The following is a 140,410-nucleotide window of genomic DNA, read 5'->3' as shown; positions in this document are numbered from 1 at the left end:
CCTTGAAGATCAAACTGACGAATAAACACTTTCCCTGCCTCACAGTGTCTATAGAGCTGGTGAGTGGGAGGGAGCACTTCGGACACTTCCCAGAAGGGATACAAATGCCTATAAATCTAGGCTTTTCAATGATGTGGAGAAAGCTAGTTGGTTTTATTAAAAGGAGAGACATGTGCACAAATATTAGGTTTCTGTTGGAGTCAGGCCTTCTCGTATTTCAATAGTGTTGAGATCATATCGCATTCGGCTGGGATCCTGCCTTTTCTCTGGGCCAGAGCACTCCTGCACCCTCCCCCGTCTGCGCATCCCCACACAGAATCATGCTTCCCATCCGGTTCCACCTTGGAAGGGTTTTCCCCACCTCCTCTGTGACACCTTTGGGTGACCTCTCATTCTCCCAGAAGGCATGCATCTTCAGTGCTGCTTCCAGAAGCCTCTATCGCCTGGCTGTCCTTGGGACACACACCCCATAGGCTCTCCTGGCTCACAGGACGGCATTCATATATCTTACCGTGATGTCCAGAGCCCTGCACACCCGGCCCCACCTGTCTTGGAGCCAAATCGGCAACTACCACCATCCATATGGTTCCCTGGAGTGTCCCCTTCTTGCTCAGCTCCCAGGCTTTGGGGTCCTTAGGCCTCCCGCTTGAAATGTATCCTCTTCTGGCTCCCTGAAACCCACAGCCTGGTGCTCCTCCTCCCCACCTTCCCTCACACTGCAGCCCCCATTCCCACACCTTTTTTAAGAGATTATTTATTTGAGAGAATGAGAACGAGAGGGAGAGAGCACGTGTGCGCACATGTGTGCGCACAAGCAGCGGGAGGGGCAGAGGGAGAGGATGAAGCAGGCTCCCCACTGAGCATGGAGTCAGATGCGGGACTTGATCACAGGACCTGGAGATCATGACCTGAGCTGAAGGCAGATGCCCCTGTGTGTGTTGGTTTCTTGCTGATTGACCCACGTGGGCCCCTGGAACGTGGGGACGTGTCTTATTCACCACACGTCCAACTCCTTACCAGGACCCCGAGCAGAACAGACATGCCATAAATATTTGGTGAATGGACTTTGATGAACAAATTGAGAACGTTCCATTTAGATTTGGCGTCAACTTCTATTTATGCTTCAGTTATTCTGTTTGCTTTTTTGATGTTGACACTATGAAAACATCTTTGAATTTTTCTCTTGGCAGTTATCTGTGTCGAGCAGTAGCCGCATCGTGACGCATGACATCCCCGTTAAGGTTATTCCTAGAAGACTGTGGAAGGATTTGCAAGAACCTACAGTCCCAGACTCTGACGTGAGTGATGCCGGTCGCCTTCCGCTCATGACGTGTTCAGTGGTGTGATTTGAATTCCCTGATGTTAGTTACAGACTCGCAGTATATTTTATTTAAAAATCGTGTAGTACCTGAGAGGAAACACTAGTCATTTTTAAAGGACACTCCAGGACAGAGAATTGCAGTATTTGCCTTTCTCTGTTCACTTAAAACATCTTGAGACAGCGCTGCCTGTAGTAGGAACGCCGCACTCTACACACAGGAGCGCGGAGTGCTTGGATCGTCGTGCTTGAGTAAAACTAACCTAACTTAGCACTTGGGGGGACAGTCGGTTCAGCAGGAGCCAAGAGGGGGTTCCTCCAGTCCTGGTGGCAGGAATCCCAGAGCCCCGGAGAGGAACGATGATGCCAAAGGGTCCTCTACCTCTCGCTCGCAATTTCTCCTGCTGGAAGGCACCTGCGCCGACAGCGCCATCAGGCATCATTAGGAACCCGGTCTGAGCACGTGGGGCCAGACTTGCTTGCGGTGTTCGTCAGGGTGCGAGGAGGCCGGGCGCGTGGCTCTGGCCCCTCTGAGGACAGGCCTCCGTGAGCGCTGAGTGTCATCCCCTGGGCGTGTGAGGGGACATCCCAGCTGAAGGGCTACATCCTGGCCCAGGGCGAATGCCCACAGGGATGCAGTCGCCCCGGTAACCAGAGGCCCGCAGGAGGAAGCAAAGTTGTAAAGCTTTTTTTCGTATTTTTAAAGGAGCTTTATTCAGACAACTTTACAGCAGGATTTCAGAGCTGTTAAGCAGACACACGTTCCAAACGCAGGTAGCGAGCCCGTTTGTACTTGACTATGTTCCTGTTTTTAACACTTTGGATGTGTGTCATTGGTTTTTAGGTGAGTATTTATTTACCAGTCTTGAAGACGATGAAGAGCATCGTGGAAAAAATGAAAAACATCAGCAATCACCTTGTAAGTGATGACTTCTTTAGAAAAGAGTAGTCCACGTCTTTTACAAGTGTTTGGTTCGGGCTGTGTGACCTGGGAGGAGGCCTGGCCTGGCGGAGGCGTGGATGCCTTCACGCTCACCCCGTGGTGTCCCGGCAGCTCCGGGGCCCTGGCCTGTGTGGAGAGCCCGCTGATGCACAGCGGCCTGTGGAACGCTGTTCTAGTGCTTCTCTGCTCCCTTCACTGGGGAGGGTTTCGTGTTTGCCCTTGTCCCACCTGTTTAGCTCCATGGCACATGAAGAATACGTTCAACAGTTTGGGCCTTGTTTCCTTATGTCTTGGACAGCACATTCCACATTTCATGTGCTCATGTGTATTTCTTGAATGAATCACTGGTGTTGGCCAGGAGTTGAATGTCCTGTCCACTTAACCTGGGACAAGGCTGCCCCAGAATGTCTGTGTTCCCCTGTGGCTGCTCTCCTGTTGATCGGTTGTCAAGCTGGGAGCTTCCTCCAGGGCGACTCCGGGCAGCTCCGAGAGGCTCAGAGTGGCCCAGGAGGAAAAAGGCAGGGCAATTAATCCATGGCTCTGGTTGTTTGTTCTTTCGGTCCAGTGGAAATGACTCAGCAAAGTGGCCTAGACAGAGTCATCAGAGGTGTTTTTCTCTTCTCTGGAATGTATAAAAACGGATTTCATGGCGTGGCTGCTGTAGTCTAGAATACTCAGAAGTGTTCCGGAGTGGCCAGGCGCATAGCGAGTGTGACTTGGTGACCAGAGTTCTGCATCTGAAGGTCGTAGGAGAGAAAGAGTGAAAAGGAGGTGGCTCAGCCCAGAGGTGCTCGGATGCCCTCGCTGAGACCCCTGCTCTTCCCCCACCTTCTGCAGGGAGGGATGCGGCCCATGGGGCGGTGTGTGGAGGACCCGTGCAGGAGCAGGGGAGACCTGTGCAGACGGCCAGGAGTCTACTCCAGGCTTCTGGTGCCCCCCCCAACCCCCTCCATTGCCTGGGGTCTCACGAGGCCATCTGAGGTTTTGGTTCAGGAGGTGTGGGCTGAGGTCTGGGACCCAGTCCCGATGTGCGTCCAGGTGCCGGTGGCCGTTGGTGGGAGCTCTGTCCTGTTCTGCCTCACTTCTTAGCTCAGAAGCACCTTCGCAGAGCTGCACACATGAGCTTTGTGGTTATAGCGGGAGTGACAGTGTCGTGACATGGTGACAAAGGGGGACTCCTCAGGGCCACACAGACCTGGGGCCCCTCCCAGCCGTACCATGCAGCCCTTGGACCCTGTGGTGGGTGTCACCCGAAGTGGGCAGGATAGCGCGCCTTCACGGGGGCCTTGCTGCTCTCTGGGCACGGAGAGGCACTTCCTGTTGGGTGCCCAGCACACTGGGTCAGTCTTCTAGAAGTGGTAGGTGATTATCACTAAGGAAATTGTGGGAAGCAGTAAGGTCTCATCCAGACCCGTAAGAGAGAGAGTAACCCTGGAGTGCATGGTGTTCCCGACACTGGGTGTGCTCAGGGAAGGGGGTTTAGTGTGTGATCACTCGGGTGTTGGGACTCGGAAGAAAGCGGACAGCCTGGAAGGCTGAAGTAAGTCTCAAACCATGGCAAGCTGCTTTCCTGAATTAAATCTTTGTATAAAACCACTGTTTTTCAAAAGCACTGAGAACGTACAAGTTGTTTTATATTATTTCAGTAAGGCATTGTTTCCAGATTCCAGAAGGGTGGGCTTAGAAATATGACAGCACATTCTGGGTTCACTTGTCAAGTTGACAGCAAACACTTAACATTTGAGGGCACGTTTGCGAGATGATGCAACAGCTGGAGGGTGTTTTCTGTTTAATTTCCAGAGCCTCCGGGGCACATGGCTGGCTCAGTCCGTGGGGCATGTGAGTCAGTGCCAGGCTTCCCGTAGCCCTCCTCCCGCTTACAGTCTCACAGCTGTGAGTTTGAGCCCCACGTTGCGGGTAGAGATGACTTAAAAATAAAATCTTTAAAAAATAACAAAGCCTAGGAGATAAGAGCTTATTATTCAAGTTCAGAGAGGTTTTTGGTTTTGTTTCTAGAATGAGAAATACATTCACCAGTGTTAACAGGAACGAGGAATCCTAGATCATACTCACTATGTATGGAGACGTGGCTGCCCCAGAGCCCAGAGCTGTGTGGGCAAGGTGCCTGCCGCTGCCCCTGGGTCTCGGGCCTCTGCTGCCCCCGTGTCTTCCCACTGGCGGTGTCTTGTGTTGGTGGGTGAACAGAACTCCGACTTGCAAATGGCTATGTGGATTCCCGAGACCTGCGGGCTTTAGAAAGGGGCAGGTGCCGACATCTGGGAGAGCAGCACAGCGTGCCACGGGCGGATCAGTGAGGCTGCGAGCCGTTCGGCAGCACACCGATCTCTCTGTGAACTTCACTGGTGGATTTTGTTCCGTTGCAAAAGCCCGCTGGTTGGTGGTGGAGGGTGGAGCTTGAAAGGAGTGCCGTCTGTGACCTTGGAAATGGGCTTGGGACAGTGGTGGGGATGGGAGGGAGGGCGGGTACCAGGGAGCGGCCGGCACCTGTCACCGAGCCCAGGTCACCAAGCCCAACTCTGAGCGTGGTTTTTAAATAAAGGGTTATGTTCCCAGGAAATTCTCAAGGTTTTGTGGTTGTAGTTAGGAGGCAGGATTTGGCCGCTTAAAGAATAAGGTCGTGAACGAGCTTCTCCTAACGTCTGCGTTCCCCTCGCATCTGTAGCAGGTGCACGATGTTTCCGTTACCAGAGCCTAAAGCGGTTCCATGGGACTCTGCCCCTGCAGCCCCCTGTAGGCCATGGGGGTGCTGTTTGCACTATACAGGGACAGCAAATGGCCCATGTTCTCGTTGAGCTGTCGTCTAGCGGGTCATTTGGGAGGGACTTGTGGGAGCCGTGTTGCTTTGTGTCCCCATCTGTGCGAGGTCAGCCTGGCAGGATGGGCCACCTGGCTTGTGCTGCGTGCTCTCCTCTCTGATTGTGTCACTGTGAGTAGTGTAGCTTTCGTGGTGGAGAGAGGTGTGGCGAGGGACCTTCTCTGAAGCCGCTGTGGGCCGCTCCAGCTGGTTTTCCTCAGCGCACAGGCAACGTCCCCCAGTCCCCCCCGTCCTGGAGCGTGGGCAGCGTTCCTTCCCACGCTTTGGCCCCCCATTTCTAGGGCTCCTTGTGGACTGCTCATCCTCCTCGGGTTTCACTGTGGCTCCCTTCAGGTCCTTCGGTCTCTGTGTCGCAGAGTTTCTGGGCAGTTTCTGTGTCCTGTGTGTCCTCCTCACTGTCTCACCACGCCTTCCCTGGGGCCTGCCTGCTCCTCGCCTTCTGGTCTGGTCTCCACTGGTGAAGTGTTGCCTTCTCTTTCCGAGTCAGGCTGTGTCTGTGTGAGGACTGACCAGGCACTTCTGAGCTCCCCTGACTCTGACTAGGGCTCTGCTGTTCCCCTTCTATTATTGGCGGTTTCCCCTTGTGGATCCTGACATGGTCCGTTACACTCTGCGTCTCTGAGCGTGCTCTGTGGCCACAGTTCTTTCTGTCTTTCCCGAAGATCCTGGTGTGGGGCTTGACCACAGTCCTTTTAGGAATCCTCTTAGAGGACGGGTTTTCATTCTCGACGTGGGAGTGGGACCAAGACGGTTTGAGGTCCAGATCTTAGGGTTCTCTGTCCCGTTGTGACCACAGCATGTCACAGCACGCTGCCTCTTCTGTAGCGGCCCCTCGGCGTCACCTCTCCCTTTCTGTCCTTGCCTCCTGTAAACCGCATGTCCCAGTTTTGCTCACCTTGTGGCTTTGCTCCTGAGGCTTCCCGTCACCGCTGGCTCTTCCTGGAGGCCTGGAGTCAGGCCTCCCCTGCTCCTCGCCCCCTCCCAGTTCCACCACTTCCGGGTCTCCACTCTGAGGTGCCCCCTCCCCTGGGGGTTTTGGAGTCCCACTGTCGCGGATGCCGGGTGGCTCTTGCTGCCGTCGGGAGAGGTCTGGGGCTGTGGGGATGCCTTGTCACCTGGTTTGGCAGAAGCTGATGTCCTTTTTTTCCCCTTTTTTGCTTTCCTTTTCTTTTTTAAGACTATAAAATACTCAATTTGCAGATTATTGAAGCAAACCTAAGTGGAGAATTGAACTTGAAAATAGAAACAGAACTAGTGTGTGTTACAACTCACTTTAAAGACCTGGGGAACCCTCCATTGGGTAAGTTTTCAGGTGGTTCGTGTTTTGCATGTAATACATTGTTTCAGGTATCACATCCTGCTGGAAAATGGGAGAAATCCAGTGGGTCGATTTCATGCTTGGGGAGGGAACAGACAACTGAGGCCCGAGTGGGGAAGGTTGGCCTCCCAGGCCTGTGGAACGGCACCTGCCCCAGTGGTCCCCTGGGGACTGTGGAGGCCTGTTTCTGTCCATTTCTCACCTGAAATGGCCTCACAAGGTAGACAAGGTTTGCTTCCTCCTACTTTAGTCCCTAGTATTTACAAAATTAAGTTAGCAGATGGCAGCTTTCCTCGCCTGACCAAATTTTTCATCCCCTACATGGCGACAAAGACCATGGGACCAGTTCAGTGGTGGCGAACGACAGGGTAACTGACTGGACTGGGGGAACGGGGGGACCTGAGGGGTGGCCACAGGGCTCGTGGCCAGGGACGGCACACTTAGTGGATGCTGGGCAGGCGGCAGGCAGGGCCCCAGGAAGTCCACTGATGACGTGGAAACTGGATTAGTGCCATGCGTGTTCTTTTTTTTCCCCTAAGATGTTATTTATTTATTTTAGAGAGAAAGAGAATAAGTAAATGGGGGGAGGGGCAGAGGGAGAGGAAGAAGCAGGCTCCCTGCGGAGTGTAGAGCAGAACAACGCCGGGGCTCCAACCCAGGACCCTGAGATCATGACTGGAGCTGAGGTCAGAGGCTTAACCAGTTGAGCCACTTAGCACCCCCAACGCATGTTCTTAACCACGTGATAGGCCTGCCACTTTTACAGTAAAATGTGTAAGTGCAAGTTGGGTTATCAAAGGCCCATCAACCTGGCGCAGCAAAGGCTTTTACTTTATAGTGACGTGTGTGCCGCTCCAGCCAAGTGGCAGCCACACGAGTAAGGCTTTGCTAACTTGTGTGAAATGACTGCCTTGGGTGTTACTTGTTTTCTTTATTTGAATAAATTACAATAAGGGTCTTGTCTTTGATGCTTTCCCAGAGTCGAAAGGACCTTTTCTTTCTTGTCCAAAGGACCGGTCTTGTGTGAGCTCTGTGTGGTCCTTCTTCTCAATATGTGTCAGGGGACTAATAGGGACCGTTTTCTTGGACCAAAATGGGGCGAGTGGGCCATGTCTCAGGTCACTGTAAAGGAAGATTCACTGGGAATTTGCGTAGTATTTTAGAAGCACCTGCTACCTGCTCGCTTAGCCAGTGACGGTGTTCACACCTTGCGGCGTCTCCAGGCTGCTCCCGCCCGCGGGAAAGTAAATTGTTCATTTCAGCTGTCATTGTGCTGCCCCGGCTTCCCTGTCTCACCCCGAGCTGTTCATGTCATTGCAGCCTCTGAAGACGCCTCTCAGGACAGAGACCCAGAGCAGATGGCTGAAGTGCGCATAGACATCCGGAAGCTCCTGCAGTTCCTCGCTGGGCAGCAAGTGAATCCTACGAAGGCCGTGTGCAGTGAGTGTGCGCAGGGGTCATTTTACACGTTTCTGATTCTGTAATCAGAGGCAGGCTCATAGCGGTACGCCGTCTCCTAAGTGCAGACGCGGCTCAGCCACACGGAGCCAGTGTTCTAGGGCAGGTGGGGATTTGGGTTTTCCCAGATTCAGCCACACCTGGCGGCCTGCAGCCACGCTGGCTTGGCACAGGGCTGTGACTGCCTCACAAGTTGGCGCCTGGGGAGAAGCTTCTGGAGAATGGGTGCTGATCGTCCAGTCCTGCTTTGTTGGTCTGACCTGACGCTAGGAGCCCCTGACCCCATAAATTGGGCTTGGACTGAAGGTCCCTTGCTCTGCCTTTGTTGCCTTCCCAAGTGGTTCCTGCAGTTGTTCCCATATCTGGGCGTCTGGCTTCCTCTCGGCTCCTGATTTTTCACAGTGGTCCCTCGATCGGGGTCAGCCCTGTCTTCTTCGGCTATGCATATGCCTGTCGGCTCTGGTCAGTTATTGGCTGCACATGAGGAAGGGTTTACCCACCCGGACTTTTCAAGGCTCTTTCCGTCTCCTTGGCAACCGAGAGGGAGCTCTGCCTTGTGCAGAAGAACTGTCAGGCTGAACACTCGGCCACCAGGGGCAGAACTGAGGACGGCCCAGGAGTGCACCTGACCGCTGGGATATTGCCAGCACTCTAGACAAGGAGTAGAGAATTCTAGGTGGCTGTGCCAAGGAAGGGCTGCCCTCCAGAAGGGGAGACACACAGTGAAGCAGATCGCAGGAGGGCAGGTAGCACGTCCGGAAGGCACTAGGATGGGGTGATGGGGCACAGGAGGTGGTGTGCGGAGGACAGGGTGCCGGGGTTAAGGAAGAGACACTGGAATGGCTGGGTTCTGGGGCAGGTTACTAGTGTCGCCGTGCGCTGCATCCTGAGAACCCTCGGCCTCGTCTCTTGCTCCTTCCTGGAACCGCGCCTCGGTGTGGGGTCCATGCAGGCTTAAACGGTCCTCTGATCTGCTGATGAGCTCCGGACAGGCTGCTGGCTGGTGCCACTGTGGTCCTGGTGAGCCCTTCAAGTGGCCTCAGTGTAGCCCAGCCGTGCCCTGTGCAGAACGGAAGCCCAGAGGTGGGGTGGCATTGCCTTTGAGCATGCCCTCGTGGCCACTGAGGACAGAGGGCCTTGATGGTTCTGGGCCAGGTGGCCAACTCAGCTGCTGATGCCCTCGGAAAGGGGACTTTGGGGTCCCCAAGAGTGGCAGAGATGGACCAGGAGATTGTGACACAGCAGAATTTGGATTTCTCCTACCCTATCCTTCGTCCCTTAAACCAGCTTTTCTGCCTGTAGTTTCTGCCCCTGGGGTAGCGTCCTCCAGGTGTCTGATCTGCTGCCCCCCGCTGGGGCACTGTGCCGCATGCCCTCCATCTCCACCCTCCGCCTCTCCTGGAGGGTGTTTCTGCTGGTGCTGTGCCCCTTCCCCACCCCTGTCCCTTGGGACCGGTCCCTCCTCAGCCTGGCGGTTGGGCCGGCCTACCCTAACGGGCTCCATTTGGTCCCAGCCCTTGACCTCAGAGGCCTGGAGAGCAGCCTGCCCTCAGCTCCCCTGTGCTGCTCCCATCCCCTTGGTGGCTGTGGGCCCTGACTGCTGCTGTCACTCGTGCCTCTCACTGCTGTGGAACTGAGCAGGCCTCCCGTGGAGTTTGCCCTTTGCCCCGCGCAGTGCCCAACCTGGGCTTCTGTGCGATGTGTACCCCTCCTGTGCCCTGGCGTGTACCGCAGCCTGTCTCCCGGGGGAGGTGAGCCGCGACACTGGGCCTTCTCCGCACACTTAGGTCGCTCTCGGGCGGGAAATTGCATCTTCCTGGAAGGACCCTGAGTTTGGTAAACGGGGGCTTTCGCCCAAGTCCTGGGCCTTGTATCCCCTGCCTGTGGGCCGGTCCTGTGGCGGGAAGCGGAGCACAGGGAGGCCAGGCTCCAGGAGATAATGTAGGGGCTCGGTGAGAGAGGTCTTTGCGGTGACCGGTTTTCTTCTCTCCACAGACATTGTCGCTAACAAGATTGTCCATTTTGATTTGCTCCATGAAGATGTTTCTCTGCAGTACTTCATCCCAGCCTTCTCCTAGACCGTCTCCTGGCCCGGGGGCCATGTGTCCTCATGGCCACGCATGTCTGTACATTTTACTTCTCCCTGCTGTGATATTCTAGCTGAAAATTGAGTTCATGAGAGACTGTTGGATAAACATACTACTTTATATGACTTCTTTGTTTTTGTGTCTGTTTTGTTGTTAAGACACAGAAAATGGGAACAAAAGCATGTATTTATCCAGGCTTCAGGTAGGTCGAGGCTCCCAGCACTGCCCAACTCTAGCTCTGCTCCTCGGAGCCTGATAACTTGGTCACACAGAGCAGCAGGGGGGTATCAGGGGGTGTCCGGCTGCAGCTCTTGGAGCCTGGGGTGTGTGCCCGTGAAGGCTAGTGTCCCCGGGCTCCACTGCTGGTCTGCCAGGGCTCCTGAGGCCTATGTGGGTATCCGGTTATGGTCCTCACCATCCTGTCTTCCATGTGCAGTGCTCGGTCATTCTAGAAAGCATATGTGTATTTAGGCAACGAAGAGCTCTGGGAGCCTGTGTTGAGGGCTGAGACCACGTCTGTCTGTCTGCATGGGAGAGGCGGCCCAGGCCCGGCTGGGTCCGCTTTCTCATGCCCGGGGCCTGTCCCATCACATCACGTGGTGGGGGAGTCTCCTCTGCCCTGTGGACGGGACGTCGTGAACAGTGTCTTAACTCCCATGACAGCCGAGCAGTGAGGCAGTGTCCCAGGGTAGGAAGAAGGGGGAAATCTGCACAAGTGGGAAATTCCTTTATGGCCTTTTCTGAGTATGTAGTAAAAACCAGGATATTTGAGTGCCTCTTTGGATGCTTATCAGTGAGAGTTCACATGGGTTGTAATATTTGTTCGAGTAACTATATTTGTTTGTATTTTTATTTTTTTAAAGATTTTTAAAAGTTCATTCATTTGACAGAGAGAGAGTGAGAGAGCATGGGCAGGGAGAGTGGCAGGCAGAGGGAGAAGCAGGCTCCCCTTAGAGCAGGGAGCCCGATGTGGGACTCGATCCCAGGACCCTGAGATCATGACCTGAGCCAAAGGCAGTTGCTTAACCGACTGAGCCCCACAGCGGCCCCATTCAAGTAACTCTTTAAAGCCCAACATATTTTAATTTTCAAGCCTCTCCTCTCTTTGGCTGTGGTGGTAAAACTTAGAAATCGTGATGTTCAGTGAAGCAATGTCTGAAAATACTTTATAAAACTTATTTTTGGGGGGGTTAAAGAAAATGTCGTAGTCAGTTACCAATCCGGGAAATTCGTTCCTTCTGATTATGTAAATGATGTTTAATGTATGATGAAATAAAAGACTGGTTTTAGTGTAAGTCAGTGGTAAGACAGCATGTTTCTTCACCTGTCTGGTGCGGTGCACCTTGGTTCTCCAGCCCAGCGTGCAGCGTGCGTGATCGGCATCCTGTCCTTGGGCGTCTGGTGTCGCGGGCAGGGCCTGTCCACGTCAGAGCTGCGCAGACACTTGAGATTTTGCAACATGGATTCTTTATTTGGCAGAGGGGATTTTGTGGCCTGCTCAGGGGCCACACAGCCGGCAGCAGGGTTGGGACGAGGATCCAGGCATCTGACTGCGGTCAGTAACCCTCTCCTCCAGGCCCCGCTGCTTGGCTGGAATAACGAGTCCTACCTTTCAGACTCTGCGTCCGCCCATCAGTTCGTGAGTCTGGGAAGTCTCTTCACTGTAACTCGGCTGTAGTAAAGCAGTTTTTAAAATGTCCTAAAACGTGGAATTTCCCTCTGATTGATTTATATAGTGTTTGTTTAAGCAGCACCTGATTGTGATGGTTTTAGGGATGGCCCGAGTCTCTGTGGGCGCACAGCAAAGCAGGCCGCCCTTGGGGGTCAGGACGTGGGGATCTGTGTCTGCTTCTCGGCAGCATGCCCTGCTGCGTGCTGGCCTGGGCCTCAGCCCCTCGGAGCCTTGACCGAGGATGGTCCCCCGCTCCCCGCCCCGCCTCGGGCTTAGGGAAACCACCGTGCGGCTTTCCTGAGCAGCGTGCCACGGTGAGGTTTGTTAGCTCAGTTTAGGGACACAAGTAGAACTTGGACAGGTAACATATTTCAAGACTAACATCTCCCAGTACTGAGGTCTCTCGCCTGCCTCCTGCACTTTGGAGACAAAGCCAGCTCTGCTAGCTGCGGTCGTGTGGGGCTGTCCCCAGTGCCCAGGCTCAGAGGTGTTTAAGAATCCCTGACCCAGCACCTCAAGACCAACGCCCGGTGCCTCATTACCCTCCTTGTGGGTCCCCCTGGGCCTGGCGAAGGACCCACTCCGGCCACCCTGGCACGTGGCCTCTGCATTTTCCTGGGCTGGAAGCGTGGCTCTGTCCAGGCGGAGAAGGCGATGAGGCGCATTCCTGTTCTTGGTGGATTTGCCCAGTGGGCGGAGGGAGCTGCGTTTTGAAGAGCTGCAGTCGTGCCCTTGACTGTGGATTCCAGTGGGGGGTCTGCAGGAAAGCCCTAGCGCCTGTGGGTGTTTCAGCTTCTCAGTGTCGTCCTTGAGCCAGGAGGTGGGAAGTCTCCGTCCCGACGAGATAAGGGAGACACTGTGGGGTCCGGTTGGGTCATGACTGTGTGTGGAATGCCTTAAAAAGGCTTGTGTGCCCTTTGACCCATTATTTCTGATTATAGGAATTTCTGCAGAGTTTATAATCAAAGGTGTTCTGTATTCTAGGACTAAATAATCCTGAAGTACCCTAACTGTGAATTCCTAGGGGGTTTGTTAAATAATCTGTGGAGTGAGAGTATTTCCTGCTCTAAGAGGAGCGTTGCAAGAACAGCGTACTGATGTGGCTTAATGTTCATGACCTAGCGTTACGGATGTGTACGGTCAGATTCCGGTTCTGAGAATAATCACATACCCGTGTGTGTTTGTGCGTGCGTGTGCGTGTGTGTGTGAGTGTGAGAGAGAGATACGAAAAGTTTGGAAAAATACATGCCAGCACTTAAACCTGGTTATTTGTGAATGTTTCATTTCAGTCTTTGTAAACCTAAGTATTTTCTTCAACTCTTATAATTGGTTTTGTAACAAAAAAATAAATTCTTGTTTAAGGGACTTATTATCCGAAGGCAGGCAGTAACCACTGGCAAAGACAGTCTCCTCACCACTGGGCTTTAGACTCTTCATCTTCACACGTGTCCTTTCCTGAGTAGAAAAGTACACTCTTAAGTGTCGTGTTGAAATCACAGGAGGGTCACAGCGCTGAGTCGTGCATCAATGAGGCAACAGCGCCTTGCAGAACGGATTGCTTCCCGGCCTGCAAAGGAGCCAAACCCAGGTGTAGCCGGCCTGCAAAGGAGCCAAAGAGTCGGGTGAGGAGAGCGTGACAGCCACTGGGGCCCAGGCTATAGGGGGGTGGGGGCGGAGGCTTCACACATCCACGACGACCAGATGAAAGACCCCTGGCAGGACAGGAACGGGCCACCTCTTCCATCAGACACTCAGGGAGACTGGGGGTGGGGTGGGCTCTGCATCCCCTGTCCGGGCTTAGCGGGCTTAGCGCCTCAGAGAGGCCGCCTCTGTAGGGGTAAAGGACACGCAGCCCTCAGACACTTTCTGAGTCCTGGAGCAGGTTAGAAACCAGAACCCGGCCTGGTCCTTGTGGCCCTCCCCAGTGGCGCCCAGGAGGGTCTGGTCAGGCTTCCCAGCACACCCTGACCACGGCGCTGTGCTCCCAGCAGAGGGTGACCGGAACCCCTCCGTCCTCCTCAGGGGAACCCCAGGTAGGATCCCCCCACCCGCAGGGCGCAGGAGGAGCAGGGAGAGTGGCAGTGGGACTGGGGCTAGGGCTTCCCCTCCTGCTTTTGTCCCTTTGTCTTCTTCCTCTCACTGGGGGCAAACCAGGGATGAGGAAGTGGGCGGCCATGCCTCCCCCCGCCCCAGCACTCACCTTCACCTCCTGGCCGAGGAGCCCCTGGGTAGGGGCTCCACCAATGCCTGGAGTGGGCAGGCTGTCACATGAAGAGGGTCGTGCTCAGGATGGTTTTGGGGGTTTGGCGGCTCATCTGCTCCTAGGGACGTAGGGGAGTTCCCTTCACAGTGGACACCTCTGGAGTAACCTGGGGAGGCAGTGGCGCCTACCACTCAGCCATGCAGCGACTTCTAGAAGCTTAGAGGGGCCCCTGCCCAGAGGGACCAGGGACGAGGGGTGAGGGTGTCCTGAACACACCTCCAGGAGCACACTCGGTGTTCGACTTACGTCACGTGACCTGGGTGGTCGGATATAGCAAAGGCTTCCAGAGATGATCTTGTTTCTATTTTATATAGTTATCTGTAACAATACTTTTGATTGGTGTAGATTTCAGGGGGAAGCTACTCCAGATAGAAGGTCAAAGGAAAGAAAGTGAGACCAGTGGGCTGGGCCACACAGGGCTGGGGTACCACCAGCGGTCCTACTCTGCTCACATGTAACAATGTGTACTGTGGACCCTAAGAAATCCCTCCAGTCTGAGTTATGCTTAATTCCTGCCTTGCAACAAGATGAATGCAGAAGTGGTTATGTTATTTTCCTGCTCATAATGTATTTTGTAAGAGAAAAATCAAAGTGGTCACTGAAGTCTTCAGTGCTGAATGATGACTTTTGTGATGATCTGTGTCCCGTCAGTGGGATTGTTCCCTGTGATTTTGCTGAGAGGGAGAAGGAAAGGGGGGTGGGGAGAGAAGGGAGGGAGGGTGGAGAGGAGGAAGTGAGGAGAGAAGGAGGAAGGGAGGAGGAGGTAATAGAGGGGGAGGGGGAGGGGGTAGTAGAAAAAAGGAGGGAGAGATGAGGTAGAAGGAGGGAGTGGGAAGAAGAGGGAGGAGGAGGGAGGGAGGGGAGAGGAGAAGGAAGGGGAGGGGAGGGGGAGGGGGGAGAGGGGGAGGGGGGAGGGGAGAGGAAGAGAAGGAGGGAGGGAGGGGAGAGGAAGAGAGGGTGGGGAGAGGAAGAGAAAGGGAGGGAGGAGGAGGTAGAGAGGGGGAGGAGGAAGAGAGAGGGAGGGGGTAGGAAAGGGAGAGGGGGAGGAGGGAGGTGGAAGCAGGGAGAGGAAAGAAGTGGGGGGAGGGAAAAAATTACGAAACAGATCAGGCTGTCCGGATGGCAGCCCTGCCCCTCGAGTGGCCAGAGCGCCCCAGGTGTTTGGGATTGATCGCTTATGAGGGTGTTTAAGTACTGATTTATGGATATTTAATTTTCTTTTGAACCCAGTGGGGAGAGGAGAAGATTCTAGAGGGACAGGTGCCGGGTACCGCCTCAGCAAGTGTTTGAGTGTGTAGGACAGTCGCCCTTGTAGTGGCAGGGGTAGCCGATGTTTCACCTGGAAAAGGGCTTTGCCAGTGAATGTCCCATGCTGGCCTCCCCTGGGAGTGCAGGGCGCCCCCACACTGTCACCCTCACCCACTTTATACAGGCGCCTCCCTGGCGGGACCTACACTTTCCCTTGCACATTCATACCAGGTAGGAAGGCTTGCCTGAGGGGTGGCTGCCCCTGGGCCTTGGTGGGTGGAGGAGGAGGCGGGGTGCAGAGCTGGGAGGCGGGGGAATGGGTGGGTGAGACCCCAGCTCCCCCACCCAGCATGCTCCTGATCGGCTGGTTGGCCAATGGGCGGGATGCTAAGGGCCAGGCCCTTTGGGGCTGGGACAGGGGAGAGCTGTCCAGCCACTGCAGGCCCGTCCTGGGTGCCTGCCACGGTTTGGGGTGCAAGTGGGAGGCCCCATGGGATCGGTCTGCAGTTGGTCGGGCTGGAGGGTGCTCCTGCGAGTCCTGCCCCTGCTCTCTTTGCTGCAGCCCCTTCCTGGGGTCAGCTCAAAGGAAGGTAAGTTCACATCTACCAACATCTCAGCAGCTCCTCTCACCTTTGCTGCAACGTAATTACCGAATTCACCCCCCACTCTGATGCCCTGTGTGCTGAAGGGGGAGGCTTGGGACAAATAAGGACAATGAATGTGTGCATGCCCGTGGTGGGGGGGCCTCCGGGAGCAGAACGCACAGGAGGGTAGGAGTAAGGTGCCAGGTGCATGCCCAGCTAAGCTCCATCCAGAGGGGGAGGGAACGGAGTCCTCTGGTCACAGCAGAAGCCGGATGTGCGCTGAGAGCCCCGAAAGGCCATTATCCGTGGGGAGCAGCACTCCAGAGCTGGTTGGCACCGTGTATTTTATGGACGCGCCGCTGGACGGTGTGTGGAACGTGCTGCCCTTGTGCACTGGGCATTAAATCCCAAATATGGCATTTGTGGTTAAAAAAATGCAAATAGGTGGCTTTTGTTTATCGAAATTTAGCAAAAACCACAGAGGGTTGGATGGCTGTATTGGGTGCTTTGCCTTCCGGAAGGTTCTCCCAGGGGTTCAGTCCTGGTGCAGGGAAGTTGTGGGGGGAAGCCTCCAGAACCAATAGGTGACGTCCTGGTGGAGTCTTGGTGGCCCCTCGTGAGGAGCTTCGACAGCCGTTCCTTAAAGCCACTAACTGATTCCATCTGGAGGATCTGTCCTGAAGGCTCCTGGGACATTGTCCTGTCTGCTGCAGAGCGGGCTGCCCTCACCTCCGTGGCTTCCCTACGTCTTCACGCTTCCTGTTCCCTGCCCGGCCTGGCCCGCAGCCCCTCACCGGCCTCAGTGGCTCCCAGCACCCGGAAAGTACTGTGTCCCACGCTGAAACGCGGCCAACGTGATGGAGACACTAAATCTCACTTTAATGAAACTCAGGGAGCCCCGGGTGGCCACGGCTGGTGTGTTGGACGGCCCAGGGACATTTCTTCTCTCTGCTGCGTCACTGCATATTGGGTTAGCCCGATGGCCTGGAGCTTCAACCCTGGACCCTGGGCCCCACCCCGGGGGGAGACACCCAGGAGCGCATTGTGCCGACCACAGGTGCTAATGCCAGCTCAGGGGGTGGTTGCTCGGAAGTGGGCCAGCATATCCCACAGGAAGGTGACAACGGTCGGGAGGCAGCTGCAGGGCTGTGGAGAGGGGCTTTGTTTGTCGACTCAGCGGGTATTTGATTGCAGTGGATCCTTCCTGTGTGCACAGCTCATTTGAAAGCCTTTAGTGGTAAAGCTGGAAAATACGGGTTTCCCAGTAGAGAACAGCCAAAGGGGCCTGGAGGTGCCCTGGGGAGGCCAGGTGGCAGGGCCCCCAGTGTGCAAAGCCAACAGCACAGGCCTGAAGTCACTAGGGGCTCTGGGCCCTGTTTACTCACCTGCCCATATGTAGGGCCCCAGCAACATTCTAGAAATCACAGGATTTCTGCCTGTGGGGAGAAATCTGCCTGGGGGAACCTGCAGGCTCCTTGGTCTTCCTCCTGGGACCCTCCCACCGTCCCCACGTGGGAACCAGCTTCTGCCACAAAACGTGCCCCCATTCGGCACCCCTGTCTTCTCCAGGGGCTTGCACACCCATAAACACTCCTGGAGCAGACAGAAAAGTGGTCTAGTTTTCTAGGTAAAACACGAAATAAAACTAACTTTTGTAAAATCCCTATTCAGTTAGAATCTCATCATAAAGAATTAAGGGAACTGACAAATAGTCAAAAAAGGAGAGACTTTTATCCTGGGAGGACTGGGGCCAGCCCCAGGAACAGGGGGCAGCGGCAGGGTACAGGTGGGAGCAGGGACAGGCCAGCGTGGAGTTCCCTGCCAGTCCTTCTCCCTGACGTGGTGCTGGGTTTTCTCAGACTCTCTCTTCCACCAGATACCTCTAACCCTGGAGTGCTGACCCATTTTAGACGGTCACACAGAGACCCCTGCACTTAATAAGAGAAGCTTTCCATGAAAGTATTAGGGAATCAAGCTTTTCGGATGGGGAGCATATTATCGGCAGGGTTTCTGCTCCCCATGTGGGACGAGTATCCAGGTATGAGCATAATATAAATTCCCCTGCTCACTGTCTTCCAGGGGATGCAGGGGGAAGCCAGCCGACTGACTGCTGTGACCAGACTCATGACCCAGTGACACTGGGAAGGACCTTGGTCCCAAGGGTCCAGGAATTCCTGACAGGCGTTTCTGATGACCCAGAGAGGTGAGCGTGCTGGTCTCAGGAACTTTGAGAAGCTGTATTTTAAAGAGTGTATTCAGGACTTTTTCAAAAGGAATATTCCACGGAGTTAGGCTTCACGTGTTTGTGTTCTTGCCTCTGTGTGTGTGTGTGTGTGTGAAAGAGAGAGAGATGCTGTGTATCCATCATATGTGCTCGCGTGTGAGTGTGTATCCGTGTGAATGTGCAAGTGTGTGGGTATGTGCTGGCATGTTTGTGAGTGTGCACATGGGTGTGAATGCATGTGTGTGTGTCTACGATTGTGTCTGTGTGTGTGCATGTGTTCTGTGTTTGTGTGAAACTGTGGTGTGTGTGTGTGCGTGATCTCTGACCCCTCCCAGTCCCGAGTTCTGCGCAGGACCTGAGGTCCCCTCACAGCCACAGGGCTCACAGGCACAGTCCCTGCCTTGGAAACCACCAGAGGCACCAGAAGTCCACAGCTTCCAAGGATTCTATGATGTGTGACTCTTACACAGGTGGTGGTGGGGTTGATCCTGTTGCAGGACCTTGGCAAGGAGCATTCCCAGAGCACAGACCTGTAGCTGGGGCCCCCGAAGGAACAAACACAGGAAAAGAACAGAAGGCAAAGCATGTAAATAGCACTTCTGGGCAGTTTCTCCCCAGGGCCCGGCCGGATGTTCCTGCTCTCCCCCCGCATGCATCTGTTCACATGGGGGTTGACACAGCTTTGGGTATGTGTAGGTTTTCCTTGATAGAGCTGATAAGCAGAAGTGCCCCCCACAGCACCTTCCGTGAGTCCCTAGCCACTGAGGAGAAGGTCCCAGGGCTGAGTCACTGCAGTGCCCTGTGCCTCCCCCTCCCTCACCCTTGGGGGTGGGGGGAGAAGAAAGACGGGCAGTGGTGTACTCAGCCTGGGGTCCTGGGTTGGGGTCCTGGGCTTAGCCGGCCCCGCCCAGCTCTGGAGAGGAAGGTCTCATTCTTGGTGCTGGGAAATACTGAGGTGGCCCACGCCATCTGCACACCCTGACGCACCAGAGGCCTGTCCCCAGGTGTGTGAGCAACGCTGTCCCACCGAGGGGCAGGTTCACGCACACATATCCTCTGAGAAAGTGGCCAGAGCCCAGCCCACAAGGGCCAGGAAGAGTCTCTCTTGTATATACATTTTCCTCTCAACACCCCCACCCCCATTTTGTATTAGAAAAGGTTTTTGAGCTCTCAGGGCACAATCCCTTCTGTGCACGTTCTGCACACCCCGTGAGCGCTCACCTTCGGAGGGGCTGACTGTGTCAGGTGTGGGCTGGGTGCAGCCCTGGCAGCGGCTCCTGCGTGGGGGGCAGGCGCCTGCAGTGGTAGAGGTCCCCTGGGGCCTTCCCTGTCTGATCTGCCCCTGGCCCTCGCAGAAATCCCTCCACTTTTGCAGTAGGATATGCGCCATTCCAAGTGGTCTCTATACTGTTTTTTCCTTTTCTCAGGTTCCTAGCTTGTGGGAGACAGATGTGGTCAGGGGTGGGAAGGAGACCCTTGGGATGACTCACCGGGCAGCTGAACAGAGGCCCTCAGCCCGGGATGTCCTGGTTCTCAGAACTCCTCAGTGCCCCCGTGCCCCCCACTCCCCTGCCCCCGGGTCTCCACAAAGGGTCCTCGTCTGCCCTCTGGCGGCAGCTGCCTGGTCATTGCATCAAGAAGCTGTCAGTCTTCCCTTCACAGAAACCCTAGCTTAGATTAAAATATATACCCTCCGAGCTTCTCAGGAGTGCAGAGAGGTCAGAAACCGGTCGCTGTGAAGTCCACGCGTGTTCTCACCGGGAGGTGAGCCCCAGCCTTGGGGAACGGGATTCACACCTGCAGTGCAGACACACGTAGCTCTGGGGTGGGGGGCCGGGCCTGGGTGGCATCCCCAAATGGCAGCCCATGTCTGGTCAAGACCCCAGTCCCCACACCTCAGTTTAGGGCTATTTGATTCACTGCACATGGATCTTTCTGGATGGCTGGCAGCCCCATGGACACAGACGCGGGCGCCCCTGGCCCCAAGAGGCCACAACATATAGGGGAAGGGCCAGTGCCCTCCGCCCCCCACCCCGCTGGGCCTCCCAGCAGAGGTCTGTGGGCTCAGGGAGCCCAGAGGAGCATGCACGCCGTATGCAGGGCCGCTGAAGCTGCGTCCTGAGCTCTGCAGGCATCCCCTCTGTCCCCTCTGGGAACACGGGAGGGTGCAGTGAATTGTTGGCTCTGGGGGCATCACGTTTAAAGGTAAAGGCACTGAGCGGAGCTGCCTGTCTTCCATGCTTGCTCTGATCTCACCGTAAAACGTACCTGCACTGTCCCTCCCTGGTCCACGGTGGGGATTACACTGCAGGGACGCGCTGGGGCATTGCTTCATGACTGTCACGAGGTGCACAGTCTCATCCCCGCTGGTCTGGGCCCTTCTGTTCCATGGTCGGTCAGGTCCATGCTGAGGTGAAGGAAGGTGGCCTGGGGACAGGAGAGAGATACAGTGGCAGGGGGGTGAGGGCCTGACCTGCTCTGCTCTCTGCCCCCCAGTGCTGAAGCTGGAGGGAGAAGGGAGGGAGGCTGTTTTATTTTATTTTTTGTTTTTTAAGATTTTATTTATTTTTACGAGAGAGCGTGAGAGAGAGGAGCGGGGAGGGGGGGAAGGGCCAGAGGGAGAAGCAGACTCCCCACTGAGCAGGGAGCCTGATGCGGACTCGATCCCAGGACCCTGGGATCATGACTTCAGCCGGAGGCAGACTCTTAACTGACTGAGCCACCCAGCGGCCCTGCAGGCGGTTTGAATAGTAAGACAAGAAATATGTTTGAAGTCATGGTTTGAGAACAGACCCCACACTTGGAACACACGGTTGAAAAACCATAGAAACAACTTTCCATCAGTGTGCGGCTCGCTGCGTGCTTCAGTCATCTGTGCACAAAATACCGATATGGTTGGAAGAGGGGGCCCAGGCTGGCTGTGAATGAAACTGTGGTACTTAACATAGCACCCCTTCATTTGTTCCCACCCTGTTAGGTGCGTCTGGGCTGCCTGCCCCCAGTCCTCCCGCAGCGCCGCGTCTCCCAGAGCCAAGGAGCACGGGGGTCTTCATCCCTCCGGTGGAGTGCCAGTAGGTAAGGGCTTGGGAAGGGGAGCCAACACCAGAGCCCCTGGCTGGGGCTTCCTGTGTGGGGACCCCAGGAAGCCCACAGCCCTGAGTCCCTCCCCACCCGCACCTCCAGGGAGGGGCTGTCCTAGCCCCGTTTCCCGGATGAGAAAGTAGGGAATAAAAGACACCGGACCGCTTGCCTCGAGCTTGCCGGTCAGTGACACTTCGGGCTTTGGAACCCCTGTCTGGACCTAGAACCTTCCTTACCCACCTCTCCTGGGATCTCCAAACTCCAGAGGGCATCGGACTCACTGGGGAGCTCATTGAAACCAGATTATGGGGTCTGCCCCAGAAATTCTGCCTCAGAGGGTCGGGGGGGGGCTGCTGCCAGTCCAGGGGCTGCACCTTGAGAACCACTGAGTCTGTGGGGGACCCCATGGAGCCACATGATGGTGCCCAGGTTCCGGGGGGGTGCTTCATGGTCATGGGGCAGGGGTTTCCCTGCACCAATGCAGAACGGTATTTCCGTTATTAATCTTTTAAAAATCTTCAGTGGTTGCTTGAAACTTAATTTCCAGTGTTACTTTAGGTCGAAGGAATATTTGAGTTTTCCACTCAGGCCGTGCTCTCGGCAGACGGGAGGAGCTTTAAAATATTAGCAAGGTGGACATACATGGTGTGTGTGTTGGCGGGAGCGGGGCTCTGACATCCAGATGGAACCCAAAGCGAAACTAACCCTTGTGATTCTTACGTGAAGATTGCGGGGAGTAGATTTCCCTCATTAGCCCATTTCTCCTCAGTATTTATGTTTATGTAATTTTGTGACCACGTATTTTCAGAAATTTTTCACATAATTTTCCCTGTCCGGGGGCATTTCCTCTGGGGTTAGGAGGCCAGGTTTTCCTTCTGATAACCCAACTGCAGTAACTCTGGGAATCACTTGGTTTCGGAGAAACAGAGGTCACTTTATTATCCTAGCTCATTCACAAACATTTTCGGGGACACGTTAGTCAGGGATTTATACCAGCCGAGGTTGGCGTATGGCTCTGTGAGTGGCAGCCTGTACATTCACAGCGTATTTTTAAAGAAGCCTCAGGAACTTGACTGTAGGTTAATTTGGGTCGCCTTTTATTAGCGTGAGTTACGAATCCACTGGAGTCATGATAGTAAATAGTGGTGTTGACTCAAAATATTTAAATTGGACTGGATGTCGTCCTGGGAGGTTGGGGAGGTGGAAGGCCAGTGTTACTGCCTGGGCGGTTCTGGGGATGGCGCTGGGGACAGCTGGCTCTGGTGGCAAGGTGCCAGCACCCACAGCTCGGCTTCCTGCCTCCAGCGATGATGCAGCTGGTGGAAGCAAGGGGCTGGGTGTTGGAGGAGCCCAGAGGGAAACCAATCCAGAGCACCCCCTCCTTTCCACCTGACCTCCCAGCCCTGCTCTGGGGACCTGCTCTGGGGGATAGGCCTCTCCAAGTAAAGGGTCCCAGGCTCTGCGATGGGCCAGGGCTCTGTGGAAATATTTCCTTTACCTTTTGATTGTGGACATTTTCAAATATCTGCAGGACTAGAGAAAATGGTATCACGAACACCCTTGAACCTAGCATCAGCTTCAGTGGTTTTAACCCGTGTGCCATTCTTATGTTAAAAATCAAAATTCCAGGGCTCCTGGCTGGTCAGTGGGGCGAAGGACTCTTGATCTCGGGGTCAGGAGTTCGAGCCCCACATTAGGTGTAGAGATGACTTAAAATAGAAGTTCCACGGAGTTAGGTGTGAAGATCTAATTGGCTTTGTTAAGCAATTCGTGACTCTGAATGGGTCCCTTCTGGCATGTAGAGATACACTCTCAGGAATAGTGCACAATGGGAGATTTTCATAGGAAGGAGGGTGGCACAAGGAAACTATTAGCAAAAGACAAGCAAGGGTTGTCCCAGGCAAGGTCACCTTCTCTTAGGGAAGGGCGGGGGGGGGGTCTCATTAGGTGGATCACCTCATCTTCCTGTTGGGGGTGGAGAGGAGCACGAAGCAGATGACATCACTGATGTTCACCGAAAATTCCTGACTGACTGTTAAGGCGGCTTTTCTGGGGGAGGCTGGAAGCGCGGTTAGGTGATGTATGAAGCCCTGCTTTGCTGACTTGGCCTGAATGGTTCCATTTGAGGCCTGTGGCCTTCTTTCTAATGCTTGTTCCATCTGCTCCCGGCAGGCGAGGCAGGTGAATGCTGGCCTGGCTGGACCTGGGAGCCGGGCAGGGTGCATCCTAGCTTTTAAACTTTAGGGTGTCTTATTGGTCTTCATGTTTGCCCAGTACAACCCTGCCCGGTCTTTGAGACTGTGGTTCCCCCTGTTTTGTGCCCATCTCCCTGATTCGGAAGCCTTGAGCCCTGGAGGAGAGACGGACGGCCCTCCGGGTCGGGTTGTGAGCGTGGGCTCTGGCCTGGGAGCTCCCCGACCTGGCCTGGCATTGGCTTACCTCTGAGACACTATTAGTGAGTTAGAAAGAGCAGAGGCACCAGACGCAGACATGGCCCCCACTCAGAGGCAGATCCCACGGGCACTTGTCTCCGTGACCCGTGGGAAGGCAGGTGACTTTAACCCGGTGTGACTTCTGCTCACGGCACCCAGAATCTGCCTTCTCCTGGCTGCACATTGCAGTCCTCAGACCTGGAGTTTCCTTTTTCCCTAGAGGCCCACGCTAATCCCACGCCTCCTATGAGCACTGAGAAGGAGAGCCGTCCTCCGGGTGCGCTGAGGCGCGTGGAAGACGACGCGGGACTGGAGCGCCCACCCCCGCTGGAGTCGTGGGACAAGGTATTCCTGAGAGCCAGCCGCCTCCGTGTCTGGGGAGCTCGGGCTTTGCTTCCGGAAAGGGCTCAAGTGCCCCGTTACTAAGGCTGGACTCGCTGGATGTAGGAACAGGTGCCTCTGTGCGTGCCCATCGGGATGGCCGCCAGAGGTGGGGTGTGGAGGGCGGGATGGGCGGTCTCCGGGCAGTGAAGGGCAGGGTCTGAGCGAGCTGCAGTGGGTGAACAGTGCGCAGTGGCCCAGAGAACAAAGGTGCCTGTGCATGACACTCTTCTGCAAAGGAGGAGCTCTGACTCCGAGCGGACAGTGCAGTCAGCCCAGATGGTGCATTTCTTGTCCTGACGTGGAGGAACCCATTCTGCAGAAGATCCCGGAACCTCCCACCCCTGCAGGAAGCACTGCAGCTTCCAGTGCTCCTCGTGGGGGCCCCAGTGCCCCTCACAGGGGGTCCCCAGTATTCCCCATGGGGGTCCCCAGTCCTCGTGGAGGTCCCCAGTATTCCCAGGGGAGTCCCAAGTCCTCCTCATGGGGGTCCCCAGCACTCTTCATAGGGGCCCCCGGTACTCCTCATGGGTGTCTCTAGTGCTCCTCAGAGGTGGTCCCCAGTATTCCCCGGGGGGTCCCCAGTCCTTCTCCTGGGGGTCCCCAGTACTCCCATGGGAGCCCTCAATATTCCCTGTGGGGCCCCCAGTATTCCTGTGGGTGTCCCCAGTACTCCTCATGGGGGTCCCCAGTATCCCACACAGGGGTTGCCAGTACTCCTCATAGGTATCCCCATATTCCCCATGGGAGTTCCCAGTACTCCTCATATGGGTTCTCAGTACTCATCATGGGGTCTCCAGTATTCCCCACAGGGTCCCCACTACTCCCCATGGGGTCCCCAGTCATGAACACAGTACTTCTAAGGGCATTTGTATCTGAAAATTAACCATATCTCAGTCCACCCTGTTCCTGTTGGGAGCTCTTCCAGGCTCACCTGCCACTTTGGGAAAGTTCAAAGTGGGGTTTTCAGGTTAACAAGGTGCACTTGTAGTGATGGGACTGGGGGTCTCAAGAGGTTCGAATGGGGGGTGCATTCCCCCAGACACAAGTGGACCCTGCTACTGTGGGTTTGTCGTGGGCCAGCAGTGTGCTCCCCACCTCCACCTGCTCTTGTGACCCATGTGCACAGCCTCCGGTCCCCATGGCCTTGGACCTCCTGCCTGTGCTGTTGGGGTTTCCCTGGTTCCTGTTGACCTTAAGCCCACCGTGCCCTGTGCAAGCCCCCAGGGCCTTGCTCCCTGGAGCCCTGGCCACCCCAGCCTCAAGTGATGGCTTTGGGGGGTTGGGAGCTGCGCACCAGGGCCCTGGGCAGGTTTGATGACAATGTATCAGTTTGTAAAACGCTTCTGCTCCCCGGGAAGAACAGATAGGTCTTTTTAACTTCAGGATTTTATATTGGGTGTTTCCTCTTGGTGGAGTTGATTATATCCCAATTAGGTAAAAGTAAAAGTCATGTGCCGTATTGGGATTGAGAAGAAATACAGCTTTGGTCATTCAAATAACCAGACTATATTTCTCATATGAATGTGGTCTTTGTCCAAGGCTCTCAGTTCCCCAGACCCTCGGAACTCACAGTAGCAAAGGGCCAGAGGGTGTCTTTTGTTATGTTAATGGGGACGTCAGACCCCTCCCCAGCGTTGGGAGGGCTGGTTGCCAGGGGACCCAGCCCTGGGATTCTCTGGTTGAAACTCCCAGGCCCACCCCTACCCCTCCACCTTTGGCTCCAAAAAAAAACAAAAACAAAACCAAAAACCCTGAGGACGGGATCTCAGAGCTTCTAGGTTGGTGAACACGTGGCGATTGGGGACAGTGGGCCCTGGGGGGGACGTGGGAGCTCCATGAGCCCTTCCTCTCCCTTCCGGCTGTAGGTTCATTTGCTTTATCGTACCCTTACTGGTAGACAGGACTAACAGTTTCCCTGAGTGCTGTGAGCCACCCTAGTGAATGAAAGACCCTAAGGAGGAGGTGTTGGAACCTGCCATCAGGAACAGCGGGTCAGAGGGAGAGGTGACAGCCTGGGGCTCCCGGCTGGCGCCTGAATGTGGGGGTGGGGGGAGTGTGGGGGGACCGAGCCCATCACCTGTGGGGTCTGACACTGTCTTGGGTACAAGGTGCCAGAAGTGAGTTGAGTTCTTGCTGATATCTGAGAATCGCTTGGTGTTGTGGGGGAGACCCCACCCCCCACTCTGAAGTTGGGTCTGGGAACCGTGAAAGATCATGGTTCATAGGTTAAATGTTACATAAAAAGTTGACGAGCAAATTTGGTTTTCTAGAACAAACACAAATGAGTCAATACAGTTTCTTACCCCAAGTGAACGTTATGGGCGGTTAAGGTTATAAAATCCACTCCTGTAGTTCAGGGGGCAGATTGGGGGTGATTTCGGGTAAACACATCTTGAGTTTAGCATGAGAAGACAGGACACACTGTGTGGATGAGCTGGGTCCTCACCCCCACCTCCCCGGCAAATCCTGGGTCTTTCAGGAAGGGAAGGCATACACCCTCAGTCTTCTTGTCTTCAGAACAGAACAGTAAGGGCTAGCTTAGTGCTTTCTGTTCTCAGGATGTCTTGTTCTCCTAAAAACTTCTTCCTGTTAAAGCTTGGGGCCCCTGATTGGAATTATGTTTTCATTAATGCCGAATAAAATATTTAGGGCTTTCAGTAACATTTAGGGTAGTCAGTCCTGCCTCCTGCAGCCTGCGGGGGGGGGGGGGGGCGGGGGGGACTGTGTGACTCAGGCGTGGGAGGAGGGTGGCCCATTGGCCTTCCCAGTGTGGTACTATCTTGGCCAGCCCCACCAGCCTGGACGCATCCCCACCTGGTTATCTGTTGTTCCTTCAATTTGTCAAGCTTAGCACGACTGTTTCAACAGGTTATTCTGCCCACAGCTCTTTATTCCTGTTCAGAAAACCCTTCCTATCCAGGGAGAGCACAGCATACACATTACTGCTGAGGCCGCACACTTTGGAGAGAGACTCGCAGTCGGGCCTTCCCGGGTGAACTGGGGTGGGACGCCACCCTGCGGACCACCAGAAGGTTTCTAGACATCTCAAGCCTTTCAAAGGCAAAGTGTTTAAAGTTGCACTTGCTGAATTATTTTGCGGTCTGTGGGCATAATTTGATGGGTGCTGTAAATAGAAAATGGGTATAAATGCAGCATCAAACCTCGTAAGGTTTCTCTTACACCTTTGTGGCTACTAGATACGTTTTTCTGAGGTCATCCTTGGGAACTCGTGGACAACCTGAGCCCTTCCCTGGAGAGCTGTCCTGTGGTGGGTTTTCCCTAATAGAATGCCTGAGTCTCAGCATATGCACTGCGCGCTCCCCCTCAAATTCCACCCTTTACTCACTTACTCGAATTATGTACCTTTAGCAAGTTGACTAAGTTTCTAGAATATCACTTCCCGAATTTCATTAGCTGGAGCTGCATTTTACTGGCTCTACTCTAGTATTCTTTCTGCAGCAGTTTCAGCGGCTTAAGGAAGACCCAAAGAAAAAGAAGAGGTGGGATTCTCCTGAATTCTCCCTCTGTGGGTGTGCTTGAGAGCTGCCACTCCCGAGGCCAGATGTTAGGGGACACCCAGCACTTGCTTCCCTTGGGGTCCCAACGCTGCGGGTGCTCACTGGGCGTCTGTGGGGCCTGGCCTTGCCCCCGTCCCCGTGTAATGCAGCGCATACCCTGTGGTCCTCCTCGCTCTGAGTTCTGTTTCTATTGAAAACGTGAGCATCCTTATTGTATCCCTGAAACTCACTGGTTTTAAGCTCGAGCTGGGCTGCAGGAGCCCCTGCAGCGTTGCTGGGCTGTGAGGCCTGGCGGGGAGGGCTGGGCGCTCCCCAGGAACAGCGATGCTGAATGGAGTCAGGTGACAGGAGAGCTTGGGAAAGGCTTTATGTGCAAGAAGTAGCTCCAAGGTTCGAAGGTTCTGGCATATCTGCAGGTAGCTGATAAAGGATGGGAGTGGAATGTGGTGGGGGCAGAGGGCAGAGGTGAGGCGGGAGGAGCAGCAGGGTGGGCGGGTTGAGTTGTCTCATACTAGGTTTCTGTTATGATCCAGCTCAGATCTGGTAGGAGCTTCATCAGTCTCAGAGTTGATCTTGATTTCCGTAGTGTCCGTTCCCATAAGGCACAGCTCTGTTTCCTCCCCAGTCCCCCGCCTTTTTTTTAACCACTGAAACCATTTTAAGGGGTGCACTGAGGTGGCATTTAGAATGTGCATGGCGTTGTGTGATGTCGCTGCAGTCTGGTTCTGGGACATTTTCATCATCCCCCAAAAGAAATGCCATGCCTGGTAGGGCATCTCTCCCCACCCCCACCCCGGACAACAACTAATCTGCTTTCTGCCTCCATGGACTTGTTTATGCTGGAAATTTTGTGTAAGTGGCAAGAGTTGGAAAACAAACCCTGCCTGCAAGTTTGTGTTGTTACAGACTAGCTTCGGCCAAAGAGTAGAATTTATGGGACCTGCAGACAGGAGTGCTAATGGGAGGCCTAGTCGCTGGTGGCCGCAGGGGAGGTCCATGGGGAGAGGACACTGGGCTTCTTCCCTGCCCCTGTCCCATTCCCTCATGACAGCTCATGATACCTTCCAGGACTCAGGAAAGGGGCTGCCTTAGCCCGGGGTTCCGTATCCCCCAGAAAGGGCAGGGCCCGCCCGGGTCACCGGGCCTGGCAGGTGGTGTGGCAGTGCAGAGGGGCCGGGCGCTGGGCGTCTGTCAGCCTGCTCCTCGGCCTTCTCAACACCTGGATGCGATTTCCTCTGGGAGCAGAGCATCTGGCCTGCACTCAGAACAGGTAGAGAGTGCGTGGGGACAGTTCCGTGGTTTCCTCCCTCAGAGGGGACGGGTCCCTGGTTATTACTTGGCTGAAACCACTCGTGCTAAAAATTATGTCAGGCACCAGTTGAAGCTTGGGCCCTTGGTCTGAGGACTGTGGCTGCCTTTTATGCACATGCCCGTAGTGGAGCGCTGTCTGGGGGGCTGGGGGCTCTGTGAGTGTGCGACAATGAGGTGGCAAGCCCCCAAAAGTTCTAACGCCCCCCCCCACTTCTCCCACTGTTTGGCTTGCCAAGTTGTGGATTTTGTCATGGGAAGCTGCTCCTACGGGGCACAGGGGAGACCAGGGACAGCATCACGGCCTGGTCCCCTCCAGGCGCCCCACCTGCACCCACCCAAGCCCTGAATTTGCCAAGCCCTTGGCCTTGTCTTTTCGTTCTTTCTCCTGCCTGATCCTCCTTCTGCCCCAGGAGCCCATCCCGCCAGTCCTAGCTTCTGCTTCTACAGGTGTCCCAGGCCAAGCCCTCCTCACTGCCTCCTTGACCACCTGTGGGGCCACCCCATCGGAGCCAGTCCCCTGCACGGGCTTCCCAGAGCCCCCGCGACAAATCACCACAAATTGGGTGGCTTCACACAACAGAAATTTGTTCTGTCGCATCAGTTTTCTGGGGCCCGAGTCAGGGTGTTGGCAGGGCCACGCCCCCAGGGAGGCTGGGTGGGGAGGGTTGTGCCTTTTCCAACTTCTAGAGCCCCTGGCATTCTCTCCGGTGAATCCCAGGGATGAGGCTCTGGGTTGATTTTCAGGAGTCCGAGCCCTGTGGCCACAGAAGATAGGGAGTTCTTTGGAGCCAATTTGGATCCATACGCAGCTCGAGATGGGAGTTTGAAACCCTGAGCTCATCCTTTCTTTCCTTCCTATGTCTGGGGCAGTTAAGAGCAGCCAGCCTCATTATATAGATGGTCCCCGATTTATTGATGGCTCATCTTAGGATTTTTTGACCTAACAATGTTATGAAAACAATACACATTCAGTAGGAACCGTACTTGGAATTTTGAGTGGAGATCTCTTCCCGAGCTGGCGACGTGCGGTACATCCTCTCTCGGGATGCTGGGTGGCAGGTGCCGGGCAGGTGCATGGTCCCAAGGGTCCACAGCCGATGCCCTGACAACCCTGCCGTTCCCACAGCCGCTCCGTTTCTCACCTTTGGTACAGACTCCAATCACGGAGATGGGCGGCACTTTATTATAAAACAGGCCTGTGTTCTAGGACTCTGCACAGTGTAGGCTCACGAAGTGTTCTGAGCACATTGAAGGCAGACCAGGCTAAGCTCTGATGTTCGCGAGGCTGGGTGTGTTAAATGCATTTTCCACTTAACAGTATTTTAAACTTATGACGAGTTCATCTGGACGCAGCCCCATTGTAAATCGAGGAAGGTCTGTACTGGTTAGTTTGACACAAACGTCCTATGGTGCCCTGCCTCTTGTAAGGGTTCCATCAGGGGTACCCGGCGGTGCTGCCTCGCCCATATCAGCACTGGAAACAGCCACTCGTGTCTCTCGGGCCTATGTAATGTCTGAATTGAGAGCCAATTCAGAACATCTCCTTTGGGGTTCTCGTCTCCCATAGTCTTCTTCAATATGGCAGCCAGGCCAAAGTTTCCACAACATGAGTCAGATTAGGCCACTCTGGTACCCACACGTCTGTCTCATTGAGAAGGACATGCAAAGTCCCAGGTTGGAAGATCCCATCTGACCTCCCTGGCTCCTCCATCACCCCCTGCTCTCCTGGTGTCCACAGCCCTCCTGCTCTCCAGCTGGCCCCCCAACACCCCGAGAACGTGGGCTCTGGGAGGATGGGGGCTCGCCTGCTTTGTTCTCTGCCTGTTCTCTACAGCCCAACGGGGCCAGCTGCTATCCTATGAGGGAAATAGTGTTACTTTCCCAAATTCACTGGGTTTTTGTAAGTAGCCCTCAAATTATTACTGTTTGTCCCCCTCCCAGAACATTTTGAAAACAACCAGCAGAGCAGCGTTAAATACTGTCTGCGGGAGGACACAGACCACTTCGGATCGGTGTGACAGTGCAGACAGGTATGTCCGCGAGCCCCAGCGGAGCCCTGCTCCTCTGCACACGCACATGGGCGTGCAAGGACCTGCCCGGGCTGGGCTGAGCTCGGGAGGGCTGTCCAGGGTGTGGGAGGTTGCAGAGCGCATAGATCGCGGTGGAAGGAAGAACAGGTGACTGGTCTTCTTGTGGGTGCGACACGAGTAAACTTGAAAACAGCAGCATCAGAGGGACCCTGAGCACCGGACGCTAAGTGGAATGAGCCAGTCACAGAAGGACGGCTGTTGCAGGATTCCACATGCATGAGGTCCCTAGAGCCAAGTTCCTAGAGACGGAGGACGGGTGGTGGGTGCTGGGTTGGGGGGTGTTGGGGAGTGAGGACCCTGTGTATTCAGTGGGTGCAGGGTTTAGGGTCCACAGGATGTTTAGGGTGAAAAATCCTCGAGGTCTGTTTCACAACAACATGGAGGTACCGAGCACTGATGAAGTGTATGTTTTAAAATGAGAAGGATGGTCGATTTTGTTTTTTTGTTTTTGTTTTTCTTTTCGCCACTATAAGAAAGTAGCATTGGGCAATCAGAAATTGGAAGTTAAGCATGCTTCTAAAAATACGTGGCCTGTTGTTGGTTTCTACCTCATGCTAGTCCTGAAATCTGTGGTTTTACTCACCCTGATGAAAATTAAACACTGACGCATACAGAAAACAAACGGGATCTTTCCTAAAGGAAACACAGGGTGCCCGGATGCAGACGTTTCTTTGTCCTTCCTGGTGATTAGTGCATTTTCACCTTGTTCACTGATGCGAGCCACCGCATGTGGCCCACCCGCCCGTTCCTCGGTTCTCCCCATGGACCTCAGTGCATCTGCTGTCCATTTATTTGCATGACTCCTCCTTCCGCTTCCCCACAAAACTCCAGCATCGTTGAAGCCCCCACCCTACAAGGCAGAATTTGGATTACAGAGACTGATAAGATCCTGTCCTCCACGGGGGGACCCTAAATCCAGTGCAAGAGGGAAGCATAATCCAAACAGCAAATAGGGCAATGTGGGCCCCACTAAGGGGACGCACGGGGGCTGTCAGCTGTGTCCACGGAGTCGGGAAGGCCTGGGACTGGGGACTGGGCTTGAAGAATGAGCCGGAAGTCCATTAGGTGGAGCCAGGGAAGGAGTCATCCCAGCACACAGGGGAATGGCAGGCACGGGAAGGAACGTGGCCCGTTTGGAGAAAGCAGGTTGATCATAGGGGCGGGTACTAGCCACCCCTGCTGGCAGCACTGCTGGGATGAACCACTCTATTCCGGTAGGAGCTTACCCCCGAAGACAAAGGCTCCTTTCTGTGTCCTCTGTGCCCAGACAAGGCCCCGCACCCATGGCCTCTTTTTTCTGGGATCCGGCTGAAGGAGACCCCCAGAGGCAGATCAAGTAGCACCCCCTGATGCCTCTTGAAGCCTCCCTCAGGAGTGGCCGGCGTCCCTGGGGTAGAAATAAAAGGCCCCGGCAGGGCAGGGACCCGAGGCAGCGTAGCCCACCCCACCCCTACCAGAGTGGGGAGGCCAGGAAGGGCGGGCAGGGGAGGAGGTGTGGGCGTGCAAGATGTTTCTGCTTTGCACTTGTGGGCCTGGAGGCTTCTGCAGGGAGGTGACAGGTCAGGTTTATGTTTGATTCTTACTGGTCATGCATAGAGTGGATGCACGTGGCCTTCTGTGTCCCCGCAACGCCCTGCCAAGCCCTGGCCGCTACCCTAACACTGCAGAGAGCAGATTGGGGTGCAGATGGAGGCCTACCCTCGCAGAGTACACACACGGCAGGGGACCCAGACCCAGTCTGACCAGTGACTGTGGGGACATGGCAGGTCAGCCACTGTGGGAAAACCCAGAAAAGCAAAACCAACGAGGACCCCCGCTCCCCACACCTGTCCACAGCCCGGCTCCGCCAGTCCCTCATCTTTGCTGGCTGTAGTCCTGGGGAGAGTGGGACCTGCCAGGTGGTCTGTGAGCCACGTCCCTGAGCACGTGGCCCAGGACTGTGGTGTCTGCAGTCCTCTGTGCCCACCGTAGCCTTCCTACCCGGGGAGGGACCATCCATGCATCTGCCTCGCAGGTGTGGTGGCTGCTGCCCATCTGGCTGGCTGTCCCCTTGCTGGCCCAGGTCACCAGGTGGACTGATGTATCCTCTGGGGCCCCCACCAAAAACTCACTCTACCTCCAGCGCTAGGGGAAACCAGGGAGGAACTTCGGGGTTGATTGTTGCAAAGCGATTTTGGAACTTGGCCGGTGTGTAAGTAAGCGTGTTCTGCTGGAGAGAAACCCCGGTTGGAATTTGTGCTCCCGTGCATCACCACGGAAAGTTTAATTACTGAGTCTGCCGCAGCTCGTGAAGGGGATCAGGGCCTGTGAGTAAGCAGAGGGAACAAAGAGCAGGTCGTGCCCTGCGCTGGAGCTCGTCTGCCCACGGCCCACACTGCTCAACAGGATGCGGGCACCCTTGGTCCTTGGCTGCACCAAGCAGGGGTGCAGGGCAGCCTAGTCTCAGCCAGCGTGCATGGGGGGAGGGGGCCTTCCCCCCGGAAGACTCTGGAAACTGGTCTGAGCAGAGCAGCAGTCTGGGGAGGTGCTCCCTGTCTGTCCTCTGGAGGCTGTGCGAGCTCAGCCGAGGCCTGTGGGGTTTGAAGGAACATCAGTGTATTCGTAACAGCTAAAGGAATTTGTGAAGGAGTGGGTAGGAAGCAAGCAGCCGAGACAAGAGGACTAGGAACTGTGTCGCAGGAGGACGGCGGCCTTGACCGGCTGGAGAGCTCCTGGATAGAGAGAACGGGTGACCCCGTGTGGACAGGAAGGGCCTTGGGCAGAACCCAGGAGGGTGCGGCCCCAGCAGCCGGCAGGGCGCAAGGGGGCTCACGGGACCTGTGGCATTTGTGCTGTGATCTGAAGTCTGCACCCCTTGCCCCATGAGCATGGCTGGAAGCCGGCTGCCCAGAGCTCAGATACTTCCTGCCCAGGGTTAGGACAGCCTGGGCCAGAGATGCTCAGCTGCACCGGCCCGAGGACAAGGACCCAGCCCTGTAGCAGAGGAGGGGGACAACGTCCGTGTCTGAGTGCCCTGGGCCTGACCGGCCTTGGCACATCCCTCCTGTGGGGCCCATGGGTCAAGGTAAACGGGGCCCCGTGACATGGGACATGAAGGGGACCCTCTAAGAGGTCCTCGTCCTTGCCGGCTGTGGTCATGCCCCTTGCCCCATTCCCGGAACTTGGAGGGCAGCAGACTTGGTGAGCGTCCGCCCTGCACAGGAGCAGCCACCAGGCATCAGACAGTAGCCCCGAGGCACAGGTGAATCCCTCAGAGGTGTGGCTCTGCCTCGGGAGACAGCTCCTGGTGACCCGAGCCCAGACAGCAGAGCACATTCGGATGGTGACCCGCCCTTCGGGTGAGCCATCTGAAGCAGGGTCCCAGCTGGGGACAGATGTTAGTAAAGGGCTTTAAACGTGCTCCTCCTCAGTGACACCCCCTCCCCAGAAATGCTGCCACACCCTTTGGGGGTTCAGCTTCTATCTGCAGGCACCCAGGTGTCACCTGGACCCCCGATGAGCAGGTGTGGGTCTCAGAGAGGGCTCCCGTGGTCACAGGGGCCACATGAGTGAGCGAAGCACAGCCAGCCTTCCTGTTTCTGCCTTTTTCCTTCGTATCCAGAAATTCCTGGGGACCTTCTGTGACAATTGCGAGCTTCTGGGGCAGCAGTGGCCTGGGCCCCTGTCGCCGACGGATGTGTGCGGCTAGGATAGCGAGCAGTGACTTCTGTGGTCTTCTCCAGGTGGGTGTGTCTGCCCAATGCCACAGAACTTCTCCGGAAAGCTGCTGGTGGCTCAGGCGGCCCTCGTGCTTGGGGGCGAGCCGTATTTCCCGCCGCTAGTCCTTTGGACGCTGTTCAGCCGGTTTGAAAGCGTAACCTGAATCAGATCCTCACTGAAGGAAAATGTGTACTGCATTTTGATGTCTGCAAGAGAATCACCACTCTGCCATGCACTTTGATTGTAGCTGACCCCATAAAGGAGCTCATTCATGGTCACTTAGGCGGGAGTAGCCCGAACTTGGGATAATAATGGCTCCCCAGCCTCCCAATGGTGGCTGCCGGCGTGCTCTTGGCCGCTGTGCTGGCAGCTGTGAACCGCCTCCTGCATCCCATCTGCAATGCACGGGGCCACCCTGTGCTAACCCACTGGAGGAGGGGCCCCGCAGCCTCATGGGGACCCTTTATTCTCCAGCTTCCTGACGGTGCAGAGCCCAGTGCTGACGCCAGCCTAGGCCCTGTCATGACCCCTTATTCATTCACCTCTTAAATTCCAGTGCACCTGTCCCTCAGTGGGCTCCTGCATCGTGAACGTACAGATGCCCTCCTGCCCCTCGGGATGGCAGCGCTCTGCAGAGGACGTGGCCCCCAAGTGGTTTCCAGGGACCGAGGTCACGTCGGCCACTGTCACGATGGGAGCCCCCATCAAGGCAGCTGCATCTGCTCAGACCCGCACTCCGGCCGCACCTTCTCCCACCTTACCCAGAAGGTAGGGTGAAGGTGGCGGGGAGGCTGGTGTCCGCCCTAGACCTTGCTTGATTCTGGAGCCATGTGCCGTGAGCTGGCGACTTCACTGTCTCCCTGTTCACCTAGTGGTGGTTGTATTTGTGGCCAGTGCTTTCAGCCCCAGCACCCTGGACCACAGAGCTGGCCACTGTTTTCCCATGAGAGTCCATGTTACTGGGTGAACTTTGTATTTCCCATCGGTCACATGCCCATCCAGACTGGAGCTGTGAATGATTGTGTATTCCTGGTGGACACGCAGGGCACTCAATAGCACAAAGGGCTGCTGGTAGAAAGGCTGGTGCCCATCCCATGTTGGGCATTTTCACAGAAACATCAGAGGTAGTGACTTTCGGGAGGCACACCTTGTACGGCCCTTACTAGCAATGAGGGAGAGGGTTTGCGTCGCGGCTGGGATTAATGCAGCCAGAGCGGGGGCTCTCAGACTATAGCTGCCCTCAGCATTCCCCACGGACTTGCGGGCCCACCCCGGCCTTCTGACTTCGTGTACCTTGCATTTCTCACCTGTGCCTGGTGACGCTGGCGCCACTGGCCCCGGGACCCCACTTTGGGAACCAGGGAAAATAAGCCCTGCCATCAGGTTCCACAAAGCTTGCTCTCCTCCAGTCTCTGTCCCTCCTGGTTGGACTGTTGTGTTCTCCAAAGCTGTCCCTCCCTTCTCCCCACAGCTCCCTCAGCCACAGTGGCTCAGCATCCTGGTCTCGTCCCAAGCAGCTCTGTCCCCTCGCTCAGTGTCACCCTGGAGCCATCTCCGTGCAAGTTCCCGCTGACGCGGTGGATCCCACCATCTGTGACTTCCCAGGCACCGACGCTCAGGCACCTCCGAGTCTGGGGTTCCGGGTCCAGGTGGCTTCCCAAGCACCTCTGTGTCTGGCGATGGATTTCGGGGACAGCTCTGGGGTTCAAGTGACGATCCGCAATGTGTCCGGAGGAATGGCGGTCACCGCCTACCACCAGTTCGGGAAAGGTAGGGTGTTCAGTGTCAGGATCTGAACCCGGGCAGGGAGTGCAGGTACAGCGAGACCCCACTCCCCCGCCCCCCGGGTGCCTGCTGTGTTCTGATAAGGAAGGCTCAGGAGCCCCCACTGTGCCTGCTCCCATACACGGTTCCTCATTCAATCCCGTCATCGGCCCTGGGGGTGGCTACTGTCCTCCATTTGGAGGAGCACGGGAAGGCCAGAAGGGGCAGGAATCTGTCCTGAGGGCACACACCTGGTAAGCCACGTGACCACCTCCAGGGGGAGAGCTCTGTGCTGTGGTGTCAATCACTGACACTCCTTTAGGTACACACACGACACACAACATCGCACACTTAATCTTTTGCACTAAAATGTCAAACACTTTGCGTTTAGGCAAAGTCACAAAAACCATCTTTCTCCAGACATCTTGGCGCTGGAACCAGTCTGCGTGGAGAAGGACCAAGTCCCCAGAGCTGTTGTTGGGGGGTGGGGGCGGGTGGAGAGTTCCAACTTTGTCCTGCTCACTGGCCCCATGTCACTGTTTGCTGTTTATTTTTTAAAATTATTTTTTGACTATGGTACATTCTCGAAGTTCAAACCCTGGCCTTATAGGGAGGCGTGTAGTCACGGGTACCTCCCCTCAGGCAACGCTGCTGTTTATCTCAGATGTCTCATGTGTGTGCATACAGTACCATCTTTCCCTCTGGAACACAGACGTGTGCACCACGCGGAACACTGCCGCTCACGCGCTCGTCTGCATCCAGAGCGCCTCCCACGCCCACGCAGCGGGAGCTGCCCTGCCCTGCCCTGCGGGTGCAGAGGGGTCCAGTAGTGCAATGCCCCAAATCTACCTCACCATTCTTTTTATGGCTAGACCTTGAGATTTTTTCCTAATCTTTCACTATTGCACACAACGTTGCGGCGACTAATCGCATATATGTACCATTTCATAGAAAAGAGGAATTACCTCCTCGATGCTGGGTGCAGTTGTAATTTGCTCGGTGTTGCTAAATTGCTCCCAGTAAGGGTTGGCCGGTTTATAGTGCCCGGAGCAGTGCAGATGTCAGTGTGAAAGGTCAAAACGTATCTTTCTGCAGTTTTAGTTTGCCTGTTATTAGGTTCAATCATGCGAAAGTGCCAACGTTTGCCATATTTTACCAAGAAGAGCACTTTCGTGGTTCAACCTGATATGGTGTTGGTATGAGCGCTTACGGTAATTGCGAAAATTAGTCCTTTGGTATGATACAAGCTGCAATGAATGGCTTTCTTGGTTTGTCATTTGTGTTTGGGCTTTGCTTATAGCTTTTTTTCCTTTCGTGCAGCAATTTTAATTTTTATTAAGTATACTTTCTCTTTTCTTGTATGGTTTCTGGGTTTTATGTCGTAGAGAGAAATCCCTTCCTTATTCCAAGTTTGCAAAACAATTCTCTCGTGGTATCTTGCAGTGTTTATATAATCCTGTTCCGCAGAGTTGAATATTTAGTACATTGGACTGTGCCTTCTGGTGACAACTCTGAAGGGGCAGATTGCATTTTAGTTTTCTCTGAATGGCCTCCCCTGGGCACTGCTGGCTCTGCCCCCAGGGATCCGGAGAGCGCCAGCCTCCGGCGGCCACCCCCAGCCCACCCTCCTCACTCCTGTTTGTGGGTTGTGTTCTACAGTCCATGCAGGTGGGCTCCCTTTTGTTATTTGTCTTTTCTTTTCCTTTTTTAAGATTTTATTTATTTATTTGAGAGAGAGAGTGAGAGAGAGCACGGGAAGGAGGGGCAGAGGGAGAAGCAGACTCCCTGCCGAGCAGGGAGCCCCATGTGGGACTTGATCCCAGGACCCTGAGATCATGACCTGAGCCGAAGGCAGACGCCCAGCCGACTGAGCCACCCAGGCGCCCCATTACTCGTCTTTTCTAAAATTATTCTGGTTATTTTCACTTGTCCATTTTTCCATGTGGACTTTAGACTCCCACAGGCTCCCATAAAAACATCTTATGGGCGTTTTTATTCGAATAATGTGAAATTCATGAATTGATTTCCGCAGACTATTCAAGAGTCTCAAGAGTGTCGAGTCTCCTCTCTCGTGAAAATACCTTTCTCTGTCCAAGTCTTCCTTGTGTCTCTAGAAGCATTTAAAACTGTCTTCGTAGGGAAAGCGCACGTCTCTCGCAAGAGATTTTTTTTTCGTGCTGGGGTATATGCATCTTTTTTTTCATTTTCTCTTCAGATGGGTTGTCATTGGGATGTAGGAGGGTTGCTGGCACTCACTGTTAGTTTTGTACCCCCTATTGCTCTGAATTTCACATTGTGTAGTCACCACGAAGCTAGCACACAGTGTAATAAAACAAACACGCCCTTACTGTAGGATCCAGCAATCACGGGGGTTTGGGGCAGACGGTGCTGGGCTATTTGCTGAGACAGGGTGCTGCCAAGGGGGAGGACACCCCAAATCCTGCCTCAGACCAGTCTCCCTTCCTCCTCCTCACACGCTCTCACACTCACACGTACACACTCTCACACATGCACACACGCACACGCCATGCATTCCTGGCAGGGGTGTGATCACGAGGACCGGACGGAGGGTGAGCGCAGGTGCTCAGGACAGGAAGGTGTCAGGAGCCAACACGGCCGCCCTGTTGAGGGACACGGGGCTGTGACGCCCCTACATCATGCCAGTGATCACCGTTTCACTTCTGACACCGACCACATTTTAAGCCGCGGAGACAACCTCAGCATTTTTTTTAAACAAAATGGGAGAAAATACCTGCTCTTCATGATGGGCTAGAACTATGAATTAATAATGAAGCCAGAACACTTGAAAGGCCATATGACAGGTGGCAATTTCAAAACTGAAATAATAATACGGTAAGCATCCAACTCAAAATGGAAACCTGGAACAAATCATTGTATAAAAGCAGGAAGAAGGCAGTAAAGATAAAAGCAGAAATTAATAAACTTAGGGGAGGAATGTAGTCAATGAAATTCAAAGACTGGTTCCGTTTTTTTTTTTAAGATTTATTTATTTATTTGAGAGAGAAAGAGCAAGCATGAGTGGGGAGAGGGAGAAGCAGATTCCCTGCTGAGCAGGGAGCCTGACGTGGGGCTTGATCCCAGGACCCCGGGATCATGACCTGAGCTGAAGGCAGACGCTTCACCGACTGAGCCACCCAGGTGCCCCAGAGCATCTGACTCTTGATTTTGGCTCAGGTCGTAGTCTCAGGGCCCTGGGATCGAGCCCCACATTGGGCTCCACACTCAGCACGGAGTCTGATTCAGATTCTCCCTCTCCCTCTGCCTTCCCCCTGCTCATGTGTTCCCTCTCTCTCTGTGTGTCTAAAGTAAATAAATAAATAAAATCTTTAAAAAATTAAATATTTAAAAATTAAAAAAATTAAAAAGTCCTCGATAGGAACCCTCTTACACTGTTGGTGGGAATGCAAGCTGGTGCAGCCACTCAGGAGAACAGTATGGAGGGTCCCGCAAAAAGTTAAAAATGGAATTATCCTGTGACCCAGCAATTGCACTACTAGGTATTTATCCAAAGGATACAAAAATACTGATTCAAAGGGACACATGCACCCTGATTTTATAGTAGCATATCAACAATGGCCGAATTATGGAAAAAGCCCAAATGTTCATCAGCTGATGCATGGATAAAGAAGAGGCAGTATCTATACACAATGGAATATTACTCAGCCAGCAAAATGAATGAGATCTTGCCATTTGCAATGATGTGGGTGGAGCTAGAAAGTATAATGTGGAGTAAAATAAGTCAGTCAGAGAAAGACAGATACCATATGATTTCACTCATATGTGGAATTTAAGAAACAAAACAAACAAGCAAAGGGGGGAAAAAGAGAGAGAGAGATAAACCAAGAAACAGACTCTGAACTCCAGAGAACACACTGATGGTCACCAGAGGGCAGGTGGGGGGGGATGGGGAAGCAGGGGATGGGGATGAAGGCGTGCACCTGTCGTGGTGAGCACAGGGTGATGTGGGGAAGTGTTCAATCACTATATTGTAGTGTAGTATGTAGGGGTGATGTAGGGGCGTCACAGCCCCGTGTCCCTCAACAGGGCGGCCGTGTTGGCTCCTGACACCTTCCTGTCCTGAGCACCTGCGCTCACCCTCCATCCGGTCCTCGTGATCACACCCCTGCCAGGAATGCATGGCGTGTGCGTGTGTGCATGTGTGAGAGTGTGTACGTGTGAGTGTGAGAGCGTGTGAGGAAGAGGAAGGGAGCCTGGTCTGAGGCAGGATTTGGGGTGTCCTCCCCCTTGGCAGGACCCTGTCTCAGCAAATAGCCCAGCACCTGTCTGCCCCAAACCCCCATGATTGCTGGATCCTACAGTAAGGGCGTGTTTGTTTTATTTAAAGAAACCACCCAACTGCAAAGCAGTTGCACCATTTTTTTTAAGTTTATGTATTTATTTATTTAAGTCATCTCTGTGCCCAACATGGGGCTCCGACTCATGACCCCGAGATCCAGAGTTGCACGTTCCTCTGACTGAGCCGGCTAGGGGCCCTACAGCTGGGCCATTCTGCATCCCCACCAGCGGTGAGCTAGAGCTCTTGGGGCCCCACACACTGGCCAGCAGTGGGTGTCGTCGGGGCTGATCCTGGCCGTCCTCGAGGGCTGTGGTTCCCATGTGCACGGCCTTGACGCAGGACACGGAGCATCTCGTCATGTGCTGCTCCCTGTCTCACTGTCTCCTTGGGTGACACGTCTCTGTCGAGAGCCCCTCTGTGCAGTTTCTAATCAGGCCGTCTGTTTGCTTGTTTGTTGAGTGTCGAGAGTCCTTCGTACGTTTCGGATAGCAGGCTTTATCAGATGCATGTTTTGGAATAGCCGTCCTAGGAAGACTCATGCAATAAAATTCCCACTTCTTACATATTCAAAGTTGTTATATTTGAATGACAGCTTGCTGGCTCTTCCGTCCGTTGTCACACGTTCTTTTCTCGGGGAACAGAGGTGTTTCTCTCCTCTGGTCTGGCCCGAGTGGGGTTCTGGATGTCATTCATATCTGATGTCAGGATAAAGTACAGATTCTTTGCCACAGACAGAGGATTCAGAAATGCAGGGGCCTGGATCTTAGTCCTCCATGCCTGGGGGGCCGTCTGCATGACCCTCCACACTTCCCATGCTGTGGGGGCTCTATGGTCAGCTTCCTTTTTCCTCCTTAGAGATGACTTGATGTCTTTGGCTCAAAGTCATTATTTATATTTGAGGTCCCATAGCTTTGTGGGAACATGTCTCAGCGCTGGCGGTTCTGGGTCAAGTCTCTCTGGTGTGCGGTGTGCCTTTCCAATATGTACGTATGCTTCATGTTCCTTCATTTCAGGAAAGATTTTTTTCTTAAATTATGTCTTTAAATCTAGGGGCACCTGGGTGGCTCAGTCAGTGAAGCATCTGCCTTCGGCTCAGATCGTGATCCCAGGGTTCTGGGATCGAGTCCCCATTGGGCTCCCTGCTCAGTACAGGGTCTGCTTCTCCCTCTCCCTCTGCCCCTCCCTCTCCCTCTACCCCTCCCCTGCTCGTTCTCTCTCTCTCTCTCTCTCTTTCTAAATAAATAAAATCTTTAACAAAAGTAAATCTATTTCTGTGCTGGCATTTCAGCTCTCCTTATGGAAAACTGGCCATGTATGTGCTAGGTCCCTTTGCTTCTCGAAGTCTTTCTGCTCGCTTTCCCCCCAGATCCTTCTGTGGTGCCCTCTGACTTCTGTTTCCCTCCCGCCAGCCATCTCGTGGCCCGCCCCTCACTGCATAGAAGGGCAGTGGGCACGCGCGTGCACGTGCGTGTGTGTTTGTGATTGTCACAACTGCTGCATCTTTTGTCTCGTGGCAGGGCGGCCAGTGTCTATTTGCATCCTTGTGAATCCGTTCTACTGCGTCATTCTCGGGGCCCGGGGCAATATGAGAACGCAGCACCCTTGGTTAACACAAATTATTAGGAATTTCGTGACTGTGGAGCATTAAAGCACACGCCGGGCCCTGTTGCGTGTCACTTGCCCCGCACGGGTGCCCTGCCCATGAGGCGGCCCCTCCTGCAAGAGGAGGCCACCTGTGCTGGGCCCGTTCCCGGAGTACTCACTCATCGTCGCCCTTGCACAGCTATTCAACATTGCTCATGCTCTTCATAGCTCATCACATGGCCTCTTCTCATTCCAGAAGGAGTCTATGCGCTGCAGGCGCTTGTGTACAATGAGTTTTGTGGAACCGAAAAGGAGCTTGGGCCTTACTTTGTGGAGATCGGCCCTGCGACCGTGTCCGTGTTCATGAATTCCAGCAGCACCCACAAGGATGAGCTTCTTGCCTTTGCAGGCGCCCGCACGGGTCAGAAAGGTAAGAGACACCTGCGATGTCTGAACGCCCAGACCCGCCTCTGCTCACGCGGTACCACCCAGGTTGAACCGATGCTCAGCTCAGGCGTGCAGTCATCCTTTACCCCGCCTCGTGCAGGAAGCACTGATTGCCCGGCACTGTGCTCTGAGGGGCACGTGAAGATAAAGTCCTACAAAGTCCTGGTCTCGGCTTTTACCGTCTAGTACAGACATCGAGGTCTGTGCCGGAAACACAGGAGCTCAGATGTGCGCTGCCTCTTGAAGGGTGTGGCCAGGGCCTGGGAGATGGTGGGAGGGTGGGTGTGTCACCGTAGGATAAGGAAGCTCTCGGGTAGGGGTTGGATCCATCATGGGCCTTGGGTAGGGGGGCAGCCGTGAGGCAGCGGGTGTGGGGAGAGCATCTGACAGCCCGGCAGGAAGTCCAAGCAGCAGATCAGGCCGGACAGGCGCTGGGGATAGAAGAGCGCTCATGGGGGCACAGGTGCTCTGCTCATGCTTTGGTCCCATCAGTCCCCGCAGCTACTGGCAAGGGGCTCCCCATCTGCTTGGCATTGTAGAGGAGGCACCCAGTTTGGGGGTCGGCAGGGCAGGAATGGGGAATCCCAGCCAAGTGTCAGCAACACATGGAAAGAAGAGTCATGGGCAAGCGTGGATACCCATTGAAGACAATCCCAGAGCACTTGGCCTGAGTCAATGGAGCGATGGGTTACATTTCCCAGAACTGGGGAAAAGAGGAAGCCAGTGGGACTCGTATCCCGATACACTCACTCACCTGAAGGTCTTTGCGACTTGCTGTCCACCCTGACCGTACGGCTGCCATACGGTTAGCCTCGTGAGAGCCCCTAGCCTGTCCCCCGTCGTTCTGTGTCGGGAGTTAGAATCGGAAGGTCTGGCATGGATGCGTGCGTAACGGGGTGTTCTCGTGCAAATCCGTACGTGCGCTCCCTCCTGCAGGCTGATGCCACACTCCCACCAGAATGAAGCTTCGGGTACTGTTCGTGGGATGATGTCACTCTCAGTCACGGGGTATTTATTTTTCAGAAATCCTAAAGCATGGATGAACGAAACACCCAGTCTGTTATTGTTGTTATAAATGAGGATTTTGTCCCTCTGAAGGGAAGAACTACACAGAACAACAGTACTTGCAAGAAAAAACCCGCCTCCTTTCCTCATATAGACACACGGGTTATTCTGAGTCTTCCCTCACATGCCAGTCCTCCCCTGGGACCCGGCAAGACGTTTGGCACCCGCCCTCCTGGTGCGCACGCACACACGCACGCACACACAAGCACACGTACGTGCGTGTGCACGTGTCCTGTACATGCGGCACTTTGCATGTGTGTCCCAGGGGTTACCAGCCCGAGGCTCACCCCGGGGCCCTGTTGAGAACCTCGTGCAGCGAAACAGTCCTTAGCGTGCCCGTCAGGGAGGTCTTCCAAGATAAGGCTGTCCAGCAAGGGATGAACACACTCACTTCGTGCAGCGCAGGTCTCAGGGGTGAGAAAACACTTCACATGCTACTGAGAGACACTCCGAACAAGGCTTATGGTCTGCAGGCCTGTCTGACTTCGGAACTCACGTGTCAGAACCTGAAACTCACTGGAATTCGGAGAGGGAAAGTAGAAGATGGAAAACTCCGATCATCGACCACGTGAGACAAACGAATGGACTTTAAGGCCCTTACATGTGTTTTGTTTTGTTTTGTTATCTGTTCAGGCACCATTGTCTCACATCGATTTCCAGCCGGTCCCTCGTGTGACGTGTCCTTCACTTCTCAGAGTGGAGCAGGGGGCGGCCAGGCTTGGCCCCGCGTGACGGTCAGATATCACATGCAGCGTACGTCTTCACTCTGATTCTAGGCTTGTTCGGGTCCGTTGAGGTCACAGGGGCCCTGGAAAGCGCCAGATGCTGTCATTAGCTCTGCTGAGATTTGCGTCTGCCCTTGAACCAGTTCTGTGTTCACCTGCAGATCATTCTAGTGCTTTCTAGAAACCACATGCGAGGCTTCGACCTGAAGGTGTGGGGCGGGTCACGGTGCAGTGTCTGGCTCCGTCCCGTGTTCTTTCAAGGAGAACTCACAGGGATGGTCGTGAATTGGCCCTGATACTTTATGAGCTATGACTTCGGCGGCCTTTGATCTGGGGCCAGAATTGCCCACTGCAGCCCTACATGTGGGCTGGGGACCCTCCCTCCCGGCCATACCGTGTGGGAGGTGAGGATGCTGGCGCCCCCGCATGGCCCCCATCCTCTGGACCCAAGCTTCGGTCTCTCCCCGACTCTCACAGCCGTCTCTGTCTACACAAACGGAACCGTGTTTGCCACTGACGCCCACATCACTTTTCTGGCTGTTACCGAGGAGACGACCCCCCTGGAGTTTGTGTGGTCATTCGGAGACGGTCTCCCTGTGAGGACAACTTCTAGGAGCATTAAGAAAAGACTCAGCGTCCCCCAGTGGTGAGTAAATGGGTGTCATGACGGGCGGCTGCTGGAAGCTTGGCCTTAGCTCGTCGGCAGGTTCCCCCGCTGCTGCTAGAGTGATTCCAGGAGCACTTCTGTGAACGGGAGGGAGGCACATGGAAGGTTAAAGGACGAGGCAGTCCCTCTCGCCTGGTTGGGCATGGGCCTTTGGAACCGGTGGTCCTGGGTTCACATCCTGCCTCCTCCACCTGTCGATCCCCATCCAAACAAGGGTCACAGTGCTGATGGTGCCGCTCTGCAGGTGACTGACATAATGACGGGGAGGGGGGGGCGGTCCCAGCATCCCCGCCACCTCTCCCAGTAAGCAGGGAACCGCGGGGGCTGGGGAGTCCCTGTGGACGAAAATGTCGCCTCCCTCGCCCCTGCCTTTCTTGGGGCTGCTCTCTGCCCCTGACCCAATCTGTCCCCCACCTGCCCTGCCCGCCCCCTCGGCGGCCCCACCGCAGGTACAGCGTGACAGTGCGGGCCGCCAGCAGGCTGGGCAGCGTGGCCTCGGAGCCCCGCCGCATCAGGGCGCAGAGAAGGATCGTTGCCAGCCGGCTCGCATCCCCCTCCTCGGCTCTGCTGAACTCCAGCGTGGCCTTTGAGTGCAGACTCAACTTCGGCACCGACGTCACTTTCCTGTGGGACTTCGGGGACGGCACCGTGGGCCTGGGGGACAGCTCCGCCAGTCACACCTACAGCAGGTGAGAGGCTCAGGTGCAGGCACGGCTCTGCACGTGGTGGCTGGAACGGCCTTTGCGAGGTGTGAGCCCCCGGTTCTCCACAGCCGACCCAGCAGTGCATGCAGTTGGCAGATACTGAAGAGAGACAGATAAACCTGCTGCTCTCCAGGAGCTCACGGTCTGGGGACAGCAGGGTGGGAAGCGGACACTTTGAGCACCAGGATGCGTGGACAGGGCCGTGGGACGCAGGGTGGGGGGCAGACAGAGGTAGAAGGTGCTTGGAAGGACTGCCAAGGGCTCACTGTCCCCCTGAAGAGTTTGGGCTGTGTCCTTTCAACTGGCATTTAGTGAGCGCCCACTGTTTACCTGGAACGAAGCATTATGGAGACCCAAACGCTGCTGGGCCTGCCTGGGGGAGGTAGGCGTGCCCACTGGAAGCCACCAGGGCAGACGGCAGGATCGCCGCCATCAAGGTTAGGAGACTGACGAAGGGCAGGCCAGCCAGGTCTGAGCCTGAGCCTCCTGGCCGTTGCTTCCCGGCTGGGGGGACACCCTAGCACTGGGCACCCGGTTGCCAAGTCTGTGCAGACCTCTGGATGGAGCTGGTGTGGCACCGTTCGTGCTGTTGTAATGACACGGTCATGTGTGCAGAAGGGCCCAGAACCAAGGCCCGTGTGGCCGGCAGCAGCAGGGAAAGACGGCAGATCTCCCTCGGCGCAGGACTTCCCTGAGAGCCCCTGTGGCCTCGCCATGTGCGAGGACACACCCGAACGGCCTGTCACTAGCTCTCCCTATGTGCCCTCTGCACTGGGGCTGGGTGTTCACAGGAGGAAGGAGTTGGGCCAGGGCACCTGGGTAGGCTCCTGCAGGTGGACCCTGGGGCCCTGGACCTGGGAATGTGGTCTGTGGCTCCGGGATGGACACGCACCGCTCCGCACCCCTACCTCGTCTCGGGAGTGTCCCAGGGCCCCCCAACCACCTGGGCCCTGAGGGGGACCTCCATCCTGTGCTGTGGTCAGCCTGACCTGCCTTCCTTATGGATGCACCATGACGGCAGGTGGCGCTCTGGTCCCGCAGCTGATGGAGCAAAGCAGGAAGGTCATGCCCAGACTTTCTCATTGAGGGTTTGGGGGGCCTGTCACAGGGAGGATCACCCCATGGTACACAGAGGGGCCAGGCCATGGCTGCCAGGAGGTGTCCCCACGGGAATGATTGTTTCTCCATCAGCAGGTGACATTGGTCTGGGAGCTGGGCACCCGGCTCACCCTGCACTAGGCAGGCAGCCAACGTATTAACCAGGAAGCAGATGGCCCCATGGACACCTGCCCCATGACCCGCGTGTCCTCTCTTCTCACTGATGGGCTGTCTGGCCCTCGAGTCCTATAATGACGTGGGTGGAGGGTGTTAGGAAGGAGGAGCGACAGGCAGACGCCTGGCGGGCGGGGTGTCTTCATTCCTGCGCACCGTGGCCTTGCAGGGAAGGACAGTTCACCGTCCAGGTCCTTGCCTTCAACGAAGTCAGCGCTGCCTCCCTGAGAAAGCAGCTGTTCGTCGTGCGTGAGCCCTGCCAGCCGCCCCCTGTGAAGAACATGGGGCTGGGAAAGGTGCAGGTAGGGCCGGCCTCGGGGTCATCTCAGTGCTGAAACGGCGGGGCTTCGGGGAACAGAGTCCTGCTGCACTGGACACCAAAGGGCGCCTCTCAGGGCTCTGAGGGCCCTGGTGCTGAGGTGGAGGGAGGGCCTCATTCTGGCTCGAGGCACCTAGTTGACCTCGGTCACTCTGGTGTTCTTTTTGGCCTGCTTTAAGGGGCTGTTTAGATATTGCTTGTGGAGGCTGGCCTGGGGGGCTCAGTCGGTTGAGTGTCTGCCTTCGGCTCGGGTCATGATCAGGGTCCTGGGATCGAGCCCCGCGTCGGGCTCTCTGCTCAGCCTGGAGTCTGCTTCTCTTTCTCCCTACTCCTGCTCATTTATGCTGTCTCTCGAATAAATATATAAAATCTTCAAAAAAAATAAAAAAAGGAAGAAAGCAGTTGCTTGTGGAGGCTGGCCTGGGGGCTCAGTCGGTGAAGCGTCTGCCTTCGGCTCAGGTCATGATCTCAGGGTCCTGGGATGGAGTCCCGCATCGGGCTCCCTGATCAGCAGGGAGTCTGCTTCTCCCTCTCCCTCTGCCTCTCTCTCCGCCCCTCACCCTGCTCGTGCTGTGTCTCTCCCTCTCTCTCTCAAATAAATAAAACAAAAAAAGAAATTGCTTGTGCAAAGCACTACAGGCGCTTTCAGGAGAAAGGAGTATTTGGATTCATGTGATGTCAATGCCCAAAGACAGGATCGGTCCCTTCCTGAGCAGCTACTGTGGGTTAGGAAAAGGAGGTTCCTTTGAGGCCTCTGGGTGAGAGCAGATTTCCCTTTTCAGGGCAGAAGTGTCCAGTGACACATGGGAATCAAAGTCGTGACTCAGCTGCATTTCCAGAATGTGTCATGTGTCTTTCTGCTGGGCCTCTGACCAGGTTCTGGGGTCAGGCACCTCCCGCCCCAGATGAGGTCACGGGGTCCGGGGATGGTGGACAGCACACGGAAGAGTCCCCAGCGCAAGGCCTGGGTGGTTCCTGGCCACATGGTTCCTGCGGGACGATGATGGCCCCTTTCCGCCAAGACCCAGGCCCCTGCTAGGCCAGCACACACCTATGCGTCTGCAGGGCCAGTGGGCTCTCGGGGTTGGGGAGACGGACAGGAAGTCAAGGGAGACCCCAGCATGGAAACTGGGAGCGGCCTGACCCAGGGGAGAGGGGTCTGCATTTAAATCCCAACTCTGCTCTTAGGTCGAGGCACCGGACGGGGCTTGTCCCTGGTTAAAAAGCATGAGCCAGCGGAGTCGCTCATGGCATGGGGTCCAAAGTATTACTGGCTGTGTGACCCGGGGTGCTGTTCTAAAAAGAAGGACTCAAGGGTTTTTCATTTTTGAAACAAAGGAAACAACACCGATGAGTCCATTTTTTCTTTATAATTTTTTTCTCATACGCATATTCTAAAAGTATAAAGGCAAAGGGAGAATCATCTAAAATGCAGCAAGAGAATGCCACTGTGTCCCTGGACACACGTAAGGAAGGCCAAAGGTCAACTTCCAGTTTAAAGGTATACCAGTAGTTCTTAAGATCCCATTTCCCAACTCCTTCTAGAAGTTTACCCTTTTCCCATTTTTGTGGGAGATTTTCATTAAACCATCCTGCAGGGGAGCTTTTGTGCCCCACTGTCTTCGGCAAGTGGGAGGCCGGCCAGCGGGGCTGAATCTTCATCCCTCGTCCTTTAGCCTCCTCCACCCTCAGCCCTCAGCCCTCCTCCACCCTCCACCCTTGTCCCTTGTCCCTCAGGCCTTCTCAATCCTCCACCCTCATCCCTCAGCCCTCCTCCATCCTCGACCCTCCACCCTCATCCATTGTCCCTCAGCCCTCCCCCACCCTCCATCCTGTTCCTGGGGAATCCTGTCAGGCTGGGTGGTGGGCCGGGCGGGCATGGTCTAGGGGCTGTGCTGAGGGGCACAGGGGACTGGGAGAGGCAGACTGGCTGGAGGGGTGGGGTTGTGACTGGTAGGCACTAACATGCCCCCTGTACCATTGTCTTTTGGCTTATTAATGTTAGCAAGTATGCCTTTATGTATTTATGGACTACATTTTAAAGTTCTTATTATGAAAATTTCAAATATAAATCGAAGGAGAAAGAGGAGTGTGATGAACCATCGTCCACGTTGAGCGATCCCTAAAATTTCACCGTACTGGTTTCCTCTGTTCCTTTCTTTGCTAAAACATTCTACAGGCCTTCCCAGACCGCAGCACATTTAACTCCAGGTACTCCAGTGTGTAGCTGTAGAAACTAAGGGTGGTTTCTTACCTACAGAGTGCAGGTAACAATTAGCAATGATCTCTTCATATAATCTAAACCTAATATAGTCCCATTGCCCTGTCCTAGAATTTCTTAATGCAATTGTTTGTTTGCTAGGGATGCACGGAAGTTTTCTGTTTCAAAAAAGAGAGAACAGAGAAAAAGAGAAAAAAAAAGCTTTTCCTCATCAGCTACATCTGTAAGTTTTCCTAAAATATAGTTCGTTCAAAAAAGCAAGAAAACAGTGTTTGCATCTTTCCCTTAATTCTCCACTTCTAGAGTGAGAAGTTGGGCCCCAGCCACTTCTGATGGGGACAGCTGAGTTGTGTGTGCATTGTGAGAGGATGGGGGGCAGGGGAAGCCTCTGTGTGTCTTCATGTGTTTGACGTTTTGTAAGCTGTTGGGTCCGTTGCAGACACGATCTGTAAAGGCTCAGAGCAGCCCGCGTGGGGCCTGTCAGGTTTGCCTTGGGCTGGGTCTGGTACCTTCTGCCACAGCCCGCTGGTCCTGGAACGCTTCTGCCCGGCCCGTGGACAGCTGCCTTCTCACTGGAAGCGGCATCTCTCCGCGGAGCCCTGGGCCTTCGAATGGGTGACTGGGGATGGGAATCCGGCTCCGGGGTGTTCGGTGTTCCCGGGTATCATCGTGTGCGGGCTCCTTAGTGTACGCTGGTAGGAACTAGCTCATGTGACATAAACTAAGCCATGACTCCACCTGCTGTTCCCACCCAGAAACGTTACATATGCAGAATTTACATGCTTTTGAAATAGATTATACTTGAATTCTCTCGTATTAAAATCTCGATGCAACATCATTATTTATTAGCACTTTTCCTAATAAATATGTGAAATGTTTTCAAAGTAATAACACCATTACTTCCACCAGAAATGAAACTTCGTCGTGAGCTCTCAGATTTATCTGTGGTTCTTTGGCCTTTAGAATATATTCTCACAATACTGCACATCAAAAGAACTCGAAATGTATCCCTCTTCTCTATTGCTTCCTTGAAATACGGTTATATTCCTTTGTTTCGGTTCTCAAGTATCAGAGAACTTACTGGTTTCTTTTGGTTTTGTTTTTGCTTTTTGATTTGATTTTTAAATATATACAACATTTATGGGAGTTCATAGTCAAAACCATACGATAAAGTGTCAGTGGAAATTTTGTGATTTGCCCATGTATGTCTTTGCCCATTTTTCCACTGGAGACATTGAAAATGTCTTATTGATTTTAAACAATAGTAACTGTCATGTATTTTGCAAATGCTTTTCTTTCTTCTCTGTTGGTTGCCTTTTAAAATGATTTTTTAAAAAATTTATTTATTTGAGAGAGAGAGAGAGAGAGAGAGAGGGAAAGAACACGGGAAGGGGAGGGGCAGAGGGAGAGAGAGAGAAATCTCAAGCAGACTCCCCGCTGAGCATGGAGCCTGATGTGGGGCTCAATCTCATGGCCCTGAGATCATGACCTGAGTCAAAATCAAGAGTCGGTCACTTAACCCACAGAGCCACCCAGATGCTTCTCTGTGGCCTTACACATAACGGACATTTGGAGACCGCTTTCTCTCTAACCCACAGGTGTGGAGGTCTCAGCCTGTGACCCTGGCTGTGACGTTCGAGTCTGCGATCCTCTGTGACATCTCCCAAGGCCTCTCCTACACCTGGACCTTCTGGAACTCCCAGGGCTGGCCGGTGGCCCTGCCCCCCACTGTCAGCACACACAGGCAGATGGTCACTGTCCCCAGCTACTTCCTGGAGCCCGGGAACTACACCGCTCTTGCCAGGGTGGGTGTTCGGCTGACAAACGTCCCGCCGGCCTCAGCAGGAGCTCAGCCCCCATTGCTCCAACCTGCTCTATCCAAGAAAACAAGGGTTGTCACAACATGTGTGCCTGGGCTCTCCATAAATGCTTACTTAGTTCCTCTGAGAGAGCAGATTGCATGTCCAAACACAGGCAAAGTCATTGTGAAAATCTCCTTCTTCTTTTAGCAAAGGCCTCCTGAGTTCTGCTTTGACTGTGTCGCTGAGGTAGTCCCGGATGTCAGGGGACATCAATATGTGTGTCATCCCAGAGCTTCCCGCCTGGAACGGGAGGGGACGTTAGTGAGACAGCTGAGGCCATGAGGACACCCTGGTGACTGGGCTGCTGCTGGCACTTGGTGTACTTTGCCTAGAAAAATTGTGAAAATATGTCGTCCTTTCTAGAAGAGTCCATTTCTTGGGGCAGAGTCTGTTCCCAGGCAGAGACTGGCCCTGCATTTTCCTGCTGTCTGAAAGTTCCCTGGGGAGCTCATCACCTCCTGGGGGAGGGTTGGCTGTGAGCCCTGCCTCTGATGCTTGCAGTGTTCCAGGTCAGGAGAGGATTATAGAATGGTGGAGGCCATGGACGGTCCCATGGAAGCACGTGGGGTTTGAGGAGGTGGGCATTGGGACACGAGGCTGAACACATGAGTGGGGGTTTCTTCTGAAGACCAGGGGAGGCAGAAATGGAGGGATTGGGCTTCACTGCTCAGCGGGCCACATTGGAAATGCTGGAGGGAAGTCAGGTGGATGTGGTAGTGGGGAGAAGGGATTGTGATGGGGTCTCTGAGCAGGAGGACACCTGCAGCAAGGGAAGAGGGAGGTCAGCTAGAGTGTCCTGGGGAGAGGGGGGGATGCTGAGGTCTCTGACTGGGGAGGACAGGAGCAGTAAGGGAGGAACCCAGGCAGGCAGCCCTTGCGTTTTGAGGATGGGACAGGGGAAGGAGCCAGAAAAGGAGGCAAGGTTTGGTCTGTCTATATTAAGTATCATAAGGAGGTGTGTCACCAGTTTTACTTAAATTTTAAAATAGTGGAAATTTACTTAAATTTAAAATAGTGGAAAAGTTTTATTAGTTGTAGTCTTTTAAAAAAAATCACTTGTTCCTGTAATAGTCTGTATTGTTTCTTGGTTTAACACAGCTTAAAATCAGTGTCCACTGTCACATCAGCAGGGGGGAGTAGGTATCCCGTTTCTGTGACCGATCATGGGCTCTCCTTGTCACTGAGGAATCTGGGAAGTGACTCTTAGAAGGGTAGATTTCAGCTGGACTGACGGGGCCCAGAGCAGACCCTGTGAGGTCATGGTGTGGACTGGGGTGGTGGAGTGTTTCCGAGGCAGGCCGGCTGGCCAGCGTCCCCGAGAGGCCACCTGTCTGGTCTGGCCCGAAACTTGGCAGACCACAAACACTGTTGCTGGTTTGGTTAGAAATGGTCATTCTCGCGGGGCCTGGTTCATACTGTGTAAGGTCACAAGTGAGTGCCACATGACCTGGCAAAAAGAGAAAGGGACAGGACAGCATGCTCATGGGGTTCCCCCTCCATCCCCCAGCTCTGAGCAAGTGCGTGCAGTTGGATAAGGTGAGAGAAGATGGGCATTAACATGCTCAGTAAGACCAAGAGCCAGTAGCCCGGTGTGTCCAGTGCTGAGAGAGTCCCTTTGCCCAGGCTCTGGGGAGTGGGTTCACAGCACCCTTCCCACGTGGGAAGGCTGGGGTCCAAGCCGCCATGCTCAGTGGCTCCATTGCTTGGCACACTTACTCCTGACCATGTCACTACCCACAAGTGGGCCCCGGACTTGTCTTCCTCCAGGTGGTGGAGACCTGACTTGATGAAGTGCTTTTGCTGATGTCTGAGCTTGTCATCACGGTGCCTCCAGGGGTCATACCCTCAGATGTCCAGACATCCTGCTGTCACTGCCATCTTGATGGGTAGCTCCCCGCCGCACTTCCCCATCTTTGGATGTTCCTGAGGGGTCCTCGGGCGGGAGGAGCTGGGCAAGCAGAGACGGGAAGTGTAGGTGGGAGTGTGATCACAGTCGGTAGATGGCCGTCAGGTCCCCTCTCGGGATAGCCACCAGCAGGGAAGCACGGGTGCCTTTCTGAAGGAGATCACAAAGGATTGGGGTCCAGACCAACGAAAAGAGCAAGTGTTACACTCTGGTGTTTTTTCAAATTGTGTCAATCATCTCAAAGAGCCCCTTTGAATGGCCTATTTATAAAATGTTCCAGTATTCCTGAGTTTCAAAATAGTTGTCTTAAAGTTCATTTACATTTCTTCAAGACCTTCAATCACATGGGGGCTAGAAATGTAATGTTTTAAAAAGATTATATTTATTTATTTATTTGAGTGCGAGCGAGAGCAGGGGGAGGGGCAGAGGGAGAATCTGGAGACTCCCAATTGAGTGCAGAGGCCAACACGGGGCTCGATCTCACAACACTGAGATCATGACCTGAGCCCACATCAAGAGTCAAAGGCTCAACTGACTAGGGCCACCCAGGTGCCCCCAGAAATGTAGTTTAAAGAAAGCCATTTACTGCCATCCGAGACCCTGGACAAGCTTCCTATTGGCGGAGAAGCCTTGGCGGCTGGCCTGTGTGCGGATGACAGGGACCTGTGTCCTCAAAGGTGTACCTGGGGAGTCCCACCTCTGTGTGCCCCCCAGACGTGAGCACATGTCCCTACCCTTCTCCACTCCAGCCACCTTGGTTCCACTGGGCACACAGTAGGCTGTTTCTCTGACACAGGTGACTGGTCAGAGTTCAAAATAACAGAGCCTCTCGGTGCAATGCTGGCAGCTGCTGTTGGAGCCGGTGGCACGTTTACACTCATCCTTCCAATGTTATCTTATTTTTAAATTTATTTTTTTTAAGTCATCTCTACACCCAAGGTGGGGCTCGAACTCACGATGTTGAGATCAAGAGTCACGTGTTCCACCGACGGAGCCAGCCAGGCTCCCCAGTTTCCTTGCAGCATTAGAGGGATGGCATCTGGCCCCAGCGAGCCTCCCACCCAGTCCCCTGGGTGACGCCCCCTTGTCGCCACGTTCCAGGTTCAAGTGGAAGGCAGCATCGTGCACAGCAACTACAGCCTGGCGGTGGAGGTGCGAGCCAGGGCCCCCATCAGCGTCATCTCCGAGGGCACGCACCTGTTCATCTCCAGAGCCCCTGCGTTCACCGTCGTCCTCACGGGCTCCCAGTCCTACGACCCAGACTGCCCGGGGGCCGCCCTCAGGTGAGCGCTCGGGAGCCGGACCCATGCCTCACTCAGGATCATAACAGGAGGGAGTTTGGGGCGGGGGTGTCACTCAAACGTGAGTAGCTTTGGAAGTTGGTATTTATCATGTATTTTGAAAAATGGAGTTTAAGTACTGCCTCAGTCCGTGCGGACTGCTGTAACAAACCCCACGGCCTGCGTAGCTTATGAACAGCGGACGTTGCTTTCTGCACCTGGAGGCTGGGAGGCCAGATAGAGGGCTGGCTGCTTCGGAGTCTGCGGAGGACCTGCTTCCTGGTTTCTAGCTGGTTCTTGCCACGGTGTCCGCACTGAGTGGAAGGGGTGAGGGGGTTCTTGGGGGCTCTGCTATAGGAGCCCCGTCTGTCCCTGTGGTAGAGCCTTGTGACCGAATCCCCTCCCAAGACCCCTCTCCTCACACCGTCATGCTGGCCGTTTGGTTTCCACATTTGAGAGGGACACATTCAGTCCTTGGCAAACACGTTACTCTGTGGTTAAAATTCTTGCTTTGGTGTACGGGGGACTTGATCTCCGAGTGTCCTACATCCCTTGCTGTTGGAGGTCGCTGGCTCAGGCCTTGGTCCCGGTGGCCTCACCTAGTTTCCTGATGTGGACATGGTCCATGTGATCGTCACCTCGAGCAAGGGTCCTCCACGGACACTGGCCGGTGCCCATGGCCCGGGAACACACGTCCTCCATGGACACCGTCCCTGCGCCGGTAACCTCTAGCATGCACCCTGCGTCCAGACCGTTCTTGGCCGCCAGGCGGGGTGTCCCACCATCTCCTGGTCTGGTCCCCCTGCAGCCTTCCCAACTTTGCTGACAGAAGGATCCTTCCCGTCGTTCAGGCCAAAACCTTGAACGGTCCTCTTTTTTCTCCCACTTCCCAGTCAGTCTGTTGGGGAACACATTGGCCCCTTCTGGGCTGAGCGGTGTCTTGGGCTTCCTTCCATGAGGTCTCCTCCCCGGTCCCCGTGCTCCCTCAGACCGCTGTCAGGCCATTCTTCACAGAGCAGGTGGATAGAGTCCCTTAAAGGCCTGACTGTCACCACCCTGCCTCCTTCTGTCTGCGCTCAGACATCACATGCCCAGGAGGCTTTCGATGACCCCACGGTGAGGACAGTCCCATGCTGACTCTGCGGTGTCTTTTTCCATAGCCCCTTTTCCCTGTAACATAGCATATTCGCTCACATACTGTAGTCATCATCAGTGGTCTGTCCTCGCTGGAATGCTCGCTCCAGGCATTGGCATATCCCTGTGCCTGGCACATAGTAGGTACTCAGCAGGTATTCCTGAATAGTTAGAGGAGCCACTTTGCTCTCTTCACCCCGTGAGCACGGACATTTGCTGCTTCCCAAACATGGCCTTTGGTGGAGGCAAGAGGTGGCCCAATGGACTTGCCGGTCACAGCGTGTGTTCTGGACGACGCACAAGGCTGGCTGCGTACTTCCCGTGCCCCAGCTGCAGGAGACAGAGTGGGGTCTTGTTCGCGCTGCACCTCCCCCGAGAGGCCCACACAGCACCCATGAGCAAGAGTTCAGTGTGTGTCTGCTGAAACGGGCTGAGTCTGCTCCCTGGGAGCGGGGACTGTTCCCGCCCCGCCCTGGAGGACCGTTGCTCTCCCAAGGGCCTGAGCTGGACTGGCGCCGACCAACCTCCTAGAGGCTCTGGAAACAGGGCGGTTTAGAACCAGTGCCTGGATTCAGGTCGCTGACAGTCCAAATAGGGAAATGAACTCAGAGGACTGAGCAGCAGTGCAGACTTTGGGGGTGCCATGGGGGGGTCCCTGCCCTACCCAGCCCACACCTCCTTCCTCCCCGCACTTCCCAGTGGGGCTGCTCATTTTGGTGTGTCCCCCAGGAGTAGACCCCGCTCCCGGCGGGGATTGGGACTGGCTTCCTGACTGTTGAGCGTGGTGCTGACTGTCACAGGGCGCAGGACTGTGCGAGGGGAGGCCCCTGGTGCTCATCTCCTGGCCCGCCCACCTGCGCTCTAGGATGGCCAGCTCCCGAGTACTCGGCCTTCCCACGGTCAGAGGCAGCATGGTCCTTGGGGGCTGCAGAGATGCCAGTGGAGGTGGGAGGTGGCACGCACAGGGTTGGGAAGCACAAGTGACCAGAGCAGGGCCCCGAGCCAGTAAGCTGGGTGGGGCAGGACCTGGCCCCCCACCTTGGCGGCCCTGCTCCCGCGTTGTAACCTCCCACCCCACCTCCAGCAGAGAGTAAGGGAAACGTGTCTCCCAGCCCACCTGCTCCCCTGGGGCCCCAGGAAAGCCCCATTAGTGACCTGGGGATGGTCACCTGACTGCCAGGGCAGGTGCACTCAGCCCTGCAGTGGCTTCTCCCGCAGCTATCACTGGAAATGCACTGCAGCCAGCAGCCCCGGGCACTCCTGCTTCGCCACCTCCTCTCCACGCAGCCTGGATGCCGGGGCTCCCTCCCTTGCCTTCCCTGCGGACTCTCTCAGCGACAGCTATGACCAGTTTCTTGTGACGCTGACGGTGTCCAGTGCTGGCCGGAACTCTTCAGAGGCACAGGTGTTCCTGTCCCCTCGCCCCGACTCGGCACTCAGGTACTGCCTGCCCCTCGCTCCCTGTGGGACGGGTCTGAGGGCTGTGCCCTTCTGTGCTCTGCCCAGCACGTGCGGGAGCCACCTGGGGGGCCTGTTGTATGTATAGGAGCTGGGGCCTGCTGAGGAGAAAGGGGGCTGACCAGCGAGGCCCAGGGGGCCCCGCTCTCCACTGGCCCTGGGGCAGAGCGCTCCAGGCAAATGCAGACACGTGGGGGCTCCAAAGTGGAGGCCCCCCTCCGTCATGGCAGCTGCCCTAAGACAAGGGTCTGCTCTGGGGCTGGGGACTGAGGCCGGATGGAGGCAAGGCATCTCGGGGTCTCTGCGCAGTGCCTTCCAGGCATCACAGGGCTGGGCCAGCTGTGATGTGGGGACAGTGCAGGGGGCACCTGAGTGAGGGCCTCTCTGAGCCCCAGACACCGGATGCAGGCTGGTATGTGCCTCAGCTGCTCCGCATGCCCCCAGGGGAGCTAGGTCATTAAAGGGGACAAGCAGGACGCCTGGAAGGACTCAAGCAAGCAGGGCTGCTCCGGTACGTGGACCCTGCAAGGGGTCTGGGAAGTTACCGTCGCCTTGTGTAAAAACAGCTTGTGGTTAAAAGCGTGGTGAACAGGGTGGGTTCTGGAAGGCTTCCTGGAGGAGGAAGCAAATTAGCTGTGCCTGGCCAGGACCAACACAAAGGAGAGGACGTGAGCTGTGGCACCGATGTCAGACTGATGACTCTGGTGGAGACCCCCCTCAGGTGCTCAGGTTTGAGGCCCTGAAAAATAAGTCTCAGCAAACAAGATTGGATGGCTCTCCACGGTCCAGATAGACCGAGGTCGCCTGCACTTTTTTAAGGGTGCTGATCTGCCTCAGTCCGTATAGCATGTGACTTCTGATCTCGGGGTCGTGAGGTCAAGCCCCACATTGGGTGTGAAACTTACTGTAAAGAAAAGTTAAAAAAAGAAAGTGAAGGAACACCAGTACAGAGCTACAAACCTTGGGCCATCATTTAGATAATTATATTCAATAAATACTTAGATATAATTTTCAGAATAAACTTTTATTCTTAAATACAATGTACTATGTAATTCTGCTACTCACAAGATAAAGAATTTATTTAAAAATTCTCTTTCACCACGTTCTAAAGGCAGTTGGACGTCACTCAGTCCTGTCAGGCATGATCTGGACCCCTGTGGACCACGTCCCTGGGAGGTCCGGGGCCAGATGGGCCTCTCCTGGCCTGAGTCCATCTCGTCCCTCCCCAGCAGGTGCACACCCACACCCCATGTGGTGAGAGACATGACCGCTTACACGCAGATGCACACACACACGCACACACACAGAGGGATGGGCCAGCCTGAGGCCCCTTGAGGAACCTGCGTGGCCCCATGTGCTGGACTCCCCCCACTCCTGGTCTCCTACACTGGGATCTGCGTGTGGAGGCCACAGTCTGAGATGTGTGCAGGCGTGGCTCCTTCATGTGGGAGATGCTGGCACCGCACACGCACTTTGGGATGGTCTTTCCCACCTCGACCTGTTAAGGGCTGCCGAGTCCTGCAGGAAAACATCCCACTGAATCAGGCCTAGGGTGGCTATCCCAGAGCACCCCATAACGTGCTAAGGACTGTGTGTGCCAATCAGCAAAGGAGGCTGGGGAAGGGGTGGAGGGGCCATGGGACTGAGGGACCTGGTGGGGTTCCACGTGTGGAGTAGAGGGGGCAAAGAGGGTGGCAAGGCCGTGGGGCATGAAGACCGTACCCGCCATTAGGGGTGTTCAGGTGAGGCTCGGGTTGGTGGGAAGGAGCCCCGAGGTGAGGAGAGCACTTGGGGGCCTTCCTTCTGGGGAGAGTGCAGCCGGGGCCAGGCTCAGGGAGCACGAGGCCAGGGCACCGTCTGGGCTCTGTCCTGAGCTCTGTGTGACCTGAAGGACTCGCACACCCTCTCTGAGCTCGGTGTGCGTGCCTCCCGGACCTGGCGCAGGGTTGTGCTCGGGGGAGCACCCCGTAGGGGCTCAGTCCTATTGGCCTGACATCGACACGTGCTTAACGCGAATGCATGAAGCGGCAGAACCGTCTGGTGCTCCCCCTACAATCTCCAACCGGGTTTGCACGGCACAGATTCGTCCACATCTCCTGGGTCAGCTTTAAGGACGTGTTTGTTAACTGGAACGAGGAACTTTCTTTTCAAGCCGAGTGTGACGACTGTGGTGAAGGGCCCCATCTGTCTTACTCCTGGGACCTCTTCCTGGTCAACGCGACAGAGAGGACCCGAATGGAAGGTACGGTCATAGCCGCCTTCATTTTGTTAACTGGAAGGGAGTGGGGTTCTCGCCGGTGGCACCTGTGATAAGAGAGATTGTTGCAAATGGCAGACAGAGGAGCCTTTGTTTCCGAGCTGGGTACGGCTGGTTCCTGGGACAGAAGGTTATACGAGCCCACACTTAAACTTATTCTTTATACATTCCATGGGGCCTCACAAAGCTTCCATACACGGGCTCTGAGTACAGCTGACTTCACAGCGAGGGGGACAGGAACACATCGGGGCCATTGTGCCCTTCTTTGCAGGGGAGCCATTCCCACAGTGGGTTTTCCAGAAGCAAAGCCAGGGGGGAACACATGGGAGGAACCGGCACAAACACCTGGTGGTTAAACTTGCAGCCAAGCCAGTGTCTGTCCAAAGTTCATGCATCTCCCATTATTGTCACAGAATCTTGCTCTGTGTCGGCAGCGAGGACGAGCTCACCCTAGCGAAATGTCCTTGTGTTACATCCATAGAAAATTTCTCTTTGTTGTTCATCCTTGCTCGGAAATTAGACCAATTAGACCAGCATTCTTGCGAGTTGTCACATGAGATGTGGACAGGTGAGCGAGGATCAGAAGCTCTGTGTGCCCAGAGTGTGTCTAGAGTAGGTGTGAATAACCTGGTCAGGCATGCAGGTGCAGGGGGAGCCTGAAGTGAGCAGATCCTGGGGGAGCTACAGCGCCAGTCCCGCTTCCCTGGGGGTGGTCCCCCTGCCTCTGGGTGAAAACTGCGCTCACTGGCATTTTCTTGGACGTGTCTTTCTCAGATGTGGGTCACGTTTGTTAAAACGGCATGCTGATGTAATCCGTACACCTTTTTGTTTATTTACTTATTTCTTTTTAAAAGATTTTATTTATTTGAGAGAGAGGGAACACAAGCAGGGGGAGAAGCAGAGGGAGAGGGAGAAGCAGGCTCCCTGTTAAGCACAGAGCCTGATGTGGGGCTCGATCCCAGGACCCCGAGATTGTGACCTGAGATGAAACCAAGAGTCGGATGCTCAACTAACTGAGTCATCCAGGCGCCCCATAGACCTTTTTAAACCACAGAGTTTTTCTGGTCTGAACGTCTCACCCTGTTCCGTGTTTTTCAAGTTCCCTTTTGTAGAACAGCAGGGCTGCTGGGCGCTGCCGGACTGGGGGCCGTTTCGAAGCTGCCAGAGTCCAGTCCACCGTCCACGGAGCCGAGCTGGCTGGAGCCCCATGCAATGGGCACGCCGTCTTCACGGGAGCCATCACCACAGACCCAGGGCCAGCCAGTCCTCTCGGCTGCACGGAAACCCTCCTCAGGGCCCAAGGTCGGCAGGCACTGGGTTCCTGCTATGGTGGAGCCCGGCCCCCCTGGGAGTTCGTCCCTGCAGAGCCCATCCCCCTCCCCCTCTGGTAAGTGCCACTGTCCCATCACATCCACTTGTGGGATGCTCGTAGAGTCTCAGGTCCTTCCTCCCTAACTGGAAACCCTGTCCAGGCTATGATAGCTGTCTGTGCACATGGCTTCCCTCGTCCCTGTCTCCCTCCCAGCAACCAGTCCTTTCACTTTATCCCTGGTTTTCAAGCTGCCCAGAATTTCATGCCTCCAAAGTTGAGAGAGGAGCTCGTTGTCAGGGAGCAAAGTTGTGGCCCAGAATCTGCCTGTTCCTCATGGTCCCTCCCCAGTGACGCCATCGAGACCGTGCTTTCCCTGGGCTGCAGTCTGGCAGGTGCCACCGCACGCTGGGGCCCCCGGGGCCTCAGGTCAGCTGACGGAGGGGCCTCTGGACTCCTCAGCCCCAGGACAGGACGGCTGCAGGGACAGGACAGTGAAGTTTGCAACAGGACGCGCTTGTGTCCACTTCTTCCTCCTGAGAGGAAGGAGCGTGAGGTTCTCTGCAGGGACAGTGGGAGCTTGGAGAGTGCGGGGCCCTGGCCTCAGCCCTGTGCTCAGCGGCTGGCTCATCCCGGGGAAGCCGCACACCCAGCCACCCGCTTCTTCCACTGCCGTGGCGATGCAGTGACATGCGCAGAGCCAGGTGTGGACTCTAGAATCAGACGCCGCAACCGTGTGCACAGTCAGGGGAGCCATGTGGACTTCAGGGGAGTCTGTGGCTTTAAATGACATGTCATGGTTTATTCCTCTTACATAGATTTTGAAGCCTATTACAGTGATATTCAAGAAGCTGTGCCGCCCAGAGGGAGACAGCCCGCCGACTGTGAGTCTGTGATTGGCACCTCTTTCTGGGGCTCCCCACCCCTGTGTCCCCACGCCAGTGTAATCTCTGAAGCCTCCAAAATCAGGATTCCCCCCTGCCCGCTCTCCCGCATCGCGAGCTCCGAGAGCTCCCAGAGACGCAGGGCATGGCCTGACCCGAATCTTCTAGCTCACCCACTGCTGCCCTCCATGTCCCCTGCTTCAGAACCCCAGGTAGCCCCAGCCCCACAGGCAGGCACTGCCGCTCTCCCCATGCCTTGGTCTGTGGGTGATGGGTGCTGAAAACACCCCACTTAGCGCCCTTCCCGGGTTGTCACCATGGAGCGCTGTGTCCTGTCCGGTCGGCATCTGTTTCCTTCCTCGGTCCCCTTCTTCCTGTCTTGGGTCCCCTCCAATCCTGTGACAGCCCAGTGTACTAGTCAGTGCTTGAAGCAGGTGCACACGGTGTTCCTGGCTCTTTCCCCGGCTGTCCAGCTCTAGCTCTCCAAGGACACGTCCAGGGCAAGTGTGGACCCCCGTCGCAGACAATCACGGTGCCTGGCACCCTGGCACGCAGCAAGTGGTTCTTGAATGGACAGATGCATGGTTGCTGGACGATGTATCTGTGAGCAGAAGGGCTAGAAGGTTCATGGACGATGTATCCATGGACAGAGGGGCTCGACAGTCAGTGGACAGAAGAGCTGGACCGTTGTGGAGGATTTGTCCATGGGATCTGCTCTGTGTTTTCTCTGGTATCCCCCTCTCCTGCCTCCGTGGTTTCTTTAGGCCTCTCCGTGCTCCCTCCTGAGTACCACACACGTGTGTAAGGGGTTGGCTCCATGCTCACAGCAGGTGCCTAATAAATAACACTGAATGAAGAGAAAACACTATATTCATAAAACTGCCCTTCCTGACGGTGACTCACGCAGAATGGGGGGGTCACGTTCTCCCTGCATCTTCTGTCCATGACTCCGAGTCTGGAGTCTCTTTGCCCTCTGTGGTTGTCCTACCACACCACGTGCTGGGTCACACAGGAGACTTCCTCTGTCTCTGCCTCCATACTCCACCCCCAGACAGACAGCCCCAGGTGCTTTCAGGACACACCCAGACCTCCTCGCCTCCAGGCCTGTTCTGGGCTGCTTTCTGGCACTTTCTCCTGCCTGGTTTCCTTCTTTCCCACCCCTTCCAGCAGCGTCTTCGACCACTCTCCAGTGTTCACTCCAGAGCTTGTTCTGGCCTCTGGCTGTTCCTCGCCCGGGGCACTGCCCAGGCCACAGATCCATGGGCCCACCACTCTAAGTCAGCCCCTTCCCTGTGCCCCCCGTCCCCTCCCCATGCCTGGCCACATCTGTCTTTGCTTACGGTCACCCGGTGCTGTAGTCCAGAGGCGGCCAGTGTTGTCTGGTTTGCTGGGCTGACTTGCTCCGCTGGGCCCCTGGCAGCCGGGCCCCTGATGCTCTGGTGAGCGGCTCTGCCCTGGGCCAGCTCCCGGGCTCAGCGAGCAGGGTATTTGCTGAGCAGTTGAAGACAGACAGGAGGGAACAGGCCATCACACCACCCACCACGCGGGTGAAAAAGGACAACTCTGCAGCATGGGTACTTTGATATGATGCGTCCAGCAACACTGGCGTGGTTCTGGATTAATATTTCAGAAGGTCAGTGTGACTTTCTCCCTTGACCATGTGTTGTTGGCTTGCCTTGTCTTCCTAGGGGCCAACGCCAGCCTCCCGGAAGCAGGCTCAAGTTTGAGTGCCGCTGGGGGCCACAGGGACGGGGACAACCTGCTGGACCCCTCGGCCCCCCTGGCTGCTGCCAAGCCCACCCTCACAGTGGACTGGCCCAAGTCACCGGTCGGCCGCACTCGCTTCCACGGCTATACCTCCTCTGGTAGGAGCCTTCTCTTCGGATCTGGGGGTTTTCAGCCGGTTCACAAGGGTTTGGGACCAGCCCGTCCATCTCTTCTGCAACATTTCCTTTCAATAGGGAAGTCCTTGGGGTCATCGTGCCTTTCCTGCTTGGGCATGTCCCTCCGTGGACCGCAGGCCGAGGCTCCTCATCAAAGGCAGAATGGGCCTCTGTAGCCCACCAGGAGCCGTGTCTGCAGACAGGGGAGGAGCCTGCTAAACGGTGCCCATGCAGGACCCCAAGGCCGGTATCTGGATGCCTATGTACGCAACGGCCACGCCCTCCTCCCTGTGGACGGTCACCCCACAATGTGGGCACAGGGGCACTGCTCCTGTGGGGCAGCTGCCCTAGTGCATTCAGTGGGCTGGCCCACCACCTCTCGTGGGGACACGTGGGACTCCATTCCCCACCCCCATGGAGGCTCTGGGCCTCCCCTGCCGTCAGATGGCTGCCTCCACCCCCTTTCCCCCCATATTTCGGGAAATGACAGTTTCCTGCATTTCGGGGTCAGCCTCTGCCCGCTAAGGAGGGTACCCCATCACCAGGGTGCAACAGTCACACCCAGATTTAAGAAATGGTTCACAGTCGGTGTCCTCCGAGGTGAAAAACTCCCTTTGAAATGCCTTAACCATGCCTCGCGGACAAAGTCAATGTGTCAGCGAGCCAGCTTGTACGCTGAACAACACGAAGGGCACAGTGTGAGCTCCCACCCAAGCCCTCTCATGGCTGGCAGCTGAGTGTGACCCGGCCCCGCCCCCCCCAGGCCCCTGCTCAGGGCCGCTGCCCTCGGGCAGGGGAGGCGGGAGGGGAGGCCCCAGCTCTGTGTAGACATCTGGGGGCATTTGCAGGTAGGAACAAGCACGCTCCACGGAGTTGGGGGGGGGAGCCAGTGTGGAAGGGGTCTGTCTGCCCCCCGCCCTGCAGAGCCCACTGATGGCCCTCTCCCTGTGGCCGCTTCTTCTCAGGTATCACAGGACACATGGTAACGATAAAGCCGTTCTCACTGAGCCCTGGGGACACGTACGTCCTGCAAGCCTCCGTGGGTATGTTATGCACTCAGCAGGACCTGGTGCACGGGAGGATGAGAGTTTTCATCATATTCAGGTTTTTTCTGGAAATTGCAGCCACTTCTGACCTCCGGGGCTCTTGTTCCAGAGCGTCCTGACCCTCCCTCCGTCCCCACGGTCCCACACTACTCATTCTTAACTCCTGTGTTTCTGATCCTTATGGGATCACGTGGGTGGTCAGGTCACGGTAAAGGCTGAGATGTTTGCCCTTTAAAAAACCCAAAAGGACGTGTGTGTTTCTTTGATTTCTCCCAGACAGCTGTGTACGTTGATCCTTTCCCTGAATTGGTTGATCATTTCTATGCATGTGTGAAACCCAGAGAGATGGAGGTGTTTGTGGGGTCCGTGTTGGTCAGCTGCACAGTGACCAGGCGCCCTGGTTTGCCTCCCTTCTGGCCTTTCCATGATGCAATCACATCTTCTTTTTGGGGGCAGTTTTGGACCTTCTGCCCCATTTCTGGCGGTTTTTAGTTCCATATGACAAGGGCAGAGAATCCGACAGTTCACGTGTGCAGACGGGTTGGGGTCAAAGTCCACAGGTTTGGGCTACTCGAAACCCCTGGTGTGTTTCCAGGCTTGTCTCCCACATTGGCTTCCTCTCACAAGAAGCAAGAGGCCGATGGCCATGCAAAATCCCTCAGTAGGGTCTGTGGGGTCCCCGAGCTTTGTTCTCATTCCCCCTGTCTCTGCTGAGAGCTTTGCAGACGTCGTCCTGCCCCTCCCACGGTGCGTTCGGAAACGGGCCCCGGGCACGAGAGAGACAACATTGCTTTTGCTTTCACAAACACTGTAAAGCAAACCTTTGGCCCTCCCTCCCATTGCTGCTGACATTTGTACAAATTACTAGACTGGGGGCCGTTTTCTTAGGCTATTCACACTCCTTCCGGGTGGGGGAGACTCTGAGCCTCTGTGCTGGAGGCCCAGAGTGTCCCCGCATGTCCCCGCTCACCTTGCCATGCCCCTGCCCCCAGCAGCAGCACTCTCCCCCGGGCTCTTGCACACACTGGGCTGGGCCATGGACTTGACCCTTCTCTTTGACTTGACCTTGTGGTGGGCTGCAGGGCTGTGTCCCCACCTCCTGCGCCCACCAGAATCCTGCAGAGGGCGGGTCCCACAGATGACCGGCTACATACCCTGGCAACCGCCCGGGGTGCACTGTGAAGATGCAGTCGTACAGTTGGGTTTCTCCAGTGTGGGTTTTAATCCTCGTCCTCCTGTCTGTAGCTTCCCCGCACCGGGTACTGGGGAGAGCTCAGCTGTACGTGACGCTCAATCCGGCTCCACAGAACGTGGCCTGTCAGGTGCAACCACATCGCGGCCTCGAGGCTCACACCATCTTCGGCATCTTCTGCATGTCGGGGAGACCGGTATGCTTGGCCACCCCGAGTCTGTCCCAGAGGCTGGGGGCAGAGGCCGCTCTCAGAGAGGGTGGCCAGCTCTTTGGGGAGATGCCGTGGGACGCGAAGCTTCATCCCAGGGGCTGGCGGCAGGAGTGCTGACATTACTCCCCACTCTCTCAGGAACACACCACCCCATTCCTGTCCCGATCCTGCTCCTTCTCTCAGAAACCCACCATTTGCGTCCCTGAAGGGTCCGATCCTGGCCTCCCTCAGGCCACAAATGCTCTGCTCTTTTTTTTATCATTAAGTTTTATTTTTTTTAAAAGATTTTATTTATTCATTTGAGAGAGAGAGAGAAAGAGAGAGCACAAGCAGGGGGAGAGGCAGAAGCAGGCTTCCCACTGAGCAGGGACCCCCCCCCCCAATGGGGGACTCGATCCCAGGACCCTGAGATCATGACCTGAGCCGAAGGCAGATACTTAACCATCTAAGCCACCCAGGCGCCCCATTATTAGGTTTCAATTTTAATTCCAGTGTAGTTCACATAGAGCACAGTATTAGTCTCAGGTGTACGATACAGAAATTCAGCACTTCCCCACATCACCCTGTGCTCATCATGACAGGTTCACACCTTCATCCCCATCACCTGTTTCCCCATCCCCCATGCACCTCCCCTCTGGTGCCCTTCAGTATGTTCCCTGTAGTGAAGAGTCTGTTTTTTGCTTTCTCTTTCTCTCTTCAAATGTCCTGTTCTGACACCAAGAGCTATAGAGCAATTCACATGAGTGCCCCCCTCTCCCATCCCCCTTCTGTTTTATCCCCTTCTCCCCGAGGAGGTTCAGAGATCTGTGTCTCTGTGACTTTGGGGAGTTCCCAGCTCCGGACAGCGCACAACCCTGAGTGACAGATGCAGGGTTCTCTTGGCTCTGGGTGAGGGGCCCTGGTGGGGGGAGGTCCCGCCACACGTGTGCGCATTCGGGGAGAGGAAGTCAGTACCTACCCCAGCCTGTCTGTACACGGCGCTCTCGGGTGGAGTGAAAGATGCAGGCGTGTGATTCATTGGGGATGTAATTCACAGTTTATTTATCTATACACTGTTTTTTGCTCCATGTGGAACGGATCCTAGGACTTCCGTTACAAATTTAGTTACCGGATAGGAAAGGCCTCCAAACGCACTCTGTACCACGGCAGAGACAGCCAGTACTACTCTGCGCTGCCAGCCGGCGAGCGCTTGGACGGCTATGAAGGTAAGTCAAGCTGTGGGTTTGGGTGGCTGGCTATGCTCACGGTTCTAAACCTTTCCCCCCGGCTTCCAAAAACTAGACAATGTTAAAACTGTGTATCTAGAAAATAGAATTTTTATCTGTTCATTTCGAAAAGTTTCATGCTTTTTAGATTGGGTGGATTACCTACTTTTAATTTTTTTTATTTTTTTGAAAAGATTTTTATTTATTTGAGAGAGAGCGCACATGAGCAGGGGGGAGGGGCAGAGGGAGAGGGAGAAGCAGATTCCCCGCTGAGCAGAGAGCCCTACACGACGCGGGGGCTGATCCAAGGACCTGAGATCATGACCTGAGCCCAAGGCAGATGCTTCACCGGCTGAGATCTTAAATTACAACTGAAACATTATGTAAATGCCCAAATGCCCAGGCACACCCTGTATTTATGAATTAGATGTTGAGACCCAGCTGTCCCTTATTTACTAATGAAGTTTGTGGTATCTGGTGAATCCTGCATTGGTTGTCAACAGAGCCAAATCAAGGGGCTTCCGCCATGAAGGAAAGGCTGGGGTAAAGGGAGGCAGAGTTAGGGTGTGTCGTTCTCAGAACAAAATCGGCTCTACCATGCTGACAACCTCCCGGCCCCGGGGGCCTGCCCGCCCTGAGCCCATTAGAGACACAGCTGTTCAGGAAAATGGCCCCATCTGTAGAACCCCTCCCGCTCAATAAACCTCTGGAGTCGCTGATCTAGAACTTTCTCTGAGCTGGCCAGGTGAGATTATTTCTGCCTGAGGTCTGAGCTCGCTCATCCTCTTGGTTTTCTTAAACCTCTCTTCTCGAAGCCCAGCCAGAAAGCTCTTTTTTTCATGAAACCTTGCCTGACCCCAGTTAGAAACGTGTGCACCTGCCCCGGCGTCAGGTCAGAGACGCGGAGCAAAGGCGTTCCGAGCCAGACGCCGGGGTCGGTGAGGATGGGCGCTTCGGCTGTGTGTCATGATGAGCGCAGTGCGCGTTGGATGGACGGACGGAGGTGGTTTTCCTGGGCCTGTGTCATAAATTTCTCCAGAATGAAGCTGCATGGCCCTCTGTCTCCTAGAAACTTTCCTTCAAATGGTTGTTTACCACCACCCCCCCCCAGGCTCCGCCACTTCCTGGTGTTGGGTATGAAGCCCTGCGAGTGGTTCAGACCTGTCAGGGCCCCTCCCCCGATGCCCGCTTGCAGGGCTGTGCGGGACCCCGTCCTCGGGGGCCTGCAGACCACGGGGCTGGGCAGACGCCCACATAGGACGTCGGGGGCAGGGCCTCAGCTCCATGTTGGACGAAAGGGTTTCTTAGCATGAATTTGTAGACCCGAATTTCAGGCCACAGTCGCTGAGCGGTGTCAGGGTGAGTAATGTCACTGAGTCCATTCCCAAAGTATGTACAAGGCATTACAATGGTCAACACCAGGATGATGGATGCCGATGCGTATCCGACTTCCAGCTTCACAGGAGGGTGAATGCAAGCAGAATAAACACAGTGCAGTAGGTACCAGATCCTATCCTGTCCCGTCTCTTGCGTGAAGTTTCCACAGACTCAGTGTCAGCGTGGAGTCTGGCCTGAACTCTGCTGGCTCTCTTCCGCCCTCTGCCTCTAGCCAGAGGACCCACGTTATCTGCGGTGGAATCCCCACCGTACTTGCTAAACTGTAGCTGTCTCGCAGCTGGAATGGGGACCCACCTTCTCCTACAGGCTCAGAATCCTGGGAGGAAAGGGTGGAGCCCAGCATTCATTTGTCCTGATGATTGGATGGCCTGGCATCCAGGGGCCACATGGGGAGAAGCACCGACCTTCAAAATTAAGTCTCAAATCCTTGACTTTGTGTTTTGGGTTGAGAATGCTTTCACGCCCCTGGCATGCCTCTGGTCTGCCTTCTGCGTGGTTCCTGTGGCTGGTCCTGCGGCCTCCACGGGCAGCATCATCTGCATGTCTCAGCCCCCAAAACCCTGGGCCTGCATCACAGGCCTGCACCCCGAGGCCCCAGCAAAGCCATTTGCAGCCACGCTCCTGGGGCCGCACGCGGACTTCCCTTCTCTGCCTGTCTCTACACCTGCCCTGCTTCTGTACGTCACTGAGGAGCTGCTTAAAATGTTATCCAACCCTTGATCCTCTATTGCCGAGTGTGGGTTTCATTCTCGGGTGTCCCACGGCCCCAGTTTCCCATGGCATCCTGCTGCTGCTTGTGCAAGGGGCCTGCAAGTCAGACGAGTGAGTGAGTGAAGCACTTCCTGGCTCCCGTGGCCCTTGGCGGCCATTTCTGCTGCTCCACCCTTAGACCGCTCCTGTCTCCCAGGGCCTCTGGGGCTCAGTGCCCTGGACCTCCATGTGATACTTGCTGTTGGAATGCTGGCCTCGCCACAAGGATGGCGCAGCCTCGCGCTCAGAGCTCGAGCCTTGCTGTGATGTGATGTCACCATCCTGGGCACATAGGTCTGCCCCGCAGAGAATCTGGTTCCCAAGGTGCTGCTCTCCACCATGACTCTTCTCTGCCACGTTCCCTTCCAGTCACAGTGTCCACTGAGATCACAGATGGCACAGGCTCCCAGGTGCCACTGTGTGCCGTGACAGTGACCGTGCTGCCCCGTTTCCACGGGAATCTCTGCCTGGACGAGGACACGTGAGTAAGCCACACAGAGACACCCTAACGCCTGCTTATGTCTCCTCAGGAGTCAGCCACAGGCAGGGTACATGGTGGCTCCCAGGGACCCATCTTCTTGGGATGAGCCAAAGAGACAACAGGGCTCTGCCTCCACAATCCTAACTCCCATCTGCGCAGCGTGTGCGCTCAGGGGCGTCCGGGGCCACCATCTGCACGCCATGGGTCCCTTGGCTTCAGGACGCTTGCAGAGCTGTGCACCCGCATCCTGAGCCCCAGTGTTTGAGCATTTCCATTGTCCCCTAAACCCGTGGGCTCGTTAGCTGTCACTTTCCTTCCCCCACCACACAGCTTTCTCCCACAGCCCCAGACGGCCGCTAGTCTACCTCCCATCCACAGATGGGCCGGTGCTGGACATGTATGCAAACAGGTCACAGCCTGTGTGCTCCTTTGTGCCGGCCCCTCTCGCCAGCTGTGGCGTCTTTGAGGTCCATCCATGTCGTGGTGCCATCACAAGCCCGTTCCCTCCTGTGATATTCTATTGTGGATCCGCCACGAGCTGTTGTCCATCAGCTGGCAGACGTGTGACGTGTTTCCACTTTGGACTATTAGGAATAATGCTGTTAGGAACAGAGGCGTGGACATGTGTTTTCTTTGGTTTTGGGAAGATACCTAAGGGTGGAGCTACTGGCTCCCAGGGTCACTCTGTGCATTTCATGTGGGGAAGGCAGCCAGCCTGCTTTCCAGAGTGGCTGCACCGTTCCCACAGGGCCCCAGTTTGTCCCCATCTATACCACACTGCTACTATCTCTCTTTTTCATGCCAGCATCCCAGTGCTGCCGAAATAGTGTGTGCTGTGCCTCAGATTTGCATTTCCCTCATGACTAAAGGTGGAGAGCCTGCACACATCTAGCTTCGAGAAATATCTATTCATGTAGCGTGTTTAAAAATTGGGTTGTCTTTTTCTGATTAAGTTGTAGGAGCTCTTCACATATTCTGGGCACATGTCCCTTGTCAGAGACACGATTTGTTAATATTTCTCCCCACTCTGTGGTTTGTATTTTCTCTTCCACATGGTGTCCTTTGAAGCACACAAGTGTGTAGTTTTGATGAAATCCAACATACTAATTTTCTCTTTTATTTCTTGGTGTATTGATAGAATTTACTGCTGTGTTTCTTCTAGGAGACTTCTAGTTTTTGCTCTCACACTGACCTCTATGATCCGCTTTGGCTAACGAGTGTGTGTGTGGTGTGAGGTAAGGCTCCAAGTTCATTTTTCCTCAGGGAGCTGTCCAGCACCATGTGTTGAAAAGGTCAATCTTTCCCCCATGAAATTGTCTTAGTCCCTTTGTCAAAAGTTAATTGACCATAAATGCTATGGAGTCTCAGTTCTACTCCCTTCATCTGTGTGTGACTTCATGTCAGTACCACACTGTCTTAATTACTGTAGCTTCATAGTGAAATTTGAAATTGGGAAGCATGAACCCACTAACTTTGTTCTTTTTTCAAGATGGTTTTAGTTATTCTGGATCTCCTGGTTATTATTTTGTCAATTTCGGCAAAAACCCACGTGGGATTTTGATAGGGATTGCATTGAATCTGTCGATCACTTTGAGAATATCATCCTCTTGAGAATATGAAGTCTAACGACCTACGAACAAAGTTTTCTCTTTATTTAGATTTTAATTTCTTTCGGCAATGTTTCTAGGTTCCAGGGTACAGGTATTGAACTTTTGGCTAAGTCTAATTACAAGCATTTTATTCTTTTTAGTGCTATTATAAATTGAGTTGTTTGCTCAAATTCTGTTTTTGGATTCTTATTGTTAGTGTGCAGATACATAATTAATGTTTCTGTGATTGGTCTTGTATCCTGCAGCCTTGCTAAAGTCATTTATTTGTTCCATTAGCTTCTTAGTGCATTCTTTGGGGTTTTTCCATGTGGAAGAGCATGCCATCTACAAAAGAGCTTTACTCCTTCCTTTCCAATCTGGATAACTTTTTTTTTCTGGCTCAATTGCCCTGGTGAGACTCTTCTAGTTCAATGGTGAGTAGAGGTGGCAAGTGTGCGTATTGTGGACTTGCTTCCAATCGAGGCTGGGAAGCATTCCGTCTTTCACTACTGAGGGTGATGTTAGCTGTAGGTTCTCCGTCGATGTATTTTTTGAGGTGAAGAAGTTCCCTTGTAGTCCTAGATTTGGGGTATTTCTATCATGAAAGGGTATTGGATTTTGTCAGTGCTTCTCTAGAACTGTTGAGATGATTGTGTGGGTTTTGTCCGTTACTATGGTCATTACCTTGACTGATTTTCATACTGGAGCTCCTCTTGCATTCCTGGCACAAACCCCACTTGGCCATGGTGCATGGTCCATGATCATGACATAGTGTCCAAGTACGGTCTGAGTGTGCCCCGTGCTGTGGTTGTGGGTTTGGATCCTTGCGAGCCTCCAGCCCGCGGTGGCCACAGCGACTCTGCCCCGTTCTCTCTCACTTGCCATGAAGTGTCTCTGTCATTCTGCTTGGTGGCTCTCCCCGTCTCAGTTCTGATCAAGGGTTTCATGGAATTCTGATGTTCTGCCTCACTGTGTCTTTTTTGAGTTTCTCTTGCACAGACTGTCTGTCCTCTGAGCCATCCACTGTCTGTCCCATCTGTCCCGACCCACCCACAAAGCTTTCCGTAGCAAGTACCCCTCCTCTGCTGGTAGGCAGGCTGGAAAGGTTCACCGTGTGTGGGAGCAATCCCGGTAACTCTTGGATTTCCTGCAGCTATAACTCCAGCCTGAAGCACCTCTCCACCCTTCAGCTGATGGGCAGTTACACAGAGATCAGGAACTATATCACCATGATGACAAGGGTCCTGACTCGTTGGGCTGCAGAGGACCGAAGTCCCTCGTGTGGCCAATGGTCACGAGTACAGGATGCGCTGATCTCTTCTGCGAGCAGACTGCCTTCCGCAGATCAGGTATGGGCCGGAGCAGGGCGGGCTCGGTGCCTGTAGGTCTGCGTCTGCGTGGCAGGGCCCCTGACTGGCTGGCTCACCAGCAAGCCACCTTGCTTGTGAAACACAGTCAAGAAATGGGAGCAGGATGGCCAGCCGGCGTGGCCTCACTCGTCTGCTCCTACTTTCACGAACAAATGCCATTGGTTCATAAAAGTGAGACCATGCACAGCAATATCACGCAGATCATTCTGCTCACGTTTCTCTAAGTGCTGCGACTCCCATCTGCCTTTACCTCGCCAACAGCGAAATGACGGCGTTAAGTGTGTGATTACGTGCAGCTTCTAAGGAAATGTGCATGTATTCAAATATCACTGTCCTCCTGCCCCAATCGCCACCAGAGAGCTCCCGCATCTCTGAGCATGCCTCACGTCCCTGATGACGCTCAAACCCGTACTGTTTCTCTCTCCGTGATGCCTCTCAGCCTTTTCCAAAATTTCCTGAGCTCTGTCCTCTTCTCTCTCCCCTCCGGTCACACTCCCACTGGGCTGCGGGAGGCCAGTGGCCAGTGGACGCCCAGACGACACAGGGCCCTAGTAGGCAATGCGGGTCCAGGGGTTCGGTCCCTCCCCCGTCTCTTAGCTCAGAAACCAGGACCCACTCTGTCTTCAGGAGCGCGCTGTGAACGAGGCAGCTTTGAACTCCATAACTAACTTTTCCCTCTTGTGTTTGCTTGTTTCTCCGGGTTAGCAAGAAATGAACGATTCCGTTCTCATGTTGAGGGACCTCCTACGCTTCCCTCATAAGGTGAGTGCTGTGTCTTTCCATGTATTCTCCTGCCTTTTTTTTCTTTCTCAATTGGGAGGACTCAATCAGTTCTCAAAGAACCTACAGTGCAGGGTTACGTTTTGATGCTTTAATTAGAAATGGGACTTGCCCTGAGAATTCACTTGAATAGCATTGCCCATCCCAAATCACTGGGGAGGAACTTCTTCCCTAATACAGAAATTAGAAACCTCAAAGTAGAAACGGATTCTGACAATATCATCCGTGCTATAGATACTTCTGGTAAGGGGATCGCTGTCTCTTCTTAATCCGGGTAGTGGGTTTTCTAGCTCAGCCCTTCTTTCTTTGTTTTCAAGTTTTTATTTAAATTCCAGTCAGTTAGCATACAGTGTAATATCAGTCCAGGTGTACAATATAGTGATTGAACACTTCCCCACATCACCCTGTGCTCACCACGACAGGTGCACACCTTCATCCCTATCACCTGCTTCCCCAACTCGCCCATCCACCTCCCCTCTGGTGACCAGCAGTGTGTTCTCTAGAGTCAAGAGTCTGTTTCTGCGTTTGTCTCTCTTTTTTCCCCTTTGCTTATTTGTTTTGTTTCTTAAATTCCCCATATGAGTGAAAGCATATGGTATTTGGCTTTCTCTGACTGACTTATTTTGCTTAGCATAATACTCTCTGGTTCTATCCATGTTGCTGCAAATGGCAAGATTGCATTCTATTTGATGGCTGAGTAATATTCCATTGTGTATACACACCACCTCTTCTTTGTCCATGCGTCAGTTGATCAACACTGGGCTATTTGCATAATTTGGCTATTGTGGATAATGCTGCTATGAACAGCAGGGTGCAGGTGCCCCTTCGAATCAGTATTGTCGTGTCCTTTGGGTAAATACCTAGCAGTGTGATTGCTGGATTGTAGTGTATTTTTAGTTGTGATTTTTTGAGGAACCTCTATACTGTTTGCCAGGGTGTCTGCACCAGTTTGCATTCCCACCAACAGTGTAAGAGGTCCCCTTTCTCTGCGTCCTTGTCAACACCTGTTGTTTTTCGTGTTAATTTTAGCCATTCTGACAGTGTGAGGTGGTGTCTCATTGTGGTTCTGATTTGTATGTCCCTGATGCTGAGTGATGTGGAGCAAATTGTCATGTGTCTGTTGGCCCTCTGGATGTCTTCTTTGGAAAAATGTCTGTTCATGTCTCTTCTTCCTTTTCTTTTTTTTTTGAGAGAGAGAGCGTGGGGGAGAGGGAAAGAGAATCTCAAGCAGACCCCCCCACCCCCCACTGAGCTTTGAGCCTGCCGGGGCCTCAATCTCACAACCCTGAGATCATGAGCTGAGCGGAAACCAAGAGTTAGATGCTTAACTGACTGAGCCACCCAGGCACCTCTCTTCTGCCCATTTTTTAACTGGATCATTTGTATTTTGGGTGTTCAGTTTTGTAAGTTCTTTATAGATTTTTCCACCCCTTCTTTCTTCTCAAATCTCTGGCTCCCACTCTTGAGCTCTTTTCTGCTTTTTCCATTTCTCCCTCTCTGCGGGACGGTCCCCAGCTTGGTCAGAAGGTCACTTATTGACAGTCCCTCTGATGCCACCCCGTTTCTGTGCCCCTTTTCAGAGCAGAACCTGCAGAAAGTGGGCTTTCCTCTTGCTGTGGTGCAGGTGCATGTTGGGATCTGGCCTTCGTCCCCACCACCACACGGAGCCTGCTCCTGTCCCAGCACCTGCAAACTCCCCTGCTGCCCGGTCTGCCCTATCAGGACTACCCCCCTCCCCCCCGGCTGGGGACAGCCTCTTTACCTGTGGCCGCTGTGGGCTCCTCCCTTCTCCTTTGCTTGGTGGGTGCCTGAGGGCTATGTCCCTGGCCCTACTCTCTGCGCTTTCTCTCTGGGAGGGGGTCTCATCACAGCCTTTTCCGTTCACTCCAAGTGACGGCGACGCTGCACTGTGGTCCCCACCCCCGCCCTGTACCCGCAGCTGCAGCCTCATCTGTACAACCGCCCACTGGTCCCGTGCGCCGGTGTCCGTGTCTGTGCTCCCCCATCCTCCTCCCCCTCCCCTTGCCCCATCCCCTTCCTCCCTGTCATCCCCTACTTTCCCTGCTCAGGGCAGCAGCACCTCTCCCTCCCCATGTCAGCCAAGCCCAGGGGCCAAAGAAGCCCCCTTGTCCTCCTCTGTCCCTCTGAGTAAAGTCTGGTCAGTTCTTCCTCAGAAACATACCTGGAAACTTCCTACCTCTGTTTCTTCTGTGCTGTTCACCCCAATCCAAGCAGATGACCTTTCTCATTCCTCACAGGCTGTCTGTGTCCAACTGTGCTCCCTGCCTCCCCGACTGTGCTCCCTGCACCCCCGGCTGTGCTCCCTTTCCCCCCGACTGCTCCTTGCCCTCCAACTGTGCCCCCTGCCCTCTGATTGTGCTCCCTGCCCCTCTGACTGTGCTCTCTTCCTCCCCAGCTGTGCTCCCTGCCCCTCTGACAGTTCTCCCTGCCCCTCTGACTGTGCTCCCTGCCCCCCGACTGTGCTCCCTGCCTCCTGACTGTGCTTCCTGCCTCTGACAGTGCTCCCTGCCCCTCTGACAGTGTTCCCTGCCCTCTGAAGGTGCTCCCTGCCCCTCTGACTGTGCTCCCTGCGCCCGACTGTGCTCCCTGCCTTCTGACTGTGCTCCCTGCCTCTAACTGAGCTCCCTGCCTGACTGTGCTCCCTGCCTCTCTGACTGTCACAAGCAGCAGCAAAGGCATTTTCTCAGCCTGAATCCACGAACACCACCCACGGCTCTAACCCTCATGTGGCTTCTCCCGGCTTGTGAGGTCAGACCCAGACAGCTCGCTGAGTGGGCTCCTGCCCTTGCCGTCTTCCCCTGACTGTTCCCTGCACCCTGGGCAGCCCGCAGGTGTCCCTCCCTGCCCTATTCATGGCCCCTCAACGACAGAGAGCTTTCCCTTCACTCAGCACATGTGCTTACCTGTCACCCTGTGGAGAAACTCCTGACCCGCGGTCTGAAGTCACCCTCTCCTCCTGCTTAGCGACTTCAGGACCTTCTCAGCTGTCAGCTGCCTTATCACCTCCCTGTTGCCTCCCCTCCCTCGTCGGAACATTCCCCCATGCACGCAGGGCCCTTCCATTCCTGCGCACCCCATAACCACGGCAGTGATGCCGACCCAGCCCCTCAGACAGAGGGAATGAGTGACGACGTGGACAGCCCTGTCACCCTGTTCCCCTCCCTCCTGCCTGACTCCCATCCTCACCACCTCAAACTGCTCCACGACAGCGGCCACACCTGGGCAGGAAGGCCGGCCACCAGTGGTGACACATCCCTGTGTGAGTGCTGGAGCCGTCCTCAGAGCAGACACATTAGCTGGTGACCCTTGCTGCCTTTAAAGCATTGGTGGCTTCCCAGCAGCTTGAGGACATCAGTTCTCCCGTGTCTCACCGTTGCACTTAACCTGTCTGCGGTTCCTTTGCCATCACCTTGCACCTTCCCCATGGCCACTTACCATGCTTCTGTCCCTGAACATCCCTTGTATCCCCAAGACAGAATGCTCTCCCTCAACCTGGAGTGCTCCTACTAATACTAGCATTATTTTCTCCTCCAGGCGAGGTTCAAATGTTCCCTTCTCTGTGGACTCCAGAGCCCGTTAGCCAGAGTCTCCTTTCTCTGGACAAACCCGCTCATGACTGAGACTGGGCCCTATAGCACCTGTGACACACGGTTCCTTTCTGCATGTCTGTCTGCCCCCTCAGACTGGATTGGGTCAATAATGGACCAGCTCTGGGGCGCCTGGGTGGCACAGCGGTTAAGCGTCTGCCTTCGGCTCAGGGCATGATCCCGGTGTTCTGGGATCGAGCCCCACATCAGGCTCCTCTGCTATGAGCCTGCTTCTTCCTCTCCCACTCCCCCTGCTTGTGTTCCCTCTCTCGCTGGCTGTCTCTCTCTCTGTCGAATAAATAAATAAAAATCTTTAAAAAAAAAAATAAAATAATGGACCAGCTCTGGCATGTCAGCGACCCGATTCAACCCAAATCTGTCCCCCTCACACATGCAGGTGTTCAGCTGGAGGGCTTTCTGGGGCAACGCAAGGATGTGGCTCCTTTCGTGCTCCCAGCACCTCCCCTCTGGCTTCTGGGCTGGAGGAGGGCATGGAGAAGGGGCACCACTTGTGGATGATGTTGCCTGGAGGTGCCACCCCTCACCCATCACATCCCCTGGGAGGACCCGTCCCAAGGCCACTCCTGGGCTCCAGGCTCCCAGGGATGGAATTACCCCCCCGCCGGGTCAGGAGGCTGAGCCTGCTAGAAGCCAGACCCCTCGGCATCGCTCTCCCTCCCGTGTCTGCACGCCCCGGGGTCAGCCACGATCCTTGGCTCAGGGCTGCACAAACCTGAGCGTGCCTGTCATTTCTAGAAACCATTTCCGATCGCTTGGGTGGAAAACATCCGGTGTGAAAGTGGCCATGACGTATTCCTTAAAGCGTTTGTTTGAGTTCAAGTAAGAGATTATGGTTTCCATTTTGATGATAAGTCACTTCGGGTATGGGGCCCTTAGTAGCCTTGTCAGGGTTATTTCCAGGCTAGTTTAATTTTACTGCTGGCGAACAGAGTTTCATTTCAGGGAGTATTTCCAAAACATTACCATTTTGGTTAAACAAGCATGACTGCCAGGAAGTGGGATCTTAATTCCGTCTCATCGATGTGCACTTATCAGTGATTGCCAGGAGCTGCTGAGACACAAAGCAGGAGATTGTTTAGTCCTGTCTTTCGGGCACTGGTGACCGAGGCTACATGTGGGAACACAGAGGCTTCAGTTAACGTGCCAGGTCCTGTAATGAGGAGGGTGACAGAGTGTTCCAGAAAGGTGCTGGTGCAGAGAACTTTGCCTGGTGGATGTTTGAAATTGGTTTTAAAAGATAAGTGGGAAGAATCGTGATTTATATTGTTCAAGGTGACCGTGGCCTCGTGGGTATGTATTCCTGTCGGCAATACATACTGACGTGTTGATAGGTAGAAATAATACCTGAGATTTGTTTTTCAATATTGTTTCAGAAGTCCAAGGAGGGAGGGGCTCCTTGGGGGGCTCCATCGGTGAAGCATCCGACTCTTGATTTTGGCTCAGGTCATGATCTCAGGGTTGTGGGATCGAGCCCGGTGTTGGGCTCCGTGCTGGGTGTGGAGCCTGCTTAAGATTCTCCCTCTGGGGGCACCTGGGTGGCACAGCGGTTAAGCGTCTGCCTTCAGCTCAGGGCGTGATCCCGGCATCATGGGATCGAGCCCCACGTCAGGCTCCTCCGCTATGAGCCTGCTTCTTCCTCTCCCACTCCCCCTTTGTGTTCCCTCTCTCGCTGGCTGTCTCTATCTCTGTCTAATAAATAAATAAAAAATCTTTAAAAAAAAAAAAAAAGATTCTCCCTCTGCCTCTACCCCTCCTGCTGTGCACTCTCCCTCTCAAATAAATAAATAAATCTTTTTAAAAAAACCCAAACAAACAGAAGTCCAAGGAGGGACAGAACATCTATTGCGATGAGTAATGGTCACAGCTGGGAGGGAGCCTGTCAGAGCACTCTATTATTCTGTTGCCATGTATGTCTGAAATGGTCCCCGGTAAGCGTTTAGGAAAAGAGAGGAGTAGGATTTTGCCAGCACACGCAGGGTCAGGGCACTACAGGGAGAGGTCTTGGTTCTTTGGGAGCCATAACCGGGTCTGTGTGCTCCAGATACCTGTAGGACGCGGTGGGGCCCATTTCAGAAGGGTTTGAGAAGCGGTTGTTGGGTTTAACCAAGTAGCATCTTAGCATAAATGGCTGTTAGAGACGTTTATTTTCTGTGGTCATTTCATGGGTCAGGAAACTGAAGACCAGAGAGGAAATTGGCACCAATGATGTTGGCCAAGAATCCACTAGACACCCAATCGGGCTTGAACCCTGCCCTCTCAAGCCTTGGAGCTACTTTTTCAATTTCCAGCAGTGATAGAAGAGGCGACTCTCCCTCTGCCTTCTGTCTTCCCGCAGTTAAGCTTTAAGAGCGCAGTTCTCATCCTCAAAGCCGCCCGGGCGCTCCTGGCTCAGAATCTGCTGTCGGGGAGGCTCGTGGTGGACGAAGGGCCGATGCTTGAGCTCATCCTGCTGGTGTCCGAGGTCTTGGAGGCATCTGACCAGGAAAAACCAAGGAGTGCAGGCTACCTACAAGAGGAGGGGATTAAGGTCATCTCGGATCTCTTGTTGGTAAGCCTGGACTTTCTCTTCACCAGTAACAGCCATCGTGTCTGCTAACTGCTTCTAGAAACCAAAAATACAGTTGGTTCCGGAGGTACTGTGGTGATTATTCTGGGTGGTCGTGGGGTCCTTGGAAATTTTTGGTTTGAATTTCAAGCGTTTCCTGCAAATCTTGCCATGTTTCCGTGAAACACTGCTCCTGCTCCATCCTTCCGTGTTTCGGGAGATTTCCTTCTGGGGTGTCTGGGGAGGTGCATTTCTTTACACACTTTCTGCTTCTTGAGGAGCAAAGTGAAGTAATGCAAAGGATTTCTAACATGCATTAATGTAAAAAGCAGCCCTCTGATATTCAACTACAGAAAAATCTGCCAAAGTTTCTTTCTGCTGCAGTAACTATGGGAAATTGGGATTTACTGGGTTTTTTCTCCGTAAGAAATGGCCAAAGCTTTTAAGAAGCAGTAAGTTAATAGACAGGCTCTGTCTCTCCTCTCCTACCCATCTGTCCTCCCTCCTGCCCAGACCTACTGGTTTACCTTAAATTTGGGAAGTCAGAAAATAAACAAACACTCCATCTGCATCTCGTAATAGCAACCAGGATTAACAACTATGCATTACGCTGCTGCGCGCCGAATGCCTCTCCTCACTGAGCCCTGCAGTGCGGTGCTGAGGTCCACTGCCAAGTGCACGGGGTGTTCAGGCTCCTTCTGGATGGGCTAAGAAGCCACAAGACACAGACTAGAAGTATCGCACTTGTTGCAAGATAAATGAAATCTCAGGAAGATGTGTCAAAACCAAAGAAAGCAGTTTGTGTTTTATTGTTATTGGGCATTTATATCTTTATATCAAAATATTTGCTGGGGCCCATGAATCTCAACCATGCTGAGAGGGGCCGTCTTTCCCACTGTTTGCTGCCTTGCCCCTGGTTCCAGATCCCAGATAACTTGCTCATTTGCACTGCAAATGTTTGACTGTCTGGGCTCCGTTTCAGGATGGCCTCTCTGCAAACGAGGAGAATCAGCTCCACGTCAGCGCTGGGCACATGGAGTTCCACGTGCTTCTTCATCGTGACCTGCAGAGCTGCGTGCAGAGCCTGGGCTCCGTCCAGGTGCATTTACCTGCAGACCTGGCTGGATGGGATCCTGCAGGGGTGGAAATGCAGAGCCCCTGCTACATTAGCCAGCTCGTGCTCTTCAAGAAGAACCCGTATCCAGGGGGCCGAGCTCCTGGTCAGGTACAATACGGCAGGTGACCAGTCCCTTCCAATGACCAGCCCCAACGTGCAGTAGTGATGCTTTGATGATAAAGAAGGGACCAGGGTGGTGGGAACGCCTGGGGGGCTCCGTCAGTTGAGCATCTGCCTTCAGCTTGGGTCATGACCCCGGGGTCCTGGGATCGAGCCCCACATCAGGCTCCCTGCTCAGTGGAGAGTCAGCTTCTCCCTCTCCGTCTGCCTCTCCCCCTACTTGTGCTCTCCCTCTCTCTTTCTCTCTGTCAAGTAAATAAATAAAATCTTAAAGATTTAATCCGAAGGACCCCAGGAATGGCAGGGAGCTGGGGGGACAGAGCCTGGCATTTTCTATGTGTTCCACACCCCCCAGCCTGGATCAAGTACCTGACAAGGTCTGATGAGTGAATGCACCAATTAATGGTGGATAGCTTCTTCGGGTGACAGACACTCATCTTAGAAAACATTGGCCTTTTATTATTTTTCTAAGGAAATAGACATGGTTAACCAGCCTATGAAAATCATTCAGACTAACGAGCAGTCAGGAAACAGGAATGAAAGTGATTTTTTAGCCCTCAGCAGTGCAACTCTTTAAAGAGACTTCTGCTTTGTGGAGGTGCAGCGAGCGGGCGTCCGAGGCGTGTGCTCCCCACGCAGTGCTCATGAGATGCTTCAGACACCAGACCTGCCGCTGCACTTGCAGGAATCCACAGAGGAGATGAGACAAGAGTTATTCAAAGCAAGACGTGTAGCTTTCTTTATTCAGAACAACATGATTCATGATAACCCAAAGAGAGTCGTACTTGAACATTCAACAGGGGGCACAGCTCACTGGTGATTTAAATGAATTATGATCATCAATGAAATGATGTCAGCCAGGGAATTTTAGTGACTTTGGGAGCTTTTATGCAAAAAATGAAGCACGTGCCTTGTGTGCCACATACGTAACCAGAGACGGTTTCAGACGTGGCTCCCCAGACAGGTTGTCTGAGCAAACGTGTTCTATACCCCTTCTGTCCCTTCCTGATTGTCTACGATCTGCTGCTCTTTCTTTCTCTGTGAGCTTTCCAAGTAAACAGCAGAACCACTGGGGCACCTGGGTGGCTCAGTTTCTTAAGTATCTGACTCCTGATTTTGGCTCAGCTCATGATCTCAGGGTCATGAGGTCGAGCCCTGCATCGGGCTCCACAGTCAGTGGAAGTCTGCTTGGGATTCTCTCTCTCCTTCTGCCCCTCCCCCAATTAAAAAACAAAAACAAAAAACAAAACTGCTTTAGAGACTAAAAATTATCTAGGAGTGAGAGTTATCATCCAAGTGCAGCACGTGTTCCCCAGTCCTGCCAGTCTCACCAGTTAAAGGAGCCGTGTTTTTCCACACTGCCCCCTACGCTCAGGTGCCCAGCACGACTCATAGGAGGGGCGTCGCTGCTGGCCCTCTGCTGCTAGGAGCTCTTGTCTCCGCAGATCGGCCAGGTGGTCGCCCCGTCCCTGTTCAGCTGCTTTAGCAGGAGACCCATCAGCAGGTGGCGGCTGAGGGAGCCCGTGACCGTGGAGTTCGGGGAGGATGACGGCCTGGTGAGAGGTCTTTCCAAGCCGCCTTGCGTTCATGCAGCCCGTGCCAGCCAGCTTTTCCTGCCTTTGCTGACCTTGCTTTCCATTTGGGGACAGGATAACATAGATAAGGCGACGTTTGTGCTGCTGCGGGATAGAGTGAACGTTCATCAGTTCTTCGGGCGTTCTGCAAACCCCCAGGAATCTCTGCACATAAGGATAGAATTTTCTAGGCCCGTCTCAAGAGCTTTCCCGGTCATGGTGTTGGTAAGGTGTGTTGTGGGGGGACTGCCACCATCAGAGCCAGACGGCAGCAAGAGTGTCTCACGCAAACCAGGGAATGAAATTCGCTTTCCACGCAGTCCTGAGGCTTGTGGTCTAACGAAATTATGGGACATAGTTATCTGCTCGGGGAGTAAGCTTCCTGCTTTGTTTCCCTGAGATTGGATTCCTGCCCATGAAGCTTGTTAGAGTAAGAAACACCTGAGTGTCGGTGATAACACAGGTGGCCTCATTCAGAATCCACTGCTCTCTCCCAGTGTAGACCTGGGTCACAATTCTATTTTTTCATTTATTTTTTTTTAAAGAAAAAAATGTGCTCAGACTGATGTGTCGGAGGAGACTCGATAAATGAACCCTCTTTCCAGTGATGTTGAGTTTGTGAGGCTTGGGTAGGGCCATTTCACGAACAAATCACAAGGGAGCACTAAACAAATGACCACTTGGGAAGGTTTCTTGGAATTCTGCCTTGACCGTGCAGCGGGAGCCGCTGGCTCTGAGAGTTCGTGGTCCGTCTGGATGGGCCCGGGTTCTGTAGGAGCCTCTCTCCTCCCCTCCGGCCGGGCGCTTGGGCTACCTGACAGCGCTTCCTTCTGTCCCACCACCCTGCTCAGGTGGGCCCCTCAGCCAGGTGGCCTTCTGCAGGGGGGATGTCTACACCACCTGCCCCGTGGGCTCGCTGTGTATCGTTGGCTCCACCCTCCTCCTGCCACAGGAGCCAAAACGTTACCTGGAGCAAATCTCTTTTCTCCCTTTGGATTTTCTCTTAATCTCTTAAGTCACACAGGGAAAAGGTCAGTTGGTTCCCACCAGGGTCTCAGTGACTACACTGGGCTCACTGTCCCCCATCCGCCCATTCTGGCTGCTCGCAGGTACGGTGAGTAGTAACGAGGACCAGCAAGTGCATCCGCCCCCATGCCCGTCTTCCCGAGTGCAGAGCAGCGCTGCTATTCCCACAGGCTGCGCCAGTGACTGTTCGCGTTTCATACTGAGCAAGGAGAGACAGTGTCGTGTGGCTCTTCTCGAAAGCCCCTTGGCGCCAGCCTGTGTCCTTGTCGCCAAAAGGATGTTCGCTCAAAATCCTGTGACTAAGGTCTTTGGGAGGAAAAAGCAAAACAGAACTAGATACTGTTGCCTTGTTTTTCCGCACTAGGTTCTCTGAGAAACCTACCCCTTCTGATTTTCTCGTGAGAAAGGTCTACATCTGGGGTGAGCAGACGGTGCACGTGTACGTACCTGCTGGTCCTCTGAGAGGTCAGTGGACATGGTCCCATCATGTTTCTTTTTATTTAAAGATTTTATTTCTTTATTTGAGAGAGAGAGAGAGTTTGAGCAGGGAGGGGCAGAGGGAGAGGGAGAAAGACTCTGGAGCACACGCTGCAGCGAGCACGGAGCCCGATGTAGGGCTCGATCCCATGGCCTGAGCCGATCATGACCCGAGCCGAAACCAAGTGTCGGATGCTTAACTGACTGCACCACCCAGGTGCCCCAGGTCCCATAATTTGTAGTTGTTCATGCGATGACAACAGCTGTTAAAGGGTGTGCACGGATAGCGGCGTCTTTCTCTACTCGTGGTGGAGACCGGAAGCCGCGTCAGAGCAGGTGACCCTCTCGGCACCGCTTCAACACTCCATTTTGGCCAATTTGGTGGACCTTCCCTGACCCCCGAGGCCTCTCTGCTGCTGCTCCTCCGGCACCCGTTTGCCTCCTCCATTTGCCGCTCTGCTGCGCGGCCCTGGGGGCTGTGACTCGAGGGCCTCCCTGCAGCTCCCGGACCCCTCCTTGCCCTCACCGGGTCTCTGTTCTCCCCCGAAGGCAAGAAACAGGTAGCGTGCTTCAGGGGATCCACACGGCATAAACACGCAGGTCCGGCTGATTCTGCAGGCTGTGGTCCTTGACGCGACTGGCTTCTGGCTGATGCACCTGTCTACTGTTTTCACATTTTTATGGGACGTGACTCTTGTCCTCTGAGAGCCAGTCACTCTGAGATCTTCATTTCTTTTCAAAATGGACAAATCTGTTATCAAATTCAGATTCTCACTGGCAATTTATTTTTTAAAATATTTTATTTATTTATTAGAGAGAGAGAGTGTGTGCGCATGAGAGAGAGAGCATGAGCCGGGTAGAGGCAGAGGGAGAGAATCTTCAAGCCGAGTTCCCACTGATTGAGGAGCCCGGTGCGGGGCTTGGTCCCAGGACCCCGGGATCATGACCTGAGCCGAAGGCAGACACTTAACAACTCCTTTCTTTTTGTCAGGTTTTACTTTACTTTCTTAGAATCCATTGTCCTAATAGTCACATGGTCAAAAATTACTTGAATTAGTTCTTTCTGGTGTGGACTTCTGTTGTCAGTTTTATAGACAGCTGGGTTTATTGTTTTTTTCTAAATACATTTAACCCAAAGGGTTACTGTTCTCCATTTGCTTTTTCTGTTTGTTTGTTTTTAAGATTTTTTTATTTTTAAGTAATCTCTACCCCCAACTTGGGGCTTGAACTCACAACCCCGAGATCCAGAGTCATGTGCCCTACTGACAGGGGTAGCCAGGTGCCCCTCATCTCCATTTGTTTTTATCTAGTTTTTTATTTTTTTTATTTTTTTTTTTAAAGATTTTTTATTTATTTATTAGACAGAGATAGAGACAGCCAGCGAGAGAGGGAACACAAGCAGGGGGGAGTGGGAGAGGAAGAAGCAGGCTCATAGCTGAGGAGCCTGACGTGGGGCTCGATCCCATAACGCCGGGATCACGCCCTGAGCTGAAGGCAGACGCTTAACCGCTGTGCCACCCAGGCGCCCCTTTATCTAGTTTTTTAAAAAATATGTGAGACATTTCTATTGCTCAAATGTCTAAGCCTTATTAAAAATGTATATACTCAGGGGCTCAGGAAGTTTCTAGACGTGGTATTCCAGCGTTAAAGAGTAAACATGTGTGCAATTTCTGTAAATGTTGCCAAATTCCATGCCCCCCAACTAAGAGCACAGGGCTTGTTACCCCACAGCTTTGCCAACAGACTATGTTTTCAAGATTTTGAATTTTGCCAGATGGATATTTGAGAAATGGTAGTTTTAATATGCAATATATGTTGTGATTTGAGCATTTTTTTCATGCATTTAAAGGCCATTACCTACGTTTTTGGTGAACTATTCATATACACCCGTTTCTCTCTTGAGTTTATTTTTTCTTGACTCCTAGAGTTTCCGACTTTGTTTTTATTAGGTTGTTTTGCTTTGTAAAAGCTTTTTTAAAAAAAAATATTTGTCAACTTTTTAAAAATTACTCTTGGATTGTGAGTCCTTGTTAGAAATTCATCCCTCATACCCAGGTTATGAGAGAAAATCATTCACATTATGTTTTCTGTTTGTGTCTGCACAGTTCTGTGTGTTTACACTTAGAACTCTCATTGGTGCTTATTACTGTAGGTGGCGTGAGATACAGATTGGATTTCCTATTTTTACAAGTGGTCAGTAGCTAGTTGTCCCAACATCGTTTATTAAAAAGTCTTGGGGGCAAGGTGCACCTGGTTGGCTCAGTCGGTTGAGTGTCCAAGTCTCGGTTTCAGCTCAGGTCATAATCTCAGGGTCATGGGATCGAGGCCTGCATCGGGCCGCACACTCAGCGTGGAGTCCGCTGGATTCTCTCTCTACCTCTTCTCCCCTCCCACTCTCTCTCAAAGAAATAAGTCTTAAAAAAAATAATAAATCTTAAAAAAAGTCTAAGGGACAAATTATTAAATAAATGGAATTTAAAAAATTTTTACTTCTAAACATAAAATTTACTCACAAGTGATAGGCTAAAAACACATAGTCACTGCGTTGTCTTTATGGGGACCAGTGCAGACCCAGGACTGGCAGCTGGCCGATGGGGCCAAGGAGAAGCATGAAGGGGTTGAGGGGAGCCGGGGAAGCTGCCTTCCGAGTCTCGTGTCTCTTGGGCAGGGGTGGCCCATTCAGGGTGTCCAGAGGGACTTGGAACGTAGGCAAACATATCCAACACTCTGCCGACGCCCATGAAAATCAGCGGCCGGGAGCCTGCCTGGACCCATTTGCCTCGCAGTTTACATGCCATGGGAGAGGAAGCACCAGATGGCCTCTCCCCGGCCCCGCCAACCTCTCCCCTGTCCTGCCAGCCCTACCCCCTGCCCCACAGCCCACTGCTCTGGCCCCCATAGGAATGCATTATGCCTTTCTGCAAACTTCAGGTCATGTATTTTTTTCTCTTTTTAGACACCAACATGGGATATTTGTCCTTACTAGACGCTGACTATGACAGAAGCCCTCCAAGCAAGTATTCCGTGCAGGCAGTGAACTACACGGTGCGTTTCCAGGGGGTCCAGTGCCTCTTCTGGGAAGCGAGCGGGTGGAGTTCTGCGAGCTCCTCGCCACAGCCAGGAGCGTCTCCAGAGAAAGTGACCTGCAGGTACAGACGTGCTGTTGAGGACAAACGTGGGACTTTGAGAGGCTGACTGCATTTTCTCCTGCGTGGGGCCTGTGCCTGAGCCTCCCTGGCCCTGGGTCCCTGTGAAAACAACAGTACCCGGTTTGTGCGCCGCTCCCCCTCTGCAGACCTGCTCTTCGGCCTCTAGGAGAGCAGGGTCTGGCTTCTCAGGGCCCTTGTGCCCCACCCCCCTCCACCCAGGTGGCGGCGGTAGTAGGTGTCCCCCTGACGTCTGTTGAAACAGGCTGGTGGGTGGACGGTGGTGCCCCGCGTCTGGCTGGTGGCCGCACGGCTGCCCACAGTGGGGCTGGGCTGACACCTGCCGGCCTCTGGGCTGAGCTGGACCGCACACGGTGGGCACACTGAGGCGTCTGCCTGAGGTTATAACTACTGGAACCTGTCACCCTTTCTGCCCTTCCTTTAACCCGTGTCCGTGACACTGTAGACAACGCTCTCAGCCCACGTCTGGCGTCCTAACCTGCGTCTCCCTCCTAGCTATGACCGCTTCGCCCCGGTCTCTGTTGCGAGAAGAAACCTGAACGCCAGCATTTCAGTGAGTGACATTTCCCAGTGGCAGAGGTGAGTTCCGTTTCTAGATCACAGTAAGATTTTACTAGCGCTGCTGCCCGTGCGTCATCCTGCAGGTGCCCGAAACCCATGTCACCTGGTATCGCTTGCATCCTGGAGTAACCACTCTAGTAGGTAGTTGTCTGTGAGTATCACAGAGTCCTTCTTTGTGTGCACTTACATCCACAGACAGGGGGCGCAAAAACACGAGAAGGTCAACATGCTTTCTGTCAAGCGCAGCTTCCGTTCACCATGGACCTGGTCAGTCGGCACTCACTGGGTCATTCTCGTCAGGGAGGACACGGTGCTTTGCCCTTCCTGGTTTATGCATATTCATAGCTGCTTCTTTCTGTTCAAAAGTGTCCCATTTTATCTTCTTCTTCTTTTTAAAGTTTATTTATTTATTGAAGTCATCGCTATACCCAACATGGGGCTCGAACTCATGACCCCAAGATCAAGAGTCACACGCTCTTCCAACTAGCCAGCCAGCCTCCTCAGAAATGTCCCATTTTAGATAATAGATTTCAACTCAAGCTGATTTCTGCGGCCATTGTTTTACACAGAACAAGTGTATTTGGATTCTGAATGGTGGGTCAGTAGAGGGTGCGCTTGTGTGGGCAGGAGCCCTTTGCCCAGTCACCCACATGGAGTACCGACCGGGCTTGGCCCACAGCAGGCACTGAGTGGGTGTTTGCTGAATGAGTATCAGTGGCAGAGTCGGCATTTCCCGGTGAGCGTTGGGTCTCCCTTATGTTGATGTAATGGGGAGCCCTATAGCACCTTATTATTTAATCAATCATCAAAGAGTTGATGGCTTTGTAGACCAGTAAGTGGATTACTGACACCATAGGTGCTGGGGACAGTGAGGTCACCAGGAGTGTAGTGAGTGGGACTCAGGACAGCTGTTCAACTGTGGTTTCAGATAGGACCTGGGGGGGAGGCAAGCCATCAGGAGAGGGACAGCCCTCAGGGACGCCCAGATAAAAGGCAACACCTCAAGTCGGGTGGGCGCAGGTGCGCTCTGGAAGGGCAGCATCCCTGTGAAGCACCTGTCTGCCCTTTGAAACCCCATCAGAATCCCATAAGACTCCAGGCTAGGGTCCTGGCACAAGTGACTCAAAGTGGACCCCACTCTGTGGGTCTGGAAGGTTCAGTGACCCCCCCGCCCCCAGCTCTGGTGCCTGGAAGTAGGAGGCGAGGGCCAGGTGTGGTGAGGAGCAGGCAGCCTGACCACTCAGGGTGGGAGGGATGGGGCAGGTAGGCAGGGTCTGCCAGGAGGGAGGGGGCATCCATTACACCCACATGTTGAAGCACTTTACAGACATCGTACTCCTGAGTCTTCATGTGAGCAGCGAGATTGGTGTTCTTATCATGCTTCATCAAGAAAGCTCCTCAGAGAGGCCGTGAGTGGCTGCCCCACATGGTCTTCAGATGTGGAAGCTGGTCTGTCACCAGGCATCTCTGTCTGAGTCCCTGCTCCTGAGTCAGGCTCCAGCGGCTCTTCCCCTGAGGGTCTCAGACCCATCCTAACACAGGGCCAGCAGAGGCCCTGCCATTCCCTCTGCCCTTCCCTTCTTGACCTCCTTCCCCAATAAGAATCTACTTTCTCCTTCCAGTTACAAGACAGACAAGCGCTTACAAACGTATCAGTGAAGACCAGCAGGGGCCTCTGTGCGTGTGCGTGTGCGTGAGTGTGTGAGCATGAGCCAGCGAGGGGGGGTTGATTAGTCTTTGCCTGAATGTTGATTTTTATAATTTACTATTTATTCATCTCCTTTTGTTGACAGACACCCAGAGAATCTGCTTCCCAGTGTTTTGATTGTCATTTTTACGATTCTTTATGCACTTCTGGTTACTAAAAGCAGATGTGTAGATCGTCATGAGAAGAAGAAAGCTGGTTACATTTTTCTGCAAGAAGATGCCCCCGCCAGCCGCCAGCTGTACGCGGTTGTCGTGGACACAGGCTTCCGGTCTCCCGCCCGCTGTAGTGCCAAGGTAAGCGGGTCACCCCGGGACTTGCGCTCCCTGCTGTGCAAGGCTGTGGATGGCATGAGTGACAGCCCCAGACATGCCCCACGTGGAGACCGGCCTTTCCAGCTGTCTCATCTTCCTCCATCAAGAGTGCGGGGCTCCTCTGCCACCGTCATGCTCTCCCTCGTGCACGCCTGTGTGAGCCCTCACCACCCTCAGGGCCGCCCCCTCAAACCCTTGTCCCTCTCCACCTTGTCTGTGGAGAGCAGCCCGCATGTCCAGCCCTGTGTAAGGTCGAAGGACCGACGGATGCGTGGGGCAGATCCAGGGCTGTAGCCTGAGCTGGGCGTCATGGGGGAGGCCCCATGGGAGGGGCAGGGGCGATTCCACAAGATATTTGGGGACCATGGCTTTTCCTGTGGAGAAAAGCTCTATTAAACCTCAACTTCACATTATACCCCAACCCAGCTGCACAAGACCAGAGACTTAGAGATTGAAACAAAATTTAGAAACGTATCAAAGAAAATATGTGCTTTGTGTTGGAGAAGGGTTTTAAAAACTGGAAATAAATAAGGAACTTTTTAAAATGAAAGATTGATCATGTGTTTCTGGGCCACGGGAGCTGCCCCAGTGGGAGGATGAGCCCCATGTGGCTGGGAATGTGTGTCTGCAGGGCTCCTCGTCCACGCCAGTCATGGTCACAGCCCCCCGGATAGCCCTCAGGCCTCCCTTGTCCCACGCCCACTGTCTGTCTTCTCCCTCCCAAGACAAACACGTCCCTAGTGAATCCTAGCTGCTGTCTGGCTTTTCTAGATCAAATATGTAGAAATCCGGCCAACCCGGCAGGACAGGCGCTCCTTCCCAGGTCTCTCCTGGGCAAGTGTGGGAGGGGCCATCCAGGGACGGGGTGGGGGTGTCCCCTCGGTCCCTCGGGGCCCAAAGGTTCTGGGAAGACGGGGGCTGGGAGAAGGTACAAGGACGCCCCTTTCTGGCACAGCGTAGAATCCTGTGTCCAGGATCTCAAACCCCAACCTTATGTCTTTGTTTTGAGGTTTACATCGTTCTATGTGGTGAGAATGGGTTTTCAGAACCCAGAGAACTCTACTGTCCAGAGAAGCCCCTGTTTGAAAGGAATTCCAGACACACTTTCGTCCTGAGGTGAGCGAGGCCTGTCAGAACGGTGTGGCCCTATCATGAGCCCAAGGGAGCTAAACGCATGTCACTGTCCAGTAAGGAGTGTTGCTATGCACACGGACGGTTTTATAAAGTCGTTCACGGTGCCATTTGACATAGATTCGTGTGGGAGGGAGCGAGGAAGGCTGTTGGTTTACACGCTGCCGACGTTCAGACGCCCAGCCTCTTCCATGGCACAGATCCCGCTCAGCTAATTCAGGTCATGCTAAATTGGGAAGAGCAAGGACACGTGGCCGTGCAAAGACCGTGCGGTTGGATGGGGAAGGGTCATTTATCGGGAGTCCAAGCACCTGCTGTTTTCAGAAAATGTGGAGAAACTGCACTAAATGCTTTTTCTCCTGGAGAACATCGTGTCTGGTCTGTACTGGTTTGGGTCCCATCTTCACTAAGAAGAGGTGAGCTCCAGGCTTATACACACTGGACACAGATGCATGACGGAGCTGGAGTGGACGGGGTTCCGGGGAGCCAGCAGGCGTGCGGGAGCTCTGTGTGGTGTCCCTGCCCAGCACGGCCAGGGGCCTGCAGGGGCTCCCTGTCCACATCTCACGCTCCAGAGGGGCTCCATAGGTCACTCTGAGTAGCACGCATGTGTTGACACATCCGAGGTGTCCCCGAGGGTGAGAATCGGAGCTGGGGCTGCCCTGCGGGACCCCCACCACCCAGACCCTGGCCTGACCACTGCTGCTGTGTGTGTCCTCAGCGCCCCCGCTCTGCTGGGCCGGCTCCGGAGGATCCGCCTCTGGCACGACAGCCGTGGGCCCTCCCCGGCCTGGTACGTGAGCCACGTCGTGGTGGGAGAGCTGGCCCCCCGGCACGGGCGCAGCTGGCTCTTCCCCGCCGAGTGCTGGCTGGCAGCGAGCCGGCGGGATGGCCGCGTGGAGCGGGAGCTGGGCTGCCTGCGCCGGGGTCTCGGCTTCTGGAAGGTAGGTGACCAGCCGGCCGGCCGGGTGCAGCCCCAGTTCTGCTTCTCCCTGCAGCCATTTCTCTAACCTGCACTAAAGTTAACGTCAAGCTGGCCATGCCTTACGTGATGCCTGGAGCGAGCCTGTGTGTGCCCTGTGTGTCCTGAGCCCCAAGATGACCAGTCAACAGTACGGGCATGACCCCGGGGCAGAACAGCAAGTGATCAAAAAGACAAAATCACCTAAAATCTCACAAACCACTATGAAATCGCTCTCTGTGCGTCCCGACCTCTCCCCATATGGGAGTGTGTTTTGTTCAGTTGTGATGACACTTAGCATTTTACACTTTCTAATGTATTATCTTCATGAATTTTCTTTAAAATCGTCACTGAGGGGCCGTGTCTGCCTGCCAGACATTGCGATTTTCTTTATTTAGTTGTAGAAACACTTTGATGGGGGGCTTTGTGTTTCTGGTGACCAGTTTTGGAGGCTGGTCTCAGATGGGCAGAGGCCAGTGAGAGCTGGCATCCTCCCACGTCACCAGATCCTTCTTTCCAGCGTGTCCCTGTCGCCACCTGTCATGGGCGAGAGGGCCAGGCCCACCACGTGGGCACTGCCGATCTAGTAAGAACAAATGATCACAGTGCGCTGGCAGTATGGAAATTCTCCAGCTCCCCCCAGCTGTATGCCTGGCTCAACCGGCACTTTCCCTTGGACAAATATTTTACATAAATGTAACTAACAAAATGTAGTCACGTTGTTTATTCTCCAGCTGTTTTGTTTGAGAACTTGTGGGGAGACATCTGTACGTCTTAGTCATAAGACCAGCCGTGGCTGTGGCCTCGTGGTCAGTCCATTGGTAGGAAGATACATTCTCATCTCCTTAAACCTGTTTTCCCTGGATTTGTTTCTGTGTTCTGCTGCTCATCACCGTTTTTCTAGAATAGCCTTGATGTGCCACCCGCCCGTGGCTGACACCACAGGGCTACTGAGGACACCCTGGTGGCCGGCCATGCTCCCGGCCCGCAGTGTGCTCAAAGCCCAGTGAAAATTACCTGTGTTGCAGGAAAAGTGCTGGGAACAGGGAGGGCTTGTAAGCAGAGGCTCCAGGAAAAGGCGTGAAGATGTTCGGGGGTGAGACAGGAGAGGCGGAGGGATAGCTTGTCCCAGAGCTGCAGATGCCCCAGTGCAGGTCCAAGGTGCTGAGTGCAGGGTGGGCGAGGGTCTGCGGGGTCCAGGGTCCAGCTGATGAGCTAGCGGCATCACGCAGAGAATCACCGCTTGCCCACCGGCAGTTCTCACCGTTGGTACCAGCGTCTCTCTTCTGGTCTGTTTCAGCTCTTGTATTCAAAGTTCACAGAGTATCTGGAAGATTTCCACATCTGGACGTCCATGTACAGCCAGCCCTCCCCCAGCGGCTTCCCGCACACCGCACGCCTCACTGTCGCCTTCGCCTTGCTGTGCACGTACGCGTGTCTCGCTGCCCTGCTCACAGCTGCAGGACAGGAGCAGGTGGGAGGCACTGCATTCTCCTGGAAGTGGCTTCCGAGTCTCAGACCTGCCATGTGACACCTTCTCAGCCCAGGAATTAGCAAAGCTCACAGTCCTGGCAGAAATGTCCCAAGCAGGGAGAGGGACCCCAGGTGCCTCGAGCACCACAGAGGGGATGCTGGCCTGGATGGAGCCAGGAGGGTCTGCTGGGCAGTGGGCTCGGGGTGAAGCTAGAACAGGCCTGCCTCCATGACCCCTGCCATGCAGAGCTCGCGCCCTCCTGGTGCCACAGAGCATGACTTCTCCGGAGTGGTCAGCAGCCTGGACTGTCCCAGAGCACGCTCTGGGATTTTCTTTTTTTGAGGTTGGCAGTTAATTCAAACTTTAAAAATCCTCTGGCCAGAAAAAGCAGGGAACAGTTTGATGGCCACGTTTGCCCTAGAAATGCCAGTCAGCATCTGGCAACTGCGGCCACACCATCCCTCATGTGATGTAGGGATGAATTCTAAACCAGCACAGGCAGCGAGAGTGGAGTGCCTGCCTTCCTATGGAAACGCAGCATGACTCTTGGGGCATGGGGAACTAATCTAGTTTGCTTCTGATGACAACCTCGTGGCCATTCATGGTCCCAAAGTGGCTGGGAATGTGGCGAGGGGCCCTTTCCAGAGAAGGCATCCGGCGACGCATCCAGCGGAGAGTGGTGTTGGGAGTACGTGTGAGAATAGTAACGGATTGGTGGAACCTTTAAAAGAGAGTGACAGGTGTGTGGAATTTGTAGGATGGTGATAAATCTCACCAGGCAGCAAGAAGTTGAAAGGCTGGGTCCAGCTGGGAGAGGAACTCGCCTTCCCCTCTGGGGCTGACCCTTTGTTGGATCCTCTCTGCTTATCAACGCGTTGGGGATATGGAGGCCTTCTCATCAGATTGTAGCGAGGACTCAGCCAGGGACGCAGGAGACATGCCTGGCATGAAGTGGGGCCGCAGCAAATGTTCGCTCAATCTGGGAATATGTGTATATTGGAAAAACAAAAGGATTACTTGCGAGTTTCCATTGTTTCCAAGGGTTCAGGGAGACAAGGCTTTGGTTAAATGTAGGCTGAACATTCACATTGAAGACCTTGGTGACTACAGTGGACGCGTTCCAGATGCCCTGACTGCTGCCTTCCTACAGCTCCCATGGGCTCTCGGCGACCCCGATGCCGCCACCGGGTCCTTCCGGACGGGTCTCCTGTGCACCCTGCTGGCTTCTCCCGGGGCGCAGCTCTTGTCCCTGCTCTTGAGGCTCAGCCAGGTACCAGCAGCCTGTCCGCATGCCCTGCTGTCCCGGGTCCTCCCGCACATTGGGACACCCACCCCGAACAACCACCTTCCTTCCGCAGGAAGCCAGCAGTCCTTCCCGCGCGCAGCCCCACCTGCCCCTAAGAAGAGCGCCCGTGGAGGCAGATCAGGGTAAGTGGGCATTTAAGAAAGCCTGGGGGGCGCCTGGGTGGCACAGTGATTAAGCGTCTGCCTTTGGCTTAGGGTGTGATCCCGGCGTTATGGGATCAAGCCCCACATCAGGCTCCTCCGCTATGAGCCTGCTTCTTCCTCTCCCACTCCCCCTGCTTGTGTTCCCTCTCTCGCTGGCTGTCTCTATCTCTGTCGAATAAATAAAGAATAAAATATTAAAAAAAAAAAAAAAGAAAGCCTGGAAGTTGTTTTCTGTTTGTTTACAAATCACAGCAACACCTGGGGAGGAGACCTCGTGTCTCCTGCTCCCCGTGTTCACTGCTGTTCACTGCAAGGACAGCGAGCTTCACTCCATCTGCGTGAAAGCCCTTGAAAGGAGCCAGGCAGCCCACTCCCGGATGTCACAGGGACGGGCCACATTGGCAGCCATGTCCTGTGTCTCAGGGAGCCTTGTCCCGGTGGGGCCACAGGGAGGGCTATTTCCTAAAGGAGGCTCTCTCCCAGAGAACCCTAAATCCCTGCTTTAACGTCATAAATTGGACTCCTTTCAAATCAGGCCCTCACGCCCGTGGAAGGACGGCAGACGCCCAGGAAACGCACGAGGTAAATACAACTATATTTCGGCGTCTCCCTTGGCCGTGGCCCAGACACGGCTGCTCAGGCCCGGGGGGGACCCCGAGCAGGGCGGGTCCTGCAGAGAGAGGGGGCCACTCCCCAGGGAGCTTGAGACCCACTGTCAGGAGTCCCAGGGGAGGCCCCACAAGAAGGGGTGTGGGGCAGAATCGGGAAAGCCACGTGTGGACCCGCAGAGACATTGTGGAGACTTGCGGGTTGGCAGGTCCAGGAGTCGAGACTCTGTGGAGCAGAGGCTTGTGTGGGCTCGGCCACTCCTGTGCCCCGTGAGGGGACACGGGACAAGTCCAGACAAGCAGGTCCGACCCGGGACCCAGGGCATGTTGGAAGGCAGATTCTAAGCAGCCCAGTGACAGCATCGCGCCGGCCTTCCTCTGGGGGTCTGTGTGGCTGTACTGCTAGCACGCGATGCTGGTCAGTGCACACGTTTGGGGCATGCATGGTTCCTTGTGCTTTCACATCTCCGCCTCCCTGCTGAGCGCTCCGTCCTGCGCGGGTGCTCTGCCCCCGGCCCGTGTCCAGGCCTCGGTCCCCTCTGCTTCCCTGCGTGGGGCTGCCTCTCTGCCCTTCCGCGGTGAGCCTCGCCCGACCCCTGCTCTGAGAGGTTCTGATCGGCCTCCCAGAGGGCAGGTGGCATCGCCGTTGACGGCAGTCACCCTGTCATTGCACCCACGGGCACCCCACCACCCTCTGTAGATGTGAACGAGCTGCTCCCAGGGCTGCCCACGCCTCCTCCCCAGAACCTCCCCCCAGCCAGCTCCTAAGAACCCTTGCAAGCCCCGCTGCGGACACAGTCTGGCACAGAGAACTGTGGGCGCCAAGGTGCTAACCTTATCCCGACGTCGTCTCTTCCAGGCTCATGGTCTCTCGGAGCATGCCAGGGCCCGCAGGAGGGCAGCAGAGGGTGGCCGTGTGGGCTGTCCGTCCCCAGAGCAGGAGGCCCGTGGAGCTGACCCTGGCCAGCAGCCTCCAAGGGAGAAGGGGACCCGCGGCGCTCTCTGTGTGCAAGGTGACATCGGGGCTGGGGGTGCAATGCCAGGCCCCTTCCTGTGTCCTGGGCCCCTGGGAGACGCAGGGGTCGCGTGGCGGGAGCTGGGTCCGATAAGACTGGGTGCTCTGGTCACATGGACATCAGGCCCATCCGAAACAGCCAAGAGTTTTGTTCCAAAGTGCTGGCCATTTCTGCTGTGTACTTACATGGGTTGCTCACGTCTTTTAAAAAGACGTGCTGTGGAGTAGAGTGACTAGTGACAGCTTCAGGAGAAGCAGTAGCTCAGCGGAGAGCCAGTGGGGATGGGGCCCCCGGCAGGTGGCCAAGCAGCCAGTCAGTGCTGTCCAAGGGGGCCATCAGGGGCCTGGCTGGGCGGGTGCGTATGGTTGCGGGGACCAGGGCCGTGGGTTGCGTGAGCAGCGTGCTTCCAAGCTCCAGCTCACCCGGGTTCTGGTGCTGGCCGTGGACACTGCTCCGTGGACCACGGTTGGCAAGGTGGTACCGGCAGCAGGAGGCAGCCGGGTCTGGCTGGGCTGACGCACACAGCACCCTACGCGCTGGGGTGTGGGGTATAAAATACCTGGTTTCTGTGCACCGATTGGGCCCGGGGCCAGCGGCCTGCCGTGCTGGTGCCGGCAGAAGGTGGAGGGAACACACATCTGACAGCCCGGCACAAGCACCCGGCCGGGAGGGGGTGGAGGAGCGCAAAGGCTCACGCCCCACCGACCGCACACAGGGCGAGGTCCTCGAGCAAGGACGACACCTGAGCTCGAGGGTCCTCGTTGTACACGCACGAGTGTCCTTCCCTTGCCCAGTGCCTCCTCCCCGGAGGGTACTCCTGAGTCCATATTAGCTGACCGCCTCTGCCTCTAGATGGGCCTGGCGGGGTCTTCCTGTTGGAGCAGTCACCTCCGAAGGCGGGGCTCCATGGCCTCCTCTTGGAGACATGAAATGTGGGGGGACCCTCTGATTATGTGCTTGACTCCAGAGAACTTACCCAACAGAGCCCGTGAGAGGCGGCTGCTGCCTACGTGGTCCTCCTCCGCTGTGGGGCTGTGCTCTCCTCCCCCTCCCCCTCCCCCTGCTCCTCTCTGCTCTTCTCCTGGTCCTCCTGCCCCTCTCCACCTCTCCCTCTCCTACCCACTCGTCCCTCCTCCTTTCCCTCCCCGTGCCCCCCCACTCCTCTCCGCCATCCCCTTCCTCCCCACTCCTCCCCGTCCTCTTTCACATGCCCAGTGAAAACTCTAAACTGTGGCCCAGACTGTGGCATCATTCTGATGGAGAATGCTGAGTGTAAAAAGCATTCTGCCCTGAGAACGTGAGAAAGTGAGGGTCCTTTTCATCCAGGCTGAATATGGTGGTTGCTGCCGTGTAGACCCAGCTGCCGTGCACGGACTGTGCATGGGGCGTGTGCAGGGGCGCGTGTATATATACAAGGAACAGGCTTGTATGCTCACGCGGGCCGGCAGGTCTGATGACCCTGCAGCCCACAAGCTGGAGACCCAGGAGTGTCAGTGTTTCAGTTCAAGTCCAAAGACAGGAAAAGGCAGGTGTCCTGCTCAAAGGCCGTCAGGCAGGAGGAATTCTCTCTTGCTCTGGAGGGTTGGCTTTTCGTTCTATACCAGCCTTCACCTGATTGGATGAGGCCCACCCACACCGGGCAAGCAACCAGCTTTACTCTCTCCAGCCATTTATGTGTTCATCTCTAGAAACCCCCTCACGGACCAGAATACTGTTCACCCAAATGTCTGCACACCCACGACCCAGTACGGCTGACAGAATTAGCGACTGCACTCGGGTGGATGGAAATGATGAGGTCTGTTACAAGCACCTCTTCTTGCTCTCCCTTAGCCCCCAACAGCAGGTTTGGAGGACTCGCTGCACTCCGGTGGCCGCGGGCACTGCCGCCTTGGTCAGGCTCTGCGGTGTGGGCCATTTGCGGGATGTTCTCCATGGCCTGTGGCTTAGGGACGGCGTTTCTGGGATACAGGTGAGCAGTCACAGTTTTCAGATGTCCCCGGTCTTTGGATGGGAATCTAGCACTTAGAAAAAACTTCCTGCATTTCTGGGAACGCAACGTGTGGGACCAGATATGCTATTGCTATTTTGGTCCTCATTTCTCCCTCCCACGGCCCTGGGGGTAAGCAATTTGTGTACAAATCCCAGAGGGCTGCTGGGCCCGGCCAGCTCTGGGACGGCAGCCCAGCCTGGATGGAGTCCCGGTGGACAAGAGGCTGCAGGACCCTCACTCGGGAAGGAGGGAACCCGGCTGCGGAGCTCCTGAGAAGCTGGGCTCTGGGCCAGACGTGCTGGTACAATGATTATAATTCTGCCCATCCACACTGTGGCCTCTCCATCTGGTTCCCGGGCAGCTCGGGCCCCCGGCGTCCCCAGGGCAGTTCTGCGTGGCTCCCATGGGCCCAGGAGGAGCAGCCGGAAAACCAGGATGTGTCCCTATTCCCCGCTAGCACCTCCCCCCCACACTCCTCCCTTTCTTCAGATGCATGAATTGACTCACAGGATGATGGCCGATGGCCAGCAAGTTGCTTTTAAAAAAAAAACAAAAAACTTCTCTGTGACTCGGTTTGCTCAGCTGTGAAATGGGAAAATTCACAGGGTTTTAGGAGGAACCAGTGAGATCCTCCATGCTCACCGCCTGGCACCTGCTCAGTGCTCTGCAGAAGCAAACTTTATTGTTATTTTTATCAAGCCCCCATCCCTGCCCCCATCCCCACCATGCTCTCTGTGTCCCCCTGCTGGCTTTTCCTTTCTCTTCCATGCCCAGTAGCTTCACGGAGTTGACGTCCCCTCCCGACAGATAGAACTCCCCCCCTCCCAGGGCAGAACGGCAGGGCGCCCAGCCCCACGGCCTCCTCCCCGCTGCAGTCGCACCTCTGCTTACCACCCGTAGTCACACCGTCCCGAGAACGCGGGCCCTTGGGTGCAGCGTCCCTGCGCACAGGCAGGCAGGCGCTGATGGCTGCTCTCTCCCGGGGGACAGGTTCAACCCGACGCAGTGTGTGCGCTGGCTGCACCTGCTGACACTCTCCGTGCTGTGCTGTGTCTTCGTCACGCAGCCACTTCTGGTGAGCGGGCCTCCAGCGGGAGTCACTCTGCGTCAGGGGGGCCTGGGCGTGAGGGTAGGGCTCCACGTTCCTGATACGTTACTACGTTTCTTCATATTTTGACTGAGTGTGAGGAGAACCTGGGAGCCAAGCCTGTGCCGTCCTGCCCACGGACACATCCCAGGACGGGGATGGGGGGCACCTCTTGAACCCCAATTTTCACTCGAGGATGCGGAGCCTTAGGGAGCAGAGGCTCTGGCCTGGGGAACGGGGGGCCCGGGAATCCCAGGCAGGTGACACCAGCTTGTGTAGGATTGTGACCGGGAAGCAGGGACGTGGGGCAGCGACAGTGCACACATCGTCCGCTCTCTCCTTCCAGGTGGGCCTCGTGGCCTTGGGCTTTGCCTGGAGAAGGAGGGACGACCCGCACTTTTTCACCGAGTCTCTGCGCGCAGCCACCAAGGACCTAGACTCTGAACTGGAGGAGCATGCGAGGTCCCGTGTGCCCCTCCGTGCAAGCCAGATGGAGGAGGTGAGGTCACCGTCCAGGCCCCATTCCAGCCCCTTCGGGCCAATCAGCCATGCTCTGTGGATTCAAATCCAATTGCATTTTGGGGTGTGATTTAATTTCTTGTGCACCTTTGGGTGCGTGGATGCGATGGGTGAACAGAGAGGATCCATTTCCTTCCCTCTAGCCCATCCCAAAGAAATCAGAGCATCGAGAACATGAGCTTATTTTAAATTATTGAAGCAAATGAGAAGTAGAATACTTGGCCATGATTTTAGAAAACTTCAAGGTCTCTCAAGATGCAGCCCTGTTGTGGGGCTGGCAACTGACCTCCAGACAGCAGCACGTCTCTAAGCCAGGTGGACCCGAGGGGACGGCCGCTGACCCCTTGAATCCAGGATGCCTGAGTGCCCGTGGTCCCAAGGCATCCAGCCCTGTGTCTTGTCCCCCGTGGGACTCAGGATGGCACACCAGTTGCAAGGGAGGAGCGTCCTAGCCCTGGGTTCCGCATCTGTGACCTCCCAGGACAAGGGGTCTTTGATTCCTTAGGCGTCCCGAGCACCTGACCCAGGCCTGTCATCCGACAGAAACAGCTCTCCTGTGCAGTGAGATGCCCACAGAGCTGGCCTGGGACAGGAGTGGGGTTTGTGAATGGACCACTGCCCACCGGCCTGCTTTTGGTGACCTGCACAAAGTGTCCCTATCCCCAGCCCCAGGAGGCTCGGACAGCGCTGCTGCTCCCTGGGCTTGGCAGGAGTGCCAGAGCTCTCTGCCCTCATCCACAGCCCCCAGCTCACAGCACTGTCGTCCCACAGATGTTGGCTGCCCGACAGCGAGCACGCCGCCTGCGCCGAGCACGTCCACCATCCGCAGCCCAGCTCAGCATCATCAGGGAGAAGATGAGAAGAGAGACCCAGACACGGGTGGCTCTGAGGTGGGTGGCAGCTGGCTGGGCCTTGCTCTGCTCTTGCGGCCCCTGGGATTAGGGCATGCAGGTGGGGGCCCCGCCGCAGGAGAGGGGACACCAAGGGGACAGTGGGTACAGAGACAGCAGTTAGAGACAGCAGGTCTGGAGGAAAATCCCACAAAAATGAAAACAAGAAAAGCAGACAGGGAATTGAGTAAAGTAACAGGTTATGACAGTAAAAAGCAAAACCCAATGTCTTTCATATGCATAGTGAAAGCCAGTAGAGAATTTGATAAAAGGCTCTTTAATGTGGCCAACGAATAAAATACCACAAACACACGCGGGCATCCCTGTGAGAGAAAATGCACAAAGCTTCGCAGGAAAAGCGTGAGCGGTCCTGAAAAGCACGAATGTCACTTAAACATCACGTCTTCTCCAGCCCTGTCTAAATCCGTGTCTGACTTCAACACAGTCCCCATCAGAGGTCACTAGACATTTCTTTTCTTCCTTCCGCTTCTCCTTCTTTCCTGGATCTGGTCAGTTACGAAGTCCCTTTGGAAGAACGGACGCGGAGCGCTGGCCGGGAAGAGCCGAGGAGGGGGAGCAAGTGGGGGGCTCGCTCTGCTAGACGGGGCTGCAGATCACAGGCCTCTGCTGAAGAGTGGGGCTCTGTGCACACAAACAGCAGACAGCCCTGTGGAACGGGATCGGAACTCTGGACATGGACCCGAATACAAACGCCACAGCGTGGGAGCCTATGACGGAGGCTTTCTCAGCTCTTTGGGGAAAAGATGGAGATTTTCATGAGGAGTAACTGAATGGTCACGAGGGAAGTGTAAAACACACAACTGGATGCTTTTGTCACGGTGTACACAGCCTTATTCCACATGAATAAAGATCTAAATGTGAGAACAAAACCATACAGGGCCCAGAAGAACACGTGTGCAAACGTGTGACCTGTGGGTGAGGAAAACCTCCCTGTGACTTAGAATCCAGAAATGGAACGAGAAGACAAATATGGTGACACGAAACTTGAAGAAGAAAAGTCTCATGTGACAAATGGTGCCATAGGTAATGTGAAAAAGCAGTGAGGACGAGGAAGAGTATTTGTAGCAGACAAAGGCTTTGTCTTAAAATACAAAGAGGTTCCAAAAACGTGAAGAAGACCAACAGCCTCTTTAGAACAAAACTGGGCTCGGGAAGCCAACAGACAGTGCAGAGAGAAAAGGAGCATGGATAGCACGCGCTGGTGATGGAGATCGCACATTAAAGTACAAAAGTTTGGAAGTTTGACCACATGCACCAGCTGGTGAGCTGTGGCGAAGACGTGAGGTCACATGGTGCTGCCGTGAGTGCAAGCTGGTGCCCCCGTGGGGACCCGGGAAGTCCCTTGCACAGTCACAAATGCAGGTACTGACCCCTGGCACCCCTGCTGCAGGGAGCACATCTGCCGACCCCGAGAAGACCCAGGTGCAAGGCAGGTGGTGCAGGGCCCCTTGTCACAGAAACAGTCCAAACATTGGAGCGCCTGGGGGGCTCAGTCGGTTGAGCGTACAATCTTGATCTCAGGGTTGTGAGTTCAAGCCCTGCGTTGGGCTGCACCCTGGGCATGGTAGAGCCTACTTAAAAAGAAAAGGGGGGCACCTGGGTGGCTGTGTGGGTTAAGCGTCTGCCTTCAGCTCAGGTCATGATCCCAGGGTCTGCTTGTGCACTCCCTCCCCCCAAATAAATAAATAAAATCTTAAAAGAAAGGGGGAGAGAGGAAGAACCAGAGATTATGTGTCTCCTGATGGAAAACACATCACCTAGGACATAACCTACCCCAAACAGCCTGGTCTTAAGCTGACCACATTTTTGTGCCAACGTGCGATTGACAAGAGAGCACACGCCATATCCCTAGGAAGCAGGACAGAGAGAGGGGGACAATAGTAGAGCCAGCGTTCTCAACAAATAAGCCCCGGAGACCAACTAGGGAGGGAGGTGCTGCCTGTGGGGTAAAAGAGACTCAAGAAAGAAAGAGTGAATGGAATCCACGGTAGTAGCAGACTAGTAAGAAAAACTGTATGGTCATCTCAACAGATGGAGAAGAAACCATTTGACAAAGTTTGGCCTCCGTTCACAGAAAGAAAAAAATCTCAGCAAACGAGGAATAGAAGAGAACTTCGCTAAACTAATAAAGGGTATCTGTGAAAACGCTACCCCTAACCTCACGCTTAGTGGTGAGACTGTGTGTGCTTTTTTAAAATCAGAAACAAGGCAAGGAGCTCGTCTTTCCCCAACTCTGATTAAACCTCACATCAGAAGGCCCAGCCAGTGCCAGAGGCAAGACAAAGCAACACGGCGTTTACAAGTTTGAAAAGAAGAAATACAACAGCTTCTTGAAAGAGGACATGAATCGTCTACGCAGAAAATCCCAAATATTCGAAATAAATCTAAGAAAACGTGCAGAATTGGAATGCCAAAAACCATAAGACACTCATGAACGAAATCAAAGAAGATCTAAAGAGATGGAGAGACACGTCGCGTGTGTTGGGACACTTGTGTTACAGTGTCTATCCCTTCCAACTTATCTATAGTTTCAGTCCCGACCAAAGTCCCACGAGCTTTTCTATAGATATTGACAAGCTGATTCTAAAATTTATATGGAAAAGAACAAAGATAACCAAACCATTCTGGGGACAGAACAAAACCGGAGGACTGACTCTACCCGACTTCAGGACTCATTACAAAGCCAAGCCACAGTAACCAAGACACCAATATTGGTGGTAGGTCAGCACAAATGTGCTCAACTGATTTTTTGACAGGGCACCAAGGCCCCTCTCATTGGAGAAAGATAACCTTTTTAAAAATGGTGCCAGGGAAACTGGATGTCAGATGTGCAGAAAAAGCAAGCCTCAGCACACCCTTACACTGTGTTCTACAAAAATTCACCCAGGCATTTAAAAGGATGTAAAAGCCCAGTTCCAAAAACTGTTTTGCTGGGTCTAGACACCCAGGGTCGGTGGGTGTGGGTGCTGATTTAAAACTGTGTTTCCGTAGAGACGGTTGCATGTACGCGCTCATGCTGTTTCTGCATGTGTTTATACTTTGTGGGAGATGCTCCCGGCATGAATACTCCCTCAGTCAAGCCATCCGGAAGGAGTTTACAAGGTAGGATGTTTTGTCTGCCTTTTCTAGACCCAGGGCCCTGCACCAGGAGTGGTCTGTTTGTGGCCAGCACACGGTGATGGGGGGACCGAGAGACCAGGGTTTCGGGGTGAGGGTTACTTTACTCTGTTATTTTGGGTTTTTTTTTAAATTTTTTAAAAAATTTATTCGATAGAGATAGAGACAGCCAGCGAGAGAGGGAACACAAGCAGGGGGAGTGGGAGAGGAAGAAGCAGGCTCATAGCAGAGGAGCCTGATGTGGGGCTCGATCCCATAACGCCGGGATCACGCCCTGAGCTGAAGGCAGACGCTTAACCGCTGTGCCACCCAGGTGCCCCTACTCTGTTATTTTGAACCAAACGTATCTGTCTGCCATTACAATCTGTCAGAGAAGAAGGGGATTCTCCAGACCATCTAGTCTTCTCCCTCAGGACGTTTTACTTCTGCAAAACGGAAGCCCAGAGAAGGCGTTTCGCCACTGTCCCACATAGGAAATATGCAAAACAAGTGGTCGAATTGACTTGGGCATTATCCCTACTGTTAACAGGAAGCCTCTTTTTACAGACTTTGGGCACGTTCAGAGCATCTCGTTTTGGTTAATAGTGAAACGATATTTTGAGGCACGTTAGGGTCTGGGCGCCAAGATGCTAAAACACGCTATTGGGTTTGCTTTTTTGTGGATGCTGAGTTCCTCAACCAAAGACTATCACAGTTTGCAAGAAATGGCACATGCCTTCGAGCGGAGGTTAATTCCCTTCGAGTTCTCTACCACTTCTCCAGTGCTCATTTGTCTCTTCCCACTTTTAAAAGCAGTGGATGTTGGGGTGCCTGGGGGGCTCAGTCATCTCAGGTCATGATCTCAGGGTCCTGGGATTGAGCCCCACATCAGCGGGGAGTCTGCTTCTCCCTCTGCCCCAACTCCCCCCCCGCCACCGCTTGCGCTCTTGCTCTCTTTCAAATAAATAAAATCTTAAAAAATAAATAAAAGTAGTATATGTTCATTGTAGGTGAACATGGAAGAACTGAAAAATAGAAAGCCGAAAAATTTCAATAATACTGACACCCAGAGGCAACCATGGGACAGCATGGTTGTCATGCCAGAACTTTCTCCATGTGTCAGCGTTTCTGAAATTGGGACAGGAATTATATCAAGGTGGATACTTCGTGTGGCATTCTTTTTTTTTTTTTTGACAGTTGTTATCAAGTGACTTTGTTTTCACCTGCCAAAAATATTCAGTCTGATAGTTCTTTCAAAGAAGTTTGGCTTTGAATTCTGAAGTGCGTGATACAAACGTATTTGATTCTTTACTACGGTTTAGGAGGCAGAAGTAAAATACGGTGTTCCAAGATTTACTTTCTCTTTCTCTGGAGAATATTTTATTTTACTTTATTTTTTTAAGGATTTTATTTATTATTCTGAGAGAGAGAGAGAGAGAGAGAGAGAGAGCGAGCACAAGCAAGGGGAACAGCAGGCAGATGAGAAGCAGACTTCCCGCTGAGCAGGGAGCCCGGCGCGGGGCTCGATCCCAGGACCCTGGGATCATGACCTGAGCCAAAGGCAGGTGCTTAACTGACTGAGCCACCCAGGCGCCCCTCTGAAGAATGTTTTAAACCACATTCCTGCATTTTTTCTATGACTGTGTTGCCCTTGACTAAGTACTTCAATTTAATGTACTTTATGTCTGTTGCTTTTTGGGGACAGAGGTGGATGGCTGGCAAATCTATTTAATTTTATCTATTACTTATGGGCATATTTGTTTTTATCTCCCGTGAGAGAGCTGAATTGACACCTACCTAGATGACGGGCAAGCAAATGTAGGGTTAGAAGCCACTGGTAAAGTAACACCTGGACGCCCGAGTTCAAGAGTCTGGGCTCTCTGCAGAACACAGTAATGCAGCTGCTCACAGGTGAACATTCTAGCAATGAAACTGCCTCCCGTTTTGCAGACACAGCAGTTCTTTCCATGAATGACCAACTTTTCAGCTCTCCAATCCCCCCTTCCCATGTAGGCACAGTTTGTGCCAGCAGGGGGCGCTGTGCACAAAGCAAAGTGACCGTGTGGGTCGTCCTCTCTGGAAGTGGAAAGGAAAACCGGAGCTATTTCTGGCTTTGATCATTTATTTTTGATCTCATATTTCGTAAGTCAGCACTACTTGACATATTTCTCATACGAATTGTTGCCTATAGGTACTCAAATCAGAAATACTGCAGCTGAGATAATATTTATGCAACGTCTCCCGTGCAGAGCCATCGTTATGCTTGGATTCATGGCTCAGATGCTGGCCCCCTGGGTGTGCATGGACCCATATTTCCTTCTACGATGCAAAACCCCACTACCTCTGGTGTACTGGCCACCAGGCAGATATCTATGTGTCCTGGTTTGTACTGGGATATTCAGGGGGACCTTCTGTCCCGACCCTCCCCCGGTGCCTGATCCTAAAACTTTGACAGCATCTTAGGGTTTAGAGTTTGTCAGTATCCAGGAAGAACGAAAGCACAGTTGGATCAAGTCTAATTCAGGAACCCAGCTTTGTTCCACTTTGTTCGGTTAGCAGGTGAATTGGGCAAGTCCTTCGACTCTGGGCTGACTATTCTGTCCGCAAAGTGAGGCAGTGGGGCTGCTTGATTTCTTAAGTCTTCACCAAAAAAATGATCATGATATTGGATTCCGTTATATTCAAGTTTTCTTTGAAGTCTTTCTGGACTCAATCAAGTCTTCACAAAAGTCCAAGTAAAACAGAAATAAACCACCAAATAAAGCACCAGTAAATGAAATAGTAACTCTGTCCAAGAGCCATAAATGGGAAATAACTACTGACTTTAGTTTTTGCAATGTTTCGAGAGCTCTGTAGGCCTGTTTTATTTAATAGCTCTAATTAACACAGAGTGAGAAGGTTCTTGGATGGTTTGGCTCACTCTCTCTACTCTCTGCGTGTGTCGAGAACGAGGGGGGAGTTGTGCACAGTCTGGGCATGTGGTAGCTGTCTCTGGTCACATCCAGGTCTTTTTTTTTTCTTAAAAATTTTATTTACATGTTTTACAGAGAGAGAGCTTGGAAGGTAGGGGAGGAGCAGCGGGAGGGGGACAAGCAAACTCTGTGCCAAGCGCAGAGCCTGATACGGGGCTCGATCTCACAACCCTGAGATCGTGACCTGAGCCGAAACCAAGAGTCCGATGCTGAGCCGCCTGAGCCACCAGGCACCGCCACATCCAGGTCTTTCTTGAAGACTTTGTTTCTTTAATGCCGTCCCAATGGGGAGCGAGTGTCAGGAAGTGATAGTATTCCCTCCAAATTGTGGTTCGACCACGGTTTCAATCAGTGTGCAGAGCTGATAAGCAGCACCGTATAAAGGCCTGCTTGGATCAGGCTCTGAAAATGGACGAACCAATGAAAGATAGAAGTCATGCGTGGGTGAGTCTGTAGGAGAAGGAGATAGAAGCAGTAAGGTAAGGTAGCTCACCCGACTTACTTCCACACGCCACGGACGTCACTGAACATATTTATAGCACATACGAATGTCGATTGAGGTCATTTGCTTCTATTAATCTATGTACTAGTGACATATCAGGACACTTCCTCTTTGATTTCTTTCCCTTTTATGTTGTCCCGTTTCTGTCATGACTGTGAGGTTTTAAAGCACTTCCTAGTGTCTCTAAAATGTGCCTCCATCAGCAACGGAGTACATGCCCCTGATCCCTTGCTGGGACAAAGTCTCTGAGGTGTGCTGGTAAGCGTAACACGGGCTCTGGGGGGGGCGACAGCACCCACCGGTCGCACCTGCCTGCCTCTTGCCATGGTGTTAGTGCCCCTGCCACAGTCCGCTGCACACTATAGCCGTGGCCGCTGGGTGCGGAGCCGGGGCAGCGGGTGGTGGCCGACTCTCAGGAGCGGCTCAGGGCTGGTCCCCAGCCTCGCGATGGCCCAACCTTGCGCTCACGTCTGTTTAATGAAACCACACTGGCATTTGAAGAACACATCATTGCTGTGTTCTTTGTTGGGGGGGGTCTAGATTTGGTGGCTGGATGAGGCAGGACAATGAAAATTGTGTCCTTGGATGAGTGGAGTTTAGATCTTCTCCTAACTTCTCATTGCTTTCCCACAATATAACTTGCCCCGAGAAGCATCCTGGTCTCCGCTTCTCATGGAGGGAGACCTGGCTGTAAAAGCCACCGGACGCCCGCTGGCCCCTGCCTTGGGAACGTTAGGAACACACCATCCTTGCCTTTCCTACAGGTCCTTTCTGCGAGGCACATGGAAGGAAGGGTTTTAGGGGTAGATGAGAAGTATTTTGCCCTCTCTAAAGAAATTTAGCTTTTTCCTCTCCTTCTGGCGCAGCTTGGAGCTCCTGATGGTCAGGTCCGCCCATGTGGCTCCGTGGTATTGTCTGAGCCAGCGAGATGAATCAACTGTGTCCGTGTGAAATGATTGCAGGGCTCCCTTAGATCAGTCCGTTGTTGGAAAGTGAACCAGATATCCAACAAGAGTAATACAAATTCGCTGGAGAGAAACCAGACCGACGTCCGTGGACTCGCAGCTCCGTGAGGTCCTGCGCTTGGTCCGTGCCTGCCGCTGAAGCCTCGGGCCGTCTCGGGCACGGGGGTTGGAGGCTCATCTGGGCCTTTGGCCGGGAGGGAAAGGGTCACGTCGTGCCAGCAGGCAGCAGCGTGCAGAGAGGACGGTGCCTGTCCCTGAGGGTCCCAGCTCCCCGCTCTTCTGCTCCCCTCGCCATGCTCGCTCTGCGCTGGCCGTCCACAGGTGACGAAGCGATAGGGGGTTCATCGAGGTGCCATCTCCCCGCCTCCTGCTGAGGAGCCCAGTGCGCCCTGGAGTCACGCTGCGCCTCCTACTGTGCGTGGCTTCCCTTCATTCCTGCAGATACTTCAATTCACGTTAGGGAAAAATCACTTTCTGTTTCTGCTCTTGTGCTCAGGGGTACCAGGAGCGCCTCCGGTGGCCTGCGGAGTGTGGGGGACTGGTGGGGCTGGAGTCTGACCACGCTGCTGGACGGTCTGCATGGGGGAGGCACGTCCGCAGCCGGCCCGCCGGGCGCTCAGGTGGGCTTCCGTCTGCTCCCGACACGGAGTCACAGCAGGAGAGTGCGTCACAGTGGGGCGAGGGTGCCAAGCTATTTACCTGCACTGCTGTGCGCACTTTTTAAAAAAAGATGTATTTATTTATTTTAGAGAGAGCACGAGCAGGGGGAGGGGCAGGGGGAGGGAGAGAGAATGCCAGGCAGACTCCCCGCTGAGCACAGAGTCCGACATGTGGGGCTCCATCTCACGACCCGGAGATCACGACCTGAGCCGAAACCAAGAGTTGGAGACTCAACGGACTGCGTCCCCCAGGCGTCCCCACTGTGTGGACTCTTGAATGACCGCTAGGTTGTAGGCCAGTGGCTCTTCACCATAAGTGCACCCCCTTGCTTCTCGACCCAGCACACCCACCTTAGCCACACACGCACCCCCAGACACCAGCAGGGGCCAGGCCGGGCTGGATGCAGGGCACAGTGGGTCCACACGAACTCGTGGGCCCGTGGGGATGGAAGGCTAGATCACTACACAAAATGCTGTGACACGGGGACACAGGGCACCCCGGGACAGGGGGGAGCATCCAGGAAGCTTCCAGAAAAAGGCAAGGCTTTCCCCAAATTCTGAGAAAAAAATTACCAATGAATATGCATTTCATAGAGTAACCCTATCCCATGCTTATCTTTCATTTTCTACCTTGTTTTAAAAAAATAAAATGACTTTGTCCCGCATTCCTTAAACACCATACAGTTGACCCTTGAAGAGCATAGGGTTAGAGTTGCCCCCCCCCAGCAGTTGAAATTCCACACATCACTTCCAACTCCCCCAGACCTGAGCTGTGCACAGCCGACTGTAGTTCGCCAGCCTCCCCCACAGCGTAGTCGACAAGCGTGTATTTTGTGTGTTAGCTGTTTCCTATGCTGTGTTCTTACAATAACGCAAGCCAGAGACGAGAAAATGTCATTAAGAAAATCCCAAGGGAGAGAAAATATATTTACAGTCCCGTCCTGTATTTCTTGAAAGAAATCCACATATACATGGCTCTGCGCCATGCAAACCCGCGTTATTCAGGGTCCACTGTATTTCTGATTCCACTTTCGTTGTATTCTATGCATGGGATGACGCCGGACACACTCCAGAAAAAGACACAATGGCCCTTCAGATTTGGTGCAAAGACCACGAAGAAGCTGTGTCTTCCTTAGAAAGTTCTTTAAACTTGTGGAATGTTTGTAATGGGGGAAACTCCTGGCATCTAGGCTGGGGGCGAGGGCCGTCCAGAGCACAGCACACCACGTGTTCCAGCTTCGTGGTCTGTCCAGCAGGCTTGCGTTTTCCTTCTTCCTCCAGCCCGGAGCCCTTGGCGGGAAATGCTACCTGCTGGGCACTCTGGTGATCCAGCAGCTGAGAGAGCCTTCTGGCAGCACGTGCGAGGTAAGCGGCTCTCCTCCCAGTTACTTCTTTGTGTGTGTGTGTTTTCTCCCGAGGCTCACTCTTTATTTATGTATTTATTTTATTGAAGTAGAATGAATATACTGTTATGTGGGTTTCAGGTGTACGATACCCTGACGCAACCGTTCTATACTCACCCTGTGCTCATCGCGACAGGTGCACTTCTGAATCCCCAGCACCCGTTTCCCCCCTCCCCTCTGGCGACCACCAGTGTGTTCTCTGTAACATACAGTTAAGAGTTAGAAAAGTCTGGGAGACATTGGGCAGGAAGGCTGCAGACCGCTGGAACCCTCTCTGGGAGCATGGCTGTGACTTGAAATCATCAGTGGCTGGGGTCTGAGACAGCCAAACCCTTCCCACGCCCTCTGCCAGTCCTGGCATGCTGTGGGAAACCAGGACATCTCTATCTAAAATACTGAAAGTACTCCCAACCAAGATTCTCGTATCTTCTCCTGGTTGGGAGGGGCTGCTTGAGGGCGGGCGTCTCACCCGCGTCTTCCCGCGACGGAGCCCTTCTGACGTCCAAGCCCAGACAGGTGCATAGCTCAGGCGCTGGTCTCCGCGTGGTGGAGCCCTGGTGCTTCGGGCTCAGCTGGAACCCAGGGACAGTGAGCAGGCTTTGAGAAAGCAGGGGCCGTGTGTGGCCAGCCTTGGACACTGCAGGCCACGGGGTCAACTTTGAAGCGAGTGTCTGATTCTCCCTCCGACTGGCGGTTTCTCCTCCAGCTTCCCAGCCGGCCTTCAGTGCTTACTGAAGATTCTCCTCCTCCACATGGCCCCGGAGTCGGAGGCCCTGACGCCCCCTCCGCGACAGATCCCACCATCCAAAGAGTGGCCCCTAGCGGTCCCAGAGGCTGTGGGGCGAGGGAGCCCTGGGTGCTCAGCCTGGGCAGCACAAGGTCAGTGGGATTCAGAGGTCGGCTCCGCCCAGGCCTGCCTGTCCATGGCTCCCCGTGGTGGCTGGATGCCAGCGGCACGTCCATCCCGGGGCAAGGGCAGGGCCAGGTGTGTTCTCACTGCAGAATGACAGGAGTGAGGCCCAGGGCGGGGAGGCCATGTCAGAAGATCAATGCCAATGGAGGCCTTCAGTCTCTGAGGGCAAGAAGGAACAAGCGGAACGTTCCTCCAGAATTTACCAGCGGTCTGGAGGTTAGGGAACCTAATGGACCCTTGTCCTTGCTGGCTTTGTGCTGAGCAAGACGCTCATGGAGCCTCAGGGCCCTCACACGGCTCCAGGAAGGAGGGCAGCTCCGTCTCGGTCTGGCATTGTGCACATGAGCCCCCGAGTTGCAGCCACGGTCCACGGTTGGTGGCCTGGCCCCCCAGCAGCCATGGCAGCACATGACCTATGTGAGGGTGACAGGGGCCCTGCAGCAGGTGACAAGTGCCTCTGAGTGATGCCAACAACACAGGAGGGAGATTCTTTCATTGCTACCAAACACAGGTCAAAGGTAGCTTCTTTCCAACACCAAGTAAGGCCACAGCAGGAAAGATAAAAGATTCTAGAGGCCTTGCAGAGAGAGATGGTCACCTCTCCCCCTAGTTGTGCCCCTGAGAGATGGAGGGCCTTCCTCCTCTGGAATGCCCCTGCCTCAGGGGCCCAGGCAAGGAGCGGGGACACACACAAGTGCGTCTGTCCAGCCCCGGGAACCCGGCTGGCCTCAGGGACTCGGGGCGCAAGGCCAGGGCTGGGGGCTCCATGTACGCCTTGCCCCGACGTGCACCACTTTGCAGGCCGGCAGCCCACGCAGCCCTGAGCGGCCTCCGGGCCAGTGGGTGGATCGACCACAGCACCAGAACCGTGTTGGTGCACTTCGCTCTCTATAACCCTCCCACTCGACTCCTGTCCAGCGTGTCCCTGCGTGCCGAGCTGCTCCCTGCGGGGGGTCTGGCCCTCTCCCCACTGGTGGAGTCGCTGGCTGTCTTCCACAATGACTCGGCCCTGTGGTCCAGCCCCACGCTTCCCGAGGTGGGTCCTCCCGCCCCCTTCCCTGCACGTGGATCCCGGGGCTCCACTTGCGGGCTGCTCCCCACCTCCCCCTGGACTCACAGGGATACAGAGCCCGGCACTCGGGACAGGCGGCACTCAGTGCCATCAGTCTTTCTTTGGTTTGATAAAGCGTTGGCCCAAGCCAGCACTGCTCCCCAGAGGGACGGAGCAGTGTCCTGAAGGAGGCTTTTATAGCTTCAAAGTGGTAACTGGAAGGGTCTATGGGAGCTCAGCAGGGCTGACCTGCCCCCGGGCAGGTTTAGCTCCGACCGTTACTGAGCATCCTCTCTCTGCTGTCGCTCTGAGAGAACAAACACAGGTGAGCAGGAATGCACAACTCTTCTAGGTGGAGATAGAGCTTCGAGAATTTCCTGATACGGGAGCTTCGAAGGCTCCGTGTGGCCAAGGAGCCAATAATATACATATTTCACAATTACGAGAAAACTCATTCTCTGGGGCCGGGTCACGCCCAGGGCCTACTTGTGTGCAGGGCCCATGGCGAGCTCACCCCTGTCCCTCACACCTGGCACGGGGACGGGCGGGCGGTTCTGCAGGACGAGGTGCCTGGGAAGAGGAGGCTTACCGTCAGCACTCCGCAGGGCTGAGATGAGCTCTCAGGGGGTCTACTCAGAAGGTGACCGGCAGTGACCGGCGGGGAGGCAGCCGGGAATGCAGAGCTCGGAAACCACGTGTCCCGTCAGTCTTTCTGTTTTCACTGCTCGTTGGTATTCCCCTCACCAGCTGGCCTTCCTGCTGCTCAGCCTGACTCACGTCTGCTTGCAACTCTACCGCGTGGCCGAGAAGGGCGTCTGCAACTACTGGCGCAAGCCAGGGAACTGGCTGGAGGTAGCCTCTTGCGTCTTTCCGTGAGAAAAGCAGAAACAATGAAGTCCTTACCTGGAAATGGGCCTATTTTTAGTGGGAAACGGCTTATGTCCTGGCTGATTCCAGCTGTTGTGTGGTCTCCCCCTGTCGTGTGCATGACAAATAGCGTGAGATCAGTGTCCGGTTCCTGCTTCCACACTGGTGTTGCACCCTGAGCTGCATGAGGGGCTGCGGTGGGCCCCTCCCCGGGCAGCCCTGAGGCTCCTTTCTCTTCCCCGCTGCAGCTCGCCATAGTGGGAGCCAGCCTCGCCTGCCATGCAGCCTCCAGCCACCTGGCCATGCTCACTGGGGAGGTGATGGACGACTTCCACAGAGGACGCTTCCGAGGATCTCTGGACCTCAGTCTCGCAGCCTCGTGGAATCAGGTATGGCAGGGCATCGAGGTGGGGCCGTGCCCCGTGACACCGTCCAAAGGAAGGGGGCATACACGTTCTAGAAGGTTCCAGACAAGGGATTTGTTCCATATCAAGCAAAAATGCCTTGAGCTCAAGGATGAGGGTTAGCGGGACAGGGAAGGGCTGGAATCTGTGTTTCAGGCTAGGGTACATGTGGTCTGCATGTAGCACAACTCAGAGCACAGATTTGCTCTAGTGACTCCCCGTGACCCTAAATGGGGGAAGGAAGCAGGTGTCGAGGTGGCATAAAGGAGGCACAAGCTGACTTAGACACATCAGGTCTGTCCTCTCTCTTCCTTCTGTGGCTGTCCTAGAGGTGGGCGGTGAGAGCTGGTCCCACCACAGGGACAAGTGGGGCTTCAAGCGGGGGACTGACCCCCACTGGGATAGGCACTCCATCAGAGGAGCAGAGGCAGCTGAGTGCACATCAGGGTGGGTGAGCCCAGGCAGGGGTCCGGGGGACGAGGAGGGACGCCGGCACAGCCTGCCATGCGGAGCCTGGCGTGTCCTGCGGGTGGACGGGGATGTAGGCGGGAGGAACTTCCTCACAGCTTGCCTCCCTCACTGCACTGGACTCCTGGAGCTCCCTTTTCCCCTGATGACGACAGCCAGGGCCCCAAATGACCTCATACCCCAGGGCTGGGCCCTCTCCGAACAACCTAGAAGAATGGGTTATTCTGGGGTGTCAGAGTGGCTCAGTCGGTGAAGTGTCTGCCTTCGGCTCAGGTCATGATCCCAGCCAGTGTCCTGGGATCAAGCCCTGCATCGGGCCCCCCGCTCAGCGGGGAGTCTGCTTCTCCCTCTGCCCCTCCCCCACTCATGCTCACACTCTCTCTGACAAAAAAATAAAATCTTAAGAAAAAGAAAGAAGAATGGTTTATTCTGTGACCCGGGTGCTGACGGGCCTCCAGGCTGGAAGGGGTCCATGCATGGCGGGGCCCTGAGGTCAAGCGTCACACGCATGCTGGCACAGAGCGGGCAGGCAGTCCCCGCCCCCCGCCCCGCCTTCACGTCTCCGTTAAATGTCACCCCGTCCTCATGGCGCTAACCGGCCTCCACTCTGACCTGTGTTGTACTGACTTGGTTAATTGTCTGTCCCTCCTCAAGGCTGGAGGCTCCAGGAGCGAGAGAGGTGGCCGCCTGCTTCCCACCCGTTGGGTGGCCGCTCTCCGGTGGCAGGCTCCTGCTCTGCCTGTCACTCGTGTCTGCGCTCCTTCCCCCTCTTTCTTCCAGCTGGATTCCAGCTTGGCCATGGGCTCCAGCTCCCGTAACCATGGCTGCAATGCCCGGCTTTCCCTTGCTGGGTTCCGGGAACCACGGGCTGGTGGCCCGCACTCCCTGTCTCTGTGCGCTTCTTGTCGCCAGGTGCCAGAGGGCCGGGCCTGGGCCTCAGGAAGGGGCGGGACACACTCTGTATGTGATCTCGCAGATGTGGGCTGGGGTGGTCCTGTCCAGGGCTCACCGTGGGGCGACAGGGAGTGTGGTCTAGCGTGCTTGCGTCTGCATTCCCTCCAAGGCTGGTGGGACACGCTGACCTGCCCTGTCCTTCCATCTCAGAGGGTGACCTGGCTCCAGGGGACCCTTTCGCTCCTCCTGACGCTGAAGGTCATCTCCCTCGTGGGCATCCAGAGCACGATGGCGTCCTGCTCCTTCCTGCTGCGTCGCTCGCTCACTGGCGTCTACACGGCAGGGGTAAGAGGTCTCCCCGTGTCGAGCTATCTCCCCGACAAGCCAGCACAGTCCATGTCCTCACCAGTGAGCACTTTCTCGAGGGAGACACGAGCTCTCAAGTGAGGCACCGCCTAGAGGCCGGGGTGTCTGGCGTCCCGGAGTGGTTTTAGATCGGGGTGCTGCTGGCTCTAGAGTGAGGTGTGCTCGTGGACACGGGAGCCCGGACGCACTCCACACGCGCTCTGCTGCACCCCTTCCCAGAGTGCTTGTTCTTACAACTCAGGCAAGGGCCTGTCACCACCCACGGAGTGGGTTCTGGGCGTCTGGGCTCCCGAATAATTCCCACCCCAAATTATCACAACCAAGCGTGGCAGCCAGGTGGGGGGAGTGTTCTTCCTCTGAGGAAGGAGCGGGGTGCTAACGCCAGTGATGGCCCCCATTTCCCTTGCTCCTGACTCTGACCCTGCACCCGAAAACCCCCCTATGAACAACTGAAACCCACTTGATTGCTGCTTACGCCACCACAGGAGTTGTGCCTCAGTGGGCCTCAGAAGAAAGCACACATGTAGGGTTCTCGGGAAGCCCAGCTCCCACCCCAGGGGGCCAGGTCTCAGTCCAGGGCTGGCCCAGTCTGGTGGGCTGTTGACGCCCAGAATCAGGAGGGCCAGAGCCCCACATGGGATACTGGACAATTCTGGGGTGTGGGTGGTTCTGACCTGGTCCCCAGGGGGCCCCCATTCTGCCCCTGCAGCCAGACTGTCCTCAGGGTGGAGGGAGGGTCCAGCCCAGCTGGTCTGATGAGGGCGTCTGGCTGTCGGGGTCCCGGGCTCAGGCAGCTCACAGGGAACCAAGCACAGATCCCCAAACACTACTGGCCTTATGCTCGGTGGGACAGGCTCCGCAAACCAGGGCAGGAAAAGCTGACCCAGGAGCTGGAGACCTGGCTTCAAGCCCCGCGGCCCCTCTCCTGAACCCACTGTCACAACTGTGGGACCGTTACCCGAGCTCCAGCTCCAGAAACACATGGCAGATGTGCGCTTGGCGGGGTACCCCAGGCTTAGTGATTACGTGTGCGCGGGACTTACCTGCTGGGCTGGTCATTATTGTACTGCTTAGCAATGCAAAGAATGCTTTTTGTCAAGAAAAAAGCACGGAATATCATGAATAAATTGTAGCGCTGTCTGAACCGTTCAGAAATTACGGGCGCGCAGGGACCGGGTGTTTGGGGAGCCCACACTTGCTTGGTCCAGATGGTGGACCGCTGGCGGGGTGCAGTACCACTTAGGGAGTAAATAGTAGTGAGGTAGCCTATTTGTAGGGAGGCCTTGGGTGCAGGGCTGGGGCTAGGACCGAGGGAAACGGGGCCAGTGGGGACCTGGAAGGGTTGCAGCCGGGGAGGGCCCTGTGATGGCCGGTGCACACGCTGGGGCCCGTGTGGGCCTGTGACGACGGGCTGCTGGCCTGTTGTGCACGTGCGTGAGATACACACGTGCACAACACACACACCCCAGGCTCCCAGGCCAGGTTAGAGCCTGTTACAACCACCAGACCACAAAACTGCGCCTGAACTAAACGTAACTCCCTCTGCCTCTTAAGTGGTTTATAGCATACTGAGCCCTTGCTGGGTGCTGGGGACACGAAGAGGGTGTGAGAACCAGCCCCTGGGGCAGCGTGGCTGCCAGCAGCGAGGGCGGAGGGCAGGGAGGAAGCAGGAGAGATGGCCTCCCGCACCTTGAGATGGAGGAGGGAATGGACTGGAGGGGCCTGGGGGAGGATTGGGACAGGGAGGGAAGGGAGGAGGGAGGGGCGGGGAGGGAGGAACAAGGAAGGGGTGAGGGGGAGGAGAGGTAAGCAGGGCCCCAGAGTGTGTGCAGGAGACAGAGCTGGGCCTCTAGGGGTGACATGATCCCCTCCAAGAACTGCTTCTGCAAGCTTGCTGTTATTTTAAAGCATTCGGAAGCCTGCACACTAGTCTTGGGCCCCTGGGGCGCAGGGCCCAGAGTCACGGGTCTTTCTCCCTGCAGCTGGCAGGCATCCTGACACTGGCCGCGCACTGGCACCTGCGTGCAGTACCGCCGGGCATCTTCGCAGACTTCTCCCGAGGCCTGCTGTTCCGTCTTCCAGGAAGAAGCCAAACAGACACATCCCGTGGTCTTTCCGAGTCTGACCTGTGGGCCCCGGCTTGGTGCTGCGGGGCCCTTTTCATAGTAGTGAGCATGGCATGGTGGGGAATGGTATGTGCACGCGTCCCAGAAGTCAGGGTGTGCTGGGAATTCACGTGCTGTTGGGGCGAAATTCTCTGTGGTCCGTGTGCACATTTCCACGTGGCCATGGCTCCCTGAGGCCCACCTGCCCTGTGCTGGGCAGGGCTCGACATTGCTGCAACATGAACGGGTCCAGCAAGACCAGCATCCCAAGGTGCTGCCTCCTCCAGGAAGCTCCTGCCCTCCAAGCGCTGAGCCACACCCCGTCTCTTTCCCAACCTCCTCTAACGGTCACTGCTAACTCTTGCCTTGTTAGTTAAAACTTCCCATCTTATAAAGGTTTCACTCCATCAGCCAGCCTTCACTGGACCGGTTCACTGGCCTTGGGGCTGAGTTAGGAGTGGGGCTCCCTGTTTCCCACCCTCCTACTGGTCCGCCACTTGCAAATCTAGTCATGTCACACACACACACATATACACATGCACGCATGCACAAAACACCAACTTAAACTCAGACCTTGACAATACTTACCTGAGCCCTTTGCTTCTTTCAGCATTCTTAGCTTCCTGCTCCCTGCTCATCCATCCATCTAGTCTTCCATCTTCTCATCCATCTGCCTATCCATCCATCCATCCACCCATCCATTCATCTGCCCATCCATCCATCCGCCCATCCATCCATCCATCCATCCGCCTATCCATCCATCCATCCATCCATCCATCCATCCATCCATCCACTCATTTGTTTGTTCATGCACTCATTCAGCAATTACTCAAAGAATGCCTATTCTATTTAGGCAATGGTGAAACAACATAAGAGGACATGGTCTACCGTCCATAGAGGAAGGCAAGCGTGTAAACAAAGAGTTATAGCAATTTTTATGATTCTGATACATTTCCTTTATTGGATATGTGATTTGCAAATACTTTCCCCATTCTGTGGCTTGTCCTTGTCCTTCCTCTAACAGTGTTTTTTGCAGAAGTCCTTAGTATTTATAAAGGACAATTTATCAATTCCTTCTTTTATAGATTCCACTGGTGTCCTATCTAAAAATGAATGGCAACCTCACGGTCACACACATTTTCTCCTATGTTTCTTCTAGAAGTTTTATGGTTTTATGTTTTAGATTTATGTCGGTGGTCCATTTTGACTTCATGTTAGTATAAGATGTAAGGTTTGAGCTCAGAGTGAATGTTCTTTCCTGTTTGGGATAGCCACTTGTTCCAGCACCATCTTTAAAAAGCATGTTGAGGGGTACCTGGGTGGCACAGTCAGCGGAGCATCCAACTCTTGATTTCGGCTCAGGTTGTGATCTTCGGGTCCTGAGATTGAGCCCTGTGTTGGGCTCAGCTCAGCACGGAGTCTGCTGAGATTCTCTCTCTGCCTCTCTCTGCCCCTCCGGCTCATGTTTTCTCTCTTTCTCTCTCTCTCTCAAATAAATACATAATTTTTTTTTTAAAGCCTGTTGAATTGCTTGTGTATCTTTGTCACAAGTCAGTCTGTGGTTTCCATGAGTCTGTTTCTGGGTCGTCTGTTCTAGTCCACTGACCTATTCTGTCACCAATCCCACACTGTCTTGATTCCGAGAACTCTAGAGTAAGTCCTCACATAGTGCAGGTGAATCTTCCAGAGTCATTATTTTCCAGTTGGGGCTGCTCTAGTTCTTTGCCTTTCCATGTAAACTTTGGAATCAGCTTGTCAGCATCTATGAAGCAGCATCCCGGGATTTTGCTCGAGATTGCTGTGGATGTATAAATCAAGTTTGGAGAGAACGGACATCTGCATAATAGGAAGTTTTTCAACCCAAGAATCCTGTCTGTGTCTCCATTCAATTTGATCTTCTTTGATGTCTGTCCTTGGTGTTCTGTAGTTTTTAGTAAATTATATACAATTTTATTTTATTTATTTATTTTAATTTTTAATTTACTTTATTTTATTTTATTTTATATGTATTTATTTATTTGAGGCATCTCCTCAAAGGGTGTAGCATCTGTGGGGGGTGGGGGGCATCACAAGAGTGAAGGTGGTGGAGAGGCCCATCCCGTAGCTCAGGGTCAGGCGGATGTGGTTTTGCAAACGATGTTTGGAGCCAGGCATGGCGGGCCCTGAATGTCACACTAAGATGATGAGGTGCTTGGACTTTATCATCAAGAACAGGAAGCCAGTGGTACCCAGGGGTCCCTGAGCGCAGGACTCAGGACCCATTACCACAGGCTCCTGGGGCTCTTGTGGCTGGTAGAGTAGGGAAGCCTCAGACCCACATATGCTGTCTGAACAGACAGTGTCCTGTCCTCGGCACCTAGCCATCCCCGTGGGGTTCTGACACGTGGCCAGAGGTTCAAGGGATTTAGGGTTGATCCAGGAAAGAGATATGACCATGAGAGACAGTAACACACACAAGCTGCATGTGGCCACGTCCTGACAGGTGTCACAGCCCCAGACCATCCAGAGGCTGTGTCTTGGGGCCACCAAGAAGGGGAGAAGGGCAGGGGGGTGTGGGGAGGGGTGGGAGAGGGGTTTTTTGTGTTTGATATCGCCCAGCAGCAGGTGGGAAGTCTGAGTCAGCGCTCCCAAGGGCATGCTGGAGTCCGGGAACTGGGTAACAGCTGTCTGTGAGATCCTGCAGGGTATGCAAAGCAGGCTCTAAATGGCTCAAACTTTGCTTGTTTGGACTATTTTTACAACAATTAAATGCGTACAACTTTGAGTTTGGTGCCCACTGGCTTTCTGAGCAAACAGGTTTCAGCCTACAGTAAAGAAGGAAACAAGCCAGGGCCACTCTGCAGAGACCGTATGAACTCGGCTTCCTGTCTCCTGGGCCCAGGCTCAGGCTCACGGTAGGGTCCCCAGAGTCCAGCAGGGCTGCAGAGCACCCCGAAACCAAGTTTGCATGTGGAAATGCACACCATGTTGACAATCTCCATCCTCTACTGTTAGAGACTGAAAACACCCTTTATGGATATATCCGGTTATATATCCATTTTCATTGTTGAATTCATCTTGTTGCAATTTAGTTCCGTGCATGAGCGCTATTTTCCTGATTTTTTTTTTTTTTGCTAAGCAGTTACTGTCTTACTAAAAGGTCATAAAATAGCATCATCAGATATAATCCCTATTTTATAGTCTATCGCATTAACAAAGCCATGTTTTGGTTGATAACATGAAATTCATCTGTCTTTTCTTTCTTCTCCCCAGATGAGAGGTTCCCTCGCGACTCTTGCTCGAAAACGAAAATCTTTTCAAAGCCAATCCCTCGTGAGGCTGGCCGACGTGACTGCCTGTGTGCGGGGGGCGGTCCTGGCATGGCTGGGACTGGAGAGGCCACGGCGGGAAGAGGCCGAGCTGGCTGAGAGGCGTGTAAGCTGTGGGTCTTGGCTTAGCGAGTACGATGGTTCGTTCGTAGGATGCTTTCGTTGGAGAACCTCACTTCCGGTTATTAAAGCACGGTGGGATTCTGTGCCCCCTGTCCTTGCAGAGCCGTGGCATTTCCAGTGGAAATTCTAAAGCACTTAGCAGATTACCAAGCATGTTCTCTTCCCTTAACTCATGATATCCTTGGATGACCCTGTGAGGTTAGAAAGACCCACTTTATGATTCCCGCCCCCCGCAACACACACACCCCCCACTCTGTCCCGACAGAGAGGCTGTTTGCTTTTGGTTTCTGCCACCAGTGCCAGACTTCTCCCCAAACATGGGGATGTAGGCACAGCATTTGAGCTTCGTCCCCACTATGTGACAGCGAGCAAACAAAGCAAGTATTTGCACACTGAATGCCCAGCTCTTCTTCACGACCGGTACTTACGTGTTCCGAAGCTGATCATGTGCAATTGTGATCTTGGGCGTTTTCATAGGGCTTCACTCTTTATCATGTATTTCACCATCCCTTAGTGCCTTTAAATTCATGTCATAATCCTCATATAGGCATTCTGACCCCTAACACTTGGCTGCATATGACCCGGGGCATCAGGGACGAGTGTGTATGTGTGTGTGTGACCTGGGGCGTCAGGGAACTGAGGTTGAGGACTCAGGCCCAGCACCCGGCTCTCTGACTCCAGTGAACTTTCTCACAAAGCACGATGCCATCGAAAGTCAGTACCATGAGATCCTTCTGAAGACGAGGGGAAAAGAAAAAAAATTCATTTCTTGAAGGCATTCACTAATCTGCTTTTCTTCGCTTCAGAATTACTCCCTGGATGAAGTTTCCGATCTACTAGATGAACTTTTGTGGAAGATTCATGGTTTGTCCGGCAGCCTACAACGTCCTCTCCCAGAGCGGCGATTCGGTGCTGGAGAGACCAGGGCAGAAGGCCATCCCTCGGTGGGCGTTTCTGCCGAACAAGCCACTGGGGTAAGCAAATGAGAAATTATTTTTATCGTTCTTCTTTTTAGCAAGAATGTTTTTTAAGTTCTAAGGGAGGTATGACCTGGTTGCTGTTCCAAATCATGAGATGCATTTGCACAAATGTTCCCTCCGGGTAGGGAGCTGGTGGGAAGGGGCTCTGGTCAGGACTGAAGAAGTGCTTAATCATGGAAAATGTATCTTGTGACCCCAGCTTATGATGGTGGCAGAAATATCTCTGTACTCCCTGACCTCTGGTTACAGCTGGGATCAACAGAGATAGGGAGAACCAGAAATGGGAATTCCATCCTCCCAGACACCAGGAAATATCCGTGCTCCAGAACAGGACTGAGAATCCCAAAATAGCAGCCACTGCAGAGAAAATTAGACCAATGGGAGAGAGGATCCTGCCACTTCCCAGAGCACACAGACTTCTTCATTCTCAACAGCACACATAGGGGAGCCAGAAAAAGCCCCTGGTTTGGAAGAAAAGATACTACAACACGACAGAGCTAAAGGAATCCCCTGCAACATGAGTGTTGGGGACACGGGGCTGAAGGAAAGCCGTCTGTTACAGAAACTGTCTGTTGGTGTGTAGCGAGCGGAGGGGCTGTTGGGGGCCCACAGGCCTGGGGACACCCAGATACCCACACTGCGGTAGGTACACCGTGAGTAAGCAGATGAGCACTGGGCTCCAGCGTGACGTGTGTTCTCAGGGGCTCCCTGAGATCCAGAGAGACACCATGGCTCCCAGACTGGCCACCGTCACACAGCCCAGCGGCAGGGGCGTGCTCCCTGGCCGCAGTGAGATGGACCCCTTCGTGCAGAAGTGGATGGTCATAACAAGCACAAGTCACTGTAGGACGATGAGACATGCTGCGCAAGAAAGCGGTCGTTGAAGATGACCGGAAGGGAAGGAGCTGAAGACCAGGCCCACAAAGGATTGCCTCACACAGGTGAGACTGTAGGCAAGGTGTTCTCTGCATGTAAGACTAAATGCACAGAAAAGTTACCTCTCTGAAATAAGAGCGCAGAGCCAAGCTGACAGAGCTAAAACGTGGAATAAAAGCTCAAAGGAGGGTTGACAGAGTCGAGGAAAGAAAAGGAACAGATACCAGAAACAGAGGCCGAGCAAAAGAAAAAAGGAACAGATTCACAGAAAAGAGAGTGAAGGACACGGATGGCAAGTTTGAGAACACTCTGCAAAATGAGATTTAAAAAAACACAATTAAAATTGATTTTAGGGACAATCAGACACATAGAAGTCAGACAAAGAAGAATTTGCATGAGGCAAAGAAAGGACATGTGTCATTAGCGTCTCCCTCCACCCCCCAGAGAGGAAAGTTTGAACAGGAAAAAAAAAGAAATTTAAAGATATAATTTACAAAAACTTTCCTGAACTAAAGATACAGATCTATACGTTTAACGAGTGATTGTAACCCAGGGAAGAGATGGGTTCAAATCTCTTAAAGCAAGGACAAATCTTAATAAAGAAACTAGAGTAAAAAACTAGAGAATCTTACTGACATCTCAATACCTTCCCTACCCCCCCAAAATCAAGTCACTTCCAAATAACTAAAATTATTTAAAGGGTGTTTACTAATTATTATTTAAATTGTAAGAAAGCTATTTAAGTGTGCATGTCATTAGGAAATTGGGCAAATGATAAGAAAACATAATTGTTACAGAATGGGAAATATGACGTCCGGTTGTGTAGGGAACTCAGAAGAGAATCTATTTTAAAAAGGACAGGTGCCCCTTTCTTCTTTGTAGCATAAAATAATGGAAGAATTCAATATAAAATTTCAGAAGAAAGATGATTCTGTGCATTTGTATTCATTCATACCATAAGGTTAATGCTATTATTTCTAGATTCTAGGGTTAAAACGAAGGACCCTGTGTACCGCTAACTTTGTGCTCAGAGGAAAGTAGGGTCTCTGTTATGGAGCAGCAACGAATGAAAGTAAAATAAATTAGTCTTCGACTGAAATCATAAGGAAAATGTGCACACGTACATGCACGCACACATGCACACATCCTTACGCAGGCACACACACATGCACACACATCCGTACACAGGCACACACAAACTAAGCAAAGCAGAAGGAAGAAATTTGTAAAGATGAAAATGCAATTTAATTAACTCAGCAAAAAAATAGCCTGGGCTGAATCTTTTAACAACAATTAAATAGATAAATTCTTAGCTAACATCTAGCTAAATATGATGGAAGAAAGTACAATAAATGTACAGAATAAAAACGAGAAAGCAAAAATTAAGGAAATTCAGTGAATTACAAAATATTTGGAATGCGAGAACAGCCCTCAGTACTCCTCATGCACCAGCTAACTCGAGTCGGTCAGAATCCTCAAGCAGCGTGTGAAGACCTCCCTTCCAAAGGCACATTGGCTCACGTAAGTTCAAAACGTTCTTTGAACTGTTGCAGAGCACAGAGACAGAGAAAGCTTCCAGATGCGCTTCTATGGATCTAAGTAATATGTCAATATCAAAACTGGACAGCAATATCTCTAATTTAAAAAGACAAAACAACCACATGACAGTCTTACTCATTTTGATACCAGAATACCTTAACTGGTAAAACCTTGTAAAAATGAATGATCCCTATCAATGAAACCAAGGATTTCAGGGAGCCACACACTGCCCCAAAATGTGGAACCCCTTCTCCCCATAGAAGGAGGGCGGGAAGCTTGCAGCTCTGTGGTCTTCACACCGGGCCACAGGCCCTGTGTGGAGAGAGCAACTTCCTGTCCCTCCTCCTGGAGCTGGTGGCGTCCCAGTGAACAGAGTGGTGAGGCTGCCTTCCAACATGATGCCCAGTGCATACTGATCCTGATTCCCCAGAAGCAGGTAACTAGAAATCGTAAAACAGGACTTTGGGAATTTAGCATTTTCTCAGAAGAATATCATTGTGATTGGAGGTTATGATCTTTATTAAGAATGTAATCTTGGGCACTTGGGGGGCTCAGTCAGTAAAGCATCTGCCTTCGGCTCAGGTCATGATCCCGAAGTCCCTGGATCGAGTCCCGCATCAGGCTTCCTGTTCATCAGGGAGTCTATTTCTCCTTCTGATTCTCCCCTCTCTCATGCTCTCTCTCTCCCTCTCTCAAATAAATATATAAAATTAAAAAAAAAAAAAGGAACATAATCTTGCTAGGGCACCTGGCTGGCTCAGTCGGTTGAACAATGGACACTTGATTTCAGCCCAGGTCATGATTTCAGGGTCGTGAGGCTGAGCCCCCATGTCAGGCTCCATGTCGAGCGTGGAGTCGACTTAGCATTCTATCTCTCTCCGCCCCTCCTCCTCTGCTCATGCCCTCTCTTTCTCTCTCTAAATAACAAAACAAAACAAACAAAAACAATGGCAAATGGAATCCAGCCTCAGATTAAAAGAATAATACGCCATGATAATTTATGAGTTTCACACCAAAGAGACGTTTGAATATCAGGAAACAGATAGTGACCTTCACCAAGAAATGGCAGAGACTGTCACTTGATTTTCTCCATGACTGCATTTGATAAAATGCAACATCCATTTCTGATTTTTAAAACACACTCTTAATTGATGTAATTCAAAAAATAAGACAGTATTTCAAGTCAGGGCTACGTGTCACAGTACCATGTCCAAGACCTTCCCACGGAGTCAAGGACGAGGGGAGATTGTTGCTTCAGAAGTCCCACGGGAGCACTTTTACGGGATTTACTGGTCTTGTCCTGGAAGCGCTGCCCGAGTTCGTAGATCTAACAGCGCACAGCCACACTTAGGGCGCGTTCGCCAGCGTTCACCAGCGTTCGCCAGGGCTCCGTGCACACAGCGCAGCCTACGGTGGGTCCTCAGATGGGACACAGCCTGTGCCATTCAGACCAGTTTCCTGAGGTTCGAGGACAATCGCACTCGACGCCCCCAGAGGCGCGGGGTTGCCTGTGGATGTCAATTCCTGCACCGCGACCAGCTGACCCCACGCAGAACGGAACCAGAACGTGCTTGGCCTTGGACCAGACTGGGGGGCCGGACATCCCGGGACAGACCCTCTTTTGTATGCTGTGATCTGAGCCAACAACCCATTTGCATTTCCTAACTTCAGGGCAGCTGTTTTTCATCTTAGCCATTAATAATTAAGATTCGTATCGTTACAAACTGGAAGGGTTCAATGCCTGGAGCTATGCGAGCCACCTACAAATCACATTGTTCTTTGTCTTTTCGAAGTGACTCAGTGCAGCGAAACACCACGGGGCTGCTGCCTCTGCACGCTCGTCCTCGCCCACTTGGCAGTCGCAGGTGCCTCGGCACGCTCTCTGCTCGGCTGCGTCCATCCCACCCGGGAGGGCTGCCCTCCAGTGCGTGCCCCTTGCTGAGCCAGAGGACCTGGTCCCAAATTCGTCCTGATGCCCCGGCCCCGTCACCACCCCCCTGGGACCCGCTGCTCTGTGGGAGTGGCCAGGCCACTGAGACTTCGATGCAGCTTAGTGATGCCAGAGGGGTTTTTCCTGCCGATTTTCCTCTGGCTTCGCTTTTATGAACTTGGCTGAATCAGGCAGAAACATCCAGAAGGTCGGGAACAGCCTGACCTCAGGTTACAGTCTGCCTGAGCGGTTTTGGGCCTTTTCTTGCAAGGAAGTGTCGTTCCTTAGCACTCACCTGCCCAGAGGGAGGCTCGGCATTTGGTGTAGCCGTGGAGGACCCGTGGCTCACTTTCCACTGCCGTGGACATGGTTTGCGGGGGAGGGGGGCACGAGCACCCACGGCTTCTGCTTTCGGAGAGGTTCATGCGTGCGCCCCGTGAGTCAGTGACCACCAGAACACAGGGGTCCATCGAAAGGGTGGATTTTCGTCCCACTTCTTCCCTTAACTTTGCCAGTTTGTGGGCGACCTTAAAAGATATTTAGAAGACTTGACTTTCCTTAACGTGGACAGCCTACGAATGCCACAGAAACCCATCCAGGAAATTTGCTGAGCTCCCCCGCTCATATCCTGGATGTTTCGTGGTCCTCACTGGGCTCCATAAACCCAGCTTTCCGGACTCATGAACACACGAAACTGGAATCCTTGAGAAGATAACAGGTGATGAAGGGTTTGTTTAAGGAAATACGCGCTCGGCCTGGCACGCAGGAAGTATGGTCGCCCCGGAGAGGCAGGCGGGACCGGGGCTCGAGCGCCTGCTGAGTGAGATTCGGTTTTAAGCGCTGGCTGGCTGGTGGGTGGGCCCAGGTAGTGACTCAACGTCCTGAACCTCCATGTCCCCCACTCCGAAGGAAGCTCTCCCAGCACCAGGCTCCTATAATCATTCAACCTGGCTTTGCATTCATTCACCAAGTAGGGTGGTGGGCACAGTTCCAGGGGCTGGGAATGGGGGTCCAGTGATGTCTGTGTCCCCCGAGAAGACAGTATTCCTGGAACTTGGAAAATACAAGTCTCAGAATTGGGGGCAAAGTTCTGAACAACTCTGGTGCCCACTTGGGTTGGTAGCATGGTGTGGCTCTTCTTGGTAGGCTGTGAGGGGCCATTCATGATGCAGATGCTGGATTACGATGAGGTCTCGGGGCGCCCAGCTGGCTCGGTCGGTGGAGCACGCGGCTCTTGCTCTCTGTGAGTCCGAGCCCCACACGGGTGTAGAGGTGATTTAAAAATAAAATCTTTAAAAAGACAATTAAAAAAATTAAAATGAGGGGCGCCCGGGTGGCTCAGTCGGTGAAGTGTCTGCCTTCAGCTCAGGTCATGATCCCAGGGTCCTGAGATCAAATCCCGCATAGGGCTCCCTGCTCAGCAGGGTGTCTGCTTCTCCCTCTCCCTCTGCCACTCCCCCTGCTTGTGCTCGCTCTCTCCAATAAATAATAAAATCTTTTATTTTTTTATTTTTTTTAAGATTTTATTTATTTATTTGACAGAGAGAGAGGGAACACAAGCAGGGGGAGTGGGAGAGGAAGAAGCAGGCTCATAGCGGAGGAGCCTGATGTGGGGCTCGATCCCATAACGCCGGGATCACACCCTGAGCCAAAGGCAGACGCTTAACTGCTGTGCCACCCAGGCGCCCCAATGATAAAATCTTTTAAACAAATAAATTAATGAATTACATGAGGTTTCCTGGGAAGAATGCACTCTCCCATAACTCCCAAAAGTCACTCGCTAGGTAAGCAGGACATTGGTTCCAGATTTGACTGAACCGACCCAGCACGCCTGCTGGTCTGCCCGTGAGCTGTGTCTCACCCTCTTCTCTACAGAGCCCAGTGCTCAGTGAACACGTATCCATGATTGGCCACAAGAAGCTACGAGAATATGTGTATGGGTAGAAAGAGGAAAAATGAAGTAAATAGGGCAGAACGTTAATACATGATTCCAAGGCGAGGTACAGGAGCGCTCAAGTGAACCATTCTTGCAACTTTTCTTGTTCGTTCAAGATGATTTCCAAATGAAAAGATTTGGGGTGCCCAGCCGGCTCCGTCGGTGGAACATGTGACTCTTGATCTCGGGGTTGTGGGTTCGAGCCCCACACGAGCTGTAGAGATGGCTTAAAAAAAATAATAAGCGCAAAGCCTCTGTTGAATCACTCCACGGCAAGATGACAACATGCTAGGGTCAGCCACGGGTATCATTAGCTGTGATGGTTCTTGTTCTTTTTTTTTTTTCTAAACTTTTCTTCACGCCTAAGTGTACCTTGGAATTTTTCTCTTCCGTGGACATCACAAGAAAAGCTAATTAAATTTAAGAGAACTATTCAGATGTGATTTACAAATGCATAATATATCAGAAGTAGCAAGAACCAAACAGAAATGTTCAAGCAGACAGTCTTCAGAGATAAATTTCCTCTGCTTTCGGGATCGTATTTAAGTCTGCCCGTGATAACTTCACAAGACCGAGCGCTCTTGTCGGAGTTGATTCATTCCTTCCTGGCAGACTGAGCTCCGGCAAAGCTGAAATATTGTTGTTAATCCCTTTTTTATTTAGATGTGTGCTGGGGTAGCACTTGAGACGCGATGGATAGAAACCAGGACTTCTGTGTGACTGTGAAAACATAATTTATTTACTCGAGCCAAATTATCTCATAGCGGGAGCCAAGAAAGCTGAATTCCTAAAGACCAACCGGCGCTATCAGCTGGCTTCCTTCCGAAGAAGTTTCTGTTTTAGCCGAGAGTCTTTCAAACTACAGTTATGTCCAAAATAATAAGCAAAATATTGCATTTGTTTGCCGGGGAGGCTGTCACGGCCTGGGAGCCCCGGGATCCGAGGTGGGGTGCCGCTGGGTCTTACGCCCTCTGAAGGCGCGGGGATGGGTCTGGGCCAGGCCTCCCTTCTCCCCCCCCCGCTCCTCGGCTTGGGACCCCCCCCATTCCAGTTTTCCTGGTGTCTCCCCGTGCACATGTCTGTGTGTCTTGTAAGGATGTGGTCACCTGGGGTTAGCCCCCCCACCGTGGGACCTTATCTTGATGTGTCCATCTGTAGAGTGAGGTCGCGTCAGCAGGCACTGGGGTGGCACCTTGGCGTCTTTGCGTGGGGGACCCATCACAAACACCTTTGAGCAACTGTAGCTATTTAAAGACAAGGACTATATCGTCTCAATTAATTTCAACTTTTTGAGGAAGTTCATTCCACTAAGTTGATAAAGGTAAAACAAAAATTCCACGAACTGTCTACTTTTTCCTCCACGTCGAGCCTCCTGTGGGGAGGCTTTCATAGGACAGGTGTTTGTGTGTTAGGGTCTGTTGATCATCATAAAAACTACGGAAGAAGTGAATCATCTGAGTTCTTGGACTCTGAAAAAGATCAGGTAATAACCAAAAATGAATTCTTTTTTGCTGCTTGAAATGGCATTTTATTTTTTTTTATTTTTATTTTTTTTTTAAGATTTTTTATTATTTATTCGACAAAGATAGAGACAGCCAGCGAGAGAGGGAACACAAGCAAGGGGAGTGGGAGAGGAAGAAGCAGGCTCATAGCGGAGGAGCCTGATGTGGGGCTCGATCCCATAACGCCGGGATCATGCCCTGAGCCGAAGGCAGACGCTTAACCGCTGTGCCACCCAGGCGCCCCTGAAATGGCGTTTTAAACTAGGAGCACACTGGGGCGCTTGGGTGGCTCAGTGGAGCGTTCGACTCTTGAGTTCAGCTCAGGTCATGATCTCAGGGTCGTGACATCGAGCCCCACGTCGGGCTCCACGCTCAGCAGGGAGTCTGCTTCTCTCTCCCTCTGCCTCTGTCCCCCTGTCCCCGGCACTCTCTCTTTCTCTAAAGTAAATAAGTAAATCTTAAAAAAATATGTAGGCACACGATTGAGCCTCCCCCTGAAACCATGCGTGTCTGTGTACCACACCTTTAGTAAAGGGCTGACCCCACCCCCCAGCAGCTTGGATGGAAGTGTCTAGCCAGGGTAGACCCTGGCGCAGTGGTTCACAGGGGGCGCTCCACCTGGTGATGTGTCCTGAGGAGCTCATCCCGCATCATGACGTCGAGGGGTGAGGCAAGTAATTGGAAGTGGGACCAAGGGGAGAGGAGGAGCAGAAGCTGGAGCCAGACCCTAAACTCCCTCTCCGGCATCCCCAAGTCTCTCTCGGATGGAAGAGAAGGGGTCTGAACTACAATAGGCACTGTGGGCGTACCAGACCCAAGAATGTCCCCACTCACTGCCCCGGGGTGAGAATGTACTGGACCGGATCTGCAGAATTAGAGTGCTTGTAGAAGGAAGCTGTGGAAGTCTCTGGGACTGGGGACCCCTGGTCTAGGACTGGCCATCCTCTCCCCAACGTCTCCTGCTGCTGTGGATTGCCTGGAATGGGCTGAAGCGCGCGAGAATACTAGCCTTTGGCCTCAGAAACGTAGAGGCCTTAGGAAGGCCTTCGGTGCGGTGAGCAGAGCTCAGTTGTTTTCCAGAGATCTGTGCTGGCCACGGGCACATTCATAACTACTGCATTTCCTTTTCACCATCTTCCTGGCCCTGTTGTCAGGCAAGCAGCAGGGAAACTGGATCATCAAATTTCAGGAGTGTGAACAGACCATTCAATGACCTTAGCGTGCCCAGGGCCCTGCAGACGGCGAGCAGGTTTTGTTCCCAGAGCTGCGGACGACAATGTTTCTAATCCTCAGAGGTGGCTGGTTTCTTGGATGCTGAGTCAGAGGAGAGGGACAGCGAGCCGGGTCGCGGCCATGGTCAGGACGGTGAGGTGGGGCAAAGCGATGGACCCAGAGGTCATGGGACAGAGCAGAGAATCCAGAAATAGAGCCACGCAAACAGGCCCAACCAGTTTTGGACAGAAGTGCAAAACAATTCAGTGGAGGAAGACCAGCCTTTCCAACAGTGATGCTGGCGCGATCGGACGGCCGGCCGCAAGAAAAAAGAAAAATAGCACAACTTGCCCTCACACCTTAGACAAAAATTAACTCCAAACAGATCAGGGACTGAAATGAAAAACATAGAACCACAGCATTTTTGAAAAAAGAACCAAAGAAGCAAATCAGCACAATCCGAAGATCAAAATGAGAAGCTTTGCTCGGCAAGCCACCTGGGAAAAGGGTAAACGGAAAACTACACGTTCGACAAAGGACTAGTTTCTAGAATATATGAAGAACTCTCGGAACTCAGCAATAAATTACAAATAATCCAGGTAGAAAACGGACCAAAACATGAGTGGACATTTCACTGAAAAGAACGTTCAGAAACTCCCGAGAAGATGTGAGCCTCAGCAGCCACCAGGGAGACACAGGGTGTGACCAGTGAGGCGTCACCCGCACCCATGACAACAGTTCGAGTAAAAGTGGTGACACGAAATGGGGCACGCGTGCAGAGAGCAGCTCTCTCATCCATTGCAGGTGGGGATGTAAAGTGGTACAGCCCCTCTGCAGAACAGGCCACTTCTCATAAAATGAAACATGAAAACTTAGGATCCGGGGATGGTACCAGAAATGATACATTTATTCCAGAGAAATGGGGACTGGCCGTCACAAAACCCTGTGCATGCACGTTCCTAGCTTCCTTGTAATACCCCTAAGCGGGGAAACCTCCCTGATATTTGTCACTGACCGAACAGCTAAACTGTAGGGCCTTTGTCCATGCCACACTAACGCAGCACGGAAAAGGAACAGCGTATCCGTGCGAGCAGCAACCGGGGTGAGTCTCCAGGAGTGATGCTGACTGCAAGCGCCAAGCTCGGGTTACATAGTATACAATCGTGTTTACATAACATGCTTAAGTGGCAACATTATAGCTGGACCGCAGATTCTGGAGCAGGAGGGAGAGAGGCGCAGCTAGAATAAGGCAGCAGGAGGGACCCTGGGGATGGAGTGTTCTGTATCTTGACCATATCGGATGTAACGTCCAAGTTAAGATGGTCCTGTGGTTGCACGAGATGTTACCATTGAGGAAGGCCAGGTAAAGTGTTCGTGGGATCTCCGTATGAGTTTTTATAACTGCGCCTGTACCTACAATCTCTCAAAGTTAAAAAAAAAATCAGTTTAAAAATAATTTAAGGTCGTTATAACATGCAAAACTAACATGATGGAAATGACCCTTTATAATTAATAAAAAATGTAATGCTTTCTCTAGCAGACAAGAGAGCGGCCCCGATCAGAAATGTGCATCACAACCCGCACTGCTTCCTGGCACCTCCTTCCTCCAGCCCGGCCTGGGGTTTATCCTTTCCCTCAATTATCTTTCCAGGGTGAAAGTTCCAGAGCACGGAGGCATCTGCGATCCTCCAGGGGTGGCCCTCCGGAGTGCTCTGAGTTGGGCCGAATGAGATCCAGCCCCGTGCTGGGCCCCACACCACGGTGGAAGCTGGAGAGGCCCTCTTGGATACTCACAAGCTCGGAATTATTTGTGATCAGGGTCATATGTTTATGTCAGTAACCAGATACCTGCAGAGAGAATGCCAGCAGGAAGTGTGGGTAGAAGAAAGATCGGGGCATCAGCCAAGCCCGAGAGATACAGGAGCTCCGCCCAAAGCAGGAACCACCCTCCCTGACAGGAGCTCAGCGAACGGGCAGCTTGCTCCTTACCAAGCAGCATGTTTCCGCCACGAAGGCTCCCCGGCATCCCAACAGCATCAATACCCTGGAGCGAAAGGGATGAAGGAAAGCGAGTCACCCAGGAACGTGCAAGTTCGCTGTCCACACGCACCGCTAAATGCTATCTCTGCTCTAGGTCGGCCACTTGACGGGCCACGCAGCCAGCGGGCTTTCTGGCGGGACATCTGTCCGCACGGTCTAATTTCTTCTACTTCTGGACCCATGTTTGCGCCCCTCACCTAAGAAGCAAATGGAAATCCTCGTGGTGCTGGGCAGGGCCAATGCTGTACTTCACTCACGCTTTAGACCAGAGATGTTAAGGCTCTGAGAGCGTATTTTCAAAGACCGTTGAGATTCTCCATGGGACAAATGTCCTGATTGAATGACTAGTAGTGTTCTACTAGTGAGCTCAGCTCATGTTTAAAAAGACACGGTCACCAGTTTGTTCTGTGGGCAAAACTCCTTCCATGATAAATAGTCTTGCCTTCATTCGAGGTGGGTCTGGTTCAAGATCGGAGGTGCCTCTGAGGTCAGTAGGAGGTCCGGGTCCCAGGCACGGGGACGGCAGTCTCGGGGAGAGGCCAGCACAAACAGGACTGAGAAGCCTGTGAGATGCCGTGAAAGAGGAACTTTTAAGACACTGACCCACGTACCAGTGATACGATTGCATTTCCGGTGCCCTTGTCCCTACTCCAGATTTAAGTTCACCAGAAATTGATGTCTTAGGTCGAAGACCCTGGCACACCAAAGAACAGAATTGGCTTTATTATTTGTAAGAGAAATCCTTTCCTCATCCCACCCAACTAAACTACATTTTTGATGATGCCACCATCTCCACCTGACATTGCCCCACCCCCACCGTCCCCATCTGACATTTCTCTGAGTCACTTCACTTGCCGGTGACTCCTGGAGCTCCTCCTCCAGCCCTGTGTGTACTTCCTGTGTGTCCAGAATGATAAACGAGAGTCCAGGGGTAGGGTGATCGGGAGAAGATGAGTTCTGTGATGCTGTGGCTCATGGGAGCCTGGTTTCCCTTCTCCTCAGCCCAGCGGGGGTCATCTGGTCTCAAAGGACCTGCTTCGGTTTCATTGCCTTTCTCTGCTCAAGGCACTGATTTCTGTCCCGATCTTTAGTATTCTCTTTTTCCTGCTGGCATTAGGTTTGAGTGGTTCTTCCTGTCCTTCTTCAGACAGAAGCTGAGGTCACTGGTTGGAGACGTTTCTTCTTTCCCGTTACACGCATTTGGCGCTCGGTTCTCTCTCAAAGGATAACGCACCCCACCGGCTGTTACAGGCTGTGTTTTCATTGTCATTTAGTTCAGAATACTTTCTCATTTTCCTTTGGCTTCTTCTGGGACCCCATCGATCATTTAGAAGCGTGTGTGTTTTAGTCCGTGTTCTCTTTGTCACCGAGAGAGCTCTCTGTGGCAGAGCACCTGGAGGCAGGACTGGCTGACGGTGCTGTTGGAGGCTGGTGCGCCCGCTGGCTGTCTGTCGTTCCACTGGTGTCGGTCAGGATGTGGGGACTGAAGTCACGTCCTGTGGCCGTGGCTCATCTGCCTCTCCTTGCAGCGCCTACAGCTTTTCTCACTTTGTCCTTATCCTCGTTCCTCCGTACAGAGTGTCCTTTCTCTCAGACCACTTTCAAGATTTTCTCTTTATCACTGGTTTTGAGCAATTGGGGTACAACATGCTCGGGGTGGTTTTCTTCATGTCTGTGATGCTCAGCCTCGCTGGATCTAGGAATGTTCAGCTTCCATGAAATCTGGAAAATCTGGGGATGTTTCTTCACATGTTTTCCTGACACCCCCCCTTTACTGGCCTTGACCACTTGTCAGGCCCCCTGACGTTGTCCCACAGCTCACTGGTGTCCTTTTCCCTTAAAACATCTTTTTTTTCTCTCTGTGTTTCTTTTCAAATATTTTAAATTATCTACATCCTCAAGTTTGCTAATCTTTCCTTTCCCAGTGTCGCAGCTTCCCTGAATCCCACCCAGCATATATATTTATATATACACACACACAGTTTATCTCACACTTTATAGTTTTCATCTCTAGAAGTTTGACTGGTTGTTTTTTTTAAGATTTCTTTATTTGAGAGAGAGAGAGAGAGCGCTTGCACACACGTGTGTGCATAAGTGGAGGGAGGAGCAGAGGGAGAGAGAGAATATAAGCAGATGCTGTCCTGAGTGAGGAACCTCACACGAGGCTCAATCCCACAACCCCGAGATCATGACCTGAGCCAAAACCAAGACTCGGACTCCCAGCTGACTGAGCCACCCACAGACGTCCCTGAATGGTCAGTTTTTTAAAACGTATCTGCCATGTCTCTACTTCACTTCTTGACTATCTAGAAATCCAGTCATAATAAGGCCTTTGGTTTATACCTGCGAATTCCAGCGTTTGTCCGCTCTGCATCGGCTTGCACTGTTTGATTTTCCTCCTCATTTCGGTCACATTTCTCCACTGCTTTCCATACCTGCTCCCTGCTAAATACTGGTTTGTGAATTTTACCTTGTCGAAGGCTGGATATTTTCGTATTTCTATAAAAATTCATGAGCTTTGTTCTGGGATGCAGTGAGCTCCTTGAAAAGACTTTGAGCCACTTGACTCTGCTTTGAAGACGTACGAATGTGGTGCATGAGGCCTCGCGATCATGAGGTTGTCCCTTCCAGCCCGTGTGGGCACTGGGCGCGGCTCTGACCCGTTCGGCTGCTCTCGGCCTGGCCTTGAGGAATTTCCCTTCCGCCGATGTACGGAGGGCCTCTCTGGGCCTCTCTCCTCTGCGGGGCCCCTGCGAACGCCAGCTGCTGGGACCCCCAGGCCCTCACCTCTGCCCCCAGCCCAGATAGCCTGCTGCACCCTGCCTACGCGCCCCCTCCCTGCACCGCAGCCTGGAAACTCAGGCAGCGGGCCTGCACATGCTGGGGCTCATCTTGCTTGTCCCCTGTCTCCCAGCAGAGGGATGAACTGTTAATTCACGGGAACCCAGGGACAGGTCCCCCTGCCTACACCGAGTGGAAGCACCCGGACAACTAGAGTCCTGACTCACCGAATGCTTCCATTCACGTGTGATTCTGGGACAGGAAAACGAGCATGTCATGACAGGAGCCAGACCCCTGGCTGCTGGGGGCCGGGGGCGGGGACGGCGAGGCTACAAAGAGCCATGAGGAGTCACTTGGGGGCCATGCACATGTCATCGCCTTGACTGCGGTGATGGTTTCTGCTCTAAACACGTGAAGCCTATTGTTTGCACCAACAACCTTCAGGAAAGTCATTGAAAGTCGCGCTCCTGAGCCAGCCTGCTGGTGGCATTCCCGACTCCAGCCCAGAGACCCGTGCCTGCATCCAAGGGGGGCTCTGAGTCAGAACCCGCAGAACGTCCATGCAGGCCCTGCAGTGCCGCCCAGGGTTCTGCTCACGTCCACCACGGGGCTGAGTGGCTGTCAGGCCGTGGCCGTGGCCGAGGGCAGAGCAGTGAGAGCTCCACTCCCCCCAACAGTAGCTGCACTGGGGGCCACTTTCCTTCCATCTTGGTCAGTCCCAGGCGCTAACTAGGAGACCGTTGTCAAAGCGCACATTTCTTTGATTACTGGTGAAGCGGATCATGTTTTTTTATGTGTGCTGGCCACTTTTTTTTTTTTTTTTGGTAAATTGTTCATGTACTTGGCCCACTTTTCTTTTTTTTTAAAGATGTTTTATGTATTCATTTGAGAATAGGACCTCAGGGAAGGCGGGAGGGGCAGAGGGAGAGGGAGAAGCAGGCTCCCCACTGAGCAGGGAGCCTCACTCGGGACACAATCCCAGGACCCCGGGATCACGACCTGAGTCAAAGGCAGACACTTCACCAACTGAGCCACCCAGGCGCCCCGGCCCATTTTTCAATTGGAAAAAATATTTACTTCTGTGTCTGATTAAAAGACCTCTTTATTTAGTAAGGGTGTTAATTTGCTAGGGCAGTCAGAACGCAGTAGCACAGATCGCGTGGCCCGGACAGAAACTGAATTCCTCCCAGTGTTGGAGGCTGGAAGTCTGAGATCTGGTGGTCCAGAGGCCTCTGTCCCGGGTGGGGAGACACCGTCTTCTTCTGTGTCCTGACCTCCTCCTCTTATAAGGGCATCAGTCAGATGGCATTAGCGCCCATCCACACGGCCTCATTTTGCCTTAATCTCATCTTTAAAGACCCTATCTCCAAATACGGTTATATTCCGAGGTTCGAACATGGACCGGGCTGTCAACATATGAATTCCATGGGGACGCAATTCGGCCCATAACACTAAAAATTCTAACTATTCTACCAACTTCGTTTTCTGCCTTTGAAATTCCTGTTGATAACAAGTACTAACAGACCATCTATATATAGATGTGTGTTTTTCCATTGCTTGGCTCATGCCAGCCACTGTTCGCAGTTTTGGGGTGTTTTTTTTTTTTACAAACATTAACTAGTTGAGTCTTCACGCAACCCTGAGAAGTAGGTTTTATTAGCATTTGCCTTTGTGTCAGGGCGCAGAGGTAAAGTAACGTGTCCTGGGTCCCAGAGCGAGAAGGCGGTGATGCTAACAGGTGAACCCAGGCGCTGGGGTTCTGGAAACGGCATTTACGCATCAGGACGTCCTGCCTCTAGGGGGGATAGATTCCACGGAAACTTCACCCCAGGATGTACTCACACGCCCGCGTCTGCTTCTCAGCATCTGCCCTTGGGGTTCGCTCCACAGAACCTTCTCCGTCCTGACAGTTCATAATACAGGTTGATCTTTCCGCAGAACCTTCTCCGTCCTGACAGTTCATAATACGGGTTGATCTTTCCGTCCCCTACTTCTGTTAGGTGGATTTGGAATTTGTTTTAGCATAAGATGGTTTTCATTTTTTCTTTCTAGCCGCCAGGCACAGAGGACTGTTGGCAGCCTGGTGCCACGCCAGGGCGCTCTGGAACACCGTCTCACTGAACCCACACGACACACGACGCCGTCTGCCGCAGACATCCGGGTTTTACAAGGACAAGAGCCAAGATTCCAGGAAAGCACCAATGATTCCAGTTCACACAAGTATATAGAAAACGAAGTCACAATCAAGGTTTGTCTATCACTAGACCATCACTCAAAACCCTCTTCCCAACAGTTCCAATTGGGATAAGATTCCAGCTCTGCCGTTTTCCAGATGGTTCCTTTCCCAGCTGCCCTAGAGCTAGGTATTATTATATTTGTTTGCTTATTTGTTTTACGGAATCCATCCTGGTATCAAAAGACTATCATCTTATTTTGTAAAGTTTCTGTTCTAGCTGTGAGTCTCGGTTCCTATAAGTTAGCACATAAATCTAATAAATGCAATGAAATGGACTGGGACGGGGGCACCTGGGTGGCTCAGTCGATTAAGCATCTGATTCTTGATTTTCGCTCAGGTCATGATCTCAGGGTGGTGAGATCGAGCCCCACATTGGGCTCTATGCTCAGTGGGGGATTTGCTTGGGATGCTCTCTCTCTGTCTCCCTCTGTCCCTCCTCCCCTGCTCCCTCTCAAAAAAAAAAAAAAAAGGAAAAAAGAAAAAAAACAAAAGAACTGGACCAGGATGAGATTTTGATTTTCAAGTAGGATTTTTGAAATAAAGTCCTCATTTTGTAAAGTTAGCAATTGAATCTTGCCAGATGAATGGCTCTCATTTTTCCAGACTTTCTAATTCAATATAAAATGGTTATTCAAACTGAACCTTTGAAGCTGGCTGGGTTGCTATTTTGAATCCATTTAAAAACCTCCACGCTCTCTTTGCAGCTTCTTGGGGTACCAGAAAAAAAAAAAAGAAAGAAAGAAAGAAAAGGAAAAAATTTTGAAAATGAGGTGAGGTGATGATGTTGTGGTGACCATTTGCAACATATATAAATATCAAATCATTACATTGTACACCTGCAACTAATATAATGTTATGTCGCAATGATGTCAATAAAAGCATTAAAATCTATGATACAAAAAAAGTTTTTTAGAAGTATTGTTTACTGTAAACAATGAATTCGATTTATTTCATTTTTCTTTATTCTCTTTATACCTGGCCTCTTTCCAAAAAAAATAAATGAACAGAATCTTGAGAAATTGTATAAACAAGGATGTCAATACTGCACGATAATCAATAAACCAGCAGGAGAATAAAAATCGTGGAGGAGAAAGCAAACAGTCTGTTAAGCATCTGACTCTTGGTTTCCGCTCACATCATTAGCTCATGGATCGTGGGATTGAGCCCTGGGTCAGGCTCCACGCGTGGTGGGGACTTTGCTTTGAAGATTCTCCCTCTTCCTCTCCTTCTGCCCCTCCCCACCCCACACTCACTCTCTTTCTAAAATAAATAAATACATCTTGAAAAAAGAAAAGAAAACTGAATGAGGTTAAAGCAAGCTGTGCAACTGCCGGGGCGGGGTGGGGAGGGGAGAAATGACAGGCAGAAGAGATAGCAAGTGCAAAGGCCCTGAGGTGCACCCACCTCCCCCCTGCAACATAATGTGAGAGAGACAGAGACAGAGGGAGAAGAAGCAGAGACGGGAGAGGAGGTAGGAAACTAAGTAAGGAGACAGCCAACAACCAGGGCATGGGGAGTCTTGCAGACACAGTATGATTGTGAATTGTATTCTCAGTGTAAGTCAGGAATGATATGATCGACGTATTTTTAAAGACCTAACTCTGCTGCTATGTGGACAAGAAGCTGTAGGGGGGCAAGAGATGAGGGAGGAGACTGGCTGGGAGACCATGGAGTAACCCAGCAGAAGGTGGGGGTGGTTTGGTGTTGGTGAGGAATGGCTGGCTCAAGGAGCTCCATTTCAAGATAGAGCTGTCGGACTTTGCGAATGGAGTGGGCTTCAGGTACAGGACTCAGGACGGCCCTGAGGGAGGCTTTGAGCCGGAGCGACTGGTAAAGTGATGTATGCACAATAGAATGGGTATCTGACACGTGCATGGGGAATTCATGGTGATGAGACCACTGGTGTCCACGTGTGTGAAAATAAATCAGATTCATACCTCACACTACAAAAAAGAGTACGTTCCCAATGTGTTTGACACCTAAACGTAAAAAGTAAAACTTTAATATTTTTAAAAGAAAAATAGGAAAAATTATTATGGCCTTATTTATAGCAGAAAAAGGTTTTTTTTAAACAAGACAGAGAAGCAAAATTCAAAAAATTAAAAATAAATTTTATTATTTACAGCTCTTGCCCAGCTTCATCGAGATATATTTACAAATAAAATTATAAATATTTAAGGCGTACAACGTAACGATTTGGTATACGTATGCATTATGAAACGATCACAAAATTAGCTAACTCACATATCCGTTAGCTCACATACTTACCATCTGTGCGTGTTATAAGAACACAAAATCTACTGTTTCGGCAAATGTCAAGTATACAATACATTATCATTATTGTCACCATGCTG

The 140,410-nt window shown here is 53.6% G+C and overlaps 2 protein-coding genes across 2 annotated transcripts in view; both read left to right on the top strand.

Annotated features, from left to right (window-relative positions):
• The window catches only part of HUS1 (HUS1 checkpoint clamp component), an 11,230-nt gene extending 1,145 nt beyond the window's left edge, over window positions 1-10,085 (top strand). The window contains 6 exon segments of the mRNA XM_034665267.1: window positions 1-59; window positions 1,191-1,298; window positions 2,163-2,237; window positions 6,298-6,397; window positions 7,736-7,855; window positions 9,869-10,085. The exon segment at window positions 1-59 is cut by the window's left edge and continues 118 nt beyond it. Of these exon segments, the coding sequence (XP_034521158.1) occupies window positions 1-59; window positions 1,191-1,298; window positions 2,163-2,237; window positions 6,298-6,397; window positions 7,736-7,855; window positions 9,869-9,951 (545 nt within the window). The 3' untranslated portion in view covers window positions 9,952-10,085.
• A 10,854-nt stretch (window positions 10,086-20,939) lies between these two features.
• PKD1L1 (polycystin 1 like 1, transient receptor potential channel interacting) lies at window positions 20,940-138,425 on the top strand. The gene is made up of 58 exons (XM_034640150.1): window positions 20,940-21,026; window positions 23,685-23,809; window positions 30,619-30,707; window positions 34,237-34,270; window positions 34,369-34,443; window positions 34,516-34,620; window positions 35,023-35,234; window positions 35,938-36,236; window positions 42,389-42,562; window positions 44,278-44,397; window positions 44,847-45,015; window positions 45,486-45,725; window positions 47,182-47,314; window positions 51,151-51,357; window positions 54,422-54,603; window positions 56,953-57,174; window positions 59,274-59,434; window positions 60,549-60,836; window positions 61,577-61,642; window positions 61,939-61,953; window positions 63,355-63,507; window positions 64,491-64,568; window positions 65,817-65,959; window positions 67,059-67,179; window positions 69,697-69,808; window positions 72,551-72,746; window positions 73,473-73,529; window positions 79,512-79,724; window positions 80,704-80,946; window positions 82,404-82,514; window positions 82,608-82,762; window positions 83,923-84,023; window positions 86,992-87,184; window positions 87,698-87,781; window positions 89,557-89,764; window positions 90,792-90,898; window positions 91,635-91,857; window positions 93,175-93,348; window positions 94,499-94,618; window positions 94,707-94,776; window positions 95,333-95,379; window positions 96,265-96,418; window positions 98,252-98,390; window positions 99,402-99,486; window positions 99,845-100,002; window positions 100,773-100,907; window positions 103,920-104,030; window positions 108,960-109,083; window positions 110,404-110,487; window positions 111,232-111,404; window positions 112,240-112,474; window positions 113,237-113,341; window positions 113,605-113,745; window positions 115,333-115,467; window positions 117,471-117,680; window positions 120,846-121,007; window positions 121,831-121,998; window positions 137,873-138,425. Exons 2-58 carry the CDS (start codon window positions 23,711-23,713, stop codon window positions 137,939-137,941), a joined length of 8,187 nt encoding a protein of 2,728 aa, XP_034496041.1. The 5' UTR covers window positions 20,940-21,026; window positions 23,685-23,710; the 3' UTR covers window positions 137,942-138,425.
• The last annotated feature ends 1,985 nt before the right edge of the window (window positions 138,426-140,410 follow it).

This window comes from Ailuropoda melanoleuca, chromosome 1, assembly GCF_002007445.2.
Source record: "Ailuropoda melanoleuca isolate Jingjing chromosome 1, ASM200744v2, whole genome shotgun sequence".
NCBI lineage: Eukaryota > Metazoa > Chordata > Mammalia > Carnivora > Ursidae > Ailuropoda > Ailuropoda melanoleuca.
Note: the sequence above shows the minus strand (reverse complement) of the source record. Positions and strands in the feature narration are given on the sequence as shown.

What these genes read in the sequence shown, in the direction of transcription:
- PKD1L1 (XM_034640150.1), top strand. Translation starts at nt 23,711, where the DNA reads ATGAGCACTGAGAAGGAGAGCCGTCCTCCGGGTGCGCTGAGGCGCGTG. An exon ending in TCTGCATGTCGGGGAGACCG is followed by an intron (nt 65,960 to 67,058) that starts GTATGCTTGGCC and finishes AACGGATCCTAG; the next exon opens with GACTTCCGTTACAAATTTAG. An exon ending in TCATCTCGGATCTCTTGTTG is followed by an intron (nt 79,725 to 80,703) that starts GTAAGCCTGGAC and finishes GCTCCGTTTCAG; the next exon opens with GATGGCCTCTCTGCAAACGA.